The sequence below is a fragment of the Mirounga leonina genome, unplaced genomic scaffold (genome assembly GCF_011800145.1).
Source record: "Mirounga leonina isolate KUSES-001 unplaced genomic scaffold, KU_Mleo_1.0 Mir_94, whole genome shotgun sequence".
Lineage (NCBI taxonomy): Eukaryota > Metazoa > Chordata > Mammalia > Carnivora > Phocidae > Mirounga > Mirounga leonina.
In genome coordinates, this window is record NW_023270855.1 from 43,528,343 (window position 1) to 43,670,362 (window position 142,020).

Genomic DNA, 142,020 nt, shown 5'->3' on the forward strand with positions numbered 1-142,020 from the left:
AAAGGACCTGAACTTGAGCAGAGGCCCAACTGCGAGAGCACAGGGAGCACTGGAACCTGCGGGGACAGAAGACGAGACCCTCAGCTTGGCCCAGGATGGCCAAGTTGTGGGCTGGGCCGGAGGGAGGAAGGGGCGCCCAACCACACAGAGACGTGACTTGACTGGGGTCGAGGTTAGTGGGGGAAGAAATTAGCGAGCCCCTGTCTCCCCTGTGCCACCAACGTGCCCGGTGACCCACAGGTGTCTGTCATGAAAATAGCAGATCACAAGCTGTTGGTGCTGGAAGGGACCTTCTAAGTCCTACACGATGGTTCTAGAGATGTGGCGCGTGCTGGAAGCCATCATGTGCAGAGACTTGGTGGGTGTAAGAAGCAGGACTAGACCTCAGGCCTCCTAACCCCAAACCAAGGCTTCTTCAAATGTAGATTGAAGTGGGTCAGAGGCTACAGGGGCAACAGCAGCTTAAATCATCCCCCAAGAGCTCCGAACTGAAACCCACAGGTGGTACAAGGGGGTGTTGGTAGGTGCTACCATCTGAAAGTTTGTGTTTCCCCCCAAATTCACATATCGGAATCCGAACCTCCAAAGGTGATGATGTTAGAAGGCCTTTGGGAGGTGCTTAGGTCATGAGGGTGGAGCCCATGTGAATGTGATTAGTACCCTTATCAAAGAGATCCCATAGAGCCCCCTAGCTCCTTCCACCATGTGAGGATACAGGAGAAGTCCACAACCCAGAAGAGGGCTTTCACCAGACTAGCTGGCACCCTGATCTTGGACTTCCAGCCTCTAGAACTATGAGCAATACATTTCTGTTGTGTATAAGCTGTCCAGTCTGGTGTATTTTTTTTTTTTAATTTCATTTCATTTTATCTTATTTATTTTATTGCCACCCAAACAGACTAAGACAGTAAGTCGTAGAGCCACAGATCAGGGCAGGTCTAGTGTCTAGAGGAAAAGCATTGCTTTGCCCTGTTGCCCAGGGGCCCCCAATATCCCAGTATTTTAGGGAGATCACTGTGTCCAGCTTTCTCTCCTTTTGCTCCCCCTCCAACCCAATTCATTGCTCAAGGTAGCCTGGAAAACTTCATATTCTGTGTGCACCTAGCCTCAGGGTACAAGGGAATGATACCTCATCTCTGCAGGGAAGAGGGCAATTTCCTGAGCTCACATATTTGGACAAATATATGTCAGGATATGATGGAGAGAGGGGAAGAAGGCACACAAGAACATGGCTGCACCCAGGACAGGAATTATGGGAGAGGCAGAAGCTACAGTATGGCAGGGACAAATTATCCATGCACTCCCACCCACTTCCCAACCCCCTCGCAGTTAGGTTGGGCAATGTGACTGGTTGCCCAATGGGATGTGGGAAGTGACGTGTTATTTCCAGATCTGGCACAGAAGCTCTTGGAAAACCCTCCAGCTCCTCTTCCTCTGCCTCGGTGACATGGGGACCACGTGTGAGGTCAAATCATTGATATTTCGAGGTTTATCTGTTCTAGCAGCCAAGCCTCGACTAATCTGGGATGGTGAATTGGAGGGGGCTGGGAAGAATGAGCCAGTCAAGGTTTCCTTCTTGTGTTTTGATTCTGGCCGCACCTCACAGGGTGAACATGGCCATGAAATGAAGGGAAGAGGCCAAGAGGTTCTGACCACCATGAGTGAGATGGCCTTACTGGGGTCATTCAGAGTCAGTGGTGCACAGGGCCCTGGGCTCTGCTCTCCTGAGCTGCTTCCCCTGGCCCTCCCTCTGGGTCATATTGCTCTGTTCATTGCCAGCTCAGAGTTCAAGGTTCTCACAAAAGAAGGGGGGGACTGAGATTTTGCTTGGACGCTCCTGGTGCCAGCTCCTGGCCCAGGAAAGCCATGGGCCACAAGGAGAGGAGACCTCTGCTTCCTCTGCCCAGACCCTCCCCCAGAGAGGAGGGCAGTGGGCAGGCACCGAGGCCCTGCCCCAGTCCCAGGAGAGAGTCTCAGGCCCCCACCCTCTGTGCAGGAAGGCAGCCCCACCCCCTGACCCTTGGGGCTCTGCTTTCCCACCTGGGAAAAAGAGTAAGGCTTTGGATGACTTCCAAGAGTCTTAGTTTAAAAGGATCCATCAGCCCAGAGCAGAGGGAGCAAGACTGCTGCATGTTGCTCAACCACCCTAACCTCTGCCCTCTCCTGGAGGGGCCTCCTCAGCCCACGGGACCTCTCCCTCCTGGGCTCCATAGTGAGCCCCAGGTCCTCCGAGGCAGGAACTTTGCCTACCCAGCTCTCCTTCAGCTGCTCCCCTTCCCTCTTCCTCACTGCTCCCCCCCAACCCCTATGCAGCCCACACCAGTGCCCAGTCCTGCTACTGTTTGGGGTTCACTGTGATAAAGAAAAAAACCCTTTACCAAAGCTAAAATGTCTTGCATGATGGGCACCGTACTTCCGGTAGTCTTCCATGCACAAGCATGGGATAAAACAAGAAAAGGAGCAAGGATACACAGTAACGAATTTTCTGGAATACATACCATCCCTTTCCCCACTCACCTGGCAAAAGCCCTCTGCTGGTACTGTAACCATCCTGGCTTCAGGCTGTTGGGAAGAAGGTCTTTGTCTACTGTCAGGGTCCATTTGTGCCATGGCTTCACTTCCTGAATTAATTCCTGGAACACTTGCTTCCATAGCTCCATGTCCTGACTCGTCATATGCTATGTGGTGAGCTGCATGCATCGGGATCTCCTGGAGACTCTGATGGGTCTGTAGCAGAACATGAGGTTTCCTGCTTTAAAGAACAGGGACTGGGACCTGCTCTCCCTTTGTGTACCTGACCTGGGCCCATGGACCAGGCCTTTGCCTCAGGGACAAAGGTCAGTTGAATCTGGCTCCCAGTTCAGAGGACAGTGCTAGCCTCCTCCACAGGGAATTTCCAAAGACACAGAATGCATGGTTTCATCCAACAAAATATGACCACGGGACAGCCCCAGACTCTGGATTGGGTCTCAGGAGTGGATCTCAGTCCGGCTCTGCTGATTACCTGCCTTTAACCTGGAATACATCCTTTACCTCTGAAGCCTCTGGAAATGGTGGAGAGAGGTTGCAGGTGCTTTTTCTGTTCTAACACTTGGAAATCCTTATCCACTGGGCTGCTGTGCTCATGACTGGGGAGGAGAGATGCAGATGCAAAGAAGGACAGGGCCATCGTGGGCCCTCCCTGCTCCCTGCGTCCCTGCCCTGGGCTCCCTGCTTCCCGTTCAAGCGGGTCTCTGTATGACTGGATCTTACAGCCCCCAAGCTGTCCAAGGAGACTCCTGAACCTTGTCCTCCACCCATTAGAAACCAAAGCTGACACAGCCCGAGTGCCCGGATGAGGCTGCAAGGTCAGTCCCCACGTGGGTGAGCAGCCAGGGCCACACCTGAATCCACTTCCTTGAGGAGAGGCTTGAAAAGGAAGGAGAGAGGAGCAGGGGGCAGGCAACGGCCCGGGGAGGGTGGGCAAGATTCTGGGTGTCTGCATGCCACGACCCCCTCCGCAGACAGCCTGCCACTGACCTGCGCCCCTGACCAACTGCTGCCCAAGAGGAAAGCCCCACCCTCGGCGGCCCGCTGCCCTGGCATCCCCCCAGCCGCCTCCGTGCCTCTCGGGCCACTCTCCATGCTGCAGCTGGGGCAGGGGTTTCTTTCCAGAGGTGGAAGCCCCCACCCGCAAGCTGCATGTTCGCATGGCATTTGGACCCTCACAGGCCACCCCTGCCTTCTACCAGCCTCAGCCCTGCCCAGCTGATCTTCCCCCAAGCCCATATCCGCCCCTACACCCTAAGCCACAGCCCCTCGCTCCATGCCATCCTCTTAGACTCCTGCTGTCCCAGCCCTGCACCCTGTGCTCACAGCCACCCCAAGGAGGAGAGCCCCTGCCTTTGCTCCCAGGGCTCCTGCCCAGGTTCCAGGGCCCAACAGCGCATGCTCCATGTTGCACGTCCCCCTGAGCTGGCCGCACCAGCCTCCTAGCTGCACCCGGAAAGAAATCTCAGCCAGGTGAGCAAGCTTGCTCCCTCCCCACCCGTGGTTGTACAAATGCCAATGCTCTTCTGCATCGCAGAGCTGGTTCAGAGCAAGTGGAGAGCAGAGGGTGTTGAGACAAGAGCCTGTCTTACTTTCTGGCCTGGTATGAGATCTTATGTGAAAATGTCATAGGCAGTTCTGCGTTGTTAAAACCACCCTTGGCAGGGCGCCTGGGTGGCTCAGTCCGTTGAACCTCGGACTCTTTGGTTTCGGTTCAGGTCATGATCTTAGGGTTTTGAGATCCAACCCCGTGTCAGGCTCCGTGCTCAGCACGGAGTCAGCTTCAGATTCTCTCCCCCCTGCCCTTTCCTCCACTTGCGCTCTCTCTCTCTAAAATAAACAAACAAATAAAATCTTAAAGAAAAAAACCAACCCTTGAAAGCAAGTGTGCAAGGGGATCCTTGAAGATCCCCAGATAGCTCAGTGTTTCTTTGTCATGTAAAGGTTACTTTTAGCCCCTCGCTCTACTAAGAATATTCTAATTGGAAGACTCTGCCTTCTTAAATGATAGAAGTATTTGAACGCAAGCATTAAAGAATGTGAGAAGGTTTGTCACATTTAAATTAACATAGGCTAGGGTCGTTTGGGTGGCTCAGTGGGTTAAGCGATAGACTCTTGATTCTGGCTCATGTCATGATCTCAGGGTTGAGAGATCAAGCCCTCCATTGGAATCTGCCCTGGGCCATGGAGCCTGCTTCAGATTCTCTCCCTCCCTCGCCCCCTATCCCTCCCCGCTCTAAGAGATTAATTAATTAATTAACATAGGCTAAATGTGTTCCCTCTAACTATCATAAGTAACATCATTTACCTGATCTTCCAGAGAATTCTTGGTTTCTGGGGTGGGGGCGGGGATGCCAAGGCCTAGGAAATAGCACAGGAGCTCAGCAGGGCTGAAGATAGCTGGAGATTCGTATTCCTCAGACCAGCCATGGAGTTCTCATTGAATTGGTCTGGGCGTCAGATCTCTTAAAAATTCCTCAAGTGATTCCAAGGCCGGGTTATTGTGGTCACCACTCCAGGAGGCTGAAGGGAAGGACAAGGTGGGCAGGTCCTAGTCAGCAATCACAGACCCAGAGCCAGGGGGGTCCCTCCCCTGCAGCGCTGTGGTGGGATCAGCAAAGCTTACAGACGCTGTTTTGGGGGAAGTGGTTCTAGGGCTGCCCAGTCGCCTCCACCAGCTGGGTCGGACACTGGCGGTCTAGGCAGTGGGCTCCCAGAGGAGGAGAGGGGGTGGATGGGGTGGGAGAGAGGAAGGGGAGGGAGGGAGGAAAAGGAAAGTTTGGGTGGGGTGAGGAGGGAGGGGTTTCCTGGAGCCTCCCGGGCAAGCTCCTTCCTGGCCTCACTGCACCTCCAGAGGAGATTTATAAAGGGGGTGAGGGGACAAGGGACAGAATGGAGCTGGAGGTCAGGGGGTCTTTGGTCTGGGGCTCTGACCTGCTGTGTGACAGTGGGCAAGTCATTTCAGGCCTTTTGAAGATGAAATGCCACGTTTTATGCAGAGGGCTACTAGGCATGCCTGGTGCCGAGAAGGGCCTGGAAGGAAGCCAACACTGGTCCCTGAAGCTTGACAAAAACAATTCCTAGGACCTCACTTGGAACAGTGACTCTCACAGAAACCCCTGCACTCTGGAAATGGGAATTTACGTGCAGACAGACAAGCTCTCCTCACTGCCTCTACCTAGCCAGGGTTCTGTCTCTCCCTTCCTGGTGGGCAATGGCCGCGGCACGGCCCTCCTCATACCCAGCTTCTAACCCAGAGGCCATTCTCCTCGCAACAGGGTCAGGGACACTTGCTGTCACTCTTTCTGAACACTGGCTGGGGTCTGGCTGTGCCGCGGGGGCGGGTGGGGGGGTAGGGGGGCCTTGTGTGAAAGCTTGGGACAGGCCCAGCTGAGCTTGGACAACACTCTGCCTTCTCGTTTCAGCTCCTGTGCTGAAAACAAGTGTCCTTTTCAGGTCTATTTGTGCAATGTGTGTCAGATTTTTTTGTGTTTTTTGTTGGCGATCTTGTTGTTTCAAGGGGCCCCGAAGCCTAGTGCTAGGTCTAGGGTGCCTAGTGGTGAGGAGGCTGGGATGTGCCTTCCGGAGAGAATGTGCGTTCGATAAGCTTCATTCAGGCATGAGTTCTAGTGCTGCTGCCTGCAAGTTCAATGTTAATACATGAACATGACTTACTACATAAGGTGTCTTTAAACAGAAACAACACAAGGTTATGGATTGCTCAGCTGACCAAAAGCTAGAGGCTGGCAGGAACTAAGTCTGCATTTCCCCGGGGAGCGATGGTTCAGTATTTTGCTATTTCAGTGTTCTTGGCAACTTTATGGACCATAACTGCAAATCATGAGAGGGGGCTGCATTTTCCTTTGTCTACCCTGTGGTTTATCTTCCCTCCCATCCTTCCATGGGGAGAACTGGCTTGGTGAAACTAAACCACTTCTGAGCCTTGCCCTCACCTGTTACCCAGTTTTTGTTCAGAAAGTGCTAATGACTAGTGCAGTTAGCTCTAGTATTAGACCCTGCCAGATCTCCAGGCCGTCTGCTAGTCTCTGTCTTGTCTGTGACCCAGAGATCGAAGTGTCATTCCTTTCCCAGCCAGCCTTCTGGATGGGTGGTTATCACTGATCGAATGCACCGGGAACTGTAAATCCAGCCATTCAGCCTGCAATTTCTTTTTGCTCCCATGTACCAAATTGCCTGGACCCTGGGGAGTGGTGGATATATTCCAGGAAAACAAGTCCGCTCCATCCTCAGCTCAGTGCTTTCCAAGTCCTGTGCCAAAGGCAGTCTGGCCCCTTCTGGCAGTCCCTTATCATCCCTTTCCCCTGTGGTGCTCCCGGGTCTCTCCCAGCAGTGGGCTGATATAGAGAATGAAGCTGATATAGAGAATGAAGAGGTTCCCGGGCTCAGTCCTGTGATGTTCCATTGTGTAGAAATTGGGAAGAGGAGGATGATCCAAAAAATGAGATGTCATGTTTCTGCAGTCTCTGCATCAGTCCAACAGGAAAGAAATCATCTGTGTGATGCCATGAGGTGCCGACAGACACCACTAGGAGCCTCAATCACTCATTCACTGTGTGGTTGAGGAAAAGACAACAACAGACATCATTAGGATGTTCTTCCATTTATTCAAAAAATATTAGTGTCAGTTTCTGTGCTCCAGACACTAGGGCTATGGCGGCAAGTAAAACAAAGAGTACCCTCACAGAGCTTATGTTTTATTCAGCTGGGGAGACAGACAGTGACCCAATAAACAAGCAAAGGCTGCCACGTGAGATGACATTCGAACCAAGACCTGTCTGAAGTGAAGGAATGGGCCAAGCATATATGGGGTAGAGGCACATTCAGATCAGAGGGGACAGCCTGTGTGAAAGCCCAGAGGTGGAAGTGGGTCTCGTGTGTCTGTGGAGGAGCAGGGAAACCAGGGTGGCCAGAATCAAGTGAGCGGAAAAGGAGTATATGAGGTTGGAGATGCAGCTGAGGGCTGCAGGGTCTTGTAGGATTTTATTCCTAGTGTGATGGGAAACCAGTAAAGAGTTTTGGGTACGAGAGTGAGAAGGTCTGATTTCACATTGTGTGATCTCTGCCGTCTGACCTGTCCACTCAGGCTCTCTGCTGTCTCTGCAATGAGCTAAGGACTGAATGGACGTGCCTGGTGGGTCAAGAACAAAGCAGGGAGACCCACCAGAAGGCTGCTACCCACTGGGTAGACAAAGGAAAATGCAGTCCCCTCTCATGATTTGTACTTCCCTGATGCCGAGTGATGCTGAGGACCTTTTCATGTGTCTGTTGGCCATTTGGATGTCTTCTTTGCAGGAATGTCTGTTCATGTCTTCTGCCCATTTCTTGATTAGATTATTTGTTCTTTGGGTGTTGAGTTTGATAAGTTCTTTATAGATTTTGGATACTAGCCTTTTATCTGTTATGTCATTTGCAAATATCTTCTCCCATTCTGTCAGTTATCTTTTGGTTTTGTTGACTATTTCCTTTGCTGTGCAAAAGCTTTTTATCTTGATGAAGTCCCAATAGTTCATTTTTGTCCTTGCTTCCTTTGCCTTTGGCGATGTATCTAGGAAGAAGTTGCTGCGGCTGAGGTCGAAGAGGTTGCTGCCTGTGTTCTCCTCAAGGATTTAGATGGATTCCTGTCTCACATTTAGGTCTTTCATCCATTTTGAGTCTATTTTTGTGTGTGGTGTAAGGAAATGGTCCAGTTTCATTCTTCTGCATGTGGCTGTCCAATTTTTCCCAACACCATTTGTTGAAGAGACCGTCTTTTTTCCATTGGATGTTCTTTCCTGCTTTGTAAAGGATTAGTTGACCATAGAGTTGAGGGTCCATTTCTGGGCTCTCTATTCTGTTCCATTGATCTATGTGTCTATTTTTGTGCCAGTACCACACTGTCTTGATGATTACAGCTTTGTAATAGAGCTGGAAGTCCGGAATTGTGATGCCGCCAGCTTTGCTTTTCTTTTTCAACATTCCTCTGGCTATTCGGGGTCTTTTCTGGTTCCATACAAATTTTAGGATTATTTGTTCCATTTCTTTGAAAAAAGTTGATGGTATTTTGATAGAGATTGCATTAAATGTGTAGATTGCTCTAGGTAGCACAGACATGTTCACAATATTTGATCTTCCAATCCATGAGCATGGAACGTTTTTCCATTTCTTTGTGTCTTCCTCAATTTCTTTCATGAGTATTTTATAGTTTTCTGAGTACAGATTCTTTGCCTCTTTGGTTAGATTTATTCCTAGGTATCTTATGGTTTTGGGTGCAATTGTAAATGGGATCGACTCCTTAATTTCTCTTTCTTCTGTCTTGTTGTTGGTGTATAGAAATGCAATGGATTTCTGTGCATTGATTTTATATCCTGCCACTTTACTGAATTCCTGTATGAGTTCTAGCAGTTTTGGGGTGGAGTCTTTTGGGTTTTCCACATAAAATATCACATCATTTGCGAAGAGTGAGAGTTTGACTTCCTCTTTGCTGATTCGGATGTCTTTTATTTCTTTTTGTTGTCTGATTGCTGTGGCTAGGACTTCTAGTACTGTGTTGAATAGCAGTGGTGATAGTGGACATCCCTGCCGTGCTCCTGGCCTTAGGAGGAAAGCTCTCGGTTTGTCCCCATTGAGAATGGTATTCGCTGTGGGCTTTTTGTAGATAGCTTTTATGATATTGAGATATGTACCCTCTATCCCTACACTGTGAAGACTTTTAATCAAGAAAGGATGCTGTACTTTGTCAAATGCTTTTTCTGCATCTATTGAGAGTATCACATGGTTCTTGTTCTTTCTTTTATTAATGTATTGTTTCACATTGATTGATTTGCAGATGCTGAACCACACTTGCAGCCCAGGAATAAATCCTACTTGGTTGTGGTGAATAATCCCTTTCATGTACTGGTGGAACCTATTGGCTAGTATTTTGCTGAGAATTTTTGCATCCATGTTTATCAGGGATATTGGTCTGTAGTTCTCCTTTTTGATGGGGGTCTTTGTCTGATTTTGGGATCAAGGTAATGTTGGCCTCATAAAATGAGTTTGGAAGTTCTCCTTCCATTTCTTTCTTCTTCTTTTTTGTTTTTTTGGGGAACAGTTTCAGAAGAATAGGTATTAATTCTTTATTTTTACTTATTTATTTATTTTTAAAGATTTTATTTATTTGACAGAGAGCATGAGAGCAGGAACACAAGCAGGGGGGAGTGAGAGAGGGAGAAGCAGACTTCCTGTGGAGCAGGGAGCGCGATGCAGGGCTCAAACCCAGGACCCTGGGATCATGACCTGAGAGAAAGGGAGACGCTTCACGATTGAGCCACCCAGGCGCCCCTAGGTATTAATTCTTTAAATGTTTGGTAGATCTCCCCTGGGAAGCCATCTGGCCCTGGGCTGTTGTTTGTTGGGAGAATAGTTATTGTTTTAAAAATACACATTTTTAGTAAACTGTCTCACATTGGTGCCCCACCCCGCCTCCCACCAGGCACCCACAAAGGGATGTTAGGAAGGCTGGTGCACAGAGGGCACCCTCAGCGGAGCACCAAGCAGCAAGGCAGCCGGGTCGCTGGCTTCTGGCTTCACGGATCCCAAGTGGAGTTGCCAGATGAAACAGTTTTACTTGGATTTGAACTTCAGTTAAATTCCAATTTCAGTAACAATGAATAATAAAGATTCTTAGCGAATTTTACACTACAATTAGTATCTTATACTAAAAGTTGATCCCTGCTCATCTGAAATTTGAATTTAAATCGGGGGGGGGGCCCTGGTGCTGGCTTTGGGCTGCTAAATGTGACTACTTTCGTTGGGGTGGCGGGGCGTGGGCTTCGCGTCCCTCGCGGTCACTCCAGGAGAAATCCCAGCCCGCCGAAGGCAAGGGCGGACGAGGTGGGCGGGAAGCTACAAGTCTCGCGAGAAAGCGAGCCGGCTGGGGTCGGGCCGGAAGTGTTTTGGGGGCGCCGGCTGGGCGGGGCCGGAAGTGTGCTGGGGCGGGGGCGGGGCGGGGCGGGGCTAGGCGGGGCGAGGGGCGGAGAGGCGGGGAGCAAAGTGATAGCTGCGGGAAAGTGCTGCTCGGCGACAGGGCCAAGGTCAGACGAGTGGGAAGAGCGAGACCCTTCCATTTGAACTGTACGCTGATGAGATTAGACCCAGAAGCTCCGTAAAGGAACAAAACCCTCACACGTAGTATTTCTAGTTATTCAAGTTTGAGTGTTTGTGACCTCCCATCCCACAAAATATAGTTCCAGCTTCATGGCGAAGGGGAAAAGGAAAAAAAGGAGAAGGCAGCGATGAAGTGACCTGCAGTGGGGGCGCCCCGGGCCCCCTGCAGTCCCGCTGGTTACAGGCTGGAGTGAGTGACGCCCAGGATTTAAAAACCTCCTTGATATTAATCCCACTCTCGCCCCAAACGGAGCATTTCCAGTTCCAGTCAATTGTCTTGAAGTAGAACGAACGTTCTGAAGAGATGAATATTCCACAAAATAACCAATTTTTCACGACTTTTAAAATGAAAATGAGAACTATTAGGGTTAAATAAAGGGGATTTAACCGTGTTCCTGGCTGGCTGGAGAAGGAATAAAACACCGCAGAGCGAGTGAAAGGTATTTTACAGTGTTTCGTTAGGTATGGAACTAGCGAACTGGGGATGGGCCACCGTGTCACCACCACACTCCCCAGTCCACTGTTACTGGCTACTGGAAAGTCAGTCTACCTTCATCTCTGACATATTTCGTTCGTCCTATTTTAAATCTTTGTGAACCTGCAGTCACTGTTGTTGTCCTAAATACAGCTAAAATGTACCCCTTGTTTAGACCATATTTTAAGAAAATAGGTATGAGGATATATCTTTATGCCATTCATACCTGTCTAGCCTGGCTTCTAAGATTTTGACTTAAAAAATGTTTTATGCAATATACAGACAGAAGAATAAGGCATATATACCAGCATAATGAGTAATTATAAAGCAAATACTTGTATAAATACTACTAAGTTCAAAAAATTGAATATTGCTATTGTGAAAGTGCATAAAGGAAAGCGTATTCAAAATTGAGTCAGCAGCGGGGGGGTGGGGCGCGCCTGGCTCAGTCCGGTAGATGGGGGACTCTTGATCTCAGGGTCATGAGTTCAAGTTCCACGTCGGGCATGGAATCTACTTAAAAAAAAAAAAATGTGTCCGGAAGGGAGAGCGCTCATGCGCTACCACCCCTCACAGCCTAATAGACCAGCACGAAGGAGTATTTCTTCATCGCCCAGAAAGAGCGAGCTGTGCTTGCCTGCAGCCAGTGAGAGGTCACCACCACTTCCAACTCTCCTTTCCCTCCAATGAACTTTTGTTCAAAGCAGTCCCTCCCCAAATCCCTCTTTTCTCCTCTAAATGGACGTTCTCCGCCTTTGTTCTCTGGACTTGCCTTTTCACCATAGTTTGCAACTCCTGAATTGCGATTCTTCTGCTATTCCTGAATAAACTCATTTGCTGCTTGGTAACCTTCTTTGTTAAATTTTGAAGGTTGACACCATCATTCTAGAAGCCCCCCCAAGTGTCCCTTCTCATCAAAACTCCTCTTCTCTAGAAGTGACCACTCTCCTCTAACTTTGGTGTAATAATTACCGCCTGTGTCTGCAGCTCTATTTTTAAATTTTGTCTTTTAACAATGTCACGTAAACAGAATCAACCTATATGTAGTTTTTTGTTTTGCTTCTGTTAATTAAATAAGGCCATTAGATGGAGGTGGTTCTAATGCCTTGGTAGCTTATGTAAGCAAACTGAAACCTAGGTCAGAATCAATGCGTTGGAACCCGAGAAAATGAAACTTAAGAACAACCGATCACAGCCAACCAGACTTTCCCAACTAAGGCTACTGTATAAGCTATAGCCAATCAAATAATTTCCTCGCTTAGCTTCTGAGTCTTCTCTATAAAAACCTGTTCCCTAGCTCCTGTGGGTGGAGCATACCTAGCCACTTTTGGTCTGGGGCTGCCTGACACCAACTGGTGTGTGCTGAAATAAATTCTTGAAAAATTTTAATGTGCTTCAGTTTATGTTTTAACACTTCTTTTACCCAATAGTATATATGTGAGATTCATCCATGCTGTTTCATGCTACAGTAATTTATTGATTTTCAATCCTGTATATTCCATTGAATGAAAACTACAATGTTTTTATCCACACTACTGTTGTTGCCTGTGTGAGTTGTTTCCAGTTTTTGCTTATGATAATGAAACTTTCCATATATTTAGCCATATCTTTTTTGTGCCTTTATGTGCCTTTTTGTTGGGTGTATAACTAAAAATGGAAATGCGTGGTCATAAAGTATGCATATATTAACCATCAGGAGATATCCCAGTTTGGGAAAGTTTATGAGTACTTCAATTACTCCATTACTCACCAATACCTGATATTGTCATTATTTTATTTTTATTTTTATTTATTTATTTTTTTTAGAAGAGGTTTTTTTTTTTTTTTTAAGATTTTATTTATTTATTTGAGAGAGAATGAGAGAGAGCACATGAGAGGGGGGAGGGTCAGAGGGAGAAGCAGACTCCCCGCTGAGCAGGGAGCCCGATGTGGGACTCGATCCCGGGACTCCAGGATCATGACCTGAGCCGAAGGCAGTCGCTTAACCAACTGAGCCACCCAGGCGCCCCTATTGTCATTATTTTAAAATTTAACCTTTCTAGTGGTAATGTAAAAATATTTCACTATGATTTAAATTTATGTTTTCCTGATTATTGTTGAAATCGAGTATCTTTTCATAATGTTGATCGACAATTTAGATATTCTCATTTCTGAAGTACTTGGTCACGTCTTTTCCTCATTTTAAAAACTGAGTTGTTTATCTTTTTTTATTCGTTTGTTGGGATTTTAAAAATATATTTTCCATATTGATTCTTTTTCAGTTACATGTGGGACAAATATATGTTTCATCTTCCTACTTTGGAGATCTTTATAATGATAAATGTAAATAAAATAAATTAATATTACCTAAAATAAATAAAATAAGAGAAATAGAGGAAATGAATAACTTGTTAAAATTATGAAACATTGTAATTAACATCTTAATATACCTGTAATTATTAAAGAAAGCTATAAAAACTGGGTCTAGGTTGTGATCTAGGTTTGTTTTCTAGGTGAGTGCTATAAAACATTCAAGGAAAAGATAATTCTAACCTTACACAATATTTTTACATGTATAGAAAAAGAAGTCATGCTTGATAACTCATTTTATTAGCACAGTATAACCTTGATTCAAAAAAACAATCAAGAAGACAAATTGTAGGCCAACGTCATCTAAGAACTTAACATATATATTAAAAAAAAACCCGACACATAGAATAACAAAAAACCCAGCAAAGGCAATCTAGCAATGTATTTTAAAATGTATCTTGACCAAGTTGAATTTATGCTATGAATGCAAGAGTGTCTTAACAGAAAGTTATTATTGTAACTCACTATATTAACATACAATCTTCAAAATAGATTAAAAAAAAACAAATGGGGTGCCTGGGTGGCTCAGCCGTTTAAGCATCTGCCTTCAGTTCAGGTCACATAATCCTGGGGACCTGGGATCAAGCCCCAGCTCGGCCTCCCTACTCAGCGGGGAGCCTGCTTCTCCCTCACCCTCTGCTGCCCACCCCCTGGCTTGTGCTCTCTCTCTCAAATAAATAAATAAATAAAATCTTAAAAAAATAAAAGTAAATAAAAAACCTAATAAAAAAGAGTATTAGGTAAAATCCAACATCCATGGAAGACAAAAAGAAAAAAAAATCAAATCTTAGCAAACTAGGAATAGAAGGGAATTACTTTGTTTGATAGAGTATCTAATAAAACCCTACAGCAAAATCATTCCACAAGGAGAAACAATAGAAGTTTACCCTTAAAAATTCAGAAATGAGACAAGTACACTGCCATCATTTAACATGGGAACCTCTATTCAGTGTTGTAATACAACATTGTAATGCAGCCCAATAAGTTGTTAACAAAATGGCTATAGGGATTGGGAAGGGAGAAAGAAAAACTGCAATTATTCACAGACAGTATGATTGTTTACATAGGTAGGGAAAAAAATCCCCAAGGACTCTATAGGTAAATGATGAGAATTATTAAGAGTTCAACAAGGTTTCTACATATAGGATGCAGAGACCAAAATTATGTGCATTTCTATACACCAACAACAAACAATTAGAAAACAAACAAAAAAATTTTTAAGTGACATTTACAATAGCAATAACAATAAAAATTAAGGGAACTAGGAATAATCTAACAAAAGATGTTGAAAAATCCTATAATTTTATAAAAGACATTTTAAAAAGACCCTAATATCTGCCCCCCCCCCCACAGGAGAACTATACCATGTGCACAGGTCAGATATATCTGTATAAAAATGTCAGTATTTTCCAAATTAATCTAAAAGCTCAATGCAGTTTCAATAAAAACTCCTACAGGACTTTTCATAGAACTTCATAAGTTTGATTCTAAAATTTGTATAGAAGCAAGAGCCAAAATAACTATAAGACCATTTTAAAGAAGATCTAGTTGGGGTAGGAATTCTCTCTACTAGGTATCAATATTTAATTAAAACACACAAAACTATGGGCGCCTGGGTGGCTCAGTCGTTAAGCGTCTGCCTTTGGCTCAGGTTGTGATCCCCCAGGATCCTGGGATCGAGCCCCACATCGGGCTCTCTGCTCAGCGGGAAGCCTGCTTCTCCCTCTCCCACTCCCCCTGCTTGTGTTCCCTCTCTCGCTGTCTCTCTCTCTGTCATAAATAAATAAAATCTTAAAACACACACACACCAACTAGTAAATCAAAGCAATGTGTACAAGTTACCTAATTAAACAGAATAAACAACGCCAGAAGTGGCCCCACCCATACCTAGAGATATGATATGAGAGAGACAGCACTGAAGATTATTAGGAAAAGGTGGAGCCATCAATCCATTTTTCCAGGACAATGTGCTACCCAATAAATTCAAATCCCTTAATTTCCTATAATTAAGAACCTAAATATGAAGAGCAAAATTTCAAAATTTTTTCAAGTACATACTTAAACAAGACACACAAAAAAGAGCTATACATTTAACAAAACTTTTTTCCTCAAAAGATACTTTTAAAAATGGGAAAAATCCACAAAATGGAAGAAGGCATTGTCAACACATTTGAACAAAGGAGTTAATCGATATATGAAGAACTTCCACAAATCAATGAGAAAAATATAAACAACTCAATAAAAAAGTGGGCAAATGGTATGAATAGGCAATTTACAGACGAGAAAGTATGAAAGATCAATGAACATTTGTAAAAATATTCAACCTCACCTGTAATCCAGAAATGAAAATTAAAGTCAAAGCATCACATGCCAGCCAGATTTGCAAAACCTGAAACATTGATATACCAAGTGTTTATAAGCATGTGGCCCATCAGGTATACACATACACTGCCGATCTTTGTGGAAATTGGAATGATCCCACCTTGGAAAGCAGTTCAGTATTAAAGATCCACATGCCCTATTCAATGATTGGCAATTCTACTTCTATGTATACTACCCAGAAATCACTTATATATGCAGTGCACAGATATGAACTAGATTATTTATAAAAATATCATTTTAATATCAAAACAACTGGAACTCCATCCCCTGTGAATAAATAAATGAATTTTTTTAGAGTCATCCAATGGAATTTTTATGTATGTATGTATATATGTATTTATTTAATTTTTTTTGAAGATTTATCCATTTATTTGAGAGAAAGAGAAAGAGAGAGAACAAGCCGGGGCAGGAGAGGCAGAGGGAGAGGGAGAAGCAGACACCCTACTGAGCAGAGAGCCCTACTTGGGGCTCTATCCCAGGACTCCAGGATCATGACCTGAGCCGAAGGCAGACACTTAACTGACTGAGCCACCCAGGCGCTCCATATTTATTTATTTTTAAAAAGATTTTATTTATCTATTTGAGAGCGAGCACGAGGAGGGGGAGGAACAGAGGGAGAGGAAGAAACAGACTTCTCACTGAGCAGGGAGCCCGATGCGGGGCTCGATCCCGGGACCCTGAGATCATGCCTGAGCTGAAGGCAGATGCTTAACTGACTGAGCCACCCAGGTGCCCCCATCCAATGGAATTTTATACAGTAGTACAAATGAATGAACTAGAGTAAGGGTCAGCAAACTATCACCTGCAGCCAACTCTGGCCCATCACCTGTTTTTGTACAACTGAAGAACAAAGAATAGTTTATAAAGATGAAGAGTTGCAATAGATAGGGAACATTAACTTGGATGTTAATCAAAAAGAATTTCAGTCTTCTTGTTATTAGACCTATATTACAATTTTTATTCAATTATTATTATTATATTTTGAATTTCATCGATAAAAGTTTTGTGGAAATTTGGCTTCCTTCTTGTTACATATAAATACATAATACCCTCCATTTTGCCTCTGGCTTCATTAAGCCTGTAATATATATTATCTGGCTCTTTACAGGAAGAGGCTTGCTGAACTTTGAACCAGAGCTACCTATCTCAACATGGACGTATCTCCCAATCATAGTGTTGAGCAAAGAATTCAGGTTGCTGAAGAATAATATAGTATGATGCCACTTATATGAAGAACAGAACCATAGCACGGTACTCTATGCCACATAGGCAATCACTCACCTACACTTAAGCATAAGAAGATTCATAAATATAAGGGAGGGTTGAGGCAATCAAGGAGGGGCACGTGGGGGCATTGTCTCTATTGATGCTATTCTGTTTCTTAAGCTGCAAGTAGTCTGATTATTCAATCTTTTCATGTTCATATGTGTCTCAAGTATTTTATTTTATTTATTTATTTTTTTAAAGATTTTATTTATTTATTTGAGAGAGAGAGAATGAGAGAGAACACATGAGAGGGGATAGGGTCAGAGGGCAAAGCAGACTCCCTGCCGAGCAGGGAGCCCGATGTGGGACTCGATCCTGGGACTCCAGGATCATGACCTGAGCCGAAGGCAGTCGCTTAACCAACTGAGCCACCCAGGCGCCCTCAAGTATTTTATAATAGATTAAAAGTACAAAGACATCAGATGAGGGAGGGATTACAGAGTCTCTTTGAGGACTCAAACCTATGCTTTTTGGCAGGTCCCTGGTCCCCTTGCCCTGACTCAGGCCTTTCTTCAGGGTCTTTGGAGAGCCCATGGCTGTGTTGGGGTCACGAGTTGCCCCTGCTATGGCCCTGGGCAGTGTTTCCATCTCGGGCTTGGGAGGGAGCACGCACCCTTCTAAATGCTGCAAGAGCATCTCTGAGCAAAGGGTGCCATGGCTAGCACAGGGAACAGAGAACACAAGGGACTCAAGTGAGAGAAAGCTTATTTGTGACACTGGGTTCTCTCTGAGCCTGGTTTCCTTTTGGGTCCTGCCCCGTGATGGTGGAGGCTGTGCTTAGCCTGTCCCTGAGAGCAGCCTGCCAAAGAGAAGCTCACCTGGTCCAGGAACATCAGACACACTCTCACCAACACATGTCAATCCAGGAAGAGGCACCCAGGAGGGATCCCTGCTCAGTGCCCCCATGGCTGAGCTCCAAGTGAACCCTTAAGGCTGGGGTTTGGGAGTGGGAGGCTACCCAGCCCGGCTGCTCCTGCCACCAGCCCAGGGGCCCAGACCACCAGCCCGAGTCTGCATTTCTCATCCCACTGGCTTTGGTCCGAAGGTGCCATCATTGGGCTGCTTTATTAAATTAGGACACATTCCTTTGAGTCTGAGGCCAAACTTCTCTCCCAGCGGGAGTGCTCCTAGAGTAGCAGAGGGGCTGATACAGAAATATGAACTAGACTACAAGACTAGAGGTGTAAGGCCACTCTATATGGTGCTGCAGAGCCAAAGGAGAGCTCAAGGAAGGACACACTTGGAAGGGCTCAGGTCTCCTTGGAGAAGGTGTGGTCAGCCCAGTGTTCCCTGGGCACCAGCGGGGACAAGAGGCCTTCTGAGTGCATGGCCACATGGAGGCTTGTCCACAGGGCTGCAGGTGAGCGGATGACCCTTGGGGCCACAGGCCACTGCGCAGGCCACGCGGAGCCTTGGAGAGGGAGTCTGGGCGCCAGCGCACAGCAGGCCAGCAGGGCACGCAGGCTGCACGGGGCTTCAGGCTTTGTGTTAGAGGGCTGCTGAAAGCATTAGCACCAGACCCAGGCTGTCAAGCTGGAGCCTGGATGCCCTTCCTCACATCCACCGCGCCCTTGCCCTTCCCCGGCCTCACACTGCAAACAGCATCATGGCTCCTTCCTCCTGTCACGTCCCTCCAGCGCCCTCTACCGAGAAAGCTTACTCTAAAGTAATCTTGCTTACCCTGAAGGATGCTGAAGGGTGCATCCCGGCTCTACCTTATGATTGACACAACCTCTGTACAAACGTGTGACATGGCCACACTGAAGTGGCTGGGGGACAAGACGCCCATCCAGCTAACTTTGTAAAACAGTGGCCTGGACTCAGTGGGGCTAAAGATGAAAGGATCTGCAAATACCATACTCTAATTGGTAAATTCATTTCTCAGAGGGGTGTCATTCTTTTTTTAAAAAAAAGATTTTATTTATTTATTTGAGAGAGAGAGAGAGAATGAACAGTGAGAAGAGAGAGAGAGAGAGAAGCACGCTCCCCGCTGAGCAGGAAGCCCAATGTGGGGCTCCATCCCAGGACCCGGAGATCTTGAGCTGAGCCGAAGGCAGACGCTTAACTGACTGAGCCACCCAGGCGCTCCCAGAGGGGTGCCATGCTGACATTGCTTCATAGGCGTGCTGGGGCCGAACAAATAAATATGTGGATGACAGAGGTGGGCCAGGTTGTTGGCACCGTAGGAGAGGGAAGCTGCAGGGGCACAGGAAAGAAGGCTGGGATGGATCCTGAGGGCCGGATTAGAATTGGAGACAGCTGCAGGGAGCTCTGCGTATGCACAGATGGGTAGAGACAGAGTGTAAGACTTACGTATATTCCCCCACAGACACATCCACCCAGCCCTGTGTGCTGAGAGCTTCTGGTGGCAAGGAGCACACTCAGTCCTTACGACTTGGTTTCTAAATATCGTTCTCTAGTAAAGGAGTGAAGGCGCCTTGGTGATATGCAGGAGGAAATATGAGATGAGCCTGGAGCATGTTGCAGTGCCAGAAAAATAAGGAAGTGCTGAAAAATCAGAAAGATGTGGGCACGTCAAAGGGACGCCAGGACCAACCTGACCGAGCTCCCGAAGGCTGGAGCAATCTGAGCCACAAAGTAACACAATATCGGATCATAACCCAAAGTGTAACATAAGCATACATGAATTCATAACGATTGAGTACATGAAAAGTAAGAGGGAAAGACAAATCTTCTTTATAGAAGAATTCCAAGTAACATATGTAGAGAGTCCCCTCCAGGAGGTGAGACTTGCTTTGGTCCCACCACTCTTCTTCTGGGTAGGCTAGACTTGCTTCCAGGGAATAGAGCGTCAGCCCTTCTTCGTGGCAGAGAACAAAGTCGTGAGTGAGGAGACCGGCACTCCACCATGCTGTCACCCTGCGTGCTGTGAGCCCCAGGATCCGTTGCACTCCTCTGGGCAGAAGGAGATGCTGAATGAGCATATGCAGGGACCCACTGTGGGAACCCTGGTGGCAGCATGTTGGAGACAAGGTGGCGGCTAGTCTGAGGTTGCTCCCATGCTGGGATGGCCTCTATATAAGCCATCCAGCATCTAAGCCTGTAAAGCCTCAAGGTTTCAAAATGAAAATGATAAGGACGACCCATCACGAACAGCCAACGGGCCTTTAAACTATAGCCACTCAATAATTTCCTGTCTTGGCTTCCCGCACCTGTCGCTGGAGGACTCCTGAGCACTTCTGGATTCTCGCTGCCTGATTCGCAGGCATTTGTGCTCAGATAGAACTCTTAGCATGTTTCATATGCCTGAAATTATCTTGTGAGAGCGCCCCGTCATGTTTCTGCCCTCGGATGTTGATTTTAGTTGCCTCTCCCCACCTCGCTGTCCCCCAAATGTCAGTAGGAGGAAAGGGATGCTGGTACATTGCCAGCACAGGGCTCGAGAAATGCCCCGAGAGTGAATGGATGGCAGGAGTCCCTCGGCTCCGTCTGAGCCCCAGGGAAGGAGAGCAGGTGGCCAGCTGCCAGGCTCCTCCTCTCTACCGTCAGGGAACTGGCTGAGCTGGAGAGGCCTTCCAGATTGTTAGTGTTGGGAGAGAAAAGCCTTCCTGAACCCTGGCTGCTTGAGCCTCCAACCCCTCTGCTGAGGGCATCGGGAACAGGACCTCTGCTTATCCTTCTAGAGACACGTTGTGGCCGCCCTTCCCAGGGGGAACCTGGCTTCCAGGGCCTACAGCTCTCTGCTTTTGGGGAAGGGTGTCTGAGCTATTAGAGAGAGTGGCGGGGAGAGGCAGAGGAGAGGGGAGAAGGGGAAAGAGGAGGAAGAGGGGGAGGGGGAGAAGGAGAGAGGGAGAATTAGTGCACAGTTGTAGAACACTTCCACAAAGCAGACCAGACCCCTCCTGGACCTAGTCACTCAAGCCCTTGTCCCCTGGGGCCTCGACGGAGGGGAAGAAACACGGGTCCCTGTGCTCATGGGCAATGCAGCCTGGTTCTCACTGGGAACCTCCACCCGCTGGAAAGTTCAGCGAAGTTTTCAGGTCTTTGACAGGCCCTCAGGGTGCAGTGGGGTGGAGGGAGGGTGCAGGGGGGGAGATCCCTGGCCTTGGAGTCCTGGTTCAGCCTGGAACCTCCCAGGGAGGCTCTGAGGAATTTGGGAGAATCTGTATTTGGTTGGCATTCTTACAATCCACCCTCCCCCCTTCCCACCTTTCCCCCCTCCCTCCCTCCCTCCCTCCCTCCCTGCCTCCTTTCTCTCATTCATTCATTCATTCATTCATTCATTCATATACCCAGTGTTTGTAGCTCACTACCACCTTTGGTGGGTGGCAGACAGGACAGAAAGGAAGACTGGAACCAACATTTCCTTACTGGGCCAGACACCATGTTAAGCTTTTTAAAAGATAAATGATCTAATCCCCACGGCAACCCTGGAGATTATCGCTCCCATTTTAGAGATGAGAAAACTGAGGTTCAAACTGGCGAATTGGAAATGCCACTCATATAGGCCCAGTGCACGGATGGAAGCTGAAGGCAGCCATTCATCTTGTGGCCGCTTTGTGTCATTCTCAAGCTCTGGGTGACTGCCCTGAGATTATCCCTCCCCACCCTTGGCATCATTTGTCCCTGGGGCCTTCCTCCCACTCAGCCCCAAGGGCACTGCTGTGGGTCAGGAGGCCGGAGCTTCCTTGTTCCTGTCCGGGGGCGGGGGTCTGCAGTGTGGCCTGCAGGAGAGCAGGGTTTCTGGGCACAGACACACTCCTGCTCCATTCGCAGCGCCCACCCACCTGTGCTCTCTCCTGTCACTTCTAGAGGACTGCCCTCTCCCCTCGCCTTCCTGTCCTTCCTTTCCCAGGGCTGCACCAGCTCTCCAAGCTTCTGGAGGACCGTTCTCCAGGACACCTTGTCTCCTGAGCTCCTTCCTGAGCCTTTGCGTGGACGTGGCAGTCCTGGTGTGCCTTATCCGCAAGGCCTCCCAGCTTCTACTGGGCCCATGGTCTCAGCTCCCTCTTCCGAGAAGTGAGTCCACAGTGCCGACCTGAGCCCGCCTCCCACATATTCACAAGGGGGAGGGTCCTCACCCAGTGGCCACAACACACACCTTAACCCTGGCCCCAGCAAGGACGGGTGGACAGCCGACCTGACTGGGCCTTTGTTTCTCTCCTAGCCAAGAGTAGCTACAATTAACGTGCCCCAAATTATCAGCATTACCGCAATGAACCCTGACCTTTTGAGGAAGAAGATGTATGAATAACCACTCTCCAGGTGTGACTGCCAACACCCACAGGGAGTAAAGGAGCTCGCCAGCATGAGGGGGTTCTGTACAATCGGGGGGAGGGGAGGGGAGGGGCGGGGCTGGGCACAGGGAAGGGTGTGGCCGGAGGGACTTCTGGGGGGTGAGCACCTCCTGTGACCTCTTTTCTCTGAGGAGGCCCCATAACTCTCTCTAGGAGCTGTGTTGGGTCCTTGGAACCCCGATCTCCACTCCCACCAGCCTGGCCTGTGACCTCAGCATCTCTATGATTGACACTAAGCAAGCAACTGTCCTCCGTGGAGACTGGAAGCTGTCACGGGAACTGTGGATGGACATCCTGTACTGCCGAACCTCCTCTTTCCCATCAGGCCTCCTTCCTTGCCCCAGCGCCTCCATTCCTGCTCATTCCTGCTCCCCAGCAGGGAGCCCAGTGGACAGTGGGTGGGCTGCTCGGGGGGCCCAGAGCTCAACTGGAACCCGGGAGTTGGGAGAACAAAGCCTGTAGCCCAGCGAGCAGAACCCATCATCACCTTCCAGACCACCTGCCTCTGGCCCAACCAGCCTGGGCCCCTGAGCTTTCTGCTACCATCTTCCCTGCTCCCTGCAACTCCCGCTGGATCCTGGACTGAGGTCAGACTTGAGTCAGAATTTTTAACAGAGAACGGAAGATGGCGCGTTCCTTCTGGAGCCGGCGGGGGCTTGGGAGAACAGGAGTCTGGCCACGGAGGAAGTATGGCCCCAGGGGCCAGTCCATAGGTCGTGGTGACTCTTTCCAGTCTGGAGCCCACTCAGCAGCCCCCAAGTGTGTGGAAGGCTTGTCCCCTCTACCCCAAGGTGCAGGCTCTTGCCCTGCCCCACAAGTGGGCCGGGGTAGGGGCGTGAGATGAGACTGCGCCTTCAGTTATCAGCCCTGGCTGGGAACAGGTGTGAGCACCAGCTGGGAACATTTGACTTGATTTTTCAGTTATTTCCTTATTCCTCCTGTGGGCCCCTTTGAAGTCCCTGCTCCATCAATCACAGTTAATCTTGATCAACAACAATATGCTGGGAGCCCCAGATCATAAGGGCTCGGTGCCAGTGTGGGAGGAAGGTGGACGGTGGCAGAACATTCTGGGGCAGAACATTTCGGGCCCTTCTTGGCACTGCTTTCCCAGTGGGGACACGCAGTTTGCCAGGGGAGTAGGGGTAGCGTATGGGGCCTGCAGTTGCCTGGTGGGCATTTTAGCTTCACTTCCACCCCTGAGCCTCAACCTCCTCATCTGTGAGATGGGCAGAAAGATGACAGGAGCTGCCCACACTGGTGGGCCAGTGAGTAGTGCACAGAGGGCGTCCAGAACATTGTGCTCAGGAGCTCGCCAGGGTCTGCCAAACATCTTTGTTCCTCCTTTCTCCCCCTCCCTCCCTTCCTTCCTTTTCCAGAGCCCACGCCCCAGCTCAAACACCTATCCCACTGTGACGTGGATAACCACAAGTTTTGTCCATTTACAAATATTCATTCCCACCCTCTCCCACACATCCTTTCTCTCTTCAGCCACCGACAAGGGTTGACATTTGAGGGAGAGGGTCGTTTTTCAGGAAAAGCTTTGCTCTGCAGTTTCCAGAGGGTCCCCGGAGGAGCATTTCTTTTTCTTTTTTTTTTTTTAACTTTTTCTTTTTATTTTTTTAAAGATTTATTTATTTATTTATTTGACAGAGAGAGAGACAGCTAGAGAGGGAACACAAGCAGGGGGAGTGGGAGTGGGAGAGGGAGAAGCAGGCTTCCCGCCGAGCAGGGAGCCCGATGCGGGGCTCGATCCCAGGACCCTCGGATCATGACCTGAGCCGAAGGCAGACGCTTAACGACTGAGCCACCCAGGCGCCCCCGGAGGAGCATTTCTGACACATCCCAAGCAAGGTCAGCCCCTCTGGGGGTGCCAAGGAGGCCATTCCCAGGGCCACAGCCATTCATATGCCCTCATGCTGGTGGCTTTTAAAACTAAGCTTGTTATGCACATATAGCAAACATCTAGAAAAGTGCATCATTAATATTTTGTACACCTAGATAACTTATTACAAAGTGAACCCCCTCATGTGATCACCACCAGTAACCCACATGACCAGTACCCCAAGCCCCACTCCTGCCCCCATCAATCACTTTCCTGCCTTCCTACTCCCCAAAGTTACCGCTCTCCTATCTTGTGACCGCAGAGACTAATGTGACCTGTCCTTCAGCTTTGTATACATGCAGTAAAGTGGGAGTACTCATCTGTGGCCCCCTTCTTTTGCTCAGCTTTATATTTGTGAGATTGAGCCATTCTCCTGGCTTAGTTTATAGTGTTATTATTTATTGTGTTTATTTATCATTTATTCATTTGTCATTTAGGTATCGTGAGCCTACCACTCAGACATTTGGGATGTTTAGGGAAACACTCTCTCTTTTTTTTTTTAAGATTAATTATTTATTTATTTGAGAGAGAGGAAGAGTGAGTGAGTGGGAGGAGGGGCAGAGGGAGGAAGAGGAAGAGAATCTCAAGCAGACAACCCGCTGAGCACGATCTCACCACCCTGACATCATGACCTGAGCCAAAATGGAGAGTAGGCTGCTTAACCGACTGAGCCACCCAGGTGCCCCGAGGGAAATGCTCCTATGAACATTCCCGTTTATGTTCTTGGTGCACATTTCAGTTGGACGTAATTCTGGGAGAGGGGCACCCCGTTGTAGGCAGCGCTGGCTACAGTTGGCTTCAGTTGGACGTAATTCTGGGAGAGGGGCACCCCTCCTGGCTCATGAGAGCCGGCTGTCAGATCGCCAAGAATTTGCAGAATTTTGCCCTATTCTGACCTTCCTTTCCTTGCATTCCTGGGCTCCTGAGGTTGTATCTGTAATGGTGGGACCACCATATAATGTGATATCATTTATCTCTTTCCTTCTCCAAGTTCAGTGGTAGCCATCCATGCTGGTAGCATGAAGTCAGTCATGGGGGAGTTTTTACACCATGGAAATGTTACAGATCGAGGCTTAATAGATTTGTTTGGCTGATGGTCTAGGGTTAGCCTGAAGGCAGTGATGGAGAACATGTTGGTAATACTGGATGGGCTCAGAAGGGTGCCACCTCTGCCGTTGTGACAATGTAAATAGCGCAAAGAAACTTAGGATATATTTCTCCGGTTTCAGAAAACTATGAACTGATTCAGGAAAGAGGTTCATTGCTTACATCACTGACGAATGAGTGACATTCAGTGTTGTTTCTCTTCCGAGTTACTCTTTAACATCAACAAAAATATTAACCAGAAATATTTTTGGTGGAGCTGCACTCCCAGAGCCAGTTCGGAAGCGCTGGTCAACCCGGCATTGGCCGAGGGTGCGTTGTGCTGTAGCTGGCCCCGCCAAACCCTTCTCCAAAGTGGTCACGCAATTTATATGTCTGCTGGTGGGTCTTTAAACAAAATTCAGTTGTACTTTGTACTCCTATCCCAGGACCAACACTTTCCTAGAAACTAAGGTTATGGCTGAGCAAACAAGCTGACGTAGGCTGGTTGACAATTATTGGCAAAAGATTCCATAAGCAAATCCTACTTCCATAGGGCCGCTGTCTGCAGCGTGAGCCCGGCAGGGCAGTGGGCAGCAGGTGTAGCTACTTGGCTTCCCTGGTGGGGGCTGTACTCTGAAGGTCCCTCGTGTTCAAGTTCGAGTGGGCGGGGGAGACACCAGGCACCGGGCAGGGTCACCCTGTGAATGCTATGGGGTAAGGAGTAAGGCTGGGGCGTACTCTCAGAAGTGGTGGCCGGGGCAGACAGCTGGGGGCATTTCCATGGGCGGATGTGTCCCTCCTGTGCAAGTTTCCTGTCCTCCATGCAAAAAGCCCACTGCCCACCTGGAAGGAAGGCTGAACTGGGCTGTCTCTGGGGCAGAAGTCTCACTCGAGGAAGCTCTGCTCCCCGCTCAAGGGAACCCCTCTCTTGCGGGTTCAGTTCCCACGTTTTGTACATCACTGCTCAGATCCAATCTCAATAAATTCTTTTGTGTACTGACATCTGTGGGCAACCCCGAGTAGCCCATAATATGAGGAATAAGCATTGTCCGAAAATGCACACAAGCCCTTCCGAGGCTTGTGAATGTGCCCGTTGTTCTTGTGGTCAGAGTAGACATTTCCTGCGCTTTCTCTTATGCAGAGGTCAACAATCAATCACAATGGACTTTTAACTGTGAAACTCGAAGAGACGGGCTTTGCATCAGATGTGGACTGTACAAAAACAAGCTTCAGCCTCCTTCTGAGTTCTGAGTAAAGAACTCCTTCTGAGCCTTCTGAGTAAAGAAAGAACCAACGTCCATGAAACAGCGCGATGAGCCAAAGGCTTGAATGGGAGATTACTGGCAGTCCAGTGCCACAGGCACAGGTGGGGGGGGGGGTACAAAAGTCAGAATGGAGCTTGAAGGAGTGGTTAGGAAAGCTGTGGAGTCCCAGACTCCCATGTGAGAATGACCCACGGACATGTACAGTGTTTCATGAGCCCCTGGAGTTGGACACAGTATTTTACATAACTAGGCATCAGCATTATCTTGGGCAGAATATGGACCCATGGCCCAAAATAAATTTTAAATAAAGTGGTAGACTTCTACCTGTGACTCCTAGTACCAATGCCACACTAGGTGGTAGCGAGTCGGGGAACTTCCTCCATCACCATCCACCTGGAGATCCAAGGGTCTATTCTACTGACAGTGTACAGAATGGACCTTCTGTTCTACCTCTCCCAGTTTGCTTCATCCAGTCTTCCCCATCTCAGCAATGCAAGTCCCTTCTTCTAGCTTCTCAGGCCAAGCACCCTAGCGGCATCCCCTTCTCCTGACGCTCACACCCCACATTCCCGGGGGGATATAAGCAAACCCCATGGTGTCCACCTTTAAAACACATCTAGAATCCAACCCATGCTGCCACTTCCCCCCTGCTGCACCCCAGACCAAGCTGTCCCATCTCTCTCGCAGATTATTGCTGAGCCCCCATAACTGTCCGTCTGCTTCCCTCCTGCCCCTCCCTCTTAGTCTACTCTCAGGCCCCTCCAATGGCTCCTCCCTCCCTCAGAATGAAAGCAAAGGTTCTTCAGGTTTCCTGCGAGGCCCCACAATTCCTGGTCCCTATAACCTCTCCCTCAGTCACTTGGTTCTAGCCAGGCCCAACTTGTGGAGGTTGCTGGAAGATGCCAGGGTGGGGGAGTATGGGGGCTTTCCCAGCCTCTTCCAGAGCTGCCCCAGACGGTGACACCTCCCCCATTTACAGGGCACTGGGCACAAGCATGGTCTTTCATGCCTTTTCCTGCACATTCTCATCTCCCCTGTGGTAGTAACTGTCTGCTCTCTTGTCTGTTGTCCTTGGGGGCAGGGACCACTTCTGATGCATGTTGCTGACCCACAGCACTTGACAATGACCTGGCCCAGAGCAAATGCTCTGTTGAGATGTCTTCAGCTGAAGGGAACCTTGCTTCCCCATACTCTCCTCACTCCACCTAGTGCAAGTCAGGAAGCCAGAGTCCACCTAGCCCTACTGGGGCCAGTCTGGGCAGGCCACATGCACTGTCTGTGCTTAGAGATCCCACTTTTAAAATGGTATCCAGGGAAACATTCAGCTCTGAAAGTGTCTGATTTTTTAGTTAGCTTATTTCATGGGAGCAATCTCAAAACAAAACATTTCCAAACATCCTGGAAATTGCTCACTTCCGACTCTCCTCCATTTCCAAATAGCCATCAGGTTCTGCTTCAACTACTGGGTCTCCATCTACTTTGCCCACCACTTCCTTATTCTACAAGTCGTCTTCTGCCTTCGTGTCTTTACAGTGACCCTCTGGCATTCATGTTGCATCCTGGGGCCACTTCCTCGTCAAAGTGCAACTTCCCCAGTGACCAGGGAATGGTGGTTAAAAACCAGCTGGGCCTGGACTCACCTGGATTCACCTGGACTCACCTGGACTCACCTGGACTCAGTCCCTAGAGCTCTCCGTGGCCCCTACCGTTGCCTACTGATGGGCAAAGCACATCACCTGTCCTTAGTCACCAACACCGTGACCTTCAGCTCCTGGGGAAGAGACCAAGTGGCTACACAGGCTCCAGGAAAGCTTCTCCTATAGCCCAGGGAAGCTTGGAAGCGGGAGGGAGAAGGCACTGTAGAGCAGAGATAGGACCTGAGAGCCGAGAGTTAGCTGGCTGGGAGATAGATCAGAAGTGCTGAGGACAGTGAAGAGTCTGCTGGGAGAGGCCATTAGGGGACTTGGGGGCTGTGGGGCTGAGGGACAGGGCAGGAGTGATGAGAGTGACAGAGAGATGTAGTGGGAGGATGAGACAGAGAGAGACCTGGAGTTGAGAAAAAGCCAGAAGTCCTAACAGAGAGTTACAGACAAATAACAGGACAGAACAAGGGATCAGAAAGACAGATGTCATGGGTCAAACATGGAGGGCATGCTGTCGGGGTCAGCTTCAAGAGCGAGACTGTGGGGAAGGGGCTCCCACTCTGTCCCCGGTCCTACCTGCTCCTCCCGGGTCTCAGCCCCACTCACCCATTGAATATTTGGATGCTTAGTTTCTCTCTTTTTTAAAAGATTTATTTATTTGAGAGAGAGAGAAGGAGAGCGTACAAGCAGTGGGGATGGGCAGAGGGAGAGGGAGAGAGAACCTGAAGCAGACTCCACACTGAGCACGGAGACCAGCATGGGCTTGATCTCACGACCCTGAGATCATGACCTGAGCCAAAACCAAGAGGCAGAAGCTCAACCGACTGAGCCACCCAGACACCCCTGGATGTTTAGTTTTTAAGAGTTTGGAGATTTTCCTCTTTTTGTTATTGATTTTTAGTTTGATTTCATTTTGATCAGAGAATACGTTTTGAGTGATTTCAATTGCTTTGTTGAAGTTTGTTTTATGTTCTAGGACAGGGTCGGTCTTGATAAATGTTCTGTGGGAACTGGAGAATTATATTTTGCTATTGTTGGGCAGAGTGCTCCTTAAATGTTGCTTACGTCTTGTTGGTTGATGGTGTTGTTGGTCTTCTGCACCCTTGCTGAGTTGCTGTCTTCTTGTTCTCTCAGTTGTTGAGAGAGGGGTTTGACGTCTCCCATTATAATTGTGGACTTGTCTATTTCTTCTTTTAATTCTATCAGTTTTTTTTAGGATTTTATTTATTTATTTATTTGAGAGAGAGTGAGTGTGAGCGGGGGGGAGGGGCAGAGGGAGAGGGAGAAGCAGACTCCCCGCTGAGCAGGGAGCCCAAAGCAGAGCTTCGTCCCAGGACCCCAGGATCATGACTTGAGCTGAAGGCAGATGCTCAGCTGACTGAGCCACCCAGGCGCCACAATTCTATCAGTTTTTTCTTCATGTATTTTGTAGCTCTGCTTTTTGGTGTGTACACATTTAGGATTGTTACCCTTTTATCATTATGTAATGTCCCTCTGTGCCCCCAACAGTTTTCTTTGCTCTGAATTTGACTTTGATATTAATACAGCCACTCCTACTTTCTTTTTATTAATATTTACATGATATATATTTTTCTATTCTTCTACTTTCAACCTAGTTATGTCGTTATATTTTCCAGTGAGTTTCTTGCAGACAGCCAATAGCTGGATTATGTTTTTTTATTTTTATTTTTTAATTTTTTTTAAGACTTTTAAAAATTTATTTATTTGACAGAGAGATAGCACAAGTAGGCAGAGCGGCAGGTGGAAGGAAAGGGAGAAGCAGGCTCTCTGCTGACCAGGGAGCCTGATGTGGGGCTCGATCCCAGGACCCTGGGATCATGACTGGAGCCGAAGGCAGCTGCTTAACTGACTGAGCCACCCAGGTGCCCTGGGTTATGTTTTTTTAAAACCACTTTGCCAATCCCAGTCTTTTAATTGGAGTATTTAGCCTATTTATATATGATATAATTATTGATATACTAGGGTTACATCTGCCATTTTATTTTTTATTTGTTTTCTCTGTTTTTACATTTTTCATCATTTTCTTTTTCCTACTGTCCTGTGGGTTACTTAAACATATTTTTACAATTCCATTTTGATTTATCTACAGTGTTTTTGAGTGTATCTCCGTAGTTTACTTAGCGGTCACTCCAGTGGCCACTTCGCGTACATGATTCATCACAATCTACTGGCCTGTTAGGCTGAGTAATGGAGCCCAAAGATGTCCATGTCCTAATTCCTGGAACCTGTAAATATGTTACCTTATGTGGCAAAAGGGACTTTGCAGACATGATTAAATTAAAGATCTTGTGATGGGGAGAGTATTCTGGGGATTATCCAAGTGGGCCCACTGTAATCACAAGGGTTTTTATAAGAAGGAGGCAGGGGATCAGAGTGAGAGACAGAGGTGTGAAAGTGGAAACAGAAGAGGGAATGGTATGGGGCCAAGACCCAAGGAACTCAGTCATTTAGGATTGTTACTAGAAGCTGGAAAAGGCAAGGAAGTGAAGTCCCCTGAGAGTCTCCAGAAAGAATGCAGCTATGTGTTCTTTAGCCCACTGAGGATGATCTGAACCTCAACATTTAGAACTGGAGGATGATAAATCTGTGTTGTTTTAAGCCATGATAGCAATCATCCCCAGAGTTTTAAGCTGTATGTGGGAGGAGTAAGGAAAGATGTGTCTGCTCCATCTTGATCCAGAACTGGAAGTCAGACATGCGGTTTTGAGGTGCTGGTGAGACTTCCAGGTTGAGCTGTCCTGCTTACGGTTGAGCACACCTCCATCAGAGTAGACATGAGATCTGGGTGGGCAATATAGTTCCAGGAGTTTTCAGCACAGAGAGGGTAATTTAATCTAAAGGAGGAAGGAGGATGAAGTTCTTCAGGGATAGAGTGTAGGGAGAAGAGAAGAAGGGCAAGGAAAGAAGCCACTGTGGGCTCTGTGGTTTTGAGAGTCCCTTGGAGAGGGACTGCAATGGGGCAGCGAGAGGCAGGAGGGTGATCAGGATCTGAGGCAGGAGCCTAGGACCATCTCATGACCACTGAATGGGAAGGGATGCATGGGCACAAGAGGCAGGATGAAGGAAGGCCAGATGGCACCCAGGGAGTGAAGGAGAAGGGGGCATCTGAAAACACACACAAGTATTGACTTAGACTGGGAGCTGAGCCCAGCCCTGCCAGATTGGAATGAAGAGAAAACCATAGGGGGCTAGGATTCCAGAGAGGAAGGAAGACACGAAGAAGAGGCAGGAAGGATGAGCAGAGAGAAGCTCTTTCATTGCCAAGTTTCCTTTACAAATGGGGCAACATTGGGCAACAACAGTGTTGGTCAGAGCCTTGCTCTCCTGTATCCCCAGCCCCCACCCCTCAGCTTCCCCCAACCCTCCCTCGAACACCACACATGCCAAGGTGGTGACTGAACTTTAATCTTTTCCCAAATGGGTTTCTCTGGAAGTTAATGCTCTCTGGAGGAAGACTTTGCTCAGGATCAAGACCTGCTCAGTGGATCAAGAAAAGGGGGCGTCTTGGGGCACCTGGGTGGCTCAGTCAGTTAAGTGTCCGACTCTTGGTTTTGGCTCAGGTCATGATCTCAGGGTCGTGAGATGGAGCCCTGCATTGGGCTCCACACTCAGCATGGAGTCTGCTTAAGACTCTCCCTCCCTCTCCCTCTATCTCTCCCCACCCCACCCCCCCCACCCCTGTCTCCCCCTCTTAAAAAAAAAAAAAAAAAAGTCAAATTCCACTTGTTTAAAAAAAAGAAAAGAAAAGGGAGTGTCTTGCTCCCCCTCTCTGCCCCTCCTCTCACTCAATGTGAGTACACAGGAGGTTAAGGATGAGCAGACAGAGTGCCAGGACAGACCCCGGTCTAGTGCTCTCTGTAGTCTTGGGAGAGCAAAAGTTCAGTGATAATGTACACTTGTGGGGTGATGTCCCAGCTCACATGCCAGCACCTCCTACAGGGACCTGGGTTTGTGTTAGCTCTATCTCTGCTTTCATGAACAAGAGAAGGCGGAGGGAAGAGGAGGAGTGGATCTAGAGCTGGGAGGGAGAGGGAAGGAGGGGGTGGGAAGGATGGGGTATCCCTGGAGAACACAGCACCTAGAAGGAGCTAGAGAAAGAGGTCCCAGGCGGCCAGGGCCCTTCTGGACATTCCAACAGGCCTTTGGCTGCAGACTAATTCATTAAGATGAGAGCGTCTCTGGCCTGGAAAGGGGGGCGCATTAGGGTTTGGGAGGCTCTGGTTCCCCGCTTCCACAGTCCTCCCAGCTCATCACTGGTATTTCCCTGCTGCTCTCCTGGGGCCCCCCTCTCCTTGTCTTTGGAAGCTGATGTGGGCTGTAGGGGAGGGAAGAGGCCTTTCAGTAGAAGGGGACCCTAGCTTCCCTGTAGGGGAGTTCTGGGTGTTGGGGGTCACGGAGGAATCCCTTCTCCAGCCTTTCCCATCAACCCCCTAGCTGCTGTCCTCAGACGGATGCTTCTTAGGATAACAGGCCCACAGATGCTAGATGCTGCACAGGTCAGGGCAGGGGCAGGACAGGAATATCCCATCTGCTGGGAGGTCTCTGCAGGGCGCAGAGGCCGGGGGCGGGGGGTGCGGCTGGGAGAGGAGATGGGGCAGGTGCCCCCCCACCCCCTCACGCCGCACTGGACCTCAGTGCTCCAGTCACTCTCATGGGCCAGCTTCCTCCTACCTCCACGAGGATGAGAAGGGTGCCAATTAGACTTACAACCAAAGGATTTTGGGGAGGGGGATTTTGACCTCTCCTCCTGTTTCTCCTGTTTCTCTGATCCAGAGATGGGTCAGAGGCAGCCCCTTCTTCCCAAAGCTTAGCATCAGGAGAGGGGGGAGGGAAGATGGGTCAGTGTCACAATCACTGTGACAGAAGGACGCTCAGCCAGGGTCAGCAGGCTCCCTTTGGAGGGGCACCCAAAAGGAATGTGGACCGGTGAGTTTAGGAGGGAGGGCCAGAGCTGGAGCTGGAGAACGAAGCCAAGGAGGGAGAGGCAGAATGAGAGGAGACCGAAGAGGCAGGAAACAGGGACAGAGACGTGGAAGAGGAGATGCAGTGCAGGCTAGGGTAAGACTGACACTCTAGAACACACAGGCAGTTGAGGGCAGCCGCATGCTCTGTCCAAAGGAGGGGCAGGTGGGAAAAATCACTCTGCCATTGTCTTTGCTCCGGGGGGCTGTCTCCCCCCTCCCCCCCCCCCGCCAGAGCTCCCAGCAGCACCTTGTTGGGAGACCTGCACTTGGGATGGAGACTTTCAGCACACACAGCCCCTCCTGATGGGCCAGGTGTCCCTAGAGGCCACTGCCTGCTTCCTCCGCACCCCTGTGCCCAGCCGAGGCCTATACAGCTCATGACACTCATGCGTGTCAGCAAATATGACCGATAGCTTGCCTGTACTGAGCGCTGTGTAAGCATCTCAAACATCAGATTTTAACTCTACCCACTTCATACGGTGGATATTATTTGTATCCCTTTTTTACATATGGGGCAACTGAGGCTTGCACGGGTTAAGAGCCTAGCCCAGGTCAAGGTGGTTATTTAGAGTGGAACAGGTTCCAACACAGGTATCCAACCAATCTCTTATGCCTCTAACCATTTCTCCCCTGGGCCCTCCAGCCCGCCAGGCTGTCCAGTGCAGAAATGAATGAGGGGATGTGGAAGAGGCATTTGCCTGGAGTAGGTCAGGGGGCTGGCCACTCCTAGCCTGGGACAGCTGGCGAAGAGCAGCTCTGGCCTCGCCCCAGGGGCATGGAGGAAAACAGCGGCTCCTTGCTTTTCTGGGCACCCACTCAAGCTCCTTCTCAGAGATGGCCCAGCAATGGTCCCCTGTGGCTGGGCGGGGGGCAGCCAGCGGAGCTGCCAGGGGCTCTCCAGTTCAGGTGCTTCCTGCCTGGGATTTCTCTGGCAGGGACCTCATTCCTTCTGGGAAGAAATTTGCATGGCTGGCCCTGGGCCAGCAACTGCCACCCTCCAGGCGGCCCCTGGCTGGCACCTTCCAGGAAGACTCTCCCTGGGCCTGGCCTGCTGCATGTTCTCATCTGGACGTGGTGATTAGGTGCTCATGGAGTTCGGATTTATGCCAGGGAAATGGGGGTGCTAACCAGGCCGGGAGAATTGAAATCTTGCACCTGGAAAACCTAGGACGTTTCCACTGGCCCCTGGACTATTGGGCAGAATGGTGCAGTGTCATTCGGCAGGTCTGTGGGGTGCTGGCCCTGAGAGGGGAGGGTCCAGAAGGGCAGAGGGTGCTGATTATGAGGAGAGGAAGGTGAAGGAGGAGGAAGAGGGCTATCCAAGGACACAGAAGCTCTTGTCTCTGTGGGTTCTTTGTAAATTGGGCAACATTTGGCAGCAAGACATATTAGTTAATAAAACCACCATTTTCCTGCCCGCCACCCTTCAGCTCAGCCCCACCACCCACAGACACCCCTGAAGACTCCCCAGGGCTTTTGGCTATATGCAAGGGGCCTGCTTGGGGCGGAATATTAGGACCTTGCTCTGGAAATAGTGACCATCTCACTGGCCAAGAAAGCAGGGAGCTCTGTGTCCACGTCACCCTCACTTTCTGCTCTCTCTTCAGGGTGGTCAGCAAAGGAACGATCGATAGCCATCAAGGATCACTGGATAGGGGGCAGGGGGCAGTGGCAGATTTCTAGACCTGACCAGCGGCATGACCATGGATGAGTTGCTTTGCCTGATTCCCCCCATTTGGAAAACAGGCCTGCTGAGGCACGTCGTGGTGCTTCCACGAGGATCAAGAACCACGGCTGACGTGTGGAAGGTGCTGGACAGTCCTGCGCCACAAGGGGCTCAATCCCTGCGGGTTTTCCTTCCTGCCGAGATCAAGAGCTAGGTCTCTCTCTGGATCTCAGCCTCTGCAGAGGAGGACAGACCAGCTGTGGGCCTCAGGGGAGACTCAGGGCCGGCATTTCCATCTTTGCATCTTACTCACTGGGTGACTGTAGGGCAACCCTCAGTTTACCTGTTTTTAGAGCAGTAAGTGTGACTTCCAGAGCTGTCCGAGCCACCAGAGACAAGGCCACAGGCAGCTCTGTTTGGAGTTCCGAGTGCCAGCCAAATGCTTCGGGTTATTATCTTGTCTGTCCCCTAGGATGGCACCCCCTCCTCCACCACGCTGACATGGGGACCGCATGCCCCCACACAGTGACAACCCCGGGCCGTGATGTGCTGTAAACTTGCTCCCCAGGAGGGAAACATGCTCCGATTCACAGTGTTTGCTAATTTCCACGGTGTAGATACTCCCACCACGAATGAGTTCAAGCTACCAACCGTTCAACAACCTGCCACAAAATCCCTGAATATTTAACAAGCGGCTCTCTAGCAAGTCAGTAACCTCCCACCACTGGCAGGGGCAAGCAGCCCGGCCCGCGGTCTCCGGTCGGCCAGGGTGGAGCCCCCCGTGTGAGCAGATGTCTCAAGAACTCCTTTTCTCCTTTGTTCCATCTAGAGCTGGTTCTGCCCAGATCTACACCTTCTTCCCAAAGCTCCTCTTGGGGTTTGAACCTGGAGGGCTCCATCGAGGGCAGGGTGTGGGACTTACTGCGCACCTGTCGGGAGGGTGCTTGGCTTGGGCCAGTCCTTGAGCTGGCAAAGGGTCCCTGTGTGAATTTTGGGGGTGAAGAGGGAGTGAGGATGTGGGAGAAGTTTGTTGGCTTCCCTCACCTGCCTGCCACACACCAGCTCCTGCCATTATATGGTGGTTTGTACCATCTGCACCCTTCTTTGCCCTGCTTATATTCACACCATGCCACGGTCTCAGCATTGCAAAACCCGCCTCCTACTTCCCCGCAGGATCTGCAAGATCTGGCCCAGCTCCTGGCCCCTCAGAGAGCCATGCAGATCGATGCTGAGCTCACGGGCAAAGTAATGACCCCGGGCACACAGGTTCTGGGGAGGCCTGGCATCGCTAGCCCTGTCTTTCAGACCTGACACATGGCGAGCAGGATCCTTCAGCCCTGTCCCTCCTCCTTGCTCCTTCATTCATTCAACCGATAGTGATCATCAGGTGCCCATCGCACGGACAGGGCTAGCTGGCCAGAGGATTTGAGGAACTTCTGAGGCTCTTTGTTTGGAGGGTTTGGTGGAAGGTGGTAGGAAATCTGAGAGAAGGTGCAGGGCTGGAGGGAGTGGATGGCTCCATTTCAGATGCACGGAATTCTGGTGCCTACAGGACGTGCAGGAGGAGCTATCCAGAGGCAGATGGACACTGGTGTGGAGCTCAGGACAGAGGAGGTGACGCTGTTAATCCTTCCAAGGAGAGGTCCAGGCCAGAAAGCCCAGAGGGACCTTTTGTGGTTCTCGTGCTTAGGTAATTGGTCACCGAGTGCTCATGCTCCCACGCCCTTTCTTGGCTGTTTCCTCCACCTGAATGTTCTCCCTGTAGAAATGCGGCCCTTCCCCCACCGATACCCAGGTCAAATGTTCTTCCTTGAACCTTTCTGGAGCCTTCATGATGGAAGCTGGTCGGTCATTCCTCCTCCCACCTTGACTTTGTTTATGCTGCCGTGTCTGTGACTGCCCCCCACCCTTGACTGTGCTGTGAGCTCCTGAGGGCAAGGACAGACCCCTCTTCTCCGTTCTCCTGGAACTCACCAGTTCTGGCATGAACAAATGAAGAATGAATGCTGATGATAGTTCAGTTGAACTTCATAGTCTCCTGGGTAGACCCCACCCTTCTATCCACTTCCTCTGCAGATGGCCTTGGCATGGCCATGCTCTGCATGTGTCCAGCTGAGCACATCCCTGGCCTGTGACTGGGCCATGCCCTATAGACAGAGCATACAAGCAGTCTGCCCCGGGGCCTGACCTATCCCAGTCCTGCCTCCAGGGCATATCCCTTCAGCTCAGCCTCTTTTTTAAAAAAATTTTTTATTGTTATGTTAATCCCCATACATTCCATCATTAGTTTTAGATGTAGTGTTCCATGATTCATTGTTTGTGCATAACACCCAGTGCTCCATGCAGAACGTGCCCTCCTCAATACCCATCACCAGGCTAACCCATCCTCCCACCCCCCCCTTTAGAACCCTCAGTTTGTTTTTCAGAGTCCATCATCTCTCATGGTTCGTCTACCCCTCCGATTTCCCCCCCTTCATTCTTCCCCTCCTGCTACATTCTCCTTCTTCTTCTTCTTTTTTTTTCTTTCTTAACATATATTGCATTATTTGTTTCAGAGGTACAGATCTGAGATTCAACAGTCTTGCACAATTCACAGCTCAGCTCAGCCTCTTGATTGTGGCCCCAGGTTCTCTGTGTTCCTGCCAACGCTGTAACAGACATAAGAGGGTCTGAAGGCCCCTGACTTCACAAGCCACCCTTTGTAAAATTTGCATTCAGAGACAGACACATGGGTGGTGACATTTCTTAATTCTTCTATAATTATGGAAGGGCAGAGCTGAGTGGCTAATTTAGGTACAAAGATGCTTCAGCACTCCTGAGAATTAGTCAATTTTGTATTTCTTCACTATTTTTGAAAGCGCTTATTGCAATTATTGATGAAAGCAACTTTTAATGTTGTGACACTGTTTCCAAACAATAGGAGATTCTGGATCTGTCACCCCCAAACCCAGGTGGTGATTCTAGTGCTGAACCCCAGACCCCACTCTTGTGTCTGGCAAGCAGGGTACCTGATCAGACCCTACTCTGTGCCCTGGCAGGCTCCACACCGGGGGCAGAGGGGCCCCACAGCCTCCCTGAGGGTCTCAAGGAGGCACACTCTTTGACAGCCCCCAGACATGGATGTTTAATTTGCTTCCAGTTGGTTAATGACACACAGTGTTGCCCTGGAAACCCTCATATGTGAGCCGTTGTGCATCATGGGAGTGTATTTACAAGATATATTCTTGGCAGCCGAATCCTAGAGTTGAAAAACACCTTTCTGAAATAAGGTAAGCTTATGTTGACAAAATATGACATTTATCAAAACGAGGTTCCCATCTCCCACCTCATACCACCACAAAACAAAAGAAAAATGACACAAGTGTTAATGAGGGGACAGGGAAAGAGCCACTGGGCCTGGGTGGTGGTCACTTCCCCTGAGGCCTCTGGCTCTGTTTTCTGGAAGCTGTACTGTGGTCTCAGTGGGGCCGGGAGAGACCCATGGGCAGCCTGGGGCAGACTCTGGGCAGCGACCATCACTTCGGCTAGCTGTCCCACAAGGCTGATCTCAGGCCGAGGCAGCTCCCAGGCCCTTTAGACCCATCTGTGAAAGGAAAGGCGAGCCTCACAGTTCAGGATGATCACAAATGTTCACCTTCGGACCCCTGCTCTACGTCCAGCCGTCTAGGAGGCAATGAGACCAGAGGAAGGACAAGGACAAGACAGAATCCCTAGAGACTTGCAGACTGGTGGAGAGAAAAGACCATCCCAGTAACCACGCAGCACCAGCGTGCACGAGATTGCCTGTGGGCCGGGTTTCCTCTCTCCTGGTGGTCAGGCTGCTGAGGCTCCGGTCCTTCTCCCCTCCCACCTCTGTTTCCCCTCCCCCTCCCCCCTTTCTTGGCCGCCAGGAACTAGTGGAGGAGGGGTGCGAGGGCTCAGGGCAGGGGATCCCTATTGGGCTACAGGGCGGGGCAAACCCTGTGAGGTCACCAAGCCCTGGATAAAGGGGTGCCGGTGGCAGAGACTTCGTTCGCCAGAGTCGCCTCAGGAGCCCAGAATGAAGCTAGTCTTCCCTGCCCTGCTGTTCCTCGGGGCCCTTGGTGAGTGCAGGTACCTGGGGGCGCGCCCCGCCGGGGGGGCGCCCCCCCCCCCCCCCCCCCCCCCCCGTCCCCAACGCCCGGTGGGTGGGTGCCTGCGTCCCCACTCCCCCGCCCCGCACCTGTCCATCCCTGCGCCCCGCAGCCGGGTCCCGCCCACCTGCCTGGGGAGGAGCCAGAGCAGGGCTTAGAGGAGCTGGTCCGGGTGTCCCTAGAGCTGCGCAAAGCGACCCTGTCCCATTGTGTCCCTCCCGGAACTTTGGTACCCATAGTACTGTGGCGGGCTTTTTACATGGGAGGAAAATGAGACCCAGAGACCGTGAGTGACTTGCCCAAGACACACAGGAGACGAGCTCAGAGCCCAGCTCCTGCAAGGATTGTGTAACTTGGAAGAGACAGAGCCCCAGTTTCTTCGATTAAAAAAAAAAGTCCAGGGCGCCTGGGTGGCTCAGTTGGTTAAGCGACTGCCTTCGGCTCAGGTCATGATCCTGGAGTCCCTGGATCGAGTCCCGCATCGGGCTCCCTGCTCAGCACGGAGTCTGCTTCTCCTTCTAACCCTCCTCCCTCTCATGTGCTCTCTCTCTCTCATTCTCTCTGTCTCAAATAAATAAATAAAATCTTAAAAAAAAAAAAAAAAGAAAAAGTCCAGCCGTCTTCCCACGCAGCTGTGAGGTGGAGGCGGGCTGCCACCTGCCCAACGGCGGGCAGAGGTATACACACGCGCTTCCCGCTGCAGAAGGGCGGGGGGTGGTGGCCCAGACCCTCCTGAGGGGACCCCTCCTTCAGAGCGTCTAAGAGAGAAATGATTGATTCCTGGTTTGAAATGCACCCAGACTAGGACTGTCTGAAATAATTTCTGGGGTGTGCGGAGGGCACTGGCCAGTCATGGACATCAGAGACGTGAATGTGTGAGGGCAGGTGGTGGGGGGCTGTGACGGGCATCAGTGCCTAGGCAGTATGTGGGGGGTCAGAGGAAAACGACAGGTGTCCCCTCCCTCCCTGGGCTCCTACCAGCCCGGGTCAGCCTCCTCCTGGCTAAGAGCATGTACTCCCAGCTGGGGAGCTTCCTGGATGGAAAAGGGTCATAGAGAGCACAGTGAGCTTACACCCCCAAACCTAGGGACCATGAAGCCATCCCTGTCCCCACCTTCTGATCCCCTTCTCCAAAGTCCTTCCTATGGGTATTGTCATCCCGGTCTTCTCTGAGGCAGGATTGGGTCTGCCAGGACCAACTGCTCAGGGCCAGCTTCCCTTCTGCTCCCTGACCTGTAGCCTGCTGGGAGCACAGCACAGGGTTGAGTCCACCTGGGAGAGCCCGAGAAGGAGGAAACCTTACTTTCCTGGAGGTGGTCATGGGCTATGGTGCAGGATCTGGGCTCAGAGTTGCACCCCTGGGTTCCATTTTCACTTGAGTCTTTGGTTGCCTTGGACTCCTGCTCTAGGGGATTCTTGCCCTGCTCCCATGGGCATCCTGGCTGGCGGAGGTTGGGTGGGGTGAGAGGAGTAGCTCCATCCCGGCCCCTGCCCTTGAGGTTCAGGGCACTGCATGTCTGCAAAGAAGCAATCAGGGGATGCATACTTTCAGGAAGATTCCATCCAGGCTCAGGGGGGCAGCGTTTGAATGGTTGACACAGTTCAGGTGTGGGGGTGGGGATACAGCCCCAGACCTGCTTCAGAGAGCACGTGGTCTTAAGGGGGACATGTGGCTTCGGAGGTGGCTGGTGAGAGGGGGAGGGATGAGTGGGTGGTGCATTCTGACTCAGGCCCTGGTGTTTTGGGGGCTGGGACTGTGGATCTTGGAAAACCCCTCGGTGGTCCTTTATAGTCTTCTGGTTCAGCCCTTCCCAAGAGAAGAAACCAACTCTGCCCGTGGGTTCCCCATTCCTGCCGCTATTCATGCCCCCCCACCCCACCTTGAAGCCTGGTCTTCTGTTTTGCTCTCCCTCTTCACCCTCTGGTCCCATCCGTCACCAAGCTAATTTCTGACACCACCTCCCTGTTCCTGCCCCTTGTCCATTCCCACTGCTTTTCTGCTTGGTTCCCTGCTTTCAGTCTACCCTTCCCCCATTCTAGGCAGAACTCTTAACTCTGCTCTCTTTCACGAGAGAGCTCTACTCCCTCTAGAATAAGACCTCCTTGGACCAGCACTGAGGGCTTTCCATGATCTGACCCCAAACCCTTTACTCACCCCATCTCCACTGCAGCCCATCTCTAACCTAGCCAACCTAAATAGGAAGGCTAGCTTTTGTGGTAAGAGACTTTAGCTTTGTGTCTGACTTCGTAGGTTCAAATCCTGGACCCAACACTTATTAGTTTGGGGGACCTTGGGAAAGCCATATAACTAGCCAAAGCCACTATTTTCTGCCCTGGAAATGAGGGTGTTAGCAGCACTGACAGTTCAGGGAGTTGGGAGGATCAATGGACAGAGAAGGTGTGAGGTGCTGAGTAAAGCACCTGGCATAAAACATGCTTGCAACAATGGGGCCATTATTCTTACCCTCCTGGACTGCCACCACCCTGATTACTGGCAGAGGTCATGGGGACCTCACTTCTGGTTTGGTATTTGTTTCTTCTAGAGCATTCATCATCCTTAGCTTCCTCTTTTTTGACTTTCTGCCTCTCCAAATGGGAGGTAAGATCTAGTCTTGTCTGCTTACATGTTCCTCTGTATGACACACAGTGCTGTGTATACAGAGGGCATCCAGTAAATGCTACTGGGTCACAAGTGGCTGAATATGACCGGGTTAATTTTTATGGCAGGACAGTTCCATGAGAGCCTCAGGCTAGATTACATCCCCTGGGATTTCCTGGGACGATGGCTGGTGGAGAAGGATTGTGGCAGCATGCTCTTGAGTCCCTGCAGACCTGGCCTGGGAGCCACTGGTCTCCTCACCAAGCCCTCCCAGCGAGCTTCAAATACTTTGGTGGGTCTGATTATGCAGGGAATGGTTCATGAATAACAGGTGGCAGAGAGCTGAGTGTTCCACTCTAAAGCACATCCAAATGAGAAGGGGGCTTTTGCAATCAAGTGTTTTGGGGTTTTTTTGTTTTGTTTTGTAATAGCTTTATTGAGGTATATTTTACATATCCCCAGATTCACCTATTTTTTTTTTTAAAGATTTTATTTATTCACTCGAGACACAGGGATACAAAGAGAGAGAGAGAGAGAGAGCACGAGCAGGGGGAGAGGCAGAGGAAGAAACAGGCTCCCCGCTGAGCCAGGAGCCAGATGTGGGGCTCGATCCCAGGACCCTGGGATCATGACCCGAGCCAAAGGCAGATGTGTAACCATCTGAGCCACCCAGGTGCCCCCAAATTCACCTATTTTAAGTGTACAATTCAATGATTTTTAGTAATTTTACCAAGTGGCACGACCATCACTGTAAATCAGTTTTAGTACATTTCCACCCCCTAATGAGTTTCTTCATGTCCATTTAAAATTACTTCTCATTCCCACCCCCGCATCAGGCAATCATTAATCTACTTTCTGTTGTTGTTTTTTTTTTTAAAGATTTTATTTATTTATTTGTGAGAGAGAGAGAGAGAGACAGAACACAAGTAGGGGGAGAGGCAGGCAGAGGGAGAAGCAGGCTCCCCGCCGAGCAAGGAGCCTGATGTGGGACTCGATCCCAGGACCCTGGGATCATGACCTGAGCCGAAGGCAGCCGCTTAACTGACTGAGCCACCCAGGCATCCCTACTTTCTGTTTTATAAATGTGCCTTTTAGGACATTTCATACAAGTAGAATCACATAATAGGTAATGTCTTGTGTCTGGCTTCTTTCATTTAGCATAAATGAGGCTCATCCGTATCATGGTCCATATCACTAGTTCTTTCCTTTTCACTGCCAAATAATGTTCTGTTGTGTGGATGTATCACGTTTTCTCTAGCCATTCACCAGTGGCTGGACTTTCAGGTTGTTTCCAGCTTTCGGCTTTTCTGAATAATGCTGCTATGAATATTCATATAAGAGTTTTTATGTGGATATGTTTTTTTATTTCTTTGGGTTATATATCTAGAAGTGGATTGCTGGGTCATAGGGTAACTCTATGTTTAACATTTTGAGAAACTGCCGACCTGTTTCCTAAAGTGGCTCCACCATTTTACAATGTACAAGGGGTCCCATTTCTTCACATCCTTACCCATATGTTTTCCTCTGTTTTAGTTACTAGAACTAGTTCCAGTAGGTATGAACAAATATCTCATTGTACTTTTAACTTGCATTTTCCTAATGATTAATGATATTGAACATCTTTTCACGGGCTTATTAGCATTCATGTATCTTCTTTTGTGAAATGTCTGTTCATATCTTTTGCCTATTTTTTGATTGGGTTGTTTGTCTTTGCTGAGTTGTCAAATTCTTTGTAAATATTTTCTCCCAACCTGTTGCTTGTGTTTGCATTTTCTTTTCTTCTTTTTTTTTTTTTTTAAGATTTTATTTATTTATATGACACAGAGAGAGTGAGACGGAGAGCAAGCACAAGCAGGGGGGTAACACCAGGCAGGGGAGAACCAGGCTCCCTACTGAGCAAGGAGCCCGACGTGGGGCTCGATCCCAGGACCCTGGGATCATGACCTGAGCCGAAGGCAGATGCTTAACGACTGAGCCACCCAGGTGCCCCGTCTTTGCATTTTCTTAACTGTCTTTTGAAAAATAAAAGTTTTAAATTTTGATAAGCCCAATTTATTAATGGTTTTTTTTCATTTATGGACTGTGCTTTTGGTGTCATAGCTAATTAAACTTTGCCTAACCCAAGGTTGCATAGTTTTTCCCTTGTGCTTCCTTTTAAAAGTTTGTTTTATTTCTTACGCTAAATTCTATGATCCACTTCAAGTTCATTTCTGTGTGTGGTGTGAGGTAGGGCTCTAAGTTAATCTTTTTATATGTGGATATCTGTGTGCTAGCACCACTTGTTAATAAACTATCCTTCTGCCAATGAATTGCCTTAGTGTTGTAAAAAATCAATTCAATGTAAATATAAGGATTTACTTCTGGACTCAATTCTGTTTCATTGATCTATATGTCTGTCTTTATGCTAATCACTGTTTTGATAACTGTAGCTTTATAGTACGTTTTGAAACTAGGAAGTAAAATTGCAATAGGTTTTTTCTTTTTCAAAATTGTTTTGACTATTGAATATAAATTATATAAAAATAAATTGTAAATATAAATTACATAAAATTTCTTTGGCTATTTTATATCAATTTACTTATTTATCCTATATAAATTTTAGAATCTGTTTGTCAATTCCTACGCCCCCCCCCCAAAAAAAAACCAAAAAAAACCCTGGCCTGCCAGAATTTTGAGAGTATTTGTGTTGATTCTCTATATCAATTTAGGGAGAATTACCATCTTAACAATATTGAGTTTTATAAAGCATGAACACAAATGTTTCTCCATTTTTTAGATCTTCTTTAATTTCCCTCAGCAAAGTTTTATAATTTTCAGTGTACAAATCTTACATTTGTTTTGTTAAATGTTTTCCTAAGTATTTAATTATTTTTGATGTTATTTGAATAGAATTATATTCTTAATTTCATTTTTGGATCATCCAGTGCTTAGATGCAAAAATATAATTGCTCTTTGTGTATTGATCTTTATCCTGTGACCTTGTTATACTTGTGTATTAGTTCTTTTTTTTTTTTTAAGATTTTATTTATTTGACAGAGAGAGATACAGCAAGTGAGGGAACACAAGCAGGGGGAGTGGGAGAGGGAGAAGCAGGCTTCCCGTGGAGCAGGGAGCCCGACGCGGGGCTCGATCCCAGGACCCCGGGATCACGACCTGAGCCGAAGGCAGACGCTTAACGACTGAGCCACCCAGGCGCCCCTGTGTATTAGTTCTAATAGCATTTTGTGCACTCCTTAGGATTTTCTACATAGAGCCTCATGTAATCTGCAAACAAAGAGAGTTTCACTCCTTCCTTTCCAGTATGGGTGTCTTCTATTGCTTTTTCTTGCCTTATTACTGTGGCTAGGATCTCAAGTATTATGTTGAATAGAAAAACTGAGAGTGGATACCTGATCTTAGGGGAAAAGGATTCAGTCTTTCACCATTTTAATATAATGTTCACTATAAGTTTTTCAGTGACATGGTTTTTAAGGGCTGTGAGCAAATCTGGTCCAGCCTCCTTCCTGATTGCATAGATTCCACCAACAAGGCAGTCTCGGCAGGAGAACCAGTCTTTCTGATACAGAGGTGAATGGTGGTAACTCAGGCACGCTGACCCATTTGGTACACCACTTCCTGTAGCTACTGACAAGGAGTCAGGTGTGTTTTAGTTGCCTTGGCATCATCTGGGGAGTTTCTTGTCGATGCAACAGTCTAGAGAGACCTGGATTCTAGGCTGGATTTTGCCACTGCTGAGCAGCCAATCACTCAGCCTTCTCAAGAGCCAGTTTCCACATTAACAAAACAGGAACAGTAATCCCTTTCCTGCCCATCTCTCGGCTTCAAGGGGGGCAGAGCAGGTGGAAGACCTCACAAACTGAGGCAAAAGGTCATTGTCATTTTTTAGAGGTAGGAAATGTGTCAGTTACAGGAAGGAAAATGTGTCAGTTACAGGAAGGAAAATAATCCAGAGGCTCTGACTATCTCCTTTCATTTATTGAGAATCACATCCCTCCAGCCAGCAGAGAATGCTCATTAGACCATCAGGACACCTCCACTCGAGGAGAGTGGCCTGATTTTGGCATTGAATGGAGAGGAAAGGGGAGGAGCAGAGAGATGGAGGAGTCTGGAAAACCCTGTCAAAGGGTGAGGCGGTGTCTCCCGTGGGCAGTGCTTGAGCCCTGACTCCTTGGTTTCTCTCTCCTAGGACTGTGTCTGGCCACCGCTACGAAAAATGTTCGGTGGTGCACCGTATCAGAAGCAGAGTTGGCAAAATGCCTCAAATTCCAACAGAATATGGAAAAAGTGGGTGGCCCCAGTGTCTCCTGCACAGGGGGAACCTCCCGCAAACAATGTATCCAGGACATCAAGGTAAGTCAGTGCCAAGTGTTGGGTGGGACCAAACTGAGTGGAGGGAATGAAATGGAGTGAAATAGGAAATGTGTTTTCCCCTACTTCCTCTGCTTTTCTCTCCGGGTACCTGTAAGTTGGGAGTGTTCCTTCCTCATAGGACACAAGGTTATTTTGAAAGCAGATATTAACATTTCAAGTGTGGGGAATCTGGGATTGCAACTCAGATTGTTAATTACAGCTGTTGCAAACACAGAAGCAGTCACATTGGATGAATATGTAACACTGGCAAAAGTCACGGTCCCTCTGAAAGGTAAAACCTCCAGAAGATCATTACTGCCAAACCCTGAGCAAAGTAAGCTCAGCTGGTCTGTAGTTACCACATCACATTGCTGGGGAAGGGCCGGCCAGGGCACCGGCCATTGGACAGACATTCGTGCAAGACGTTTCCAGAGGGAGAGAAGAGGGAATCATGACTTCCGGATGATTTCAGATTCCTTTTGTTTTTTGAGATATAAGATCTACTGAAATAATTTTTACTCATTCACTCAACATATATGTTCTGTGTCCCTGCCCTGCGCCATTGTTGTGGGTACTTGACTCTAGCACAGAGTGGGTAATTTGTGTCAAAGTTTCTAATAATATCTAGAGTTATCGAAACAGTATGTAGGGGGAAAAATCTAGTTTGAACAGTGTTGTAGGCTATTATTTTATGACTGTGGCATGGGGGAAAAAGAGCACCAGCATACCCTGCTGGTTTAAAATGCAGATTCTTAGACCTTATTCTAACCTATTCAACCAAGTACCTGTGATGAGGTCGCAAAATCTGCCTTTTTAATAAAAGCCCCCTTCGAAATCAGTTCTACATACCACACATCAAATGACATGGTTGGAAATAAAACATTTATTATTGAAGGACCAAGGGACAGTTTAATTCTCAGAACTTTAGAGAACAAGAACTCTCATAGCTTTTAAGCAATGAACTAAATCATGAAGTAAACTGACAGATTGAAAAACAACAAATTTAATTTATAGCCATTAAAAACATTTAACCAAAAAATTTAGAAAGCACCAGAAGGAATATGCAACAGTTCTGACAAGGGTTTGCTATTTACTGTATACTCTAAAGAACTAATTCAACCTGGTAAGAAATGTAGGGTCATCTATGAAAAATGATATGAACCGAGCATTAGTAAGAGGGCATGCATAATTACTAAAAATAGGAAATGTTTCCCTTAGTAACCAGAGGAATACACACTTAAGCAATTTGTTAGCACTTGCATTTTCTAAAATAATAGCAATAAAATGAAAGCCAGTCCTGCTGGTGATTTTATAGTAAAACTGATCTTCGTGATTGGTGGCATTCTAAATTGACATTACAGATCTTCTGGAAGGCAGAATAACAACAGTGGCCAGGGCCATGAAGATAAACATGCTCCCTGTCTGTGATCCCACCCTCAGATGCCTATCCAAGGCAACAGGTCATCAGAAGGAAAAAAAAAATTTATGAGGACAAAACGATCCATGAAAGCATAGATATCACAGCAAAAACAGAAAGTGCTGAACATTTAAGGCATCATTTGATAAACTATGGAACAACCACGCTATCATAAAATTTTATGAGGTCAATCAAATCAATAAAGGCTGCAGAAGTAAGACAATGTCATGCTGTTTTAGATGAGTAAAGCAGTCCACCAAATATTATCTCTACCAGATTGCAAATACAAGAAATATATAAGTATATGAAAAGTAATATGCCAAAGAGGATGCACATGGTTTACTATGATAATTTTAAGATAGCGTAATAGTTCTATTTTCTATTCGATAAAAAAGAACTTAAAAGAAATAAACATAGAGCAAAAGAATGGGAGGAAGCATCTAGAATAAACAACTTTAGATAGAAATGGCTGAAATGAACAACCAATACAGGCAGGGGGGCTCATACAAAAGAGCCAACATAGCAACCCCAGGAGTTAAAGCAGTTGAGCTGATGCAGGGCCCCAGAGGAGGGACCCTTGGCCCCAGAGGAGGACACCTCTCACAGGACATGAGTGAACATGACCGAAAGGCAACGCTTCTGAAGATCCTTCCAGCCACGGAGACTTGTGACCTCCTGGAATCAAATGGCCTGGGTTAGGGCGGGCTCTCTCCTGAAGCTTGGTTGGTGTCTTTGCTTTCAGGCAAACAAGGCAGATGCTGTGACCCTGGACGGTGATTTGGTGTTTGAGGCAGGCCAGGATCCCAACAAACTGCGACCCATAGTGGCTGAGGTGTATGGGACCCAAGAAAGTGAGTTCTCCCTGGAGACCCAGAAACTGGGGTGGCCCTGGCCTTGGCCCTGGGCTCTGTGCAGCCAGAGGGGCTGAGCTGTAGAGGTGGGGTCTCAGATAGCGCCCCCCTTGCAGCGGATGGAGTCCCTGGGCTCTTCAGGCCAGATGCCCACCCACTGGGGGAGGACATGCGTGTGCTCCCAGGGGAAACAGAGCAGGCCAGAGGAAAAGGCAGCAACACGGCTCCCCTTTCCACTCGGGCAAGGTCAAGGTGGGCTGTTTTTCTCCCTCTAAGCCTTTTAATTCTCAGGCTAAGAGCTTGCAATTCTCTCTGTCCCTTTGCAGAGCAACGAATCCACTATTATGCTGTGGCCATAGCCAAGAAGGGCACCAACTTCCAGCTAAACCAACTGCAAGGCGTGAGGTCCTGCCACACAGGCCTTCACATGCCGGCTGGATGGAACATCCCCATGGGTACCCTTCGTCCGTTCTTAAACTGGAAAGGGCCACCCGAGCCCCTTGAGGAAGGTGAGGTGGCTGGGGGATGGTGGGCCATCTCTGTCACGGGTCTCCAGGCCACTTGGTAAACATGTGCGATGAGCCCAAGGCGGCCCTTGGGAGGTGGCAGCCGAGTCTGCCGTGGGCCAAGTGCATCTCTGTGCTCCCAGCCTCACGAGGGAGGCTATCCAGCAGGGGTGGGGGAGGTGGTCTCTGCCCGCAGGAGTGACGCTGGGAGGTGTGATGAGCTGTGGCCGGGCCGGATCGCACTGTGTGGTCTACTTCTCTGTGTCCAACAGCTGCAGCCAAATTCTTCTCTGCCAGCTGCGTGCCCTGTGCGGATGCGGGGCGGTACCCCCAACTGTGCCGCCTGTGTGCAGGGACGGAGGGCAAGAAGTGTGCCTGCTCCGCCCAGGAACCATACTTCGGCCACTCTGGTGCCTTCAAGTGAGTGAGAAGGCCCTCTTCTTCCACGGAGGCCTTTTCTTTGGCCCCAAATACAGCTCAGCCCACCGGCCCGGCCCACAGAGCAGGTCCGGTTCTCCCACTGCCGTGTAGACAGAAGCACTGAGTCCAAAGAGTGAACTGACTTTGCCCGGAGCATGTGCCCCTCCAGCCCCCACCCCTGGGCCCCCCCCCCAGGTGCCCCTCACCTCTACACCCCAGGGAGCCATCCCCACTCCCCCACCCCGCCGGCAGTGGTCATTCCTTCTCCCTGAAGAACCCTGAGTCTGGCTTTGCCCTCTGATGTCCTGGGTTCCCCTGCGGACTTCTGCCCTCTCCCTAACCACAGAGGAACTGCAGGGGTCTTGTCATGAGATGACCAGTCCCACGCTCCCGGCGGGACGGCTGGAGTGTCCGGGCTGATATGGTCTTCTCCGCACGGGCCTCTACCCTGGCTGGGAGACAGCGAGCTCTGCCCGACTGCCCCCAGCACCCTCTGCCCCCGTGCTGAGGCTGAGGTTGAGGCTGAGGCTGAGGTTGAGGCTGCTTCTCTTCCCCCATCTGCCTCCTGCGCTCGGGCAGTTTGGCCTGCCTGTCTGCCGGCCACCACTCAGTCCTGGGAGAAAGAACCACATGGTCGAGGATACTCAGATTTTACTCTCTGGTGTAGAGGCTTCAGACCCTTTTATATAGAAAGACCCATTTTGCCCTTTCAGCCTCTAACACAGGAGGAGGTGCGGGCGGGAGGGGGGGTGCTGTCTCTGGCCAGCACCTGAGCCATTCTTCCTCACCATCTACCTGGGAGTGGCTCCTGACCCCTCCCCAGATGGGGTGTTCCAGAGCCTCAGAGCCCTGACCTCCGTGGGCCGGACGCCCACAGGAGACAAGCCCTAGGACCCTGTTCTCCTGGGATGCACGAGGAAGAAGTTGGGGAGGGCCGCTCCGTGCTGACCCTTCTGGTGCTTTCTCATTCCATAGGTGCCTGCAAGAAGGGGCTGGAGATGTGGCATTTGTCAGGGACAGTACAGTATTTGGTAAGAGGCAGGAGGACAGCCAGGGGCACTCCTCCTTTTATTTTATTCTCTCGTAATTTTGAGCATGGAGCTAATCGGACTCCTCACCTCTTGGCACACTGTTGTCAAGGTTCCCTTCAGGGCATGCCTCTTATGTCCTGTTATTTCCAATTTAAGCAATCATTTTTCCTTAAACCCACCATACCCACCGCCTTTCTTTTCCTCATAGACAGCCCCGCCACGGCACTTGACACGGGTCCTTCGAGACATATATGGTCTTGCAAAATGTAGAGCGCCCCTTGTGTTTTTGGGTTCTAAGACCACAGGAGTTTCAACATTAGAAACCATGCTACTACCCAGATTTTCCACCCAGCATTTTGTTTTAGAGATTTATCTATGATTTATCTATGAGATATATCTATCTTTAGAGATCTATCTATGTTTAGAGATTTATCTATGTATGTCTAGTTCAGTGGTTCTAACAGTTGAGGAATGCTCCACGGAATGTGTCCACCAGATTTGAAGTGCATGCTTACGTTTTCTTCTGTTAGTATGATTTTGCTGTAGCCGTTGTGATAAATGGCATTTGTCAAGGTCAAGAACTTTACCAAGTTCTCCATATTACTAGTTTTCTGAAACTAAAAAACAAACAAACAAACACAAGTAGATGTTGAACATACACATGCTTTTTCTGCATCTATTACTATTAAGATGATCTCATGGTTCTCCTCCTTTACTCCATTAATGACGTGCATTGCTTCAGCTTTTTTGATGACTGGCCATTCTTTCGTTAATGGAATAAATTGACAAAACTTAATCCTGATCTATTAGTTTTTAAAATACTCTGTTAGACTGAGTTAGCTAATGTATATTTGAGATTGCTGCATTTTATGTTCGTAAGTACAAAAGGCCTGTAATTCTCTCCTGTACTTCTCTCTTTGATTTTGAGATCAAGGTTGTACTAATCTCGTAAGATGAGTTGGGCAGGTTCCTGTCACCTTATGTATCCTGAAGCAATTTATGTACGAGATACATTAGCAGTTCCAAATCGGGCTGACCTCGCTCATAAAAACAGTCTTCTTTCCCTTTCTTTTGATAACACCCAATGTTGGGAAGCGACTCAACTGTATTTCCTGCCTTAAAAGTGTTTGTAGTTTTTATTCTTTCTAGAGAGGTGGATGAGGCATTGCCCCCTGGCTGGCTACCTGGGGTTGCCTCTGCCACATGGAAACAGATGGGGGCCGGTCCCCCCTCCTTGGCTGGCCTGGCTGCAGTCCTAATAATCCCAGAGCAGCCTGTCTGACTCAGAGGAACACTGGGCTTAGCCCCCAAGGCTTTCTGGGCACTATCTTTCTTTTTTGAATGTTCTGGAGCAATCCACTACCTTTCTGACCCCCCAGTTTTGCAGAGTGCGTCAGGGAGAGTAGAGGTTTTGGTAAGAGGGCAACACTAGCTCATGGTCAGTGCCTCCAGTGGGCTCATCTGGGCTCCCCTTCACTTCCACCCTTCCTCCAGAGAACCTGCCCAACAAGGCTGACCAGGACAAGTATGAGCTGCTCTGCTTAAACAACGCTCGGAAGCCCGTGGACGCTTTCAAGAACTGTCACCTGGCCCGGATCCCTTCACATGCTGTTGTGGCCCGGAGTGTGAATGGCAAGGAGGACTTGATCTGGGAGCTTCTCCAGAAGGCACAGGTATCCATGCCCCCCCCCCCCCCCCCCCGCCCCCCCCCCCCCCCCCGCTTGGATTGGTGTCGGGAGATTCCTTCCTTCCCTAATCTCCTCCTGCTCCAGAAGTCGCTCTGCAGCCTCTCTGCCCAAAAGTTAAGAAATTCCGTGAACTCCCTAACTCGGCTGTGCTCTGGACAGCAGAAACAATAAAGATCTCTCCAGCATTACTGATGAACAGTGTCTCGTGAGCTGGAGCAGAAGCAGAGGGAGGATGAGGTCGTATTCTCAGGACCCTAAAGTGCTTGGACCCTAGCCGCTTTCTAAGGAATAAGCCACAGCTGAGCTCCTGTCACAGGGATGGCGCCTGGCTCCCTGCACGGGAGGAAGTGAACTAAGGCTCCCGCTCTCAGAATCATCCCCCAGCTCCAGATCATTGTTTTTCAACATTGTGTTTTTTCTTTCCTCTCTATTTACCACGGAGACTGTAATTCTGATTTTTCCCGAATTAGGAAAAGTTTGGAAAAGACAAGTCATCTTCATTCCAGCTCTTCGGCTCCCCTGAAGGGGAGAAGGACCTGCTGTTCAAAGACTCCGCCCTTGGGTTTTCGAGGATCCCCTCAAATATAGATTCTGAGCTGTACCTTGGCTTCAACTACATCAATGCCCTCCAGGGCCTGAAGGAAAGTGAGTGAGGCCCGGGCAGGCCCTGGGGGCAGGCTGGTGCAGGGGCAGCCACGGGGGAGGCCTTCCAGGAAGGACCCTGCTCTGGAGTGCTCTGATACTATCGTCAAGGTTCCCTTCGGGGCATGCCTCTTATGTCCTGTTATTTCCTATTTTAAACAATCATTTTCCCTTAAACTTCTCCACTGGAGGCAGATACCAGTGTTCCATCAACCAAGCCAGGGCATTTTAATATGTCCAAACTCCTGTGACAGGCGCCCAATGCTGTTCTATGTCCTTGTCTACATCAGGCTCCCCAGCCCTGGCAGAACAATCAACGTGCCTCCTATGTAGTAAGATATGTGCACAGGAACCAAGAGAGCCAGGGTGCCTCCAGGGATGAACCCCGAGGCCTGGTGGACACCACGTCTGGCCTGGGGCCCTGCACCTGGCGGCTACCACAGTGGGCCGGCTCCGCCATGGCTCCTCCTCTCCTGGCTGCAGCGGGGAGGTGGGGGCGGGGGGGGGCGTGTTTCCAGGACACCTCACTGTAGTTAACGGTGGTGACTGCCCTAGGGGAGTTCAGGGCTGGGCTCTACGCCCCCTAGGCCAGCTCCTGGGACTGCCACTGTCTCTGTGTCCTGGAGCTTTTATCCCGTGGGACCGAGATATTAGGCAAGTCATTGCACTAAGGCTCGAAGGGTGGATTAGAAGCCAGGGAAGTCTCCAAAGGAAGGGGAATGAGAAGCCGGGGTTGCGCGCGCCTGGAGAAGGGGTTGCGCGTCTGAGGGTGGAGGGGGAGGGCGGCAGGTGCCCGGGCGCTTGCTTCCCTGGGCCGGCGGGCGGCGGGCGGGCGCCGGGGTGTCCCCGCCGGGCTCTGGGCCCCACGACGGCCGCGTCCCTGTGCGCAGAGGCTTCGGACGCGGCGGAGCGGCGCGCGCGGGTGGCCTGGTGCGCGGTGGGCACGGACGAGCTGAGCAAGTGCGAGCAGTGGAGGCGCGCGAGCAGGGGGAACGTGAGCTGCGAGTCGGCGCCCAGCGGCGAGGACTGCATCGCGCTGGTCCAGGTAGGGGCGCGCTTACTGCAGGGGGCCGGGGAGGCATCGACAGGTAGCAGGTGGAACACAACTAGCAGAGCTACACCGCCGTTCGGGGGGTGATCGTTCCCCAGCCCCGGATTTCTTGGTGCGTGAGTGCACATGCCCGCAACCATCCTGGACGGCACCAGCTCCGCAGGCTTTGAGTCCTTGTCACTTGACGGTACGTCGTGGCCATTTTCCCACGTGAAGATGTATTCTCTGAAAACACTTAAAAATGAGGTTAGGGTATCTTTCCTGTGTCTGTGGCTCGGTTTAGTCGTGATCCTATTCTGCTTTGTCCCCTTGTTTCGTTATTACCTCTAACCCCGTGGTGCTGCATCCCTCAATAGAAATCTTCAGCCACGTCTCCAGATATTTTTAGTAGAGTTGTCAAAAGAATTATTACTGGCCCGAAGAGGGAGTTTGCAGTCTTGATGAATCTATGTTCTGATGTTGGGGAGCAGGCTCGTTCATTCCCAGGGCGAGGCGGATCAGTCATTCCTGCTCATGTGTTGAACTACTTTTTTTTTAATTTTTAAAGATTTTATTTATTTGAGAGAGAGCGCACAAGCAGGGGGAGGGGCAGAGGGAGAGGGAGAAGCAGACTCCCTGCTGAGCAGGGAGCCCAATGCGGGGCTCGATCCCAGGACCCTGGGATCATGACCTGAGCCGAAGGCAGACGCTTAACAGACTGAGCCACCCAGGTGCCCCATGTTGAACAACTTCTGTGTAGCACTTTGAGTGTGGTGCCCCCGGGATGCAGCCCATGCCTCTCCTCAGTGAGAGAGGCTGGTCCAGGAGGGCGTCCCAAGAGTGCTTGGAGGACAGAGGGTCAGTGTTGCCTGTGCGTGGTCTCTGCATTGGAAGTGACAGCATGAAAGGCGTGTGAGGCTGGTAGAGAATCCATAGTGCATGTAGTCTTTCCTTGGATGTTCCATTCAAACAAACCTGGTCTCTTTCTGCTGCTTTATGGGAACACCTGACATTCTCTGACATGAAGCCATGCTCTTAAAAACCGTAAAGACAGGCGGGACAGGAGACAGCCTCACTGCGTGGTGCTGACGATTTGCTTTGGTTTTACAGAAAGGAAAAGCTGATGCCCTGAGCCTGGATGGAGGCCTTATCTATGTTGCGGGCAAGTGCGGTTTGGTGCCCGTCCTGGCAGAGAGCCAAAGTGAGTCAGGGGAGTGTCCTCTCTGGTCTGTTCCGCTGGGCCGTGGGAGATGGATGGATGGATGGATGCAGTCAAACAGGAGAATCGGGGGAAAGAATAAAGGAAAGGGGCTTTTACCCACACAGCTTGCTGTGTTGAGGAGCAACAGAGCATAGATTGAAGAGATTCCTCCTCTTCATTTAAAAAAAAGGCGTTAGGGGCACCTGGGTGGCTGAGTCGGTTAAGCGTCTGCCTTTGGCTCAGGTCATGATCCCAGGGTCCTGAGATCGAGCCCCGCATCGGGCTCCCTGCTCAGCAGGGAGTCTGCTTCTCCTTCTCCCTCTGCCCAGCCCCCCACTCCTGCTCTCTCCCTCTCAAATAAATAAATAAAATCTTTTAAAAAAAGATTTTAATAAAGTATAATACACATACAGAAAAACAGTGATATTTCACGAACTGATACATCCCCTTGTGTGAGTGCCCAGATTGAGACACAGCAAGTTCCACGTGGCCCCGGGTGCCCTCCTGCCACCAGCCGTCTTACTCCAGCCAGGGTAATGACCCCTGACCTCAGATGGCACAGAAGAGTTCTGCCTGTTTTTAAACCTTACATGCGAGGCGTGTGCTTTGTACGTCTCTCCATTGTGTTACGGTGTTAATGTTTGTGCTATTCATCCAAAGAATATTGAATCTGTGGCTGTACGGTGTTCTGTGGTGTGACTCGACCACAGTTATTTGTCCGTCCTATGGTGGAGAGGCATTTGAATGGTGTCCAGCCAGCGGCCGCTGTGAACGAGCTGCTGTGAGCATCTGTGAACACACAGATGCCTTTCTGGTCCCTGGACCACTGCACAGTCTCTTCGGATTTGATCCTGCATCGCTGAGGTTTAAAAGTTTGCAACTTCTCAACAAAGCTCAGTGCTTAATGACATTTTGCTTGTTTTTGTCCTTTCAGAATCACAGAACCCTAATAAAGCAGGTTGTGTGGATAGACCGGTGGAAGGTGAGTTGGAACCTGCTCATTTTAGGGTCGAGGGCAAGTCATCCTCGTTGCCCGAGGAGGTGGCAGGAACTCTAAAAAAACTCACAGAGATGCAGCGGGAGAAGCCTTAAGTTCTTTTGGAAACGCAGAGAATTCACAGATGAGTAATTGTAATGAATCTTCTACTGACCTTCACACTTGGCAGAGAACTTTCAGAGTTGAACCAGGTCTCTTGTGCTACATCCCGTGCTCTGAGCATCACCCCCGCCCTCCCGCCAGAGCCCATGCTTGTCCCCGATTCAGAAGAGCTCTGTACTCGCCCAGCGGCTCCCATATCACGGCGAATTGTCGGTGTATAACTCAGGGATGATGTGTGGCTGGTCAGGGATGGTTCCCGGCAATCACTTAAAGGCTCAGCTTGTCTTACTTCTTCATTTCATAGCCTAGATCAGTCTCACCTTCACATAGAGCAGCTGCTTAAGCTTCTGACGATGGCTAGGTATCCGGGAGCATCACCACCTGGGGGCGCTCCTCGACTTGCTTTGGCTCAGGCTGCAGACAGCTACGCTCAAGTCGATGCCAGCCCCCTCTCCTCTCTTCTATGGTTCAAGGGTACCTTGCTGTGGCCGTTGTCAGGAAATCAGATGCCGGTCTCACCTGGAACTCTCTGAGACAGAGGAAGTCCTGCCACACAGCCGTGGGCAGGACTGCAGGCTGGAACATCCCCATGGGCCTGCTCTTCGAACAGACAGGCTCCTGCAAGTTCGGTAAGGCGTCCTGAGGGCGTCGTGGGTGGGTGGGGGCGCTGAGCTGTGGGACCTCAGGGAAGGGTGGGGGCGGGGAGGGGCAGGCCGACTGTGGCCTGCAGGCCTCTTTTGGGGTGAGCACTTTGTCCGTGTGGCTGCCCCCTGCAGACAGAGCAGCATTGAGTGGATCTCTACCCCACACTTCCCCTGCCCCAGCCACCCCCCCAAGATAAAAAAACTGCAGGATCAATCTGCTTCTCTGCACCCTAAGAATAGACGCAGGTTCTGAGAAGTACAGATGTTACTTTTTTTTTATTATTATCTCTTGGAGTGCTGGATCCAAATTTCTCGTAGGCACTGGCTTCCTAATTTGGGGAAAGGCACCTGCCTGCCTCAGGAGAGAGACTTCTTCCTCCACACTGCCAGGAAACCAAATAAGAGCTCAAGGGTTCTGGCTCCGCCTGCTTCTGGGGCCTTCTCTCCCTGCCATGTGCCATGCTCCCACCCCATGTGTAAGCCGTGCCCCACCTGTGCGGGCCTGCTGATGTGGAAGTGTGGGGCTCGCCTCTCGTGCAGGCATCTCCGTGAGGGGGGTGCTGCTGCATTTTGAGTGGATTTGGGAGCCTGGCTCAGACAGACTTCCGTGGGGCTCTGCACTCACCTTTGTCGCCCTTTCCAAGCCCCGTGGCTGCCTCCGAGCTGGGGGGACCTTAGCTGGTGCTCCCTGGGCCTCTCCGGAGGTTGACACGCGGTGTGGCTCTTCCAGGGGCTGGCGCCGCACAAATCTGGTAATGGGTGCCAGCTGCTCATCGAGACAGGACTTTCTTGTCCCCACCGTGTCCTCTCTCCTTCACCCATATAAGTCCAATATAAGTCCACGTTAACTCCTGAACGTGGGTCAAATCACACGGTGAGTTAGTTCAGATTAAGTTCAGTGGCCAGGAGAGAAAACTCCAAGTAGCAGAGACTTTAACCAAGCAGAGGTTTCTTCCCCATGTAAGTGAAACCCAGAGGTTAGATTGTCCAGAGCTACTGTGACAACAACATGGTGTCAGAGACGCGGGTTTCAGACATCTGGCTGCGACCTGCATGGCTGCCATGCTCAAGGTTGCTTCATGGCCCATTGTCACAACTGGAGGCTGAGTGCCCGCTTCTGCATGCCGTGTGCAGAAGGAAGGAGAAGGGGAGAAGGGCCTGTGCCAACTGTCTTCGAAGGGTGTTTCTTTTTTTTTTTTTTTTTTAAAGATTTTATTTATTTATTTGAGAGAGAGAGCACATGAGAGGGGGGAGGGTCAGAGGGAGAAGCAGACTCCCTGCCGAGCAGGGAGCCCGATGCGGGACTCGATCCCCGGACTCCAGGATCATGACCTGACCCGAAGGCAGTCACTTAACCAACTGAGCCACCCAGGCGCCCTCAAAGGGTGTTTCTAAGGAGCTCACTGGTGAGTTCTGTACTAGCCACAGGGCATCTGGTCAGGCCGGTCTTTATTCTAAGGGACCAGGCACCCAGGTAAAAAGCAGGGTTTCTATTTCTGGAGAAAGTGGACATCAGATCCTGGAGGGCGGCCTGCAGGTTCTGCCACGAGTTGCCGCCAAGTTCATCGGTTGAGTTTCCAGCCCGAGGCTGTCACAGTGGGACCCTCTGGTCAGTCCCTGGGCAGACTTCCTGTCAGTGCCTCCGGTGTGAGCTCTTCTGATTTCTGCTGGGCCCGCGGTGGGTGGTAGCGCGTGGCTGTGTGTGACAGCGAGAGTATGCTGTCCATCCCGGGCCACAGAATGAACCCAACCCAGGTTGCATGGTCTGCTGGATAGAGAGGCCTCTTGTCTCGACTCAGGTAGGAAGCGCTGACTCCCATGTTCCTTCTCTGCAGATGAATTCTTTAGCCAGAGCTGTGCCCCTGGGTCTGACCCGAAGTCCAATCTCTGTGCACTGTGCATTGGCGACAAGAAGGGTGAGAACAAGTGCGTGCCCAACAACAGTGAGAGATACTTTGGCTACACTGGGGCTTTCAGGTGAGTTCTGTGGCCGAGCCTGCCCAGGGTAGGGCCCTGTCCTTCGTCCCTCATCCTCCAGAATCTTGGCAGTGCATTTCTAAGGAGACAGATACGACCTGTCACATCAGAGCCAGGGGGCAGCCTGGAGGTCCACTAAGAGGCTGAACCCCTGAGGGTTCCTCCATTCCTCCCCGGAGGCTGCCACAGGGCTTCTCCCACGGGACTGCATGACCTCAGCTCTGCTGGGCTATTCCCCAGGGCTTGGAGCCAAAGTTAGCCTCAGTGGGCCTCAGTGTCCTCCTCCTCAAAATCAAATGGGTCGTGTTTGGTGGTCTCTTACGTCCTTTCTACAATTCAATTTTATGGGCAAGACTTCTCTTTCCTGTAGCCGCCAACCGCCGCCCCCCCCCCCGCCCCCGATCGGGGTTGTCATTACGTCTCACTCTTTACTTTTCTCTTTGATTTCAGCCTTAGAAATGGCAAAGACAAAGCAGTAGGGCAATGTTATTCTCCACTGGTAAAGTGAAAGGTAAACCAAAAAATAAGTTTTCAGAATTCACCAGTTATAACCACTTAGTGATCCACAGTAACTATCCATAATTCAAAATTACAACCCCGTTCATACAGATGTCGGTTGTTCACTTCTCAGGGGTCCTCCCCAGCCTCTTTTTCTCTATTCATCAAGAATATATTGCACTTGGGGCACCTGGATGGCTCAGTCGGTTAAGCGTCTGACTCTTGATTTCAGCTCAGGTCTTGATCTCAGGGTTGTGAGTTCAAGCCCTGCATCGAGCTCTGCACTGGGTGTGGAGCCTACTAAAAAAAAAAAAAAAGGATATTGCACCACCAGATGGTGTCATAGATCTGACAATGACCGTGGCCAACTGGAGTCTTTGAACTTTTTAATATATAAATTCAGTAGCCTTCACTCCGATGATGGGATGATGTAGATGTAACTTTTACTATAGTGTGAGTGGCTCACGAAAATATTTTGTGAATGTACAAGAGTATCTTTAAAAGACTAAGGATTTGCAAATGGAAAAGTTGTAATGTGATTCTGCTCAGAAATATTGGGTAGACACATATCTGAGAAAAACCCAGAGGAACTATGTGTTTTTTTTTCTTTTAAACTCGTGGGAAGGTATTATTTCATTGAAAACACCTACACTTTAGTATTCCTCTTTATACAAGAAGGAAATGCTTTGCCTTTTATGTAAACTGAAAGCTGGACCCAGAAGTCCTTTCACCTCTATATTTCTAACTAACATCCTTATATTGCTGGTTCTTAATTTTCAATTTTCAGCTATTTTCCGTTGACTTTCCATTATGGAAGAAGAAGTTCTAGCCTCTCCTGCTGCTCTGTGTCACACAAACACAGATTTCACCTGCTTTCAGCACCCGACAGATTTATGTCACGTTCAGTGCTTACGTTATTATGAATATGTAAATATTCTCATATTAAATACGTGGTGTAATAAGGTTGTACTTCCCTTATGGTACAAAGTTTTTGTTTACTCTAGAGTTAATAGGTGTCTTATTTATTTATTTATTTTGCTTACTTCTCTGTGCTTAAAAAAAAAATCACTACTTCATCTCAAAACCCATAGCCAGTGGTGTAAACCTACTAACAGTACATGCCCAGAGTGAATACTGGCTCAGGTTCTTCAGATGCTTGGGAATCTTGCCCCGGCCCAGTCCAAACTGGTGTTCTCTAGACCCCCTCTAGACCCCAGGCCCCCCTGTGGTCCTGGGATTCCCTTTGACGGTCATTCTGGGATTTCCCTTCGACGTACTTCTTGTTCAGTTGCCTGTTTCCTGGATTCCATATCGTCTGCTTTCTTGGTTTTGTTGGCACACAACACATCTTTTTGAGAAACGCTGAGTTGGCATTGCTGTTCTTTGAGTATTACATGTCTGAAAACATCTTTGTACTACCTTTGAAATGATTTATAGTTTGGGTGGGTAACTGTCGGTTGAAAAACATTCTCCCTAGGGATTTTGACAGGATTTTCCCTATCTGGGAAATGACAGCATTAGCTATTTTGAACAATTGTCTCACTAAAACCAAGCCAAAACATTGGATTAGTCCACATGCGCGTGCGTGCGAGTGTACACACACATTCTTAAGAATATCGAATAAATGACAAAGTAGTAAGATTATTAAGGGAGAATACGAATTCAGAGAGCTAAGTGTTCACTTTGTCCTGAGGACATTTACCTGTCGTGACAAACTTGAACACAGAGGTTACATACACCTTTAAGGTAGGAGTGAATCAGAAGTAATTTCCACACCTACTCCTGAGGGCATCGAGTTGCTGGGTGCTGAAGAAAACAGGGAGGAGAATGCACACCATCCCTGAGAAACAGAAAGCATGAGCCATCTCCTGCATGGATTTGCAGCTCAAACTTATATCCCCTAGAATGGTCCAGAAATTCTCAACTCATAAATATTTTTAAAAGTGGTCCCCTCTAGAAACCTGCCTGAAAGCACCTTCAGGTTAGGCTTCAACGATTGCTCAAAGATCCTGTCTCGATAACAATGAGCAGTACAGAGTCAAAAGTAACTATAATTATATTAACTAAAAACACAGGGGGAAAGTTACTAGAAGCAACATCCATCAGAAAAAACAAGGTAGTATTTTTTTTTTTTTTATAAAAGAATAAATTGAACTTCTGGAAAGGACAAAATATAGCAATTGAAATTAGCTACACAGTTGACCAGTTTAACAGCTTAGGCATAGCTGAAAAGAGAATTAAGGAAGATATGTGAAAAAGTTATCTAGAATGTAACAAAAAGACAGAAACTACAGCAAATTCAAAAATTTTAAAGCATCAATCCATTGTCTTCTAAATCTAGAATTTTTGTTGAGAAATCTGATACCATTTTGGATTCCTGATTCTTTGTATATGACTCTTCCTTTTTGAAAAAAAATTGATTTTTGAGTTTTCAATTTATTTGTAATTTCCTTGTTCTGAGAGAATGAGCTTTAGGAGGGTTAGGAAGTATCTTAGATGCACAGGTTGACACAAAGAATATTTTGTGAAGAGTAAAGAAATCAGACACCTAAACTTCTCTCTTAAATATGTATTTCTCTCTAAATTTACAGAGATTTAACAATGAATGAAAAATACTTTTTAGGAAAAATTCATTTGGAGTTTTATCAAAAGTAAAATGCTTAAAAAACAAGTTTCTTAAGAAGTTTCTGAGTTTTTAAAAAAATGATTTAAAAAAAAATCTCCAATGTTCTGAACTTCACACTGATATTTCTTTATGTGAGTCCCTTTTAATCCTTTGGATTGGGCACTTGGTGGGCCTGTTTCATCTGGAAGCCCAAGTTGTTCCATTCTGGGAAATTTTAATTCATTATTTCTTTGATAATTTCTACTCTGTTTTCTCTGATTTCTCTTTAAACCTTAATTCTTAAATTATTGACTCCTGGGTTATCATTTCATTTTCTTCTTATTTATTTTTTATAATTTGCTTTTCTTTATCTTCCGGTTTCTGGGATACTTCTTCAGCTTAACCTTTTAATCAATATATCATTTTTGAGAATTTTTAAGATGATTTTTTATTTTCTAAGAACAGTTTGTGTTCTGACTGCTCCTTTTTTAGAGCTTCTTGTTCTTGTTTTATGAATGCTACACTTTCTTTCATCTCTTTAATGATATTCATTATAGTAAAAAAAAAAGTTTTATTCTCTCTCCTGTATTGTCTCTGTATTTTCTGAGTATAATTAGCTACATTTGTTTAAACATTTTTTTTTAAAGATTTTATTTATTTATTTGACAGAGAGAGATAGTGGGAGAGGGAACACAAGCAGGGGGAGTGGGAGAGGGAGAAGCAGGGAGCCCGCTGAGCAGGGAGCCCGATGCGGGGCTCGATCCCAGGACCCTGGGATCATGACCTGAGCCAAAGGCAGACGCATAACAACTGAGCCACCCAGGCGCCCCTTAGCTACATTTTTTCAGTCTACATTTTTTCCAGTATTTCCTCAGTGGTTTCTGACCATTTGTCCATATTTAAGAATGAAACACCAGTGCTGTGAGTTTTGCATCGGGTGCCACGTCTTGGCTTGGTTATGGGTCTCGCCTTTGGGGCAACTGGTTTGTGTCATTTCACCGTGGAGTTTCCCCATGTCAGAATCTATAGGAATTTTTCTTGGATTGATCAGCTTTTCCAGAGAAAGAATCATCTCGTACGCTTTGTGGGAGGCTGAGTGGGGGAAAGAGGTTATGATTTAACCTACCAGAATATAGATACTCAAACCACTCTCCGATGTCAGTCTTGGGCCTCTGCTCTCCACTGTGCTTGGCTCTCTGTCTTTAATGTTGTTCAGGTTCAATCTCTCACGAACAAACCTTCAGTGCTCTGCTTGGGGGAGGTGGGGAGCCACCTCCCATCCGTATGGAATAGGAGGGCACATAAGCCGTGTCTATATACACTCTATCCGGTCCTCCTGTCTCAGTCACTTTCATGGTGCTTGGTGCTTCTAGCTGATGAGCTTTTCTGGAGTTCTGTAGCACACCTCAGTTCTTCTGGGCTTCCCTCACTTTCAGCTTACATTACAAGCTGTTTCTGCTCTGTTGGGTCAATTACAGCTCATTGATTTGCTCTCCACCTTCCAAACGTTGTCAGTATTACCTTCTCTCTTCCCCTCCTGCCCTCCTCTTGCTCACGGTTTCTGGCTTAAAAAAACTTGCTAATGTAAAAAACCCCAGCAATCTCACTAACGTCATTTTATTGGGATTCTAGAAGCAGGGAAGGTTCACAAACGCATGTGTTCAAGCTACCATTTTAAACCATAAGTTCCTGGAAATATTTATCTTTATCTGTTCCATGTTTCTTCCTGTGTTTCAGTTTTTGGAATCTATATTACAAATACCTATGAAAACCCTAATAGTTTCTCTTTTGTGGCAATGTGTTTATTTTCTGGAACATTTTAGGTGTCTGGCGGAGAAGGCTGGAGACGTTGCGTTTGTGAAAGACGTCACTGTCTTGCAGAACACGAATGGTAAGCGAAGTGTTTCCCTTTCGCGTCTCAGTATTCAGGTTTGCAATTGGGAAGCTGTTATAACCTGTTCTAGGGTTTGGATCAAATAACTTCCAAAAGTCTTTACCTCGTTATGCCACATGGTATGTCTGTGAGTGTCACATTGATTTTGAAACCAAATTCCCTCTCTCTGTCTCTCTCTCACACACACACACACACACACACACCAGCCATCCTCAATAGCAAATGTCTCCCTGGCTTTGTCTAGTCAACCTCAGAAGCACACCATCTCCCTGTCCCATAGTTTTAAAAAAGGAAGTAAGGGCCTTCATTCGGACCTGTGTGAGCCCTATGTTTGGAAACTCCTTGGGAGTCTTTGGGGACAAAGTCACAGGCAGGTACAGATAATGGAAGATGAATAATAATTGCCATCTTCAGCCCCCCAAGCCATCTGGCCACCTTCCAAACTGCAGCCTTCTCCTGAACCCCCACTCGGCCCCCACGGTCCCCAGCAGATGACTAGCCACTTCAGCCTCTGAGAAAGAACCTCCTCGACCTTCTGCCTCTGTCCTTCAAATATCGGCAGTCACAGCCCCTCCTCCCTTCTTCTGAGCCTCCCCATGTCTCTTGGGAGAGGGACTGAGGACAGACATAAAAATTTGTTGGAGTGATCTCAATATCAAATAGACAAAGCCAAGAGAATGGATAAAGTGTTTTTGTTTCTGTTTTGTTTTGTTTTTGAGGGAAGAGGGGGCAGAAGGAGCGAAGCAGGGGCCTGAACGTTGAACCTGTGTTTGCACACACACAGACATGCATACAATTCCATTTTGAATTTATGAACCATTAATCTAAGTGATCTCTGGGGATTGATTGATGTCAGTTTTTTTTTATTGAAGTATAATTAACATACAGTGTGATAGTTGTTTCAGGTATACAGTATAGTGATTCAACACTTCTGTACATGACTCAGTGCTCATCACGATAAGTTACTCTCGATCCCCTAGAGCAATGTCAGATTTCAGTGTAAGTTTCTTCACGATTTCACAACTATCTTTTTTAATTAATGGAACATATTCGATAAACTTGTAGAAGTTCCTGTCCTTTGTCTGGTTATACACTAAGAGCATTTGAATATGAAGGGAAGGACAAAACACTTTCTTCTTGAACATAAACCAGATATTCTTTTTCTGGAACTCACTGGAAAATAGGGCACAGGTGGAGGGCATTCTTTTTAAAAAATTAATAGCTCTCTTGAGATATAATTCGTGCTATAAAAATCTGCCCATTCCAAGTGTGGGATTCAGTGGTCTCTAACACATTCACGGAGCACCACACCCACCAGCCCAGTCCAATTCTAGAACACTCTAGAACGCCCCATAAAGTACCCTGGCACCTTTCCCCACGCCTCCAGAGCTGCCAACCCCCAGTCTCCTCTCTTGTCTCTGTAGATTTGCCTATTCTGGACGTCTCACAGAAATGGGATCACGTGGCCTTTTGTGCCTGGCTTCTTTCACTGAGCATCCCGTTTTCAGGGCTCATCCACGTTGTAGAATGTGTCAGGGCTTCGCTCCCTTATGTTCCTGGATCCTGTCTGCTTGTATGGAAGCGGCACCGATGTTTGCTGTGTTTGAAGTTTGTATAGCCTGTGTGGACAAAACTTCCTTCCCTCTCCCTCGCGTCCCCGCGACCCGCATGTGTGCATTTCAGGAGAGGCCAGTGGACTCGTCCGACCCACCTGACTGAGCGGGGCAGCCCCGTGGCTGATGCCGCCTTTCTTTCTCTCCCCAGGCAGGAACCCTGAGGCCTGGGCTAAGGATTTGAAGCTGGAGGACTTTGAACTGCTGTGCCTCGATGGCACCCGGAAGCCCGTGACAGAGGCTGCGAGATGCCACCTGGCCACGGCTCCGAACCACGCTGTGGTATCTCGGGAAGATAAGGCAACACACTTGAAGCAGGTGCTGCTCAACCAACAGGTGTGGATGACCAGGGCCTCCTGCCTTCTCCTACGTGCTCGGGCTGCTGCGAGGCGGGGCGGTCACAGTGGCAAAGGGGTAGCAGCCCGTCCAGAGCCCCCCTCTCCTGTCCCGCTGCCAGACGCTGGCGCTGACCGTGTTCGCTTCATGCGGAGGAACCACCCAGAGTCTCAGTGATGAGAACCACAGAGGCGTCCACATGTGTCTCTAGACACAACACACCCGGAACTTCTATAGATTGAAGGCTATCTGTGGGAAGTGGTTTGAAGGGAACCATGCAATTTCCTTAAAGTCTGTGATTCTCTTTTAGAGCTTCTAGTTTTGTATTAGAACACCTTGTGTCCAGGTTGCTTTATTTTTATTTTATTTTTTTTTAAGATTTTATTTATTTATTTGAGAGAGAGAGCATGAGAGGGGGGAGGGTCAGAGAAAGAGGCAGACTCCCTGATGAGCAGGGAGCCCGACGTGGGACTCGATCCCCGGACTCCAGGATCATAACCTGAGCCGAAGGCAATCGCTTAACCAACTGAGCCACCCAGGCGCCCTCCAGGTTGCTTTAAAGGCCCTAGAATGGCAATAATGGGCACAGTAACCTCACTGTGGCACGCTCACTGGTGCTGGCAAGAGGGGGTCCATCACGGAGCTGTATTGCTCTCGCCCTGCACAGGAGGCTAAGTGACCCACCCGCCCAAGGCAATGACCTGATCAATGGCAGAGATGATTTCCAGTGCAGACTGTCTGTATGCTGGAGCTGGCCTCTCAGAGTGCTGTAGGTGATCAGCTTTTGGGGGAGAGCTCAGAAATCCTCAGCTGTCATCTAACCACCCAGAGGTTCTACGGGAAGAGGCCACAGATGGACAAGGAGGGAAAGATGGTGGGAGGTGAGATCAGGAGTAGTGAGGGGCCCAGGCACCACCCGGTGGATCTGCCGCACCCAGGACACGGGCCGCAGGAGGACGTGGGGCAGGGGAAGGCTCAGCCAAGCGGTGGAAAACCTCTAGAACTCAGCTCCTTTCATTCCCTGGGCTTCCCGGGGCTGAGCCTGGATGGAAGAGATGTCCTTGGCCCCTCCCAATCCATACGTTCTCCTGTTTCCCTCGGCCGCTCCCTTACCGTCTGCCCCGTTACTACAGGATCAGTTTGGAAGAAACGGAGCTAAATGCCCAAGAGAGTTTTGCTTGTTCATGTCTAAAACCAAAAACCTTCTGTTCAATGACAACACGGAGTGCCTGGCCAAACTCCAGGGCAAAAACACGTACGAAGAATATTTGGGATCAGCATACGTCACGGCCGTTGCTAACCTACAACAGTGCTCAAGCTCCCGTAAGTGCAACGCCCCGGAGAAGCCAGCATGCGTGAAGGGTGGCGAGGTTGCAGGGCCAGGAGGCATTCTAGGAATGAAGAAGGGAATAAAAAAGGGCGATGTCCTATCCCGCTGCCTCAGGAAGTTACAGCGTCCCGGATGAGATGAAAGACAGAGAAAAATAAGGCAGTGGTCATATGCTAAACTTTTATAATGCTGATAGTGCCTGTCGTGGGTTTTAGAAACCGTGATTCATTTTATCCAGTAGAATGAAGTGTGTGTGTATATGTATGTAGGTATATGTACATGAGCTTATACACATGTACATACACATACATGTGTGTGTATATATATATATATATATATACACACACACACAAATTCTGGTCTCTTGACAGTTACCATAAATATCAGCCGTGGAGAATACAAATTCTCAGAAAGTATCTTAGCCAGGAAAATGTATTGTCAAATAATTTGCTCCCTTAAAAACATAAGATATTGCAGAGTGTCGTAAGGCTCCAGGCGGTGATTCTAAAATTGCAATGTGCACCGCCTCCCCTGCACATGGGGTCACCCAGAGCCCTGTTTCTGGTACCTCATCAGACACTGGAGGCTTCGGGGCGGTGGGGGCCCAGGGATGGGGTGGGGCCAAGAAGCTCTGTATCAGTCCTTCTCAGCTAGGTGCAGTTCCCCCCGCCCCCCCGAACCAGGGGACATTGGACGATGCTTGGAGGTATTTTTGATTCTTACAATTTAGGGGGTGCAGCTGGTGTCTGTGGGCAGAAGCCACGGATGCTGCTGAACAAAGCAGAGAACAGCCTGGCCAACAAAGAGTTCCCCGGCCCCAAATGTCAATACTGTCACCGCTCTTTACCAACCAGCATCTCGGGGAATTGTGATCAGGTGGTCCGAGGACTCTGCTCTGACAAAGAGGCTGCAGGGCTATTCTTGTGACGTCAGGGCCCGTGTGTCCCTGCTGGACCCCACACTTAGCACAGTGCCTCACACAAAGCGGGCCTCAGCGAGTATTTGTGAATGCCTGAGTGCACGAGTAGGTGAACACCACCTCAGACAGATTTGCCTGAAGACGGGCGACTTGATTGCTCCCATCTGAGGACCATCCGTGTCTTGTGACTTGAGTGTGACAGTTGATTCAGTTAGAGGCAAATGGGGGTGGGTCCTGTGTCACTCAGGCCAAGGCAGGAAGAGCCGTGGTGGCTGCCATTAGGAGGAGGCTCTGGGGGTCGGGGGGGGGGGGCGGTGGCAAGGTGAGCAAGCACGGGCCGAGGGTTGGTGGGAGAAGACAGGGGAAGGTCTGTGTTTCAGTACTTCAGTCCTTGATTGAGCTCTTGGTTTAAAAAAAGATCAGTTTCTGAATCTCCTGCTTTGGTTATGTCCCACAGCGCTTCTGGAAGCCTGCGCCTTCCTGAGTAGATAAAACCTGCCAGAAGACGGCCTGGCCTCCCTTCCTGAGGCGCCTCAGCCCCTCGCTGCTCTCGGCCCTTCCCGGAGGTGCTGAGCCTTCTCCCTTCCTGGCCAATCATCTGCTTTCCCAGCTCCCTGCTATCATCCTCGCAATAAATAAAATGAGAAAGACCATTGATTTTCATTCCTTGTAAAGCGTCATTCATCTTTTCTAGATTTTATGCTGAAATCATGTCTGATCAAGTGCCAGCACAGCTGGCCTTTCGTTCTGCGTTTTCCAGGTCCAGGGCCTCCTCTGTCCCGCAGTTTCTGGAAGCAGAGGACAGGCCCAGTAGCTAGTTTCCCCAAGGGCATCGGCTAGTTGTTCACATGGATGTTTGCGTGTGTGTGCGTGTGTTTCTAGGGCAGGGGCAGGGAATAGGGAGTAGGAATCAAGGCATTAGTGAAAAACACTGGATATCACAAAGAGTTTTGAGTATTTGGTATTTTAAATAAATTGTGTCAGGTACAGCGAATGTACAAATAATACAGGCGTCATAGGGAGAGGTGACGACCTTCTGTCCCTTGGCCGTCTGACTGGCCTTATTGTACCCCACCTCCGGCTAACCTCCACTCACTCGTTTTCCCCCCACTTTCCTCGGCCCAGCTCTGGAGAGCACGGTCCAAGCGGGCTGCCCTCTCTTCCTTCAGCAAGGGAGTGGGCTGGTTGGGCCACTCTCTCATTCTCCCTGCACCTCACCGTGATTGGGTTCTAACCTGTTCTCTCTCCTGGGTGGTTCTGGAAAACGATGCCCATGCCCTCCCAAACCGCCAAGCTTCTCAGGGTTTCCCGGTCTCGTTCCCTGACCCTGTGGCAGGGTCCTCCTCTCTGGTCTTCCTTCCTCTGCCTTGTGGACGGCCCATGCTTTGTCCTTTAAGTGTGTCCCCCATGGTTTTTTTCTCCAGGGTTTTGCTTCTGACCCATGAGAGAACCAAATGATGGGGTCTCAGCTACTAATGCAGACTTTCTTCCAGAAAGTGGGGCTCACTGGTGGTTAGGTACCAGCTCTCTCAGATTGCTAACTCTTCCTTGGGAAGGGATCATTTTCCGGGTTTCAGTTTTTCCATCGGCTCATTGGATGCAACAGGTAAACCCGTGGCAACCGGGTGAAGACAGCCCCTTCAAAGGCAGACGCCAGACAAGGGTGGCCACCACCGATGTGTAGGCAGCTTTGCTGCTGCCTGCATCAGGCTCTGAACTCTGCCACGAAAGGACGTGGATTAGGGTCCTTTAAGCTTAGGATGAAAACTCACCTTTTGCAACTATGAATTATTGGCCCAGATATGCAGTCTATCCTCACTAGCCTGAGAAGGTTATTCAGCGAGCAACATTTAATGCTGTTGCCGTATTAGTTACGGTACCAGCCCCGCAAAGCATAACATTTGAACAGTATGAACCTTCTTGTATAAATAAGACACAAAGGAGAAATTAAAGCCCCACCCGTGAAATCCCCTTTCTGGCCAAAATTAAATTTGAAAATCGAACATCACTGAATCCATCAGCTTACGCTAATAAATTCTATGGAAATCCTAGCGGCTTACACACAAATGCTTGTATCTGTCTTTGTTCTGAGACCTGGGCTAAAAGAGAGGGGGAGGTGCCTCACTAATTTCTAGAGCTTCTGTAGGACAACGACCTTGTCATTCCCATCATTTCATTGTTCAAAGTCAGTTGGGTGGCCACGACATCAACGAGGCAGGCATATGATGTCCTGCAGGGAGAGGCCCAGTGGAAAGGAGCAGTGAATATCTTGGCAATAGGACCCTATTTCCCTTCTGGATCTGGGGCAGTACCTTCATTTACTTCAACCCTAAGGCTCTGGTACATCTCTCTTTTCTGAAATTTAGTATTGTCAACAGAACGCACAGGAATATCCATACATCAGGCTCACAGTCGTGAAATGTAGAGAAGGTAAGCAAATCACCATCTATGCTGTGGTTGTGGGTGTGAGCACCCACCTGCTCCTTCCAACCGAAGTGTCGGTCCTGCTGGGCTGTGAACACCATGGCCCAAAGCAGGTCATTTGTAGTGTTTGAGCCAGAGTGAAATAAATGGGTGAGGTTGAGTCTGAATTTTAGGTTGGAAGCAGAGGTTATGTTAGGGAGTCATATTAGGTGGCCCTTGGGGTTGAGAAAAGTGAGCCCTTTACCCTGAGAGTGAGAGTTTGGAACCAGATCAATCGAGCTGACTCGCTCCTCCAGGTGAGTTCCCCCAGGGAACTTGGAGTCGGCCGCAGGCGAGGAAAGGTGTGGAGATGGTGGAAGAACCGCCCAGAGAGGACGCACGGGCCCCAGGAACACAGCCACTCAGGTTCTAAAGAAAAATGTCATCACGGAGACAATTCCTGCCTCTGCTGGTCAGGGTGCTTTATCACCAACACCTGATACCTATCGATGATTGGACCCATCTTGGCCATCACCCACCAGGACAGGGCCTGCCTGTGGGGATCGCAGGTTCTGGAAATGAAAGGTGGTAAAGATCAGTAATGAGGGAGCAGAAGGATGTGGGTGACAGGTGGTCAGAAGAAGGTGAGGCCCAGGGAAACCGTGGGAATTCTGAACAGGGCTGTGAGCTCTCTGCAGAGCAGGAGATGGGTACCTCAGCCTGCTGTTTGAGTTTTAAAGAAGAGAGTCACCCCAGAAAGTCAGAGACTATGGAAAATCTGGGGTAAGGCAGGGACAGATGGAGGAAGAGAAGAAACAGCCCAACATCTCCTTCGCTTCAGCTTGGATGGGACGGTGGTCAAAGCTTCTAGTCATGAGAAGGAACCAACGTGTGGACTTGGTCTTAGCCAAGGGCCACACCCTTCCTCTGTGTGTCTCGTATCTTTGGGGACATACATCTTTGGGGATGCTGCACCCAGGGTAAACAGTCTCAGAGCTTCGTACTCATGAATTCTGGCGGAAGTGGGGATTTTTTTTTTTTTTTAAGATTTTATTTATTTATTTGACTGAGTGAGAGAGCACATGCAGGGGGAGCAGGAGAGGGAGAAGCAGGCTCCCCGCCGAGCAGGATCCCAGGACCCTGGGATCATGACCTGAGCCAAAGGCAGACACTTAACCAACTGAGCCACCCAGGTGCCCCAGAAGTGGGAAATCTGCATGTTACCATCCCATAACTGCCCAGATGCTCCTTTCTCTTCCCACTTGGGGTACATCCCATGTAGCACAAGCCCTGGGCTGCCACAGGACCCTTGGTCCCCCCATTCTTTTCACACTGAATGGAGGGTGGCCTCAGTTTGGTGTTCTGCTTTCACTTCCTCCAACCCCAAGCTCCTCACAAGCTTCAAGTGAAAGCCCATGGCCTTGCATTCCGCATGGTTTCCACCCTGTGTCTGCTTCTCTGGCCTTTCTCCCCTCTGGCCAGGCCTTACCAGCCCTGCATGGGCTTGCAGCTGCCTCTGCCTTGCTCCTCGAATTCCCTCTGCCCCCGAGCTTGGTCCCGGAGGGAGACAACCCCCTTTCCAGTTTGTCCTGGTGGCAGAAGGATTCCCGTGCCCACACACAGGACATGGGAGAGGGCAATGGCACAGGGAAAATACACTAGAGCATTTCATGGTGCCTGGCCAGAGAGCAGTCAGAGGACAGCCCTGCCAGCCCATACGGGGCCGCTGTGCGAAGGCCAGGGAACGTACCCCTTTCCCAGGGTGCGTACAACCCCCTGCCTGGGACCATGGCCTGCTCAGCAACGTAGGCTGGATCTCAGGCCCAGTGTGTCCCTCATTAGGGTGCAGAGGCAGGGCCCCACCTGCACAGCTGCCCCGGCCCCACAGAAACAGAAGACGGAGCAGGTGCAAGATTCCTGTGGGGGAATCACTCATGTCTGAGCCCAGATACTCTCCAGGGAGACTGCTGCTGAATCTCGTAACCTGGTCACGCTCCCTGGCCCAGTGATAGCTTCGCTCCCCTCCTCCAGGCCACATCTTTAGGACTGGTCTGGGTACCTCTCCTTATCATCCTTATATCTATCTACCCGCGATTCTAAGCACTATGGGTGTAGCAACGCTGGACACCGTTGTGTGTATGTATGATTGGGAAAATGAGTAAATGTGTTGATGCTTTTGGGGACCTAGAGTTACCATGAAAGAAAAGAGGAGGACAGAAATATGGAATGGAAAAATGAAGGGGGGGCGGAATCGGAGGGGGAGACAAACCATGAGAGACTATGGACTCTGAGAAACAAACAGGATTTTAGAGGGGACGGGGGTGGAGGGATGGGCTAGCCTGGTGATGGGTATCAAAGAGGGCACATATTGAATGGAGCACTGGGTGTTGCACACAAACAATGAATCATGGAACACTACATCAAAAAACTAATGATGTAATGTATGGTGACTAACATAATAAAATAAAGTTAAAAAAAAAAAGAAATACAGAATGGAGAAGGCAAGGTAGAAACTCTGGGTTGGGCTAGAATGGGCAGTATCCGTACCAACTCATAACTGGAGTATAATTTCTTTTGTGTGATACCGGTCTACTAATGAGAAGAGTGGAAGTTAGGGGGGTGATTTCTGTTCAATTGAGGTTCAAAACTGGTGTTCCCTCTTATTAAAGTTGATTGCAAAAGGTCACCCCTTAAAGCTGATCTGTGGAGAAATTTTATATCTTTCATCTTTGAAAATGTCTTTTCACACAAGGTGCTGCCAAACACTGACACCAGGCTGCGAGCGTAAGATATTACATGTGCATATTTATCACTTGGAAGGTATTTATAGAATTCTATTAGATTCCTCACTTGATGTGTACCTTCTAGCATGGCATGCCATTAGATCACAGAGCACCTCCAACTGAAGGTAAGATGAAAGCTCTCCAGTTGCACAAACTGATTTTAAAATATGGAAATGTCTTCTGTCCTTGCACTGAGGTCTGAAAATCACCGCAAAGTTCAGAAAACACGTTTTTAAAAAAAAGATGTATTTATTTCTTTGAGAGAGAGAGAGAGAGAGTGAGCAAGCATGAGCGGCAGGGGCAGAAGGAGAAGAGAGAGGGGAGTCCCAAGCAGACTATCTCACGACCCTGAGATCACGACCTGAGCTGAAACCAAGAGTTGGATGCTTAACCGACTGCGCCCCCTAGGCGCCCCAACGCTAATGGTTTAATACATGTGGTAAATTCCAGCATTTCCCACAAAATACCACTAACAAATAACCATTGACTGACCCACTTCCACACATTTCGTAAATTTGTCCCACCCAGGCTTTTCCTGCTCAATGCATATTTGAACCCCCATCAGTTCCAATGCATCTTAGCAGATTCCACTTCAGATTGTACTGAATGAGTGTTTTCTCAATTCCTTTGAAAATATTCTTGCCTGGAGTTATTTCACGCAGACTATTCATGTAGCAAGTAGCCAAGGAGATCTAGCAAATTCCACAGAGCAAGTCACTTTTACCTCTTTATCCCTAGTTTCCAGCTAGCCAGTCCTTTCAATTACCTGCAAGAAAATATGCCTGAACAATTACTTCTATATGAATGGGTTGCTTTTAATTTGGAATGTGGTCTGATTGGTTTTAAGGGTACGTATTTATTTCGTGTGTTTCCTTGCCCAATTTTTGGAAGTTTGGCATGCTGGATAAAGCGTAGGCTCTGGAGTGAATGGCACTCACGTTTGGGCCCCAGCCCTGCCACTTTCTAGCTGTGTGAGCCTAGACAAATTTCCGTGCCTCAGTTTCCTCCTTAGCGAAATGAGACACATTCCATCCACACCCATGGTCAAGTATTGAGGCACAAAGGGGCTCAGGTTTGCAAAGAGCCTAGCACAACGCCTGAGACAAATTCGGTGCTTGGAAAATGCTTGTTCGCCTCCCTGCTTCTCTTCCCATATCCTGTTTTATATACAAATGTGTAAAAAAAAAAAATGCAAAACAATGCAGTGATATAAAAATCAATGTTTATTTGTCCCGCCTTTGACGGAAGCTAGTTTACACTTTGGTGGAATGGTCACGTTCTTCCCTGGAGGCATCTCGTGTAGATTCCTCTCTGGACTGAAGCGGACGGCCATCGTGCACACAGCAAAGACGGCCAAGGTGTCTTCTGAATGTGGGGTCAAGGAACGCATGGAGGAGGGGGTTGACGCAGCAGTGGGTGGCTGCGACAATTCTCAGGATCTGAATGCTCCTGTCCAGGTTATAGCTGCTCTTGCAGTCGTGCAGGGAGAAAGATTCTTTGAAAGTGGACAGGAAAAGTGCAACGTTGTAAGGTCCCCACATCAGAAGGAAAACAGCCATAATGGCAAAAACCAGCTTAGAAAGGCCAGACCTCCTCTCCCCAGACCTTCGTATTTTTCTCATTCGCGCGTAGCAAAAGACAAAAACGCACAGTGGAAAAAGAAGTCCCAAAATGTTCATCTTTAAGGTCAGAAAACGCTTCCAGGATGTCTCCTCCACCAGCAGGAAGTGAGGTAGTCTCAAGAAGCACTTGTATGTCTGGCTTTCCATCTGAGCTTTATAAAACACGGATTCGGGCAAAATGACCAGAGCGGCTAGGACCCACGCCAGAATACTTGAGATCATGCCCCAAGGTGTCGTCCTGGTGGTTGAGGGAAGGCTCACGGGGAAAAACACCAGGTACCTATGCACAGTCAGGAGGACGTTGAAAAATGCCTCGCTATATAGGCCTATGGAGTACAGGACCACTAGAATTTTACAGAAGGGGTTGTCGAGAACGCCCCCGTGTGTCGCAGTATAGGCCCAGAATGGCAGGGCCAGCAAGAAACACAAATTCGAAACCGCCAAGTTCAGGAGATAGATATCTTCCATGTGCTTGAGTCCTTTATGTTTCACCAGGATAAGCACAACCAAGAGACTGCCCAGGAGACCAGTCAGGAACACGGTGGTGGAGAGCTGGGGTACCACCCGGGCCACCAGGATCTTGGGGTCATAGGGGTCGCATGGTTCTATTTCATTGCTATTCAGGTCATCCTCTATGAGGACGTCATAGTCATCCTCCGGGGCTGACGTGTAATTGGCCATCTTCAGGCTGCCCTGTGGAGACATGAAAGATTATTTTCCCTTCATACAGCTGGGTGGTCCTGGAGGGGGAAAAAAAAAAAATTGGATTAGTGTCCGTGAAGCCATCCCGTCCCTTTTCTGGTGCTTCATTTTACCCAGAGTAGGTCTATAGCTGAGAAGATTGAAAATAAACATTTCTCCAACGCATCCCCACCTGCTGAGAGTGGCTATTTTTTTTTTTAAAGATTTTATTTATTTGACAGAGAGACACAGCGAGAGAGGGAACACAAGCAGGGGGGAGTGGGAGAGGGAGAATCAGGCTCTCCGCCGAGCAGGGAGCCCGATGTGGGGCTCGATCCCAGGACCCTGGGACCATGACCTGAGCCGAAGGCAGACGCTTAACGACTGAGCCACCCAGGCGCCCCGAGAGCGGCTATTATAAATGGCCTCCTCACGAAGCCCTCATATACTTGGCAATGCACTAATACCACCGGGGAATTAAAAGTAAGCATTACACTTCTTCACAGAACTTAAATTCTCCTGGTGGAAACACGATTTGCCTGTCTGAAGGTGATATTTAAGGAAACATACCGTCAAAGAGAGCCCGGCGCTGCGGTTTAGGGTCATGAAATGGGCATCGGTCCTAATGTCTACGTGTTCCAAAAGTCTGCTCACCCTGTGAAGCAGCTTCCTGCAACAGGCTGGCCGAGCTCTTCTCTCGAAGGATAGAAACAAAGGTTTGCAAAAGCGAAACCATCCCAAGCATCAACGTGGGCGTCACTGGTTAAATACATAGACGACTTACCCCTTGACGGAGTTCCAGGGGCACGGGGCTCGGCCTCCTGACCCACCATCCGAGCGGCTGTGGGAATGGCCTGGGGCAGCCGAGAGGCTGGCTTTCTTCTGAGCAGCAGGGCCTGACCTTTAGGGGCAAGATAAGCCACTGTTTACCCCTGGGGAGCTCTACACCACAAGGCGCTGGCCTCGGTCTTGGTCTCGGGGACTGACCCAAAGAAAGCAACTTGAAAGCTCCTCCGGACCCCTACAGTGTTTCTCAAGCCTCTGAGAGAAACCAGGAAGTTGTTTTCTCCTCCCGGTTCCCCCTGGACCCCGCCTTTGATTTCCCCCTGGCCTTCAGACAGGCGTCCTCCTGGCTGCCCCAGATAAGGGAACTGAGTTGCCACTGCTCCCCAGTGATACGAGGTGGGCTGACAGCAGGGCACTTCTGAGCAGGTGACAGCCAGCTGTGGAGGGGAAAGTGTCCTGTGAGAGCTCTATGTGCAGACCCCAGGGCAGAAGCCCACTCCCTGCATCCGTAGGGCATCTAGACGGCTCGGGGAGATCCACAGTGAGCAGCATGAGGTCTGGTTCTCGCTGTCACTGTTGAGAGACACTGTCCTGTGACTAGGGGGGTGGCGTCCCAAGAGAGGATCTGGGGACAAAGGAAACCACAGAATGGTGTCACTTGGGAAGGGGGCTGGTGCAGAGATGCTCAGGACCAGTGAGTGGGATTTGAGGAAAACATAGTGAGGAAAGCCAGGAGTTAAGCAAGGCGTGAGGTGCTGACCGTGCTCCCAGAAGATCCCAGGAAATTCCACGGAGGGTGGGGGAAGGGCGTCAAGTCTGGGCTACAGAGCCTGTGGGGGAACCTCCCAGGCTGGGACTGCGATGGGGGAGGGGGGAGGTCTGAGGCTGGAGAGAAAGGAAGCTGGAGGAGTCCAGATTTCAGAGTTGGGGGGAGGAAGCAGTGGGTGGTCAGGGGCAGGACATACGGGGCAGGGGGTGGCTTGGAAGAAGGATGAAGGGAGAAGAGGAATGCCGAACAGCTGGGAAGTCCATATGAACTTCTCCGGATCCTCTCTCTGGACCTGTGACTGACCTAATTTGGGTCACCACCCCCCTACACCGCGGTTTAGCACTCACACAGTTGGCTAAAGGACATCCTGTTAGTGCATGCCAGAGAAGTGTCTGAGCTAGCTTTCATCTCAGAGCGTGGACCTGTGAAGATGGAAATAGAAACAAACTATTAAAAGAAAGGCAAAAACAAACATAAAAGGGCCCAGACGAATATGCGGTTGAGTGTTCAATTTAACTCAAAGATGACGTTCGTCCTCCGCACGGAGGGCTTGGTGTTGGTGGGAACCTGGGGGGCGCACGCTTCCCAGCATGGTCTTGCCCCCCTCCCCCCGCACGGGCTCCTGGAGTGAGTGGGGGTCACTGCCCACTGGGTGGCAGCACAGCCCTGGGACCCGCCCGTGGGGGGGCTCTACCTCCCTCGCTGGGCTATTTGCCGCCACACCAGCCCCGCACCCCGCTCCCCCCAGGACCTTGAGTGAGTAAGGGACGGTGCCTCAGTAAAGCTCACGCAGGATGCTCACTGGTCCGCGCTGGGCAAAGCAGTGAGAGTCAAGTGAACTCGGAAACACGGAAAGCCCCATGGATATACACACGTACACTACATGGCTCAGTAGAGGAAAATGGCAGTAGGCAGGACCTCGTGTAGGTCACAGAATTACATGAGATTTTTTTTTTTAAGATTTTATTTATTTATTTGACAGAGAGAGAATGAGAGAGAGAGCACATGAGAGGGGGGAGGGTCAGAGGGAGAAGCAGACCCCCCGCCGAGCAGGGAGCCCGATGCGGGACTCGATCCCAGGACTTTCAGGATCATGACCTGAGCCGAAGGCAGTCGCTCAACCAACTGAGCCACCCAGGCGCCCCCGAATTACATGAGATTTGAAGTTCCCCAGGAAAAACACAGGAAATTCGAGACCACCCCTAACTTCCTGATATTAATGGCCTTCACTTTCAGTATTATTTTATTTTGGCTTGATTCCCAACATTCTGCGTATCCAGCCTCAGGCCATGGGGTTCTTCCCTTTTTATTTTTTTTAACGGAGAGATAATTGACATATACCATTGTGTAAGTTTAAGGGATACAGCGTACTGATTTGATATGTTTATCAACCACTGAGCGAAGAACATTTACTATGTTCCTTGTTCAACCACTGGGAGGTTGACTGACACCCCGTCCTGTCGCGTAACTATCGTTTCTTCTAGTGGTGGGAACCATTAAGATGTATCCTGCCAGCAAGTTTGCTGTTTATAATACACTTTTGTTGCCTATAATCACTATAGTGTGTATTAGCTCTCCAAGGCCTTGGGATTCTAGAAACTTCTAAATGGATAGGAAGGAATGGTCTGGAGGTCTGAAGTGGAAGCGAGAGGAAAGTTTTATTACCCTTCTACTATCTGGAACCATAATAGGGTCTTCATTGTTTGTGAAACCTTACCTCATTCTGCGGCTTTGGCACGTGGCTCACAAACCTTACCTTCAAGGGTCTGAATTCTTCTTTAGCACTATAATTCAACCCCAATTTCAGTCCAAGAAACTAAGAAGCTCTAACTCTCATTATCCTGTACACACAGGTCATTCATTAATTCAGTTCATCTATTCAGATATTCACATATATTTACAGAGTTCCTAGCAGGTGCCCGGCACCGTTCTGGGTGAACAACGTAGGCAAACATCCTGAACTTCACAGAGCTTCCACTCTACAGACAAAAACAGAGTAAGTACGTAAGTTGTAGGGTAGTAGGAGATATGTTCTGTGGAGAAAAGCAAAGCAGGAAGGAGGGTAGGAAGGGCCAGGATGGTTCAGGGGCTCACACTTTATGTAGGATGGTCAGAGGAAGCTTGGTGACAAGTGTGCATAGGAACAGCATGTGATTAGGCCCCATAATTAATGCTCACGATCTCTTTTTTCTTCTTGTTACTAAGTTCTTATACCAGGGAGCTTGGAAAACACACAATCCAGTGGATTGTAGTCATACCATCTCCAACAAGGTCTGAAGCTCAGCCTTGGGAGGGAAGGCACCTTCCAAGTGTGTTCATTCTGGGTGTTCTACCTTAGACTAGAGACAGCTCCCTACCTCTGCTGTTCCTGTAGTTAGTCCCTTGTTTAATTCTTCATAGTAAATGTTCTTTGTTCAGATTACTGGTGTGATTTCTGTCTCTTGACTGGATGCCGATTGATAGATATCAACATTGAATTTAGTTCAGTGAAGGGTTGCGAGCATCCCTGGATGATGAATTACTAACATGGAGAATTTCTCAGGGATTTATTGATATTGAGAAATGGGTATTCAAAATTTTTAAATTACAGTAATTTAATCTAGCCCTTAAAATGGCTTCTTCAAATATCAGTGCTCTCAGATTATCTATCAATCAATCTACCTATCTATCTAATTTTTATTTGAAAATATTACATTACAGAAAAATTGGAAAGTATAGAAAAAATAATCTATAATAGTGATATTCACAAAGAGCAGCTATTATAATTTTTAAATAACACTGCTTCTTAATGGAAAATGTGCAAAAACTGCTTTTAGATGACTGCTTTCTGCTGGATTAGTTGCTTGGCATTGAGTAGTAGATTAAAAGGACAAATACCCAAGTGTTGAAATTCTCAGGATTCTGAGGGTGTCTGTCCTGCCCCCAAATTTTCTCCCACTGACTGCTTAATGACTAACACCCAACCTCAGGGCTTGGTCCTCCCAGTAGCTGGTCTTCCTGGGAAGGCAGCAAAGGGGGAAATGATCCTTTCAAAATGTGATCATAATGATAATCAACCCTGAAACACAGATTTTCTATGTACTTACTGAAAGAAAAACTGTTAACTGTATCTAAAAAAGCCTCTCTCAGTGCATGCTCCATTTATTCTGCAGTGTGCTAAAACAGTGTAAAAAAGAAAAGTTGGGGGGGGAAGACTGCCCAAGTAAGTTTGAAAAAGAGCAAAACTAAAAAATTTAAGCAAGTTTCTTTACTACAGGACTTCTCAGAACTCTTTTTTTTTTTTTAAAGATTTTATTTATTTATCTGAGAGAGCAAATGAGAGACAGAGAGCATGAGAGGGGGAGGGTCAGAGGGAGAAGCAGACTCCTCGCTGAGCAGGGAGCCCGATGTGGGACTCGATCCCGGGACTCCAGGATCATGACCTGAGCCGAAGGCAGTTGCTTAACCAACTGAGCCACCCAGGCGCCTAGGACGTCTCAGAACTCTTAATATGCTAATAAGCATTGTGATCCTCCAAGAGGAAGAGAGGGTCTGCAGTGTTTCCCAAAGTTGTTTGATCATGGAATCCTCTTTTTTTATCCTCAAACAGATATTTATGGGCCAAGGGCTCTGCAGAACATAATTTGAGAAGTGTTGCCTTTGACATACGCATGTTACTGTGTCTTGGTGTGGCCATGGCGACAAAACTCCACATCTCTGAAGGGAGCATAGTGACCGAGGGTCCCAACTGCCACACCCTGAAACACATCCTCGAATTCGTGTCAAGGCCATGCCTACCAGGGGCTGCTCCAGCCAGTGACCCTCTTAGGGACACCAGGGCAGGCCCAGTCCTGGGAGGTGAGCTCCTCTGAGGGGACTTTGGCTGGCGCTTTTTCCCAGCCTCCCTCCCTCCGTCTCTCCTTCACTTGGGGCCAATTCTGCTTTGTGATCTGGTGGCTTTCCCAGCTTCTCCCGGCTCCCTTGCAATCTCTCAGAGATGTTTCCTCTAATACACTTCCTCTACACCACATCCCATCTTGAAGGAGCTAAGCTAACACAGCCTTGGAAGGAAGGCATCCATCTCTAGAGTCTTGAGCCCTTTGCTTGCTGGGGAATGATACACTTTGCAGCACCCCATCCTTCCCTGACCGTCTTGCCCACCATCTACCTGTGGCCTGCTGGGGTGGAACTTTTCAGAACACAGGAGACCAGGTACTGCCCTCATGCCCCCATCCTGCTCAACTCCTCGGGTCATGTACCTTGTCTTGGTTCTTATCGCCATTCTCATTTGTGCTTCCTCTGCCCTTGGCTCACTTCTCAGTGTCCCCTCTCTCCCCACGCTCTTCCTCTGTGCCCTCTGGAATCTGAACTCCAGGACAGACACTCCTCCTGACATCCTTCACGCATTCCAGAACATTCCTGGCATCTCTTGTCCCTTGAGGATACTCCTTCCCTCTCACACCCACCTCAGACTTGGGGGTCAGGAGGTGACATCCCTGGCCCCAGTGCCACTTGCTGACCATTGCTCCTGGCTACGTAGAAGACCCCTTGGGTCCCCAGCCCTCTGACCCTATCACCCTCTGCTCCACTGTCAGCCTAATGGCCCCCTTCTTTTATTTTAGCCTTGTGTACCATGGATAACAGGCTTCTGTTCGCCCCAGTTTCCTCCACACCCCTGGGGACCTACCTGCCCAAGTTGATCCCCATCCAGCACCCAGATCATAACTTTCATGGACTCGTTAATTAACGTCACTCAGGTCTGTTAACACTGATCCACCACTGAACCCTTACAATGAAATCGCTCACCCCCATTCACTTCCCACCATCGGTTGTTCTCTTTCCTCGAGTCCTCCAGCTCTGCCTGTGAGCGCCTTGGGTGGTCACATCCTTCCCATCTTGCTGAGACCCAAGTCTGTCACTTAGCCACTCGCCAGTCAATACTCTGCCCTCCCTTGAAACCCCAGCCTTAGCTCAACCCGTCCATCTGCTTCTCCTTCCCAATTTTTTTCTGAGGATAGCTGGTTAAAACCACTTAGCCACAAAGAGAAGACCCATCACTAATTTGTGGTCTCCAGGCTCAGCTAGCTTCCAGAGATTTTTCTCGTTTCCCTAGTCACTCTTCTGAGTGTCCTAAACCGTCACCTCCTCCTGTTTTCCGTCAGCTGTTCCAAGCTCCCTAAAACTCTTCCAGTGCCTTCAAACTCCCACTGCCACCACCCACCCTTCTGCTCAGGAGGTGACCTCATCTCCTGCTTTTCTCAGAACTCTCTCCACTCCCCGGCTTCATATGTCATCATGGCATCTCCATTCCTTCCTCCTCCATGGACAGAGCTGCTCCTCGGAGAGCAAAGGCTCATTTCTCCTCCTGCTCTCTGGACTGCATTCTGTCTGACCTCTGGCAACTGTTTCTGAGGGTCAGTTCCAACCTTGACTGCATTCTTTGCAATATTGAAATGCTCTGGTCTCTCCCTTAAATAAAGACCACAAACCCATCCTGAACCCCATACATTGCTCTAACTACATACGCTCCCTCTTCTCAGGCAGCCTTCATTCATCGTCCAAACCCATTCTTCCTCCTTTGTCCTTGTTCATTCTCTACTCAGTCCCCTCCAGCCTGGCGTCGGTCCCCACCCTCCTGCTGAGATTGGCCTCCCCAGGGTCCGCAACACCCTTCTGTGCTGAAATGTCATCAATTGCTTTGTGAAGCGCCCATGAGTAACAAAGTGTCTAATACGTCCCTACTCACAATAAAGCCAACGGCACGTCCACACCACTACCTCTGGGGCTTTCCAAGCTGAAGTCGTGCTTAGGGTTTTTGAAACCCTTATGAAATCTAAAAAACATTAGTATGGGTTTTCCAGGAAAGATGGCAGAGGGAAGCAGGATCAACAGCCTCGCCCTCTTCTGGCGGTACCTTATAAAATGGCTTTAACAAAAATTCTAAAATTTTGCCCGTGCAAATAGGGTACAATCTTGTTCCCAAACCTTGAAATGTGGTGCATTACAGCAATGTCTAAACCTAATCCTATTACAGACACAGTGTTGAAGAAAGAGGGACAAATCAGTAAATCCTGAGAATTATCCCAATACTCTCCCGTTAAGAGACAAGTGGGTAGAAGCGGAGTATATATCCCTAGGAAAAGAAAGGAGAAACACTTACTGAGTAAAAGCCCTCCTATTCCAGAAGGGTTTCTTGGACTTCTCACATTCTTTTTTTTTTTTTAGATTTTTTTATTTATTTATTTGAGACAAAGAGAATGAGAAAGAGAGAGCACGAGAGGGAGGAGGGTCAGAGGGAGAAGCAGACTCCCTGCCGAGCAAGGAGCCCGATGCGGGACTCGATCCCGAGACTCCAGGATCATGACCTGAGCCGAAGGCAGTCGCTTAACCAACTGAGCCACCCAGGCGCCCGGAAGGCAGCCACTTAACCGACTGAGCCACCCAGGCGCCCAGGACTTCTCACATTCTAAGACAAGTGTGCTGAGCAAGCCAATAGGACAAACTCCACAAAAGTCAAATATACCTTAATACACACTGAGTAACTTCTGGTAATAATAGTTTATTTATTTATTTTGGTTCTTTTTTAAGGATTTTGATTCCTTGTAGAAATACTTTTTTAAAAAGATTTTATTTATTTATTAGAGAGGGAGAGAGACCATGATCAGGGCAAGGGGCAGAGGGAGAGTGAGAGGGAGAAGCAGACTCCCCACTGAGCAGGGAGCCTGACACGGGGCTCGATCCTAGGACCCCGAGATCAGGACCTGAGCTGAAGGCAGATGTTTCACCGACTGAGCCACCTAGGCGTGCTGATTCTTTGTAAAAATACTTTGAATCAACTAATGATTTAACCAAGTCTTTCAGGGTTCTAGTCCTACGGTCTGGGAGCCCTGCCCGCCGTCACTCTTGGTGCTGCATTTCCTCATGTATTCTGTAGTGTCCGCGTGGGTTCACATTTATTGGGAATTACTGGTCCTGCAGCAGCTTTTCGTGGCCTGAGGTGGGACCACTCCCTCCTGGAGGAGTTTTGCATTTGTTTCCACCAGGACCACGAGGGGCATCCGTGGCCTGAGCTGAATTTTAGTCTCGGGGTCTCCCATTTTGAGGGTATTATAAAATCGAACTTGCTATTGGCATTGAGGTATGGGTTTTGGAGTCTCAGAGATTTTCCGCCTACCACTTGGAGTCAAGGCAAAACCAGCGAAGCTTCCTTATTGTCCCGCCTGTGGGTGTGTTTCTTCCCCAGGGGCTAGCTTTCTGGGGGGACCTCGGCACCAGCTCCCCGTCACACATGGCCCGAGGCCTTGCTGTCTGCTCTGTGTTGGCCCGCGTCCTCAATGGCCTTGTAGGGTGAGTGCCTTCTGATTTGTTTACATCAGACAGTGATCAAAATAATAAATTGAATGAATGTTCAAGGAATATTTGTCGAAAAACGTTATTCATTTCACAGGCATTTAGTGTCTGCTGTCTGGTAAATCCCCCCCATTTGCCCTTCCATATCCACTCTCCATCCCCTTCTAGCCGCTTTTGTGTCCCCATTCGTGGAGGCTCAACTTGTTAACAGCAGAGCCTCCGCCCTCTGACCCTCTGAGCCTCAGTTGGGTTTGGCCAATGGGGGCTTTGGGCAGGAGGTTAGAGACTGAGGTCAAGGGGTTTAGAGCCCTGGCTCCTTCCTGGTGGGGCTGGTGTGTCTCTTGACCTTGACCTAGGCGGCCCCTCCCCCTGCTCTGCCCCTTGTTCCTAGCAGTGGGAATGGCGGCATGTTCTCTCCTGCACCAGTCATGCACTGGGGTTTCCCTACACCCTGTCTAAATCTCGGGAGGAATCCTCTTACCAACCTTCCTCAGTTGCCTTACTTCAATGTGCCATTTGTTCTAGGCAAGACTCTGCAGGACACATCTCCTGGGTTCCAGGAACTTTGCCAGGCCCTGGGAGAAAATGGTGAGCAAATAGACCTGTCCTCTGCCCTCATGGCTTTGATGTTCTAAAGGGAGCTGGGCAGGTACGTAACTGATTGTAATCCAGGGAGTCTGGTGCTGTGCTGGGGGAAGCCCACGGGAGCTAGGGGAGCCATGGGTGAGGGCACCTGGCCCCGTCCAGAGGGACCAGGGATGGTGTCCCATGGGAGGGGTTGTCTAAGCAGAAAGCCTGAGTGGGAGTCAGCCAGGTGAGGGGGACACAGCCTCTTCTCTCCTCCCTTCTCCTCCTAACGTCTCCTTTAGGTTCTTGAGAAGCCATCCACCTGGATCTCAGAGATGGGGCAAGGCAAGGGAAATAGAACTCAGGGGGGAGACATTTTATTACTTATCAGCATCTGAGTTTCTGCAGAAGAGAAAGCTGAAAGCAGGAACCAGGCTATTTTCCATCTAATTCCTGGGAATCCAGAGCTCAGCGGGACAGCTGCAGGCCAACGCCGGGCTGGGGAGGGCTTCCGGGAGGCACCCCCATCAGCGAGTGGGCAAGGCAAGACTGAACAGAGGGAGAAGCAGACCCCGGTGTGAAGACTGCCAAAGCCCCCACTGACCCCACGAGGAGCTCTAGGCCTGGGATGGCCCTTCCTCACTGTCCCACATGGAGGGAAGGGGGCCGGGCCCTTGCTACCCCCCATCAGCCAGTCATGGGCTTCAGTCGTCCCCTGGGAGGGGGCAGAGCCCAGAGAAGGCAGGTCCCAGTGGCTGAGGGTGGTGGTTCCCGTCCCCAGCAGCTGGGAGGGTGGGCGCACTGACCCTGAAGAGGACGTCTGGGCAGACCCCACAGCATCCACGACACGGGCTGGGTTTCCTACAAATTTCCTGCATGACAAGAAATGGCAACCGGAATTTCTAAAAGCACCACGTCATAAGGCTGTGAGCCCCTTGGGTGCACTCGTGCACGCGGGAGGAGTCACGCGCACAGCAAGGGCAACCTGCTCACTCACTCCACGTGACCGCTCTGTTGGTTACTCACCCATTGGCGTCTGAGTGTGAAGAGCAGAGCTGAAGAGGAACTGGACCCTCCCAGGCCCCATCCTCCAGCTTTTTCTTTTTTCTTTCCTCTTTCTTCTTCCCCATCTAAGTGGCCACACTCCTGTTTCCGCGGGGCTGGGTGGGTTGGACAGTCACTGGTCTGATAGTAACCATATTTAAAATAGATTGGAAAAAAATCTCTTTTCACGAGCAGGGGCAAAACATAATAAACCAAGTAGCATTCTCATTATAACAAAATTCCATCACAGCAAGGCAGGGTTTGCTCCCGTGGTCGCGGTGGGCCCCTCCTAGGGCCTAGGCCGCTGTGAGCCCCAGATGTTGGATACCAAAGGCTCTGCTCCCTCCCTGCCTAGTGCCCGGCCAGGGATGGCCCCTGAGGCTCCTCAGAGGCTCTGCAGCCATTCCCTAGCAGGCCCTGGGGCTCCCATCTCTGCCCCAGAGTTCAGGGCCCCCACACCCCTTTCCTGTCCCAAAGGATTCAGCTGCAACCTCTGGAAAGGGTGATTGGAAAGGGCCCCTAACCAGCTAACCAGGAACTTCAAACCACAGAGGCTGGTCCTGTCCCCCCCGGAGAGGCCAGAACTTGGGTACAGCAGTAGTGCTTTTCCAGAGCGAAGGAGGAAGCACGATTCTGTGTCCTTGGCCGTGAGTCGGCGCAGGAAGAGACAGGCAGGGGCCATGAGGTTATCTTGCCTTTCTGATTGCATCATGGAGTGCATGGATGTTTTTTCTGCTCTTACCTTGCTTCATGCCTCCGCAGCGTTTGACATTGCCAACACTTCTTCTTCCTCCCAGAGGGCTCTTCTTTGCACCGGGTCTGCCTTTCCCGGCACACCTTCTCCTTCCCCTTGGGGCTCCTTTGCAGGCTGCCTGTGTGCTCCTCTGGGTTCTGTCTGGAGTCATCTGTCCACCCCCATGGTGTCCATGGCCTGTGACTGTGGATCTCCACACATGTGCTCCGCTGGGTTCAAGGCGGCTCCTCGTGACACTGCCACCTGGATGGCCCCTGGGATTTCTGACTCAACCTGTCCTGAAACCTGCACCTGAAGCCAGTGCTTTGCATCCCCCTGGGCTGGGGCCCTAGCCTTGCCCTCCCTGCTTCCCTCACTCCCTCAGTCCAAGTTCTGATGAGTCCCTGGCCCCTGTAGCTTTCAGATCCATTCACTTGTCTCCACCCAGAGATTTTTACCTTGGCAGAGGCCTCTGCTGTGTCCCAGAAGGAACAGAGCCCAGCCTTCGCCTTGGGGCTCCGACTCCATTCCTGCCTTCCTCTAGGGGCCAATTAGCCATCCTGGCTTCAAACATCCTACCCCACTGGCCGCACCCCTCAGCGCTCTGTGCGAGGCCCGGCCTCATCGGCCCTCCACCCACCAGCTTGCAGTCCTTTCTGTTCCCACTTTCTTCTCGCCTTCTGCTCTCACGAAACCACTTATGGTTCCATGAAGTTGCCTCCGTGTTTTTTGTCTTTTTTCTTTAAATTTTATTTATTTATATGACAGAGAGAGACACAGCGAGGGAGGGAACACAAGCAGGGGGAGTGGGGGAGGGAGAAGCATTCTTCCGGCAGAGCAGGGAGCCCGATGTGGGGCTCGATCCTAGGACCCTGGGATCATGACCTGAGCCGAAGGCAGATGCTTACCGACTGAGCCACCCAGGCGCCCCTGCCGCCGTGTTTTCTCACACACCGTTTCCACCAAAATTCCTCCCACGTGTATGCACTTGTCCTTGTATTTTCTCCTTGTAGGACCACCACCTCCCACTCCAAACTGGATCACTCAGAAAGATGCCTGGCATGGCTGTGTTTTAAGGGCACCTTGCCAGTGGAGATGGGGGTTGGAGGGTATGGCATTCTGGCCCCCGGTGGGACTCGTGGCGGGCATGTCTTGCATCGACAGGTGTGGGAGGGCCATGGAAGCAGAGGAGTGGCATGAATGAGGATGAAGAAATTGTGTCTGGACAGCCAGTCTCCTGCAGCCATGTGAGGGATCTGGAATGTTCCACAAGTAAGCTGCAGCAATCTGGGAGGGCCCAGGACCAGCCCCCTACAGGCCTCGGACTCCTTTTTTTTTTTTTTTTTTTTTTTCGAGAGAGCGAGAATGAGCAGAGAGGGGCAGAGGGAGAAGGAGAGAGAGAATCCCAAGCAGATTCCACACAGCGCAGAGCCTGATGTGGGGCTCGATCTCACGACCCTGAGATCAGGACCTGAGCCAAAATCAAGAGTCGATGCTTAACCGACTGAGCCTCCCAGGCTCCCCCCCAGATTCCTCTTGCTAAGGCTTCAAGCAAGGCAGAAACACCAGATAGGGTTTCTAACCGTGGCAACTGTCCACATTTGGATCGGATAAGCTTTTGCTGTGGGGGATTGTCCCGTGCGTCGTAGGATGTGGAACAGCGTCGTTGGCCTCTTCCCAGATGGTGACAACCAAGATACAGCCAGACCTTGCCGGATGGCCCCTGGAGGAGAAGCATGCTCTGGTGGATAACCGCTGCACCTGAAGAATCAACCATGAGAGTTGGGGGACCGGGAGAAATGAGCCCTGTACCTCCTGAATTTGGCTCCTGAGCCCCAGGATGGGACCCAAGATGCTAGGAAGGGGGGGGGGAATAGAAGTCCGGGCTCTAAGACAAGTCCAGCTCAGAGTGAGGGAGCGTTTGTTTGGCTAGAGACTAGCTTCCTCTGTGCTTCCGAGTATGGGCCTGGTGGAGATGGGAGGCATCAGAGGGCTCCTCCTGCTTCCCAGGCTCTGGCTGAAGCTCTGGGCTGGGGGGCCAGCCTTGGCACAGGGGGCGCCCCTCACTCTCATGGGGACCCTCCGTTTCCCTGGCTCCCGTCGCTCCTTGAAGACAGGACTTGGGCCATGCTGGGCTCCAGCCCCAGCACACCAGCTTCTCAATGAACATTAGGTAAATCACTGAATAACTTAACATGCCAGTCCCAAATTAGTGACACTTTCCACCACCATCTGTTAGTTAACTCTGTGCGGGGTGAAGGAGGGAGTGGAGTTTTTGATCGAGGAGTAATACCATGAGACGGGCAAAGGGGTTCATCTTCCAAAAGCAGGAGTCTTTTGTAATTGTCTTAAGGCCCCTTGAGAAAGCAATTTCCAAGGGGGTAGACAAACACCTAGTAGAAGAAAGGGCTGGTGTCTTGGCTCGGGCTGCTGTATCGAATTATCACAGACCTGGGTGGGGGGCGGGGGGGCTTAAAGAACAGACATGTGCTTCTCAGACTTCTGGAGGCTGGAAGTCCAAGATCAAGCGGCAGTCAGATGTGGCATCTGGTGGGAGCCCACTTCCTGGTTTGCAGATGGCCATGTTCTCATTTTGTCTTCACAGGGGGCAGGGCAGAGAGAAGGAGCGCGCACTCGTGTCTCTCCTTACAAGGGCATCGGTCCCATTTGTGAGGTTCCACCCTCATGCTCTCGTCACCCCCAAAGCCCCCCTCCCCCAACCCCATCACATGGGGCATTAGGATTTCAACACACAGATTTGGGGGGAAGGCCAACACACATTCAAGCTACAAAAGCTGGTAAACAATCTGTGCATGAAAACCCATCAACTCATCTAGAAAAAGAAAGGGGCAGCTGAAAAGGATGAAGTGGAGAACTTTCTTGCTGAGTGTGGGAGAAGTGGGGGCTTTAAGTCTGTACTAGTGAGGGCTCAGCTCGTCTAGCTGTGATGGGGAGAGCCGGAACATTGTTGGGGTTGATCATAGGACAGAAGGAATCACTGGATGTTTTCCCCAGGGAAAGATGGGACCCCAGGCAGCTCTGCCTTGGGACATACATCTCCCCAGGCGATCCTAAGGCCTCCCTCCAGGGCACCGCTGGCCACTGTGGGGTGCATTCGTGGTCATCACTTTTGGGAGTAAGAATCTGATCGACTCACCCTGAGCAGCACATCCCTGCACTTTGTGGTTGGCAGTCAGCCTCTAATTTGTGACCAGTGGGGGACTCGAGCAGCTCTGACTGACAGTCCCTGACCCACCGATCGATGTTCTCATCACGGAAGCAGGGGCAGAGCGCCCCATGTGGAGCAATGGAAGGACTCACCCCACGCATGGAGGGGCCGCCCCAAGGAAGGAAACACATTAAATGACACCCGGGGATCTAGTCCTTTAACTGGAAATATAGAAGTAGGGCCAAACATGGGGGCGGGGAGCCTAAAATAGTATAAAAATGGCATTTTAGGTTAGTAGGAAAATTATTTCATAAATGGTCTTGGGATGGTCGTGTGCCATCTGGAGAAAACCTTGGGATTCCCACTTCACTCTGCATTCCAGATGAATTCCAGAAAGAGCAATACAAATGATAAAAACAAAACAAAAAAAACGAAGCCATAACAGCATTAGAAATAAAAATGGGAGATTTTTGCAATCTCAGGATGGGAAAGGCTTTTCCAAGCATGTCATAAAACCCAGAAACCAAAGAAAAAGTTACTAAGTTCACTTGCATAAAAATAAAATCTGCATGGTGGACGACAGCTAAAGTTCACCGGATGGTTGTCATGCGACGGTTGCCACATGCCAGGTCACATATCAGTTCATTTACTCCCTGGAACAATCAATGAGGTGGGTGTTATTACCCCCATTCCACAGATGCGGAGAGTGAGGCACAGAGAGCTTAAGAAGCTTGCCCAAGAGTGTAAAAAACCCAAGGTGTGATATATAATACTGGCATTGGTGTAAACATGGGGGATAAGGGTAGAGACGTGATCTTGCTTATATACGCAGGAAATCTCTCCCAAATGATAAGACAGTGGTAACTTTATCGCCTCCGGGATGGATGACCGAGTAGCGGGAAGCAGGGGCGGTACTCCCTTTGGTACAAACAAGCTGAAAGCCAAAGTGGAGACGGGGAAACTACAAAACCAGCCCCAAGAATTCAAAGAGGCAGCTGGTGTCTTGTGCAGACACGGCCCTCTCCCCGGCCCTGGAGGACCCCGCCTCGGGGCAGCGGGGCTGGTGCGGGGACAAGGAACGAGTACGTTCTGTTCCACATAAGCTGTTTAAGGAGGCATGGAACCAAGAAGCGGTTGTAGCTACGCTTTCCTTACAAAAATGGTCAGTTAAAGCACTGACTGTCTGTCTGTCCCACTCATCAGTGCTGGGCCACTTTAGGAACCTGGATGGTACCTAGCCCTGGGTCACCTGCTGGCGCCTGCATAGTTGCTCCTCCTAGGCTCCACCCACGGAGCTTCCAAACAACCCTCACTCCAGGGCACAGCGCCCGCTGCGAGCTCCCTTACCCGACGCCCCCTGTCGGTCATGCATAGGCCCTCCGTAAATGTTGGTTGAATGAATGAATGAACGAGTGAATGTCTGCTAAAATTGGGCTGCACATGGTCAACGCACAAGTGAACTGTGTTCCCGCCTTGCTTCTCCGGGTGTGTCAGCTTCTGTCGGAATTCCAGACAGGGGGAGGGGGCGGGGAGTTGGCCTGCCGCCCCCCACCTCCCGGTTTGCTTAGAGCTGCAGGGTGTGCATCAGCCAGAATTACATTCTCAGGTTAATCCCCGCCCCCCGCCCCTGAAAGCCTTTCCCAAGACCCTACACAGGGTCAGACGGATTGAACACAACGCCATAAGGTTGGGAGGCCCTTTCCATCTATTGCTGTCAATCCACGGTGTTTGATTTCACACCCAAGAGCCCTCCCAGGTCCCCAGTAGCTTCCATTCCACTGCAGAAGGGGAGCTGCGTTGCCCATCACACTGAAGAGCATTCTTTGGGCGAGCGCAATTCTAATCTAAAGAGGAAATAGCCATTATTAGGAAAGTAGCTAACAGCGACCAGAACTCCAATGTGCCAGGCACTGCATTCAGCCAACACGCGATCTCTCATTTCATCCTTCACACAAACGTATGAGCTAGTAGGTATTACTCTCTGCCCCATCTCACAGATGAGGAAACTGAGTCTAGAAGCATTGAGCAACTTGCCTAGGAATCCCTGATGCCACAATCCAAGTTATACTGACATTTCTTGACTACTTATTGTATGCAAGCCCTGCACTGTCCATTGAGACATGCATCGGATGTTTTAAAATTAATTAAAATGAAATAAAATTAAAAACCCAGCTATAGAGTCACATTAGCCACATTTTGCACTGGTCTGGTGGCCATTGTACTGGACAGTGCATCTCCATCAGTACAGAAAGTTCTTCTGAACAGGGCTGGTTTAGATACTCCATCCCAACCTAGTTATCAGGCAGATAGTATCCCAAGTCACTGGAAGGGACTCTGAGGTTCCGACACAGACGCTGAGTCATTTCCCCAAGCTCCCTCGGCCTCAAGGCTGGACCTCAAGCAGGCTCTACTTTCCACCCTGTAGAAAGGAGTGACATAACCAATCAACAGAGAGTCCTGATTTGATGATCTGTTAGGAAAAAAAATCGTAATTTTCTTAAAAGGGATTTTTGAAGAATATTACCTAGTGGAAATAAACCAAAATACAGGCATTTTATTTATTTATTTTTTAAGATTTTATTTATTTATTTGAGAGAGAGAGAGAGCAAACACAAGCAGGGGGGAGAGGCAGAGGGAGAGAGAGAAGCAGGCTCCTTGTGAGCAGGGAGCCTAATGTGGGGCTCAATCCCAGGACCCTGGGATCATGACCTGAGTTAAAGGCAAACGCTTAACCAACTGAGCCACCCAGGCGCCCCAGAGTTAATGTTCTGTTGTGAAAATCGAGGAGTTGAATCCAGACCCTCCCTGGCCCACATGTCACTCACGGAAGGATCCTCCACAGACAGCAGCCTCCCTCTAGCACGCTCGGTTTGATGGGCTTTAAGCAGTGGTTTCCAAAGTTGGCTATACTTAGAATTGCCGGGAGCTTCTGCAGACCTAGCAAATCAGAATCCCAGGGGTGGGACCAGGTGTCCCTATTTGTAAGACTGCCCAGGTAACTCCAACGAGCAGCTAAGGTTAAGCCAGGGGCCAGGAGAGCCAGCTCTCCATCATTCACATGGGTGCTGACGGGCAAGGCCCCCACCTGCTCTCCTCAATGGCACATCGCTGGCTGCCTAAGTTTGACGGGGAAACCCCAGGAGAACTGAAACCAGGCCTGATGCTCTGGCCCACCTTGACCTCTGACGTCAGAACATCTGGCCCCGGGGGGTGGGCTCTGTTTTCCTCCATAGAGTGAGGGGTGGGGCTGACTGGTCCTCAACAACCTTTCTGTTTTCAGATGATGTGATACCAGCAGAGGGATCTGGATGAGGTGAAGTCAGCAGTGGAGAAAGGGAATTGTGAATTTAAAAAAAAAAAAAAAAAGCCACCCAAACCGGCGATCATAATTTTTTTTTTTTTAAAGATTTTACTTATTTATTTGACAGAGACACCGCGAGAGAGGGAACACAAGCAGGGGGAGTGGGAGAGAGAGAATCAGGCTTCCTGCTGAGCAGGGAGCCCGGCGTGGGACTCGATCCCCGGACACTGGGATCATGACCTGAGCTAAAGGCAGAAGTTTAACGACTGAGCCACCCAGGCGCCCCATGGTGATCATAATTGATTGCTTCAAACACTTGGTACCTGAGACCATTGCTGGATATACAAGAGAGACACAGGGGAGGGGCTTGTGACGTTTTTATGGCCTGTGAAAAATACTTTGTCACAAAACTTTTTGTGACCTTGCTGCAAGGCTGTGGGTTCAGTGATCTGCAGAGATGGGCCCTGGGTTGTTGGCACCTTCATTTCCACTGCAGGATCATCCACGGGCGCTCCTCTTGTTCTTCAGAAACAGAAAGAGTCGAGCACTATCTACCCTGAGCTGCTGTGGAAACACCTCTTGTCCAGAACAGGAATGGTACCAGCAGAGGCAAAAACACTAAACCGTCCCCGGCTCTTCCGGCTCTGGGGTCCAGGCTCAGCTGGGGACGCCCTTGTTGGTTACCAAAGTGGCCACAGGGAGGCAGTGTAGCCCAGGGTTCTTACTGGCTCTGAAGGCCCGCCCGTTGGATTCCAGTTTGAAAAGACTTTATTTAATCAAGTGTTTAAAAAACTGGGTACCAACCATAAGAAAAAGAAACAAAACCAAGCTCCTGACACAGGACGGAACCACAGTGATGCAGAACTAATGAACAAACTAAAGTAGTAACAATATGGAGCCAAATAGAAGTTAAGACTTGTAAAAATGTTTCTAGAAAAGACTGAAGGCAAATAGGAAATACGGCACCATATGCAGAAAAATAACTTGATTTCATGATAACAGTGGGAAGGCCAATACACTTTACTTGTGTTGCATGTGTTTATTTTTAAATTTTTTTAAAGATTTTATTTATTTGTCAGAGAGAGAGAGAGCACAAGGCGGGGGGGGAGTGGCAGGCAGAGGGAGAAGCAGGCTTCCTGCTGAGCAGGGAACCCAACGTGGAACTTGATCCCAGGACCCTGGGATCATGACCTGAGTCGGAGGCAGATCCTTAACCGACTGAGCCACCCGGGCATCCCTAACGTTGCAGGTGTTTAAACTAGAACCTTGAAATACACGTGTAAGCAGAATCCTAATTTATGAATTTTCACATTTTCCCTCCCTGCTGAGGACGTTCACTTTACTCGGACTTTATCCATGGCACATACGTAACCCCTTCCATGACAGAGGCCTCCGGGCTGGGGGTAGGGTACCTTCGACCAGGACATGGTGAGTGGAGTCAGAACCCGAAGGTCACTATGAGTCCAAACTTGTTTGTCGGTCTCGGGGCTGGGGCAGAAGAGGGCTGGGCAGTGGAGGGCCCTGCAAAGTGAGGAGTGCGGGGATGATGGGAGGGTGCCCTAGACCCTTCCTCTGCTCAGACTCAGCCCCCTTCTGCCCTTCCTTGGGTCATGCCTCCTCTTGACTCGCGGGTGGAAGGCAGTCCTTCAGGCTGTTAGGGAAAAGCCATCGTACGAGCCAGCTCCGGCTGTCCTTGTCTTCTGCTCCTTCCACGGACCTCCAGGTAGGATGATGACCTGCTCCGGAAGGTGAGAACCTGAAAACCAGCCAGCCCCAAACCGTGGATGTGACCCGAACCCGTCACCTCTTCTTGGGAGCACCTGTCCTCTCTGCGGATAAGAGACACATGCCCAGAAATCCAAATGTCAGGGACACAATCATTGTCACCACTGTGGTTACAGACAAGTGTTTGGAAGGGATTTGAAATGAAAGAAAACCAACCTCATGAGGAGCCTTCTTCATGCATCATGTGTCTGCAACTTAGGATGACAGAAATAACCAACCTGGGACCTTAGGCCTTCTTCACTGTCAAACACGGATAGCTGGCGTGGGCTTAAACACACATCGATTTTCTGTGTTTTAGAAATGTGTCAGGTCTTTGGCTCTGGTAGTAGAATTAAATTAGAAATTTAAAGGTTTCCGGTGTCCATTGCTCAGAAATGCTACCCTGAGAAACCGCATCTTCAAACACATTATTCTGGCAGTTTGACCCAGGGAGGGGGGCAACTTTTACAAATATTTAAAAAGCAGTGTGATTCTCTGTGTCTGTGTGAGGGTGTGTACGTATGGAATTTTCCAAAACCAGCTACTTTCAAAGGGCTTTTGCAGTCTCGTATGCTAGTCTCTAAATGGGCACTTGACTGAAAGAACAAGAATACAATCAATTATTTTAGAGGGCGGTTTTTATTGGGTAAGGATTTTCTTCCAAGCAATTTGTAACTTTCCACTGATGTAAGATTCTCACATATATAGGAGATATATATATATATATATACACATACACAAAGATACCAGAATGTCTTTGAGTTGACTCAGAGGCTAGGGTCAGAGGATATTGATACCCTCGTAACAACCTTCAGAGCATTTCTGGGTGCTTCCCGTTGCCGCCCACGCTCTCAAGTCTCGTCTTTCAGAGCTTGAGAAAAATCCGTAGCACCTCTTACTATTCTGACACCTTACCCTCTCGAGCGACTCTCCCTTCTTTACGTTCCATCACCTGATCTTTCCCGAATGGTCTTAGCTACTCCCCAGATTCAAAACCATCTCAGGCAGGTACAGAATAATAAAAGTAGCAACTGCAGAACACGAAGTCATGACTCTTTCCTGAAAAGATCCCTTAGTGTTTGGGGACAATGTGTCTGTAGAAGGCGGCTGGAAGGAGTGGCTAAAGCCACCACACTCAGCCTGAAACACAAAGGTCCTCAAATCATGCTTTTTGTGGCTGATCAAGCTGCGGGCGGCCTGTTTCCAAATGAATCCGTCCCTTCTGCCTTCTGCCTACAGAGAGTTGAATCCAGAAGACAATGTTTAAGCCGTGGTGTGCCCCGGGAGGGCAGAAATTTACTCATTCGGGCTTCCCTCCCTGCCCCGGGGTCTCTTAGCTCAATGCTTAGAAAGCTCTGCGTGTTCATTAACTATGTAACCAGTCCTCACCTGGATGTGTTCCTGGACAGTCCCTGCTCTGACTTCGACAGGTGGTGCTATGCACGCTCTCCATGGTCCAGGCTCACCTTGCCTTCCCCAGCCAGCACCCGTCCTCCCACAGCTGCCGAGCCACTCCACGAGTGTGGGGTCTGCAGCTTGGAGCTCAGCCTCCCTCCCCTCTCCCAGCAGAGGATCCCCTTCTCACTGAAGAAGCTCTCCCGGTTCTCACCTGGTCCTGAACATCTGTGGAACTTACCAACCACACCTTGGAGGGCAGATCACACTTGGAAGATGTAGTTTCTGAACCGATCACAACAAGGACCTGCTTCAAGCACATCTGCAACCTGCCCTTGTTGCCTCCAGCAGGTAAGAAACTATACAATATGTTTATTGATTAATTTTGGTATTCCCGTTCAGGTTAACCAGACTCAAGAGTCAGCAGTTCTCCGAGGATTCTTTTTTTTTTTTTAATAATGAACTTCTGCATTGAAGGGAGAGTGTGTCAATAAGTTGATGTGCGTGGAGCGGAGATGAGAAGGTTGTTATACCATCTGCATATATTGATTTGGCTCTCCGGAAGTGATGGTCTCAAATGATCTAATATACTTAAAATAGGTGCCAGATGGATGGGTGAATCGTAGACCCTCTATGACAGTGACTTCCTTTTCAAAAGAACCACTCCCACCCCCAGGCTGTGTACAAAGACCCAGTCCAGCTCATAAGCCGACAGAGATCTCCTGCTCCCCAGTGGATCGAGTGTAAACCGAGCTTGCTCTGTCGGAGACATCTCCCAGGAAGACGGGGCAGCGTTTGCAGAAGCGTCTGGCGATGTGCTTTCGGAAAAACTCCAAGAGGTAGTTTCTGAACTTCTCCCCGACGAAGGCGTAGATGATGGGGTTGATGCAACAGTGCGTCATCCCAAGCGTCTCGGTCACCTGCATGGCTTGGTCTAGCCTGTTGGAGCTGCTGCAATTGTTCAGGCCGAAGGACTCCTGGAAGGTGCTCAGGAGAAGCACGATGTTGTAGGGAGCCCAGAAAAGAAAGTAAACAATCATGATCACGAAAATGAGCCGCACGGCCTTGTGCCTCTTCTTTTCGTTTCGGCACCGGAGCAGGGTCTTGAGGATGGCCGAATAGCAGATGACCATGACAAGCAGGGGCAGGACCAGGCCCAAGATGCTCATCCTCAACGTCAGGAAGTTCTTCCAGAAACGGTACTGACTGGGTGGGAAGTGGTGGCTACAAGTAAAGCGAGACCCCTCTTTTTGGGATCTGGTGAAGATGATCTCAGGGAGAGAGGCGAACACGGCCACCACCCAGGTGACCCCGCTTGTCACCACCCCAAAGGTGACCGTCCGGGCCTTTATGGCAAACACCGCGTGGACGATCGCCAGGTACCTGTCAATGGTCAGGAGGATGATGAAGAAGATGCCAGTGAAGAAGCCGATATAATAGAGCCCTGTCAAAAGCTGACACATTCTATTTCCAAAGACCCACTGGTCTGCAGCGTAGTGGGCCCAGAACGGGATGGTGAAAAGGAAGAGCAGGTCGGAGATGGCCAAATTGAGCAGGTAGATGTCCGTCATGCTCTTCAGCCTCTTGCAGTTGATGAGGATGAGGATGACCAGCATGTTGCCCACGAAGCCGAAGATGAACACCAGCGAGTAGAGCGGAGGCAGGAGCCTGGCTGCGATCTGTTTCACGTTGGTCTTCTGACAGGGCTCTGATATCCCATAATCAATGTCATAGTATGGAGTCGACGTTTGATAATTCATTTTGCTCGACCTTGTGAATAAAGAAAAAGTGATCTAAGAAAAAGTGATCTTTTATAAAGCCCTAGAATGTACTGAGCAGTCCACCACGAGCACAAACAGTCTCATACCTCCATAGGCTTTCAACATTGGTGCCTTGATTTCTACATTTAACTGAGTTCCCCTGTGTGGCCAAACGAAGGACTTTGGCAGGAAAGGGCAGGATCACCGCCAGCGTCTCTGCTCGCTAGACCGAGAGCGTGACTCTCGGGGAAATTCACAAAAGCGTCGTCTGACCCAATAAAATCTGGTGCTCTGTAGCTATGTGGAGCGAAGGCAGCTTTGGTCACAATTTCAAGAAACTGACTCGGGTGCCGTCTAATGCTATTTTACAAGCTAGGCTGTAGCTGCCCTTCCCTGGGCTGAGCTTACACAGAGCCGCACCCCCCCCCCCCCCCCCCCCCGAGGGCTAGTAACCCATTAACCATCCCCCAGGGCACTCTGTGGGCCAACTACTATTCTGAGCTTCACATCCGTTCATTCATTCAATTAATCCTCAAGGTCACCGTAGGAGTCAGGTCATGTTATTGTCCCCATGTTGCAGATGAGAACCTCAAAGCACAGAGAAGATGAGTAACTTGCCCAAAGACACAAAGCTAGGAAGCAACTGATTTCGAAGGCAGGCAGTCTGTGCTCTTATCCACCAGCTACCCCGGTCTCTCGCTTCTTGGGGCGAGAACTGGAACGTGGCATCGCCAGCCAGGCGCCTCGATATAGTCAGAACGAAATGGGCTGAAACCTGAGTCCCCCCGAGAAGGTCACAGGAGCCAGCAGCCAGCTGTAAAATCCAGACTCCCATTATCACATTTGCCCTCACACTGGCTTGCCTGGTCTATTTCAGGTTCATTGCTTGATTGAGAAGTTTCTTTAATTAATCCCTGTGGGTCTCAAGCCCCCTGGACCTCAGATTAGGCAGCTGGGAGGAGCATACAGAAACTTTCATCTTAAATTCTGAGCCAGAACAAGAATCATTACACTAAATGTGCTGTGGAACTGATATATTAAAGGGAAACTTAATTTGATATTTGTAATACAATATTAATTTGGACAACATTTAGCTTCCCTCTTTTATGGGGGGAAAAAACAAAGAAACACAAGAGCCACACTTAGATACAACTTCTGCTTGGAGACACATTCAGAGGGCATCCCGGCCCAGGCGGGTGGGGGTGGGTTTCAGTTCTTCTTACCAGAAGATAATCTCTGCCAAGATTTTGGCCAAGAATCATCTCTCTTGAAAGACTTTCTTTTGAAAGGTGAAGCTTCTTTCCTTCTTTTTTCTTCCTTCCTTCCTTCCTTCCTTCCTTCCTTTCTTTCAATATCGATCCCTTTACAATCTTTCATTCACAATCGTGTCTTGTATCCTTGATGTTATCACAATCTGAAACTCATTCTAAATTCTAACTCTTTTCTTCTCTCAAAGATTATATTTCAAGATAGTTCTAGGAGCAGCTGGTGTTTGTCTAATGGGTTTCCTGTAAGCCTTTTACTCATCACAGAAGCAGAGCTAACTAACAGGCAAAGTGTCTGAAAGGTGACTTACCGGGAGGGTTCTCGTAGGGGGACGGATGTCTCAGCTCCTCTGACCAGCTGAGCTGTGCAAATCAAACATATAGGCAGCATAAAAGTAGGAAATGCACAGTTTCTACTGAAAGGGGGAGGCGGAGTTTTAGTGAATAAGTATATTGCCTGGCCCCAAAAAAAAAAAAAAAAAAAAAGAAAATCAGAAAACAGTTCTTCTTCTTCTTTTTCAATTGAACTTAAAATACTCCGGAGACTAGATGTCTGGCCTGAGAGCTTATTCATGGATTTCCCTGATTACACTTAGGTCTTTTGTTTTCTGAGCAGAAAACAAAATCTGTTAGAATCTGTTAGAAAATAGGACTGAAGGATATTAGAACTAGAAGACCATTCACGTTGATCAAGTCGAAATCCCTCATTTTGCCGAAAGAAATGGCTGTTTCAGAGGCCAAGGATTTATTTGTACAAGACCACAGGGCTTATCAATGGTGAGGCTAAACAGGAGAGATTCTGATTCTCTTACTCTTTGTCCTCAATCAAAGCCACTGAAGCCAACTTGAAATTGAGAGAGGAATACTTCCCATGATCCCCATGGTCCCCTTTCCCCACGTTCCCCCCATCCCTGTGCCCACCCCAGCTCACACCCATAGCTCACCCCCCAGTACTCTTTTTCTCTGCAAACGAAAACGACTGATTGTCTAAAGGGCTTTCCTTGCAGGTTCACCTGTGAGCTAAACACGTTGCCTTGGGGTTGGCTATGTTGTGGGGTCGGCTATGTTGTGGGGCTTGTCATTACGGATTTCCTCCACCTGGTTACTCTGTTGCAGCCCTCCAAACCAGGAGGCGTTCATGAGCGTCTGCACTGTGCCGACATATAAGCAGCAGTGTGATCCTGCAGCTGAGAAGTTGTCCACAGAAAACGAACAACAATTGATGACATAGGGTCAGGTTCGGGAGTATATGACAGCCCCATATGCAGCCACAGAGAGCTTTCTTGGTGGTTGGTTACTTATCTAAAAACCTCAACTGTTGACTACTGAGCGGAGAACACAGGGGACAGCACCCTGAGCCTCAAGAGCGCCCTCTGGGGCCTTCCACTTCCTCCACTATAGAATCAGAAGCACCGGCTTGTGGTCTAAGAAAGGGCGGAGACCCCAAACCTGTGGAGGCAGCATCGCACAGGGCTAAGCACGTGGCCTCTGCAGCCAGACAGCGGGAGCTTGAAGCCCCGCCCTACCCTCAGCTTTCCCATCCGTGCAATGGGCTGAATAATGGGTTTGTGGGGAGGGGCACAAGAGGCAGCCACACCCAGAATTTAGCGCATTATATCCACTCGGGAGACATCAAACTTCTAGTCGCTCATTCCGAGATCCTTTCCTAGGGACAGTTTATTTGATAACATTTTAACGAAATTGGTTCCCGGGGTCCTCGTCTAGAGCAGAGTAGTCTCAGCGGCCTAGAAGCTGCAGGGCTGAAGCTAGGGACCAGTGCTTGGAGAATAGACTAGAAGGAGATGATGGCTGGGACAGCCAGAAAAGCGCATAGAAAGAGCCCAGCAATCAATAACCACCCAGCCAGGGCCATGCTCTTGGGTCACAACAGAACCCAACAACTGGTAACCACAACCAGGACAGTGAATCATGAAAAAAAAAAAATCTTCAAGTTCATCTCGTGTGTGCAAGTCAGGAGGCAACAATTAAGAACCCGCCTCTGCAGACGTGCTCCAGGGGTGAGTTCCAAGCTTCATCGTTTGCCACTTGGCTCTGAAACGAGCTTTTGAAACTCCCCAAGCCTTAGTTTTTCTTATTTGTGAAATGGGGGCAAAAAAAAAAAAAAAAAAAACCAAAAAAACCACCCAAATCACAAACCTATTTGATAGGTCTGTGGTCAAGATCAAATGATATAACAAGAATACGGTGCTTCACAGATATCGGCCCTCTGTGGGCTATGTAAAGAAGGCCTTATATTTCACAAAAATATGGGTTCACAAAATGGGTAGCAAATAAATCAATATAGAATTTTGCAGAAAATAGGTGGCGTCGATAGTTTTGGTCGTCCGAAGAGCAGCCTTGTGTTCACTGGTGGTAATGTGAGTGTGTGTGTGTGTAGAACTCTCAGACGCTGCTGGATAAATGTTACATTTCTGTATGTGACCACGGCTGGCTTTTTACTTTCACCACCAGAGTTGGGGCTTCGCCCTGTGAGGTTCTGCTGTCCATCGTCCGGGCGGCTGAGGATGTGATGGGTCCTCGCCCCCAGAGGGCAGTATGGAGTAGTGGTGCAGGTTTGCAGTCCCAGACGGTGCTGCTGACCCCCCACCCCCTAATGTGTGTCCTTGGCAAGATACTTCCCCTCTCTGAACTTCCCTATCGTCATCTGTTGGGTGTTGTGCTAGACCCGGGCGTCCGGAAGGCAGCTCCCCCATTCAATACTGGATGACTCTATGGCCAAGCTGGTGTAGACAATACACATTTGGAGGGGAAACAGGGTGAGGATTCCTAGAACATGGGAGCCCAACTTAGCGGGTGTGTCACCCCTTTTGGGGTTTCTGGGTCCAGAGGGGGATTCAGGTCACCTCTTGGGATGGAGCCTCAGCCGAAGGAGTTACAAGGAAGTGAGGACCCACGGGAACTTCTTCAGCCTGGAATCAAGGAAACATTTCAGTCTGTCATGCCATGACTGAGTTTCATGGTCTCTTTCATGATTCTCTTTGGCCCCCGTTTGCAGAGCTCTTGTTCTCCTGGGGATGACGTTCAGACTACCCATGAGAAATGATCTTTTGACCTGCTTGTCACTCTAGACTCGATGCCCATATTGGAGGCATCTTGCGCCCACCCTCCTTTCGGGGAGCTGGCCAGACTCTGAAGTAGCTGCTTGGCATCCAGACATTGAATCCATGCTGGATGGGTGGCTCGACTCCTGTTGCCCACTCATCTCTGCACTGTGGATGCAGAGCATCTGCCACGGGCTGGGGAAGACGTTGGTTCCTCTCCTTGGGTTCGGAGGGTCAGCCGCATGAGCACAGCTCCTGCCACCTGCCACACGGCAGCTCACACACACACACACACACACACACAGTTCCAGCCTGACTCTAGGTCAATGCCAGGCAACAGCAGGATGGGCTGTGAACATCTTTTAGTTTTTAAAACCAATGTCTAATAAAACCAACACACACTCATTGTATGGCATCAGGAAAAATAGAAAAATGGAAAGTAGGGAAAAAAATCAGACATACTCTCATGATCTCAAAACAATACTTTTGAACATGGGATGTGCTTCAGTCCAGACTTTTTCCCATGTATACTTTTTGATTAATTGTTTCTGCACGTATACCAGTCCTATATGCTTCTCTCTTTGTTTTTTTTTTTTTTGCTAAAGATTATAGTATAGGGGTGCTTGGGTGGCTCAGTCAGTTGGGTGCCTGCCTTTGGCTCGGGTTGTGATCTTGGGGTCCTGGGATCGAGCTCCGAATCGGGCTCTGCATTCAGCGGGAGTCTGCTTGTCCCTCTCTCTCTGCCTTTCCCCCTCCTCTCAATCTCCCTCTCTCTCAAATAAACAAAATCTTTAAAAAAAGATTACAGTATAGTCATTCCTCCATGTTATTAAAAAGTTCTGTCTCTATATAATTCTTACATTGTCATTTTTATGGTGGTTTCTTTCTTTCTTTCTTTCTTTCTTTCTTTTTTTTTTATGGCAGTATAATTTAGATGCAGCAAAGTGCACTAATCCTAGGTGCACAATTTGGTCAAGTTTTGATATGCATATACCCACATAACCATCCCCCCCCGATCGAGATGATAGAGCATCATTCTATCACCCCAGAAGGTGCCCTCATGCCACACCCAGGGGTAAGGGCCACCTGACTTCTGTCACCATGGATCATCAGGTGCCTCTCCTTTGAATTCATATAGATGGAATCATGGATGCTATCCTCTTCTGTGTCTGGCTTCTTTTGTTCAGTATATTGCCATAACCATATTTGCCAGAGTTCTGTTATTAGACATCAGGGTCTTTCCATTGATCCACTATTATGGACTGCTGCCGGTTCTCAGCGTGGCTGCCAGTGTTCTGATATCCCCACCAAGGAGAATGCTCCCAGTGTCCCCAAAGCTACCTTCACCAAGAAAGTCAGAGAATCCCCATGGTCCTCAAAGAAAGAGGAAGAATCCCTCCCTGCCTCCTGTGTGTCTTAGCAATGATGCTAGGGTCCCATGACTCCCACACCGCTTCACCTTTGGCCTCAGATCCACTTCATGGTGAATGGGGCTGGGGGTCATTGCACTGTCCTCTCAACCCCTGATGTCTCTGTCCTCCAGGTCCTTCCCGGAATGACCCCCTTCCCAGCCCCTGCACCACATCCCCCATGCCCTGTGCAAATCATGAAACCAAGTGGACACTTGCAGGCTGTCTACCTCCTCGCTTATTAGATATGTCCGGATGTGGTGGAAACCCTTTAACTCAGCTGGGAAGTCTGCTCTATGCATTTGGATCATTTCTTTCGAATCAGTGCCCAGACATAGAGCTAATGCAATGCAGTGCACCGAGGAAGGCATGTAAATAGGCTTCTGTGACTTCAGATCGGATCACACCTGCACTCTGTCTTCAGCTCTATGCAAAACAGGATACCATACAGGACTTTTCCTGTTGCCCCAGAATTGGCAGTTATGGCCCAAGGCTGAGGGCAGAGAGGTGTTAAGTACCCTACAGTTCTAAGGAAAACCACTGACACCTGGGGTCACACATCTTCCTTGGGGGCTTACTAGAGTGACAGAATCAGCTCTGTGCCCCTGGTTGTCATGTCGACTCCTTGCACCCCTGTCCTGTAAGGAGACAGATTTGGGCAGGAAAGCGTCCTAGAAATCGGCGGGCTTGATGAGGAGGTGAAAGGGGGTCCTCTCCTCAAAGCCAAGTGGGTCTGAGAGAATTACGTGAGGAATGGGAGCTTGCCAGAAGGGGAGGCCGGCACCTCCTTGCTGGGTGGGGCATCCTCTGGGCAGCAGGCCAGCTGAGCAGAAGAAGAGGGGATTGGAGAGAGGAGATGGTGGAGACAGGGCACAGCGGTGAGGCAGCAAGGAGGTCCCGAGGATGTGAGAACACAGACGTAGTGTCAAAGTGACAATGTCTCAAGACATTTCCAACCTCAGTCACTCACCAAACCCAGGGCCAACCCTCCCCTAAATTCACAGAGGTCAGCTCACCAGCCCAGAGGCCTCTTCTCTCTGACGAGCCTCCTCTCGGTGCTCCTTGGTGGCCCTTGCTGCCGCTGGCTAACCAACCCTGAAGCTATTTCAGTTTGTTAGGGAAATCCTAATAATTAGAAGAAGGCAAAGTAGAGGAAGATGGGGTCTGGGTGGCTCACTCCCAGGAGACAGCAGGGCCTTTGAGCATCATGCATCGTGGAGGATGGCACTGGGCGGGCTCTGCCAAGGCCCCAACTCCACCAGAAATCTTGAAGACACCCATCCCTGGAAATGAGGATCTTCCCTGACATCTGCTTGACTCCAACAGCCCACTCAAATGTTTTCCTCGGGATGAAGAAGACGGGGTTTCCCCTTCTAGAAATGGAAATAGTCAGCAGCTTTTTTTTTTTTAAGAATTTTTTTTTAAAATTTATTTATTTGAGACAGAGAGATAGAGAGAGAGAGAGAGAGAGAGAGCAGGAGCAGTGGGGAGAGGGAGAAGCAGACTCCCTACTGAGCAGAGAGCCCATGTGGGACTCGATCCCAGGACCTGGAGATCATGACCTGAGCGGAAGGCAGATGCTTAACCATCTGAGCCACCCAGGTGCCCCTAGTCAGCAGCTTTTAAGTAGCGGTTTCTTTGGTGGCAATAAATTCCTACCACAGCTATTACTACCGTGACGTGGGACTATCAGTGAGTTAGTGACTCTCTCCTCTGGGCTCTCAGAACATTTCACATATGCCTCTACTTCTGTGCTTTGCACGGTGCCTGGTGATTTACAAATACCCCATTCTCTACCCCTCCTCCCCTCCCCAGTCCCTGCACTTAGAGGGGCCTAAGAACGTGGGAATTAACACACCCATCCTTATGTGTCTGGCCCAGACTGGCACATGGTAGGTCGTCAGGGGTGTTGGCTGCATTGAACTCCCTGATGGAATAACAAATGGATACTTTTCCAAATTTTATTTATGAAGCCACTATGTACCATATGTACTAATTAGCCTTTGTGCTTTTTGGCAAACAGCCCCCACAGTTCAGTGGCTTAAAGCAGCAAGCGTGGACTTCTTGCTCCCGTGACGTGTGGCTGCCGTGTGTGGCCGGGGCTCTGGCTCTCTTCTCTGGGTCTCTTTGCTCGCTTGCCACGGCACCCACTATGGCCTGGGACGGACCTTCCCATGGCTGAGCAGGGAGAGCCAGAGTCTCAGCCCAACCACCTCTATCACTCTGTGTGGATGAGGCAGATGGCACTTCCACTCACTCTTTAGTGGCCGAGCCTCCCGTGGATGGAGGAGGATACCGGCAGGGCACACTCTAAGTCAAGTCACACCGCAGGGACTGGCATGTGTCCTCACACAGGGGAAGGAGTGAAAAGTGGAGAACAGTAAGACAACCTACCACACCACAGAATAACAAAATAGGCAGGCTTTTTATTATTATTATTATTATGGTTAGAACACTTAACAGGCCATCTACCCTCTCAGCAGATTTTTAAATGTACCATACAGTATTGTATCAACAGGTACAATGTTGTAAGCAGATGTTTGGAACTTCTCATCTTGTATAACTGAAATTTTATGCACATTGATAAAGGTATAAAGAAAATGCGGCATATACATGCAATGGAGTATTTTATTCGCCCTTACACAGAAGGACGTCCTGCCATATGCAGCAACATGGGTGAGCCTTGCGCCATTAGGCTGGGTGAAATAAACCAGTCATAGAAGGACAAATGCTACATGATTCCCCTTACACGAGGTACTTAAAATAGTCCGAATCATGGATGTAAAGAGTAGAATGGTGGTTGCCAGAGGCTGGGTTCGGGGGTGGGTAGGAGAAAATGGGGAGTCGCTAATCAGGTAGTTTTGTAAACAACAGTGTAGTTAGAGCATTAACTCATTTTCCGAATCATAGCTTAAAAAAAACCCCAGTATTTACACTTCATCATCCAAACAAAATTTCATGCATTCATGAGGATACTACAAATACCGGAAGGCAAAGCCTGCTCTCCCCACCCCAAACACACACACTTCTTTCTGAAACCTTCTCTAGCCGTGAAGCAGCAAAGGAAAACCATCGTCGCTTACAGCTCTCGAGCTGCCAGGTTCCAGAAGCCCTGTGTTTCCTGCTTGTGTCAGATCAGAAATGCACTGGGTCACCCAGGTGTACCTTCTTAACTTGGCTCACCCAAGATAAGAGTCTTTGCTGACTTAAGTGAGCCAACTCCTCCCCTTTACAAATTGGGTTTAAAAATTCGATTAGGGGTCAGTGTGATTTGGGAGTTCCCACTCCAAATTGGACAGTTTGAACATGAATGACATTGGCAGAGCACAGAAGCATTTGAACACGATCAAACCCATGACCTCCTAGACTTCATAATGACACGAAGGATTTGTGGCCGTAAGGCTGGGAGAATAAAGACCCGGTCGAGATGCCATCTGTGCAGTGTGGGCTATGATCCAAATCGTACGAGTTAGACACCGCATCGCCATGAGCTAGTAAGCCCGTAGACCAGACCCTGGACTCCCTGATCAACAACTATCCATGTTGAATTGGTAGTCTCCCAAACATACCACAGGCTCCAACTTTCTAAGCTCAAAACCAGAATTCTCTCTGGGATTAATACGGTATTTTCAGGCTTGACATAATAGCAACTCTTAAAATGATACTCTGCCCCATTTGCAAGTTATAGTTTCAGCTTTACTTTTATTTTTACTTTATTATTATTATTTTTACATATGCGAACTCTATGCCTGGATCCAAAAATGAGGTGCTGGAAGGTAGTTTGGAAAACATTTTACCCCAACCCCATCTAGAGTCTTCCTCGTGTAGGTCCGCCCCATCTGGCCGATTAGACCCCGAGATTCACAGGCTAGGGTATGACTTCCAAGGCGGGGGCCTCTGTCATCTTTGCCGGCTCCTTCTCTGCCCCGGCGACACACCCCAGGGCCCCCACCGGTTTTCCCCCTCTCCCGGGCCCATGGAGGGGTTCTGGCTGCACCGTTTTCTACTCCCCAAGGCCACTCTCCTGGACCTCCTCGAGCTGGCTCTGGGGCAGGGCAATCCTTCGGGCAAGAGTGATGTGATGAAGTCTCAGGGGGTGGGGGGCGCAGATGGGGCCAGGGCAGCAGGGACAGGTAACAAGAAGATAAACACAGTCAGATCCAAAGACCTGAGGCCTCTACGGGTTCGGATGCATCCTTCCTGGCCTTTCCTAGCTGATTCTGGAAACACTGCTGCAGGGGGTTGCGGGGCGGTGTGTGTGCTCACATAGCCTCCAGAGCTCTTGCTACAGTTCCCGCCTTCCTGATGCAGGAAGTCATCCACCTTCACGCCTTCTCCCCATCACTACCTGCAAACCTCCCCTTTCCCTGCACAGCCCAGACGAGGGCTTTTATTTTTCATCTCATTATAGACTACACAGATTTTATAAACAAACACGTTCATACATTTTTACATAGGGGCATGTGGCTTATGACGCATGTGAAAAATGGGGCATGATATTTAATAGATTGCAAAAGTAGACCGCGTGGTTGTCACAGATAAATGGCAACAAAGCAAAAATGTGTCATGTACTTACACAGAAGAGGATGACTGGACCCAAATGAAGCTCTCAGAGGGTTCTTGGGGTTCCCATGCTCTCCCTGAGCAGGTGGGGCCTTCCAGGTTAATATGGGTGGGAAACAGGGCCTGGGGGCAGCACTGCTGTCTGGCTGGACCAACGAAGCCCTTCCCATCCTCCTCACCCAGGCTCAGCCATGCCCACACCTCCTGGCACTCGACACTGACCCCATGCGCCCTCACGCCATCCACCCATGCCCACTTGCCCCCCTCTCCACCTCCAGCTGGACCCCTGACCAAAGGGATAGATAGCATTGCAGAGCCAGTGAAGAGAAGGTGAAGGCCGGGAGAAGCACATAAGCATTTTCCAGGTATGGCGTTTTCCAGGAACTGGGAGGAGCTCGTTGGAGAAGTCACAGTCTCTACCCACAGTTGTTCTGGACTATCCCCTGAGTGCGCCTTGGTCACGTAGGGAGGAACAAAATCTGTCTTGGTGCGCACGACCCTGAGGTTCCTGAGCGTGCTATCGCCTCAGAAGCTCACAGGCCTCCCTTCTGCAACAGACCCTTGAGGCTTTATTATCACATACAGATTGCTGTCCCCTCTTAAAAGTAAGAAGCAAACTGCTACTCATTTACAAACCAACTGAGACCTCCTGCTCCCCTGTGGAAGGTGTGTATGTGGAACTCACTCGATCCGCGGTCTCCCCATAGAAGATTGGGCACTGTTTGCAGAGGTGTTTGGCGATGTGCTTTCGGAAGAATGTGGAGAGATACCTTCTGAACTTCTCCCCGACGAAGGCGTAGATGATGGGGTTGACGCAACAGTGTGTCATCCCAAGGGTCTCTGTCACCTGCATGATCTGGTCCAGCTGACTGGTGCTCTGACAGTTGCTCACGTTAAAGGACTCCTGGAAGGTGCTCAGGAGAAGCACGATGTTGTTGGGAGCCCAGAAAAGAAAGTAAACAATCATGATCACGAAAATGAGCCTCACGGCCTTGTGCCTCTTCTTTTCGTTTCGGCACCGGAGCAGGGTCTTGAGGATGGCCGAATAGCAGATGACCATGACAAGCAGGGGCAGGACCAGGCCCAAGATGCTCCTCATTATTGTATGGAAACTCTTCCATGTTTTTGGAAAGTGAGAACTGCAGGACGTAAAATCTTCTTCCTTTTCCACTCTCGCGAAGACGATCCCGGGGAGAGAGGCGAACATGGACACCACCCAGGTGACCCCGCTTGTCAACACCCCAAAGGTGACTGTCCTGGCCTTTAATGCAAACACGGCGTGGACGATCGCCAGGTACCTGTCGATGGTCAGGAGGATGATGAAGAAGTTTCCGCCAAAATACCCAACGTGATACAGCCCGGTGAATGACTTACACATCACCTCCCCCAAGAGCCACCCATGTACGGCATAGTGGGCCCAGAACGGGATGGTGAGAAGGAAGAGCAGGTCGGAGATGGCCAAATTGAGCAGGTAGATGTCCGTCATGCTCTTCAGCCTCTTGCAGTTGATGAGGATGAGGACAACCAGCATGTTGCCCACGAAGCCGAAGATGAACACCAGCGAGTAGAGCGGAGGCAGGAGCCCGGCTGCGATTTGCTTCACATTGGCCTTCTGACAGGGCGCACCGTAATCATAGTCATAAATGGTGGTGGGTTCTTCATCGCTGCCCTGGATGTTGGTTGTAAACAGAGAATGCAATGTGGACGGCATGTTGTGGCTGGCCTGGAGAAACGTGCTGTTGTCACCCATCTTTCTCCAACCTGTAATCAGAGAACAAACTGCTAACACGCCACGTAACCGCTGCCGTCCCCGAGCTTAAAAATACCCTCGCTCCGTGTCAGCGACTGCCTGGTCTTTGTCTCTGCTTCATGGCCATGTCCTGGAAAGCTCTCATGTTGGCTGATCACTTCCCTTTATTCCTGGGAGCAGACGCTAGCTGTCTCCCCACCAGCCGTTTCTCAACACCCCAGGCCTTCCCGGAGGACCCAACTCGCGTCGTATAATGCCCCGCACGGCATACTTACTGCTCCACATCCTCTCCAGGGGGTACACGGGCCGGTGACCCGTGCCTGGAGGACAACAAGGAAGGGCACTGTGTGAGGGGACCTCTGGGAACGCTCTTCTCCGACGGGAGGGATGCAGCAGAAACCCGGGCCTGCCCCTTCTGCTGCTCGAGCTTGTCTTGTGAGGGCTTGGTGTTTGGGACCCTGAACAAAAGACTCAGAGAACGGAGCAAAACGAGGCCGAGTCCCAGCACCGCCAAGTCGTAAGCCCAGCCTTGAACTGCTCATCCTCTGACGTCTTGTGATTTGAAAAACATAAGCCCTCGTTTTTAAGCTACTGTGAGTTCCATGTTCTGTTACTTGCAGCCAAACGCCTTCTAACTAACTCTCAACTCTCTGCCTCCACCTCCCCGCCAAAGCTTCCTGGGCAAGGTTACCATGGCAACCCAACTACTAAATGCCCTGGGTCTGTTTCAGCTTCATCCTTGATGAGCACCGGATCCTTCTGCTAAGTTCTCCCATTTAAAACTCTTGTGCCTTCTGGGAGGTTAGTGCCTGCCTTGGGCCTCCTTATTCATTTTCTTCGTTGGTGTCTCCTTCCCCTGCCCACGCTGCGAGAGCCCCCAGGCACCATCCTTGGCTGCCACCTCTTTACCTGCTACCTCTTTATTCTCGCCCCCAAGTCCTTGCTAAGTCGTGCTGTCTAATCACGGGGTTCTAGGCACCCTGAATGTCAATGCATCCCAAAGCTCTGCCTTCCAGTCTCACCTTTCAACCGCTACATCTCAGAGTTGAATTTCCCATCGCCTCCTGCGTAGCACCCCGTGGGTTGACCCATTTAACCAGCATTCACTGAGCACCTACCGTGAGCCATACTCAGTTCTACTACTGCTGTCATGATCATTGTCATGTGAATTCTACCTCATAAACACCTCAGGGCTCAGCCCCTCTGCACCTCTGTCAGGCTGCCACTGTCTGGCCTCAGACCCTCCCCACTTCCATCTTTGCTGTGGTCTTGCTCGCAGCTTATTCCTGACCATGTTCCTTCTCAACCTGTCCTCCCCAACACTGCAATGGGATCGTGCGCTTCTCAGCTGAAAACCACAGTGGTCCCACACATTGTATGTGGCAGGACCTCAAAGGCAATGCCCAGACCACTCGTCAGTCTTGTCTACGCTCATGTCTTCCCAGCTTCGTCTCCAGTCACTTCTCAAACCCCAGGTCCTGTGCTCCCACCCCAGCCATCTCCCGTCCATTTTCCTGCAAACTTACCTGCTTCAGCGGTTTTGCAGAAGCTTGCCCCTCTGCCTAAAATGCCTGGTGAGCTCCTAGTCATCCGCCAGTACCTCTTGTTCAAATTCCCCTTCTCTGTGAAGCCAAACCTGCCTCCTCTAATCAATCACTCCAGTCATCTCATAACACTATGCATACCTCTAAACAAGCCCTTATCACACGATCTCCAATACACTGTGTGCCCCTTGAAGTCCAACCATGTTTCTGTTTCCAGCTCTTATGATATAGCATCTGGCTAAAGGAGGCACCAATAAATGTTCATTAAGGGAATGCATGAAAGTCTTTATCCTGAGTATAACATCTAACATCATTAGGCTTGATTCTCAAGAATATTCTTTTTTTTTCCCTTTCCTGGTAGTGACTGTGAATTGGTTTTTATCTTTGTACACACCTTATTCTTCAATTTCTCTTCTGATTGATACATCTCATACATCTTCCATTTCACTAAGCCAGATTCTTGGAAATCTGCTGCAACTAAGTAAGACTTCTAATCAAGCTCTGGGGGAAAAAATGTATCCACCTAAAGAATTACGTCCATGATCATTAATTGAGTGCTCCTTAAGTTCCAGGTGCTGTGCTAAATACTTTGCATGCATTAGTTTAATACTTGCAAAAATATTGTGAGCAAGTGTTTATACATTATACAAGTGAAGAATTCAAAATTCAAGCCTGGACAAGTTAAATGACTTTCCCAAATTTACAAAACAAGTAATAGCTGAGCTGGATTTTGAACCTGGGGCTATTCCGTTACAAAAGACCTCAGGAGCTCCTATCTCCAGGCTGGGAGAGCAGAGATGGATATAGAATAGGTAACAATTTTCTAGGTATGCTTCCATGCCTTGAACTTCTTTGGCATTTAGACTTAAAAGCCACACATTCACCAATATGAAAATGCCCCACCTATGCATGCAGAAGGGTGCACATGTGCTCACGTGCACACACACACACATACACACGAAAACAAGCTCCACCAGGGCCAAGAACTTTGTCTTGCAATAAAGTATCTTGGTGCCCCAGAGCCCGATCTGGCACTTAGAGTCTGTTAAATAAATATCATTTCTGTAAGTGAATGACAGAGAACCAGCAGGCTGCAAGCTGCTGAGAAACACAATGCCCCACTGTGGACTAGCCTCCCAGGCAATCCAGTGGGAGACCTTTTAAAAACTAAGATACTGGGGATCCTTGCACTCAGCCCATTAAGTGCAGCACACCCTTTGGGCTGTTCTAGAACCAACCACAGGGCTGGCCTCCTCATCTGGATGGGAAAGTGTGGACTGGACCAGTGGTTCTCAAATGCTGGGCTTCGGTATCACACAGGAAGCCTGTCAGTCAGAAATGCACAGCCCAGACCCTCTGGTGATTCAGATCAGGGGAAAGGGGGGCCAATCGCCCTGACCACTTCCACCGTGTGTTCTCTCCACGTTGTTGTTTACCTGCGCTGGCTTCTCATCTACCAGCCACCTCCTCCTCCACGACTTCTCCCCAGTCACTCCGGCACACCTAGCTCCTGACACAGCGGACTTGCAAGGTGTCACTTTCAAGTGTCAGGACACATCCTGAATCGATTAAAAGCTGACTCTCAGAAAAATAGATTCCTCACTTCAGCCCCCGTGGACCTTCTGAATTGAGGAAAGAGGCCAATTTTGGTTCAGGGCTTGGACCATCACATAGATGGACTATGAAGCGGGGAGGGGGAATATTTGGGATAGAAAGTTCCAGCTCTTTAAAGCCCCAGGGCCTGGGAGGGGCAGAGTGAGGGAAGCAGCAGCTGAGTAGCCTGAATGTCCTTACTTTCGCGACTGTCCTCTTTAGCGCACTCTCCTCTCACCTGAGCCCCGTGGGGTGGTCTCACCCTGCCCTGCACTTGTTCACGGTTATCTGGGCCTCTCCAACATTTCTGGTGCAGACACCACCCTCCAGCCTTTTCTCCCCCAACACCATCCCCCAAGGTCCTGAGCTATGCAACCTTCAGGGTGTTCCCAGTCCCTGCATCTCCAGTGTTGGGATGCTTTGAGCCTGTGATTCATAAAGTAATGGAAAAAGCACCCACAACTCACCGGTGGATGGCTTCTCCCAAGTGGCACTAGAGGGTCTGGCTTCTCAGCAACTGAAGCAAAGAGATCTGAAGGTAGAAACTTGGTGTGCAGAAGTAGGAAATAATGTTTCCTGCAGAAGAAGGCGGAGATACAACGGCAAGTAATGGTACAGATTTAAAAAAAAAAAAAAAAAAAGAATGATATAGTTCTTCTTTTCCAGCCAGGAACATTGTACACTAGGTTGAGGTCTCCAGAGTAATATTAATTTTGAAATCTTACTTATGCAACCGTTAGTGTGAGTCAGGCGTACCCTGTTCATCGGCTCCTCTGTCTAACGACTCTGGGCTTCTTTATCTTGTGGGTCTCTATATCTGGAAATCTTCCTCTCTCTTCTGCCAGTGGTAATTTGCATGAAATGAGCACAACAGAACTTAATTTTCCAGAGGATAAATGCTAACAGTGGGGCTGTTGTTGAGGGTGGAGAAAACAGAATGAGTTTTATGTGACCATGCATACTGGTGACATTATGGATTTGGGATCTGATTGGAAATTTTTTTTTAGGTGGAGATTTTTATTGAAAAGGGAATGTAAAATTGTCTCTTGTATCAGAGATGTCCCTAGCAATAAGGGCCTCAGTTATTTCAGGTCCAACTCCTCAGAAAGAAGTTTTCCTAAAAGAAAACACCACAGAGATTCTGGGAGGATGGTCACATAGGAAGCACCAGAAATCTCTCTCCCCACCCAGACAACAATTGCACTGACAGAATCCGTCTTATCTAACTATTCTGGAACTCTGGAATCTACTGAAGACCTGCAACTGTCACGAGGAGGCTTGGATGATCAATTGCAGTTAACTTTGGTCGATTTTAGCTTTCGGCACTGTAGCATCTACCCATCCCCCACAGCCTCCTCTTGGCATGTGATGTATAAAGGCATTTCTGTGACACCAGCAACCAAAAGGGGTGAGAAAAGAGCCATAAAAGAGCAGAGTTTTGTGTGTTTTTAAGCTGTGTGCCATTAAGCTGGTATAAATCTAAATTAGAATGTTCTAACTATGCTATCGCCATGGTAATCACAAAGAAAATAGTTTTAGAACACACACAAAAGGAAATAAAAGGGAATTTAAGCATTTCATTACCAAAAAAATAAATAAAACACGAAAGAAGACAGTAGTGCAGGAAATGAGGGACAAAAAAGCCATAAGCATGCACATAAAAAAAAATGACAAAATGACAGAATTAAATCCCTCCTTATCAGTAATTACTTTAAATGTAAATGCATTAAATACGGAGCACTAGGTGTTATATGAAAACAATGGATCCTGGATCACCACATCAAAAACTAATGAGGTATTGTATGGTGACTAACATAACAATAATAAAATTTAAAAAAATTCAAAAAAAAGAGAGAATGGTAGAATGAATAGCAAAACAAAACAAAACAAACATGTTCTAATATATATTGTCAACAAGAGACTCATTTTTGATCCAAACACACAAATATATTGAAAGTGGAAGGATGGAGAAAATATTAACTAAAAGATGTGAAACAAAAGAGAGCAGGGATGACTATACTAATATCAGACAGAATGGACTCTAAATTGAAAAAGATTACAAGAGACAAAGACAGATGCTATATATATTAATAAAGGGTTCAATACAGCCAGAAGATACAATGATTACAAACATTTACACCCAATGACAGATCATCAAAATATGTGAAGCAAAAACTGACAGGAATGAAGGGGGAAAAAGACAGTTGCACAATAATAGTCGGATATTTCAACACCCCGTTCTTGATAAGGGAATGCAAAACAGTGCATTTTGGACAACCAGATGAAAGATAAGTGGGGAAGCAGAGGGCTTGAACAGCACAATAAGTCACCTGGATCTGACAGAGAGATATGGGATACTCTACCCAAGAACAATAGCACACACATTCTTCTCATATATATCTGGGACATTTTTCAGAAGATGCTGTATTGAAACTAGACAGATAAATTCTGAAACTCAACAACTAAACAAAACTCAATTCAAAACTAGGCAAAAGACTTGCCTTGAACAGACCTTTCTTCAAAGAAGATATATGCATGGCTAATAAGCACATGTTATGCTCAACACCAGTGATCATTAGAGAAATGAAAATCAACACTAAAATGAGATACCACCACACAGCCATTAAAATGGCTACTATCCAAAAAACAGAGAATAACAAGTGTTGGTGAGGATGTGGAGACACTGAAACTCTTGTGTGCTCTTGTGGAAATGTAAAATGGTACAGCTACTGTGCAAAACAATGTGGTGGTTCCCCAAAAACGTAAAAGTAGAATTACTATGTGATCCAACAATTCTACTCTGGTTGTATACTCAAAAGAAATGAAAGCAGAGTCTTAAAGAGATATTCATACACCCACGTTCACAGCCATAATATTATTAACAATAGCTTAAACATGGAAGAAATCCAACTGTCCACCCATGGATGAATGGATGAGCAAACTGTGATATATGCATACAATGGAATATTATTCAGTCTTATGAAGGAGCGTCTGACACCCGCTAACAACACGGAAGAACCTTGAGGACATTATGCTGAGTGAAATAAGCCAGTCACAAAAGACTGGATGATTCCACTTACATGTGGAAGAGACAGAAGATCATAGAGACGGAAAATAGAATGGTGGTTGCCAGGTGCTGGGGTGAGGGATTAACGGGTGCCGATGGATACAGAGTTTCAGTTTTACAAGATGAAATGAGTTCTGGAGATGGATGGTGGTAATGGTTGGCAACATTACAAATGTGTTTAACACCATCGAACTGGTACACTTAAAAATGGTTAAAATGGTAAGATTTTATGTTATATAAACATAATACATCATGTTTATTTTACCACACACACACACACACACACACACACAAACATAAATCATCGTTAACAGCACAAATCCTGCAATTGAGGCAACTACACTTAGGAATATTCCTCAGGTTCCACAGGGAAAATTGAGTCACCTGAGTTGGCTCCAGGCACTTTCTAGAATTCAGCAGATCTTGGGTCAGGATCCTTATGCTATGGCCTTGGCAAATGTCTAAGCTTTGATTTCCCCAACTATAACATAGGAATAATAAGGCCTCTGGGGTCTGTGGGGTTTAAATGGATACAAACCAGCTAGTACAGCAGCTGGTAGAACGAGGCACTCAACAGATAGCTAATAGTAGCTAACAACAACAACAATAACACACTCAGTGCAATCCAGGGGTCCTGTCTGGATTTCTATTTGTTGTAGCCATGTATCCTGCATAAGACCTGGCTTTTGTGTGAAGCAAGAAGGGCCTCAGATTTTTCCTTAGAAGATAGCTTCTTGCTTGATCAGGAACATGAAAAGTTCCCCAGTTGTTTCCTAACGTGGTCTCTGAGTGAGGATCAAAAGGGTCTTTCTGAGATTTCAATAGTAAAACTGGTCTTACCCACCCAGTGATGCTGGGTCCGTGCCCACTTATGGAATGTCTTGACTCTGGCATCATGCTGCTGGTTCCTTTAAGTCAATCTGGGATGGCAAAGGTCAAGACCCTGGAATTTTGCCCTTGTTGATTTCTGCCTTCACACTAGACATCACTGACTCCAGCTCTGTGATTTTGTAAACAGAGAGGCACAGAGATAAGGGGTGGCAGAGCCAGGATTTGAATGTTTGGCTTATCTCTGGCACAGGGAACAGATGGCACACTCGGCCATCTGTTTTGAAGACACAGTGTAAGGCTGAGTATACATATAGAAAGGTAGGCAGGGTTAAAAGAACCAACAGGTGGGTGAGGTGTCCAAAGACTAGTGGGATGCTTGAAGGATCAAACCAATAAATATCACCTGAGCCCTGTTGAGAGCTGAAGGCAGAAGGATACAGCTGCTGCTAGAACTTCTGCAGGGCAGGAGGAGAGCAGGAGCAGAAGTCCTCTGACCTTCTGCTAGTGCCTGAACCCAACAGGAAGAGGGAGCAGCGGGGGTATAGGTGATGTAGCCAGTAGGAGAATTTATCCTCTGGGATCCTGGAAATCAGAGTGGATCTCGGGGAGCATGACTAATAACCACTCAGCTATCAAGTCAAACTTTTTTTTGGTCACTATGTTCTCACCTGGTCCATGCAGATAGTCAGAAAATTGGGAACCAGGGTAAGTACACCTTAAGATTCTTTATGCACATGGAGAGAGTTAGGAATGACGCTTTTCCAGCAATTTGAGAGCCTCATGTTCACCTGTTGGCACTGGGTTCATGGGTTCTGAAATTCTCAGTGTGGAAGAGAGGTACGGCCTCTTGAGCAGACTTGGGGGAAATTGTGTCACCAGCCTCCTATCTCAATAGTGGGCATGGCTGTGGTCACCTCAAGGTGACCTGGGGCAGGGATGAGGGGACACTTAGTTCTATAAGCAAATAAAATAAAAACAGGTCACACTCCCTGAAGAGGGAAGAACGAGACCAACACCGGCCATGAGAAGGTTAAGATTCTTGTTTATCTGTACTCTGAAGGTCCGCAGTGAGCTGAGGGTTAGATCATTGACGCTGAAAGTTAGGTTTGTTCTAAGAACCTCTCTCCCCTTGCACAGATGCCAATATTCAGCTAAATGAAAACGTGGGGAAAAGTGTGGCTGTAAAGAATTTCTGCCAGGGCAAGAAGACAGGAAATGTTTATCAACAGCCTCAGGTTACACTGATGACTCTCCTTGTAACTAACTCCCTTACTTATCTGTAATGGATTTGTTCAGTTGACACCTTTAGAAGATAAATTCTTGCCCTTTTTTCAACACAGATGCTTTGGTTGATTGTGGTTTCTATGGTTTGCATGCTTCCTGTGCCCTAAAATAGATTAGTGAGTTCTAGGATCTTCCATCTTCAGTTTTGGTTAAAAACATTGATCTGGACTAATATGATACCCACAGAAAGAACCCAGTTATACATTCTTACATGCTCTGGTCATGTTTCCATAATAAAAAGAATACAAATTATTTCCACTATTGTCCCAAGTGACAAAGTAACACAACAGCAAGAAAGCCCAGAAACTGCGAATAGTTTTTGGGAAGGGAAAGTATCAGCTAACAGAAGATAAGCATGAAATTCTCTCTCCTCCTCCGAGTTCACCACCATCTCCAGTGAACCAAGAGCAGACAAGGATATGTGATGAAAAAAATAAATAAATAAAGGTGTCATAAAAAACAGGTAATTTAAGTCTCTATTAATTGAGAGTGTAAAGGTAGTAGATGAGATGTTTCCATTCCTTGAGACCAAGTCAACTTTGGAAGATAAAGGTGAAGTCAAATCTTTAATACATCCACTTGCTAAAAAGCCCTCTCAAGTGACTCAAGAGGATGTTGTTTGAATGCTGTAGTGGGGAGATAATCTTGTGTTCTTCTACAGCCCAGATGTTTTGACCTACTCTGTGACTAGACTCAGACCTTAGCCTTGGAGGTGGCCTGCTCTAGGGAGGAAGCCGTGGCTGGGGATGGGTCAGGACACAGTACTTGGAAGACATTTTTAGAGACCCCTAAGACATGGCAGAAGTGGGTGGGGGGCTGGTTCTGGGGAATCGGAAGCTGGAATTCGCTGTCAACACCATCACCTGCCCTCCCCCAAGGCGTGGTGAATAGGAGGAGGATGGGGTGACTGCCTACAGGATGAGGTTTCAGACATGGCATTAGGGGCCATAGCTACTCTTCTTCCACCTCTGACATCATTTGAGTGTGGCTTCTGAGGTGTCTCAGGGAGGGGTACAATGCTGTAGCCATCTGAAAAGAACTCAAATAGTGCTCTTTGCAGGTTCTGGTGGCATGAGAAGAAACCCACAAATCTGGATGTGGCAGAGATTCTGATTGGAAGATATGACTGAGGCCTCACCCTGAGTGGGCAGTGGGTGATAGAAGATAGAGAGACCGTTCCCAAGTATGGCTAGTTGAAGATGTGCCCAATTGCTGTTGGCTTTGCAGGAACCATAAATACTTGGTGGTGGGGAAAGGACAAGTTTGGGGAGGACAAATAATTTGTAATGCAACTCAGATATATATACATATAAAAATATAGTATGTATTATATATATAACATATTATATATATTTTTTAAAGTAATGCATGCTGAAAGCAAAAGTTGGTTCTTTGAAAAGATCAAGAAAGTTGACAAACCTCTATGCTGACTATGAAAAAAAGAAAAGACATAAATAACTAAAATCAGATGAAATTGATTACTAGTGAATTTACAGAAACAAAAAAGATTGTAAGAGAATATTATATACAATGTCCACTAACAAATTCAATAACATGGACAAATGAAATGAAATGGACAAATTCCTAGAAACACATAAATTACCAAAAAGTGACTCAATAAGAAACAGAAAATCCTTGGGGATTAACATAAGAATAAAAAATTTAAAAATAAAATAAAATAAAATAAAATCCTAAGGATTCTAAAAAAAAAAAAAAGAAACCGAAAATCTTAAAAGTTCTATAAAAAATAAAGAGATTAAATCAGAAATAAAAAATCTCCCAACAGATAAATGCCCAGGACTGGGTGGTTTCACTGGTGACTTCTACCAAACATTAAAAGAAAAATTAACATCAGTCTTTCTCAAACTCTTCCCATAAATAGAAGAGGAGGGGACATTTCCTAACACATTCTATGAAACAAGAATTGCCATGATAGCAAAGCTAGACAAAGAGGATGTTGTTTGAACCCTGTAGTGGGGAGATAATCTTGTGTTCTTCTACAGCCCAGACGTTTTGACCTACTCTGTGACTAGAGTCAGACCTTTGCAATATCCTCTATGAATATAGAGGCAAAACTCTCAACAAAATACTAGTAAACTGAATCCAACAGCACATTAAAGTTTTATACTCCATGGCCATGTAGGATTTATCCAAAGAATGCAAGGGCAGTTCAATACAGGAAAAATCAGCCAATGTCATACACAACAATAACAGAATGAAGAAAAAAATACAATCATCTCAATTGACACAGAAAAAGCATTTGACAAAATTCAACACCCTTCCATAATAAAAATGCTCAAAAAAGTAGGAATATGAGAAAACTGCCTCAACATGATAAAAGATTTGTGAAACCCCTCAGCTAGCATCAGACTCAATGGTAAGAGACTAAAAACCTCCCCTCTAAGATCAGGAACAAGACAAGGGTGCCCACTTTCACCACTGCTATTCAGCACTATACTGTAAGTTCTAGTCAAAGCAATCAGGAAAGAAAAGGAAATAAAAGGCACTCAAATTGGAATGGAAGAAGTAAAACTCTCTATTCACAGATGACATGATCCTATATATATAGAACATCCCAAGGGATCCACAAAAAACCTCCTAGAAACAACAAACAAATTCAGCAAACCCGCAGAAAATAAAATCAATGCACAAAAATCTGTTATGTTTTTATATACCACCAACGAACAATCTGGAAAGGAAATTAAGTAAACTATTCCATTATGCAAGCTGGTGCAGCCACTCTGGAAAACTGTATGGAGGTTCCTCAAAAAGTTGAAAATAGAGCTACCATATGATCCAGCAATTGCACTACTGGGTATTTACCCCAAAGATACAAAAGTAGGGGTCCGAAGGGGTACGTGCACCCCGATGTTTATAGCAGCAATGTCCACAATAGCCAAACTGTGGAAAGAGCCAAGATGTCCATCGACAGATGAATGGATAAAGAAGATGTGGTATATATATACAATGGAATATTATGCAGCCATCAAAAGGAATGAGATCTTGCCACTTGCAACCACGTGGATGGAACTGGAGGGTATTATGTTGAGTGAAATAAGTCAAAAAGAGAAAGACATGTATCATATGATCTCACTGATATGAGGAATTCTTAATCACAGGAAACAAACTGAATGTTGTTGGAGTGGGGGGGGTGGGAGGGATGGGGTGACTGGGTGATGGACACTGGGGAGGGTGTGTGCTCTGGTAAGCACTGTGAATTGTGCAAGACTGTTGAATCTCAGATCTGTACCTCTGAAACAAATAATGCAATATATGTTAAGAAAAAAAAAAAAGAAGGAGGTAGCGGGAGGGGAAGAATGAAGCAGGGGAAATCGGAGGGGGAGATGAACCATGAGAGACGATAGACTCTGAAAAACAAACTGAGGGTTCTAGAGGGGAGGGGGGTGGGAGGATGGGTTAGCCTGGTGATGGGTATTAAGGAGGGCACATTCTGCATGGAGCACTGGGTGTTGTGCACAAACAATGAATCATGGAACACTTCATCTAAAACTAATGATGTAATGTATGGGGATTAACATAAGAATAAAATAAAAAAAATAAAATAAAAAATAAAAATAAAAATCTTTAGAAAGCAAAAAAAAAAAAAAGAAAACTATTCCATTTACAATAACATCAAAAAGAACAAAATACCTGGAAAAAATATTTTATTATTTTTATTATGTTATGTTAGTCATCATATACATTACATCATTAGTTTTTGATATAGTGTTCCATGATTCATTGTTTGCGTATAACACCCAGTGCTCCATTCAATATGTGCCCTCCTTAACACCCTCAACATCCTGCTCTTAACCACTGCATGAAGAATCCAGACAGAGGGAGCCATACCTCACCAGGTGAGCCATATACCTCACCAGCCATATCCTCACCAGGCAGGTGAAGACCAGGAAGCAGAAAAGAGCCAGTTAAAAAATTACATGTGTGCTTTTATTTTTTAAAATTTTTTATTGTTATGTTAATCACCATACATTCCATCATTAGTTTTAGGTGTAGTGTTCCATGATTCATTGTTTGTGCATAACACCCAGTGCTCCATGCAGAACGTGCCCTCCTCAATACCCATCACCAGGCTAACCCATCCTCCCACCCCCCTCCCCTCTAGAACCCTCAGTTTGTTTTTCAGAGTCCATCGTCTCTCATGGTTCATCTCCCCCTCCGATTCCCCCCCTTCATTCTTCCCCTCCTGCTATCTTCTTCTTCTTCTTCTTCTTCTTCTTCTTCTTCTTCTTCTTCTTCTTCTTCTTCTTCTTCTTCTTCTTCTTCTTCTTCTTCTTTTTTTTAATAACATATATTGCATTGGGCGCCTGGGTGGCTCAGTTGGTTAAGCAACTGCCTTCGGCTCAGGTCATGATCCTGGAGTCCCGGGATCGAGTCCCGCATCAGGCTCCCTGCTTGGCGAGGAGCCTGCTTCTCCCTCTGACCCTCCCCCCTCTCATGTACTCTCTCTCATTCTCGCTCTCTCAAATAAATAAATAAATCTTTAAAAAAAATAACATATATTGCATTATTTGTTTCAGAGGTACAGATCTGAGATTCAACAGTCTTGCACAACTCACAGCTCTCGTGACTTGAGCCAAAATCAAGAGTCAGATCATTAACTGGAGCCACGTTGGTGCCCCTGTAGTTTTGTTTTTAAAATGGAATATTCAGGGACTCCTGGGTGGCTCAGTTGATTAAGCATCTGCCTTTGGGTCAGGTCATGATCCCAGGGTCCTGGGATCGAATCCTGCATTGGGCTCCTTGCTCAGCAGGGAGCCTGCTTCTCCCTCTGCCTGCTGCTCCCCCTGCTTGTGCTCTCTCTCTGACAAATAAATAAATAAGATCTTTCCTAAAAAATGGAATTTTCAAATATACAGAAATATTTTTAAAATGAGAGTGGCCATGTACCTACCGCCCCAACTTTAACAAATCTTATTTTGCCATATTTTATTTTGAAAAAGTAAAAATTTAGAACAACTGAAGTTAACCTTGTATACTCACCCCTAGTCCCCATTTATCTTTCTCTTTCTCTTCTCAGTATTAACACTACTCTGAATTGGGTATTTATCATTCTCATGCATGATTCATTTCATTTTACTATAGACACAGTGTTGCTTTGTGTGTTTTAAAGTTTAAAGAATTTCTATACTGCTTGTATCATCTGCATCTTTATGACTTTAAGATTTATCTCACTAGTTATAAATGCCTCTTTTGGGAAAACTGGTAAAAGTGGGAGTCCTAGATCAAAGAATATGTTCACTTTAAATTTTTATGTATACTAGAGAAGCCCAGTAATCAGACCATGGTTGGAATGGTCCTAGTGCAAAAGGCTTCCATCTGGGGAAATGAAACAACTATTATTTCATGTAATATTCCATCAGATGAACAAACCACAATTTAAAAAAAACTGCTGCTTGTGAATATATTAATTGATTCCAGTTTTTCACTATTTAAATAATGCAACAGTGAACATGCTTTAGGTATTTAGCAGTATTTCTGTCTGTGTTGATTTGTCTATTCTGGACACTTCACATGGATGGAATCATATAATATATGGTCTTCTGTGACTGGCTCCTTTTACTTCGTATCATGTTTTCAAGCTTCATCCGTGTTGTAGCATGGATCAGTACTTTATTCCTTTTATGGTCAAATCATATTTTATAGATATACCACATTTTATTTATCCATTCATTTGTTGATGAATATTTGGTTTGTTTCCCTTGTTTTTGGCTTTTTATTCATTGCTAATATAATACTTTTTTTTTTTTTAAATATTTTATTTATTTAATTGAGAGAGAGAATGAGATAGAGAGAGAGAGCATGAGACAGGGGAGGGTCAGAGGGAGAAGCAGACTCCCTGCCGAGCAGGGAGCCCGATGCGGAACTCGATCCCGGGACTCCAGGACCATGACCTGAGCCGAAGGCAGTCGCTTAACCAACTGAGCCACCCAGGCGCCCGCTAATATAATACTTCTAATAATAAATATAATGGGTATCCTATTGTTTGGACTACATTATATAGTATTATGGCAATTAATATAACATTGTATGTTATATCGTTTATGTTATATTTCTTAGATATATATCTAGAAGTTGAATTGCTCGTTCACATAGTAACCCTATGGCTCCCTTGGAGTCACAGTGTCAAACTTCCACACTGTCAAGGCTGCTGCTGTACATTCTACATTCCTACCAGCCCTGTATGAGGGTTCCCGTTTCTCCACATCCTTGCCCACAATAGCTGTTATCTGTGTTTTTGATTATAACCATCTGGGTAAGCGTGAGTTGGCGTCTCATTGTGGTTTCCATTTGCATTTCCCCAACAATGATGTCGTGCATTTTTTCATGTGTTTATTGGCCATTTTTGTATCTTCTCTGGAGAAATGCCTATTCATATCCTTGGCCCATGTTTTAGTTGGGTTACTTATCTTTTTAGTATGTAGTTGTAGGTGTTCTTTATGTATTCTGGATACCTCTCTCTCTCTCTCTTTTTAAGATTTATTATTTATTTACTTATTTGAGAAAGGGAAAGAGAGAGCAAGGGGAGGGGCAAAGGGAGAGAGAATCTGAAGCAGACTCCGCACTGAGCACAGAGCCCAAAATGGGGCTCGATCTCAGGACCCATGAGATCATGACCTGAGCCGAAACCAAGAGTCTGACGCTCAGCCAACTGCACCACCTAGGCACCCCTGGATACATGTCTCTTATTAGATACATAATGTGCAAGTATTTTTTCCCATTCTGTGGGTTGTCTTTTCACTTTTTTGATAGTGTCCTTTGCAGCACGAAAGTCCTTTTAATTTTGATAAAGTCCAAATTCATCTATTTTTCTTTTGTTCTTGGTGTTTTTAGTGTCATATTTAAGAAAACATTGCCTGGCCCAAACTTTGTAACTTTGAGTCAGTAAGTGTAAGTCTTCCAAGTTTGTTCATTTTTCTTTTCAAGATTGTTTTGACTGTCCTGGGTCCCTGGCATTTCCATGTCAGTTTTTGTGATCAGCGTGTCACTTTCTGCAAGAACATCAGCTGGAATTTCACAGAGGTTGAAATCTCTGAGTTGAATCTGTAGCTCAGTGTGGGGAATACTGCCATCTTAGCAATATTGAGGTTTATTATCACTTCTCCTTTTCCTACCCAACTCCCCCATTCTGGCACAAACCTTCTATCCTCAAGGTCACTTGGTGGCCCAAAGTGTGCCCAGCCACCATGCCCACATTTGAACAGCAGGAAAGAGCAAATGAGGAAGAAAAAAATGGCAGTCCTCCCTTTATTTTTAAGGAGAATTTGCAGAAGTTCTACATAAGGCTTCTGTTCACTTCTCAATGGCCAGACTTAGTGATTCCTAGTAACATGGGAAGCTGTGAAAAGTCATCTTTTGCTTAGCTGTAATTGCGTTGCCCAGGATTTTGTTACTAAGCAAGATGGAGCTCCTAAGGAAGGAGAGTCTTTAGAAGGCATACAGTAATTTGTGTTAGAGTCAGACATTTGGGTGTGTTTCTATCCCTCAGGAGTCCTAGAACCTAGCCTCTGACTTTAACGATAAGCCTTGGCTGTCTTTATTACCACTTGATTTCTTCACGAATTGTGGGATTTTGACTTGTAATCTCATTTTGAATAAAAGAATATTTGGTCTTCCTCATTATGCTTGTCTTTCCTTGTCCAGCTACTTGGTCGTCGTCTTCCTCTAGTCCCTCAGGCCAGAACCAGGCCTTATGTGGTAACTCAAAGCATTGGCCCTGAGAGGATATTGGGGGTATAACAGCAGGTGGCCTGGTTTTGTGCCTGGATTCCAGGTGACATCTGGTCCTCCTGCCTCCTTAAACCTGCAGCTCTGTACAACTGTAGCCCTAGAAAAGCCTGGGTGACGACTGTGAGCCTTTTGTCAGGAGTTATAGAGTCTCCTCCCACCTTTGATTTTAAGATTCAGCCTGGGCTCCAATCCCTATCTCAAGCACACACTTTTAGTACCTATTACCTATTAGAAGCTACACTCCTGGCTGGTATTGCCTATTTCTGGACCTGGGCCCAACAAGCTTGTGGTTTAGCTCTACTCACCACATTGGTTTTGTGCTCCACTTCCGGTTCCCAGAGATGCTTGTTTTAGAGCCTGGATTTGTGTTTTTGGAGGTATATTCTGTATATTATATATATATAATATATATATATATATATCTACTGCCATATTGTTATAGCAGAAAGGATACAACCAAAGAGTAAAGTGAAGTTTCTAAGCCATTTGGATCAGAAATCACCATTTTCAAGGAATTAAAAGAAGGACAGTGAGAGCAGAACACAAAGTATAATGTGAAGATTTATGGGGTTGGAAGGGACTGGAGTGTATAATGCCTTGTTCAGTTTAAGTCTAACATAAAATTGTAAAGACTTTTGAACAGGAGCATGTACAACAGAAACAAGAGATTACATTTCCCAGAATCCTTCTCCTTGTATGGATTTTATATGGCTTCCCTTTTCTATATGGCTAGAGGCCGCCAATTTGTGATTTGGGAAGCAGAAGAGAAGAAAGACCATTGTTCTCAAAAGTTGTGGCAGCCAGATGCAAGGGCTCTGCAGACTTCTCTTTCAGCTCTTGCTTCACTGTCAAGAAAACCAGGAATTTTAATGTTCAAAAGTATTATCATAGGGTCTTATTTATTATCTCGTTCTCAAGGGGATGTGGGGCTAGCTGGGCACTTTTCATTATATATATATATATTTAAAGATTTTATTTATTTATTTGAGAGAGAGAATGAGAGAGAGAGAGCACATGAGAGGGGGGAGGGTCAGAGGGAGAAGCAGACTCCCCGCCGAGCAGGGAGCCCGATGCGGGACTCGATCCCGGGACTCCAGGATCATGACCTGAGCCGAAGGCAGTCGCTTAACCAACTGAGCCACCCAGGCGCCCATTTTTCATTATATTTTACTGTCTTTTCTTCTTTCACTCATTAACATGGCCAATATTTAGCTGACTTTAAAGTCAGGTGGATGGGTATTACAATATGTAATGATCAGCCTGTAGAATTTTTCAATAAATCGTCCTTTACGTTTGTTAATGACTTTGCACTGGTCTTCATTATTTATTCTTTAGGTCTCTATCAGGAGAAATTAATGGTCCACTTGAAATATATGCAAATATGACTGGAAATAGAATCTACACATTCATTCATCAAATACTAGCTGAGCACCTAAGGTATTTTGGATGCTGTGCTAATGAAATCCAAAGATGCATAAGTCATGATAGGGTGCTGTCCTTAAGCGGATGAAAATGTGGTGAGCTGGGGAAATTTTAATATAAGGCAACATAGGATAATGGCCACAAATGTAGACCTCCAGGTTTTGCAGAGCTCAGAGGAGGGAGAACCTCCTGATGGGGGTTTCCATGAAAGAAAGGGTGTCTGAAATGAGCTCCAAAGAATTTAAATCTGGGGAGATGATGAGGGAGGACATTTCAGGTAGAGTAAATGGCATGAACAAAGTTATGGGTAGAGAAAGCATGATAGCATGAAGTATGTGATGAAGAACTTGGGGATGAAACTAAAATGTTAAATTGACTCATGGAAGTTATGGAAGACTTTGAATGAAAAGTTCAGGAGTTTTAGGCAATGAGGAGGAAGAGATTTGTTATCCCAAACCTGCCTTAAATGAATTGGAGTTTTGACAAGGTAAATTCTGATAGAGGTGGACAGTATGGATTGAGGCCAAACAAACCTATGGGGTAGATGAGCTAGAAGGCCATTATAAGACTTACGTGGCACGAGGTAACTGGAGAGATGGATGTGGATGAGCAGCTAAAGGGAAAATGGCCAGGATTGTGTATATGTTATTGATTGGGAGTGGCAGTGAACATACTGGACTCAGAACTTCAGTCCTTATGCATTTACCATATCAGCCTGATCAATCTTCAAATTAGAGCCTAGAGCCTCACGACTCAAAGTGTGGTCCACAGACTGGCAGCATCATCATCATCTGTGAGCATGTTTGAAATCCATGGGCCACACTCCAGCTTGTGGAACTGAAGCTCTTGGGGTGGGTTGATCTATGTTGAAACAAACCTTACAGGTGATTCTGATGAACACTAATGTTTGAAAACCACTGGTCTAGAGAAATGAGGTTTTCTATAACAGCTAGGGCACTAGATATATAGTTGAGAACATTGACTACAGGGTCCAGTGCTGCCCCTTCATGATACGGATGACTAAGGATGATCCATGCAGACTCTGAACAAGCAGGCTCTGGAGGTGGATAGCTTACATTCTGATTCTGGCTTTTCCAGACACACCTGGTGACCCTGGGCAGGCAACTTTGTTTCTCTGAGACTCAGCTTCTGACCTGACAGTAAGTCCTCAGAAAATGGGAGATCTTAGTATTATTATTTCCTCTTCTGGACAATGACTCAATTGACCCAGCATTATATGTTTCTAAGAATGCTCTAAAAGGATGCCCTAGTTGATAATGTTTTATCTAGAATTGAAAAGTGGTAAGTTTTATCTGGGAGTGCCTTGGGGGTAACTATGTAAGTCATTTGCAGTTTGGGCCCTGCCTTCTCTAGATCTGCTATCCCAGCAATTGGTTACCCTCCTTGTACCTCATTTCTGAGGTCATAAAATAGGCATATCAGTACTTGACTCTACTCTCACAGATATTTTAAGAGGGTTACCACCCTCCACCATCAAATAAAAAAGAATGCAGGTTAAAAGCTCTTCCGTAAATTGTGAAACACATGCTGATTATTACTTATGCTATTGTAATGGATAAAAGGAGTATTACTTCTTGGGCCAGCGGTTCTCAAACCTTAGTGAATCAGAATTCCTCAGCGGGGGGTGCCTGGGTGGCTCAGTTGGTTAAGCGACTGCCTTCGGCTCAGGTCATGATCCTGGAGTCCCGGGATCGAGTCCCACATCGGGCTCCCTGCTCGGCAGGGAGTCTGCTTCTCCCTCTGACCCTCCTCCCTCTCATGCCCTCTGTCTCTCATTCTCTCTGTCTCAAATAAATAAATAAAATCTTTAAAAAAAAAAAAAAAAAAAAAGAATTCCTCAGCGGGCTTGTTAAGACCAGCCCTCATCCCCAGAGTTTCTGATTCCATGCATCTGGGGCGGGGCTGAGAATGTGCATTTCTGACAAGTTCCCAGGTGCTGCTGGTGCTGCGGTGGGGGACCCCACTCTGAGAACCATCGTCTTTGGATATATACCTCTATATCTAAGGAAAGTTCAGGGGATGATGCTAATTCAATGCAATGAATACATCATATTGATATGGGGGTCCGATGAAAAGAACACAGGACAGATGTCTAAAAGTGACTTTCCAGCCTGTCTCTGACCCTCGTTACCTTTGTGACCCTGGGAGAGCTTCAGAGTCCCCTTTCCCTGAGATGGGAGGGTTGGACATTTTCTTTCTTTCTTTTTTTTTTTTAAAGATTTTATTTATTTGAGACAGAGAGAATGAGAGACAGCATGAGAGGGAGGAGGGTCAGAGGGAGAAGCAGACTCCCTGCCGAGCAGGGAGCCTGATGCGGGACTCGATCCTGGGACTCCAGGATCATGACCTGAGCCAAAGGCAGTCGCTCAACCAACTGAGCCACCCAGGCACCCAGGGTTGGACATTTTCAAGACAAGCCCTTTCAGCTTAACACACCTGTAGTTGGGAAATTGCCTGGCTCTTCAGGTCAGGTTGCCTGAATTCTCAACTGTAATGATGCAGAGACTTATTTTTCTCAGAGCTGTTTCCCATTGACTATTTTTTCCCCTTTTTTGATGGAGTCGTCAGGGAAAAGGGGGAAGCTTCTGGACTTTCTTTGTAAGAAAATTTAATTTCCATTCCTCTTTTTTTTTTGTAACTAGAATTTTACCTTCCTCTTTTTGTTTCTGGCTCTTGAGCCCTGCCTTCTCTGAAATGTTTCAGTTCCTTCTCATGTATTTTTAGACCAACTTTCCTTCTTTCAACAGATGTGGCAAGGGTACTTTTTGCACAGCTTTTTAGGGGCCAGGACCCAGAGGGAGACCCATTCTAGAATAGACGTAGCCTGAGTCCCTGAAGTCCTTCTTCATTCTTCCAAGGCTTCTGGTTTTAGATCCTAGGTTTTGTTGTTGTTCTTTTAGTTTAAAATCAAAGCTTGGGTCTCCTTGGGAAGTCATTCATGGGGGTAAAGGCAAAGCCACTTTATTCAGTGATATTCTCAGTCAACTTTTGTCCTCTTCTAGTACCTTGCTTTATTTTTCATTCTTTTGTGATGTATTTAACACCTATGGAAAACTAGAAGTATATGCAGCACACAATGCTTTATATTCACCAGATGCTTTCCATCTCTTTTCTTTCTTTTTTGATCTTTCCACATTATTGCTAATTAAGTTTATTAACTTAATTAGCAATAATGTGGACTCCTGCTTTGCAAACTTCTGAAGTTCTTTAACCCCAAGAATAGATTAAAGACTCTTTCAGACCATGAAAAACTGAGAGTTTTTCTCTAAGATTAGGAAAAGACAAGGGTGCCTGATATCACCACTTTTATTCAACATAGTACTGACAGTCATGGCAAGAAAAAGAAACAAAAGGCATCAAAAACAGAAAGAAAGAAGTAAAATTACCTCTGTTCCCAGATGATATGATTTTATATATAGAAAACCCTAAAGATTTCATAAAAATATCTGTTAGAACTAATAAATGAATCCAGCAAAGTTGCAGGATACAAAATCTATACACAAAAACACAATATTTTTATATGATGTGAGGAAGGGATCTAACTTCATTCTTTTGCATGTGGATATCTAGTTGTTCCAACATCATTGGTTGAAGAGAATGTTCTTTCTCCAATTAGTGGTCTTGGCACACTTATTGAAAATTAATTTGCAGTAGATGTAGGAGTTTATTTCTGAACTCTCAGTTGTATTCCACCGATCTATGGGTCTATCCTTACGCCAGTGCCACACTGTTTTAGTTAATGTAGCTTTGTAGTATGTTTTGAAATCGGGAAGCTGGAGTCCTCCAAAGTTGTTTTTTGTTGTTGTTACTATTTTTTAAGGATTGTTTTGCTCTTCAGGGCTCCTTGCAATTCCGTATGAATTTGAGGACTGGCTTTTCTCTTCTTGCAAAGGCCACTGGAATTTTGATAGGAATTGCGTTATATCTTTTGGATGGCTTCAGGCACTACTGCCATCTCAACAATGTTGAGTGTTACAATCCATGACCATGCACTGTCCTTCTATTTATTTAAGCCTTCTTTCATTTCTTTCTGCAGTGTTTTATGGTTTCAGTATACAAGTATTTCACTTCCTTGGTTAAATTTATTTCCAGGTATTTTGTTATTTGTTATTTGTTTATCTGAGACAGAGAGAATGAGAGAGACAGAGAGCACATGAGAAGGGGGAGGGTCAGAGGGAGAAGCAGGCTCCTCGCCGAGCAGGAGCCCGATGTGGGACTCCATCCAGGGACTCCAGGATCATGACCTGAGCCGAAGGCAGTCGCTTAACCAACTGAGCCACCCAGGCACCCCACAATGCATTTTTATATAGCAACAATGAACAGACTGAAAAGGAAATTAAGAAAACAATTTAGGGGCGCCTGTGTGGCTCAGTCGTTGAGCGTCTGCCTTCGGCTCGGGTCATGATCCCGGGGTCCTGGGATCGAGTCCCACATCGGGCTCTCTGCTCGGCGGGAGGCCTGCTTCTCCCTCTCCCACTCCCCCTGCTTGTGTTCCCTCTCTCGCTGTGTTTCTCTCTGTCAAATAAATAAATAAAATCTTTAAAAAAAAAAAAAAAAAGAAAACAATTTAATTTATAATAGCATCAAAAGGAATAAAATAGTTGTACACTGAAACTACAAAACACTGCTGAAAGAAATTAAAGAAGACAAAATAAATAGACATCCCGTGTTCATGGATCAGAAGACTTAATATTGCTAAGATGTGAATACTAACTAAAACGATCTACAGATTCAATGCAATCCCCATCAAAACCCCAACAGCACTTTTTTTTTTGCAGAAATAGAAAAATCCATTCTAAAATTCATATGGAATTTCAAAGGAACCTAAATAGCCAAAAACAATCTTGAAAGAGAACAAAATTAGACGTCTTACTCTCCCTGATTTAAGACTCCTACAAAGCTACAATAATCAAAACAGTGGTAGTGGCATAAAGACAGACATAAAGATCAATGGAATAGAGTATGATATGCATGTATGGTCAAATGATTTTCAACAAGAGTACCAAGACCATTCAGTAAGGAAAGGACAGTATTCTCATCATGGTGTTGGGAAAACTGAATCTCCATATACAAAAGAATACATCTGGACATTTACCTTACACCATATACAGAAGTTAACTCAAAATGGATCAAAGACCTAAGTGTAGGAGCTAAAACTATAAAATTCTTAGAAGAAAACAGGGGGAAAACTTCATGACATTGGACTTGGCAGTGATTTCTTGGATCTGACACCAAAGACTCAAGCAACAAAAGAAAAAATAGATAAATTGGACTTCATCAAAATTAAAAACTTTGTTCATCAAAGGACACCATCAACAGAACGAAAAAAGACAACCCACTGAATGGGAGAAAATTTGTAAATCATATATTTGATAAGAGATTGGTACCCAAAATATGTGAAGAACTCCTACAATTCAACGACAAAAATCAAACAACCCAATTTAAAACTGGGCAAAGGACTTGAATAGACATTTTTCCAAAATAGAAAATGAGTAGTAAGTACTTGAAAAGATGTCCACATCACTAATAACTAGGGAAATGCAAATCAAAACCACAATGAAGTACAGAGGGTATAGAGTACAGGGGTAGGAACTCTACATCCAGTAAGACGGTTTTATTAAAGAACCAGAAAATAGTATGTGTCCATAAAGATGTAGAGAAGTTGGAACCCTTGTGCATTGCTGATGGGAATGTAAAATGCTAAAATGCTGCAGCCACTGTGCAAAACAGCATGGTGGTTCCTCAAAAAGTTAAATATAGAATTACCATATGACCCAGTAATTCCACTTCTAGATATATACTCAAAACAATTGAGAGGAGGACTTGCCCCAAACCGACGTTTGTATACCCATGTTCATAGTGGTATTATTCACAATAGACAAAGATGGAAGCAACCTAAGTGTCCATCAACAGACGAATGGATAAGCAAATGTGGTATATACATACAGTGGAATATAATTTGGCTTTAATAAGGAAGGAAATTCTACAAGATGGATGAATCTTGAAGACTTCACACTGATGAAATAAGCCAGTCACGGAAGGACAAATACTATATGAATCTGCTTAATATGAGGGTCCTAGAGTAGTCGAATTCATAGAGACAGAAAGTAGAATGGTGGGTGCCGGGGGCAGGGGGATGAGGGAATGGGGACTTAGTACCTGATGGGGAGAGAGTTTCAGTTTGGGAAGATGAAAAAGTTCTGGAGATGGATGGTGGGGATGACCGCACAATGGCGTGAACGTGCTTAATGCCACTGAACTGTGCACTTGAAAATGGCTAAGGTGGTAAATTTTATGTTATGTGTATTTTACCACAAGAAAAAAAAAATGTCTCTCAGACTTAATTTCACCACGTTGTGGGCTAGTAGAGCGGGGAGTGACCTTTCTGGTTACATGGTGTAACCTGCACATGCTATCGCTAAAGAGACTGAGGCCCTGAGAAATGGTGTTACTAGTGACAGGGCCAAGTCCTGACGGCTTTCATTCTATTACACTGCACTGAACGCCCATGTGGCTTCTCCAATTAGCCTTCTCCAGTTTGATTCCCCTGCCCCCAGCCCCCATCTTATCTCATGTGCTCTGTAAAACCTCCAGACTGATCAATGGATACTACAGTTCAGATCCATATTCCCATTCCCCAGATTAAGATCTTCCATGCTGCTCTCCCATGCCCCACTATGGTTTAAAAAACCATATTCTTTAGTGTGGCATAACAGACCTCTGAGATCTGGCCCTCTGCCTCCCCACCCCCTCTTCCTGCCACTACCCCACATGAGCCCCAGCTACACCAAACCCGTTCCAGGTCCCTGAAGTTATTATGTAGCCCACACCTTGTCTCCTGCCTGAATGCCCTTCCTCCTCTCATCTACCTACGCAGCACCATTTTAGGTGTCCTCTCCTCTGGGCAGCCTCTGGGAGGACCTGTCTAGGGTCAGCCCCACTCATGCTGATGTCAACACTGTGCTGAGTAACACATCTTCCACCTTCCTGTATCATTGCTGGGCCATGAGTATCTAAAAGACAAGGGTCAAGTCTCTGATCTTGTTAACAAGCAATTCTCAGCCCCAGGCAAGGAATGGTACAGAAATAACAGATGCTCAGGCCTCTCCTTAGACCCAACTCAATCAGATTGTAGTAGCAGAGTGCTAGGCACGCTTGGGGGACAGTGAATGACCAACTGCAGGGATTGATAGGTTTATATAGGAATCGGCTAGAGGAGTGACACAATGAAATACGCATTTTAAGATGGTTAGTGTGGTGCAGTATGTGATATGAATCGGGAGGGTGAGACGTTATGGGCAGAGGGTTGAGTGAACATCTGAAGTGTTGCTTCACATTTGTATTTCTGGTGCCTAGTATACATTTTCCCTGGTACAGAATAGATGCTCAGTAAATGAATGAGTGAATGAATGAACTGAAGTCACGATAGCAGGAATGGAGCAGAAAATTTTGTCCTGGGTGTCATTTCAACTGCAGACAGAGAGCTTAAGGGTCAGTGTGAAATTTTCTTCAGCATCTTTTAGCATTTTGACTTTTTTTAAACATCTAAGGCTGTACTGATTACACTCTGGCTCAATAGTGCCCTGACAAGAATGGAACATATGCACGTGTGCAGAAACACACACACACACACACACAACCTCAAGTGTGGATAGTGGTTGTAGCTGAGCTCAGCAGATTTCTGCCCCACTTCCCCTGTGTCTGTGAGCCAACTACAGGGAGGAAGGAGTCATGCCTTTCCTGGACATATATAAGGTTTTTTTTTAGGTCAGAGAGAAGTTGGAGTGTTAAGGAGTTAGGGGTGTTAAGGCGAGTGCTTCTTGATCTTGGATATGCACATGAATCCACAGGAGATCTTGTTAGGAGGCTTTTCTGCTTCAGCACGTCTGGGGAGAGCATGAGATTCACATTTGAAACAAGCTTTTGGCCGAAGCTGCTGGTCCCCAACCACTGTTTGATTATCAGGGTCAGGCAGAGCTTTCCAACTGGTATTCCCAGTAAACAAAAGGATCCTGGGTGGGTCAAGAGGCCGAGTGTCCTTGCTGCAAGTTGCTTCACCTTGTTTACTTTGCTGAATAAGTATCATCTTCTATGATGGTAGAGCATGGAAAAGGTTGAAGAGCATGACACAAAATCATTGGTTCTCTAGTTCGGGTAGATACTAGAATCACCTGGGGAAATTGGTAAAACTACAAAGGCCTAGGCCCTCCTCCTACTTCAAAGAACCTGGGCCTCTAGATGATTCTGATACACACTAAAGTTTGAGAGTCACTTCAGATGCCCCAGGTGCTGAGCTCTAGCCTGTAAGAAAATAGCAAAACAACTAATCTACTGGTCAGAAACAAAGAGGCTCATTTCCCCCGCCCAGCTTTATTGAGGTATAATTGACAAATCAAATCAAAATTTTTTTTAAAGATTATTTATTTATTTATTTGACAGAGAGAGAGACAGCGAGAGAGGGAACACAAGCAGGGGGAGTGGGAGAGGGAGAAGCAGGCTCCCTACAGAGCAGGACAGACTCCTGCCCTCTAGAAACTCCTAAGCTATTGGCAAAAAAAAAAAAAAAAAAAAAAGGAATATGAAAGTTTAGCATGTTGGGCTTCCCTGGAGTCCTGGGTGATAGAGAAGACAAGGACTCTTCTAACCCATGGATTCTTGGAATCGATGCCTAGTGGGTCACCATGGAAATAGGATGAGTTCTCATTCAAAGAGGCTAGCTCTCACAAATATTTTGAAGTGCCTTCTTAATAATACTTTCTCCGGCTCCATCCCAGTTATGCCCATCTATGACCATAATACACATCCCACAGGAAACTGGAGCAGAGGATTTTGATGTTTAGTCTTTACAGGGTTTCACTTTCTTGTGACATTCTATGGCCCATGATGCTGCCAGTGTTGTCCCCAGCCACTCCAGCTCCAATGCTTGATTATGGATTTCAAATCCAGAAAAGTCCTAAGTCCTAAATTACATAGACTTTACACACCAAAGCAAGGAGATGTGCATCTTGCCTTTCCTCATTAGAAGGCTGCAACCTACTTCAAGCAGAAATGAGTCACTTCCTCTGGCTTTCCTCTGCATTGATGTTAAGGACCAGAGCTACATGGCCAAAGTCAGGGTTGTAAGAAAAGTTCTGTTGGTGGGACTCTGGTGTGTCTGCAGCTGCAATCCCTCTTGTGATGAGCCCATTTGTAAGGTCATGCACCTGAAATAGAATGTGTTTAAATCTCAGCCTTTGAATTTTTCACCAAATACAATCAAATGAAAAGAGGAAGTTATCATCTCCAACCTCAGGGATGAGGAACCAGTGTATATTACACATTCAATAAAGATTTAACACCAAACACTGGTGTAGTTGTCATTTTCAAAAAAGAATGAAATCATCTTATATGTGAGATACCAAGCACACCATTTCACACATTCTTTCTTTTCACATCTATAATTTTCCCTTGGCTCTATCTGTACAAAATCTCTATCTTCCTCCCTCTTCTCCCATACAAAATTCTCTTTCTCCTCTTACTTTTTCTCTAAAATAATTCATGAAATTATTCTATGTTTTGTCTATGTAGTGATGGGTCAGCAAGTGCTGAAGACAGAGGGAGAAGCTCTGAGGAGGGAAATATTGCTATGTGTCCTCAAGAAGGATGCCTTCCAGTGAAAGAGGCAGGATTTAACACAACTGGAAGGGCACTCAACAATGCTGGACTGCTTGTATTTGTAGAAGAGTAAAGTCCCAATTTATTGCTTTTTATTTACATTCATGAGAAAATATTAACGTGTTGTTTTCTTATATTGTCTTTGTATGATTTCGGTATAAGGGTAATGCTAGTCTCATGGAATAAGTTGGGAAGTATTCCCCCTCTTCAGTTTTATGAAGGAGTTTGCTAAGAATTGCTATTATTTTTTCTTTAAATATCTAATGGAACTGAAGCCATCTGGGGCCAGAGTTTTCTTTATGGGGTAGGGGTTAACTACAGTTTCACTTCCTTTAATAGCTATGGGGCTGTTAATTTTACCTGTTTCTTTTTAGATGATCTTGGTCTGTGTCTTGCAGATAATTTGTTTTATTAAGTTGTTTAATTTACTTGTATAAAATTGTTCATAATATTCCCTTATTATCTGTAGGGTCTGTAGCGATATTACCTCTCTCATTCTTGATATTGGTAATTTGTGTCTTCTATCTTTTTTTCTCAATCAGTCTGGCTAGAGTTTTATTAATCTTACTGATCTCAAAGAACTAGCTTGTCACTGAATCTTTCTCTATATTTTTTGTTTGTTTTCTAGTGCATTGATTTATGCTCTTAACCAACTAAGCCACCCAGGCACCCCAGTAGTCTCATTTTAAATATGAGCAACTTAAGGTTCAGATAGTTTATGTAATTTGTCTGAGGCCAAATACTATCAGAAGTAAGCTCTATCAGATACCAATACCTTTTCTATTATACCTCATTATCAGTCTTTTGTTCTTCATTTAAAAAATATTACTCAGATACTTTCCTGAATATTGGCTTTGATCTGGGGAGAGAGAAGAGAATGTGACCTCATCAGAGACTTCAGGAGAAAGGGAGATACATAATTGATGGGGTACAATGAACATTTATTATTTTGGCTTCCCGGTAGGCAACTCTTTGTATTTTTCAGAAATAACTCAGATCCTACTTGAGAAGCCAAAGCAGGGAGAAATGTCCTCTTCTCACTCTCTGACACCTTGTGGATAAGCATGTGATCTAGGCTGAACCATATACTGCCATCTGGACATTTTCATCTGGAGGGAGTGGTGCTTAGGGGGAGCTCAGTGAGCGACGAGTGTTGGGTAGCAGCTGAAGTAAAGTATTCATGGCACCAGAATAAGGGATGTGCCTTGGTTTCTGCCCAAGCCTGGATTCTTGTCCCTTCATCAATTATGGCAGCCACTGATGCCCTTTCAATAAAATTCTTTGTTCCTGTATCAATTACAGTTGTTGCAACTAAGAACCCTGACTAGTATAGAAATTAAAGTCTGGAGGCACACAGGCCAGAGACCCTTGGGGAAATGGGGAGACTGGGATTGACTTCCTTGCCCGGTTGGGGCCAAAGCTGTTGAAAATCCAGCACGCCTTAAGGTATGGGCATTTGAAACAGGTATAACCAAAGTATCGCCTGTGGTCACTGGTAATAAAATGCTGTTATGTTGTCTGGGATTTATAACACTTTGGTTTTAAGCATGTAATGTAGTGGTGTGTTATTTAGCTTTAATCCCTACCCGAGGGGCATCAGTTAACATTTGAAATACCCCAATCAGGAATACACCCTCCTGGGGTTAGTTAACTTTGGAAGAATTTAGTTAAGAGCCTTACTCCAAAAAATGATCCATTTTTTTCCCCTACTGATTCACGATGCCACATTTATCATGTATTAAATGATCTTTTATTTATGAATCTATTGCTATATTTTGTATTCTATTCTATTGATATATTTGTCTACTTTTGTACCAATACCACAGTTTTTAAAAAATGACTGGTGTTTTGATATGTAGTAGAAAAATATCCTTGTATTGTTTTAATTTAGGGTGGACTGAACTGGCCCTGGCAATCAGATTCTGGTTCTGGAGTGGGCAGAAGAGAGAAACCACACCTCTTATAAAATGTCATCAAAGATTAGCCCTGCAGAGATGTGCTCTATCTAACGATGGCCCCTGGACTTGCATACAGTATTCCAGACATGACCAAGGCAAAGTAGGAGATTTTTACCTCCCATGCCTAGAGTTCTATTTGTGTAAATTTCTCTCAGTGTAACTCCTGTCTTTAGGGACCGACTCTTCCTCCATTTAAACATGCCCTTTGCAGCCAGTGAATAGTATTGGGTATTTTATGAGCATAAACTGATACAAGGTTAGATCTCCCCCATCCTGTCTTGTGCAGTTAAAAATGATTAATTTATACTTTATTATAATAACAGATATTAGATGAGAAAAATCACACAGCAGCCTAACACAAAGATTACTTTCATTTTTCTGTTTTTGTGCAATTCTTATTCATAATTCTTGTTCAAAATATACATAAGCACATCTAACTTTACAACTGTACTCATAGAATAGGAAATAATTAATCTTGTGTTTTTATCTCATACCATAAGATCTTTTCCTGTTGCTCTATTGTCTTTAGAATAACACCCCTTCCTTTGAAAACTTCCTCCCTTTTTAAAAGCTGCACAATGTGGTTGATATACATATCAAATTACTAAATATTCTCATTGTTGTTGCACCTTTGTCTCCAGGTTTTTGCTATTATAAGTAGTGCTGTCATGAGCCTCTTTTTGCATTTGGCATTTTCCTCTTTTTTAGATTTTTTTTTTTCCAGGATAAAGCCCTAGGAATGGAGTTACTGTGTCAAAGAGGAAAAATAGTTTGAGTGTTGAAACATTTGTCCAGTAATTTTCCAATATTATGCAATTTATGAAATACAAATGGGTCATGTTTACTGCAAACTTATAAACATTAGCTATTATTATCATTTGACATTTTTGAAAGGTTAGTTCTTACCCCTCTGAAATCCAGACTATATATTTATTCCTATTACATTTTATCCTCTTAGTTTTAACTAGTTATGTCAGGCTGTCAAGGTGTTTTTGAAATCTGTTTCTGTTATTTAACTCATTAGCTGTCATTCCCAGCTTTGTGCCAATTGCCACTCCAGTAAGGTACATCTTTAATATCTTCATTCAAGTAACTGACAAATCACTGACTGGAACGTAGTTCAACGTGATACATTTTAACTTACCCCTAAGGACCTTCTTCAAGGGTAAGCTTACCCATTAATCAACTATTGTTAGAGACCAGTATTGAACCAGTCTTCATTTCTCCTTTAGGCTATCCCATAGGCTATACTCAATCCAGTCCAATGCAATTAAATCTATTTCTTGTGATTTAAGCTCTAAATGCCAAAATACATACTAGACAGCAGAAATTCTGCCAAATAACTTGTCATTGAGGTTCATCAGGCATTCCTGGTTTTACCAATTGAGTAACTTTGTTAAAAAAGGGAAATGTGGTTGGCGTGGCATGAATTGTTGTTAGTGGATTTATGTTGTTCTATAGTGGAAGAGCTGGTTGCTCTGCCAGAGGAGGGGGGTGGCAATAGGCCAAGGGGTTAAGCAAGAACAAAACCAGGGGTGGGCAAGTGGGGTGGAACTGAGAAGCTATTGCTTAAGCACACACAAGAGGGGCTAAACCAGAAGTGGTTCATAAGCATGGTGGACTCATTGCGGGGAAACTTAGGTCAGAGGTTCGGGTGGAAATGAAAAAATAATATTCAAGAAGTTCACAAACTTACAGTCTAATCTTACAGTCTAGCTGTGGGAAAAAGACATAAAAGTAAACAACCAAAAACTTTCAAGAAGCTGAAGCAAAAGTATTTTTCCCTATTCCTCCCACTAAGTATGACCAAAACCCAGATCATCATATATAAAATAAACATAAGGAAACTCTCAAAGGTGGAGAGAAGGCAGACAAGCCTGAGACTTCAGGACTTGCAAGGAACAATACGGTGGTGAGTTCTCCGGCTTTTCTTTGTGTCTCATATATCCCTGGGGTCTGGAGAAGCTAGAAACCTGGAAATGACAACAGACAGAGACAAAAAAATAACTTCAACAAAAGCTGGCTCTCTCTAGCCAAAGGACTAGAAAGACAAAAAACTTTTAGGCATTAAATGCTCTACTCCAGCCAAACACCACAGAAAAAGGTGTGGCCCCGACCCCACCCATGCTATCAAAGTTCAGCGGGGACCACAGATTTTCACCTTCCATGGGGTATAATGAGACTGCCCAAACCTCTCCCCTCCTCCCATGGTAGTATTGTGTCAGAGAAGGCCAGCTAGAAAGCAGGGACTTTCATCCCCACCAGGTGGTAATGAGGCTCATCCCCTCCTCCCTGCAGGGTCAGTGGAGACTATATGAGGAGCCTGGACTTCAACTCCCACCCAGCAGTAAAAAAAAAAAAAAAATCCCTCCCACTCCCCACTGGGGTGGTGTCAGAGGAAAGCTAGTGGGAAGGCAAGACTTTTGTCACCACCCATCAGTAACAAGGTCCCGTGGTAATGTGGTGTCAGTGGAGACTGCATGGGAGAACAGTAATGAGGCACACCCACCCCTCCCATCCAGAATGGTATTAACTGAAACCTGGTAGGAACTCCCAGTTTCACTTAGCAGTATAAGAGCCCCTCTTCCCCCTTCGGTGTCAGTGGAGACCAGGAAAATCTGGACTTCTAGCCCTACCTGACAGTAACAAGGCAGCACTCTTTTCTACCAGAGCAGTGTCAAAGGAAGACAGCTAAAACAGCAGGTTTAAATAAGACCCAGAGTCTTGTCTTATACTACTTAAAATGTCCAACTTTCATTAGACGGTCACTTGTCATACCACAAACCAGTAAAATCTCAACCTGGAAGAAAAAAATATGATCAATAACTTCCAACACCAAAATGGTAGTGGTGTTAGAAATACAAATATTTATAAGCAGCCATCATATAAAGACTTCAAGGAGCAGTTATGAACACACCTGAAGAGTATGAATAAATCACACATCTAAGCAAAGACATAGAAAGTCTCAGCAAAGAGAGGCACCTGGGTGGCTCAGTTGGTTAAGCATCTGTCTTTGGCTCAGGTCATGATCTCGGGGTCCTGGAATCAA

The 142,020-nt window shown here is 47.5% G+C and overlaps 5 protein-coding genes and 1 long non-coding RNA gene across 12 annotated transcripts in view; 1 reads left to right on the forward strand and 5 right to left on the reverse strand.

The window, feature by feature from the left end:
• RTP3 (receptor transporter protein 3) overlaps nt 1-5,259 on the reverse strand; it is a 6,663-nt gene extending 1,404 nt beyond the window's left edge. Inside the window, exons 1-4 of one of the 2 annotated variants that reach the window (XM_034998546.1) lie at nt 5,156-5,259; nt 4,838-5,052; nt 2,518-2,727; nt 1-56 (exon numbers count right to left, since the gene is read on the reverse strand). The exon at nt 1-56 is cut by the window's left edge and continues 1,404 nt beyond it. In XM_034998546.1, coding sequence (XP_034854437.1) covers nt 1-56; nt 2,518-2,675 — 214 coding nt within the window. In that variant the 5' untranslated portion in view covers nt 2,676-2,727; nt 4,838-5,052; nt 5,156-5,259. Of the gene's footprint in view, nt 57-2,517; nt 2,728-4,837 lie in introns of both variants that reach the window. The other variant, XM_034998545.1, reaches the window with a different exon arrangement.
• Nucleotides 5,260-38,883: 33,624 nt separating this feature from the next.
• LTF (lactotransferrin) lies at nt 38,884-68,362 on the forward strand. The gene is made up of 17 exons (XM_034997329.1): nt 38,884-39,013; nt 45,829-45,992; nt 48,152-48,260; nt 48,587-48,769; nt 49,039-49,186; nt 50,162-50,217; nt 51,712-51,890; nt 52,376-52,550; nt 53,438-53,592; nt 54,688-54,778; nt 55,713-55,760; nt 56,351-56,506; nt 58,357-58,498; nt 63,425-63,492; nt 65,260-65,444; nt 66,578-66,767; nt 68,151-68,362. The coding sequence occupies exons 1-17, from the start codon at nt 38,971-38,973 to the stop codon at nt 68,183-68,185; spliced, it is 2,127 nt and encodes a 708-aa protein (XP_034853220.1). The 5' UTR covers nt 38,884-38,970; the 3' UTR covers nt 68,186-68,362.
• A 5,754-nt stretch (nt 68,363-74,116) lies between these two features.
• Nucleotides 74,117-76,231, reverse strand: CCRL2 (C-C motif chemokine receptor like 2). Of its 3 annotated transcripts, none has more exons than XM_034997340.1 (3): nt 75,967-76,231; nt 75,753-75,873; nt 74,117-75,194 (listed from the first exon to the last, which is right to left on the reverse strand). In XM_034997340.1, the coding sequence occupies exons 2-3, from the start codon at nt 75,786-75,788 to the stop codon at nt 74,133-74,135; spliced, it is 1,098 nt and encodes a 365-aa protein (XP_034853231.1). In that variant the 5' UTR covers nt 75,789-75,873; nt 75,967-76,231; the 3' UTR covers nt 74,117-74,132. The 3 variants fall into 3 exon arrangements, with proteins under 3 accessions (XP_034853231.1, XP_034853232.1, XP_034853233.1); XM_034997341.1 differs by having other exon boundaries at nt 75,753-75,878; XM_034997342.1 differs by lacking the exon at nt 75,753-75,873.
• Nucleotides 76,232-83,494: 7,263 nt separating this feature from the next.
• LOC118005059 lies at nt 83,495-86,989 on the reverse strand. Of its 2 annotated transcripts, none has more exons than XR_004677767.1 (3): nt 86,420-86,989; nt 85,440-85,818; nt 83,495-85,182 (listed from the first exon to the last, which is right to left on the reverse strand). It is a non-coding gene; the product is annotated as an uncharacterized LOC118005059 (long non-coding RNA). The 2 variants fall into 2 exon arrangements; XR_004677766.1 differs by lacking the exon at nt 83,495-85,182 and having other exon boundaries at nt 85,419-85,505; nt 85,660-85,818.
• Nucleotides 86,990-95,267: 8,278 nt separating this feature from the next.
• LOC118004927 (C-C chemokine receptor type 5) lies at nt 95,268-99,454 on the reverse strand. Of its 2 annotated transcripts, none has more exons than XM_034996473.1 (2): nt 99,376-99,454; nt 95,268-97,809 (listed from the first exon to the last, which is right to left on the reverse strand). In XM_034996473.1, exon 2 carries the CDS (start codon nt 97,797-97,799, stop codon nt 96,741-96,743), a length of 1,059 nt encoding a protein of 352 aa, XP_034852364.1. In that variant the 5' UTR covers nt 97,800-97,809; nt 99,376-99,454; the 3' UTR covers nt 95,268-96,740. The 2 variants fall into 2 exon arrangements, with proteins under 2 accessions (XP_034852364.1, XP_034852365.1); XM_034996474.1 differs by lacking the exon at nt 99,376-99,454 and adding an exon at nt 97,907-98,165.
• A 6,487-nt stretch (nt 99,455-105,941) lies between these two features.
• On the reverse strand, nt 105,942-113,787 carry CCR2 (C-C motif chemokine receptor 2). 2 transcript variants are annotated; one of them, XM_034996472.1, is made up of 3 exons: nt 113,711-113,787; nt 113,453-113,561; nt 105,942-109,859 (listed from the first exon to the last, which is right to left on the reverse strand). In XM_034996472.1, exon 3 carries the CDS (start codon nt 109,846-109,848, stop codon nt 108,727-108,729), a length of 1,122 nt encoding a protein of 373 aa, XP_034852363.1. In that variant the 5' UTR covers nt 109,849-109,859; nt 113,453-113,561; nt 113,711-113,787; the 3' UTR covers nt 105,942-108,726. The 2 variants fall into 2 exon arrangements, with proteins under 2 accessions (XP_034852363.1, XP_034852362.1); XM_034996471.1 differs by lacking the exons at nt 113,453-113,561; nt 113,711-113,787 and adding an exon at nt 110,124-113,444.
• Nucleotides 113,788-142,020: the final 28,233 nt, after the last annotated feature.

Coding starts and splice junctions, on each gene's coding strand:
- LTF (XM_034997329.1), top strand. CDS start 38,971: ATGAAGCTAGTCTTCCCTGCCCTGCTGTTCCTCGGGGCCCTTG. Junction 51,891..52,375: donor AGCTTCTCCAGAAGGCACAG/GTATCCATGCCC, acceptor TTCCCGAATTAG/GAAAAGTTTGGAAAAGACAA. Junction 55,761..56,350: donor TGTGGATAGACCGGTGGAAG/GTGAGTTGGAAC, acceptor CTATGGTTCAAG/GGTACCTTGCTGTGGCCGTT.
- CCRL2 (XM_034997340.1), bottom strand. CDS start 75,788: ATGACCCTAAACCGCAGCGCCGGGCTCTCTTTGACG. Junction 75,195..75,752: donor GCGCCGGGCTCTCTTTGACG/GTATGTTTCCTT, acceptor ATGTCTCCACAG/GGCAGCCTGAAGATGGCCAA.
- LOC118004927 (XM_034996473.1), bottom strand. CDS start 97,799: ATGAATTATCAAACGTCGACTCCATACTATGACATTGATTATGGGATA.